This window comes from Pelobates fuscus, chromosome 10 (assembly GCF_036172605.1).
Source record: "Pelobates fuscus isolate aPelFus1 chromosome 10, aPelFus1.pri, whole genome shotgun sequence".
NCBI lineage: Eukaryota > Metazoa > Chordata > Amphibia > Anura > Pelobatidae > Pelobates > Pelobates fuscus.
The window spans coordinates 43,887,438-44,031,616 of NC_086326.1; the positions used below are offsets into that span (position 1 = coordinate 43,887,438).

At 40.2% G+C, this 144,179-nt stretch overlaps 4 protein-coding genes across 8 annotated transcripts; 3 read left to right on the forward strand and 1 right to left on the reverse strand.

Moving 5' to 3' along the window:
- Positions 1–6,373: 6,373 nt before the first annotated feature.
- LOC134575876 (disintegrin and metalloproteinase domain-containing protein 9-like) lies at positions 6,374–54,416 on the forward strand. Its single transcript, XM_063435320.1, has 22 exons — positions 6,374–6,635; positions 12,871–12,962; positions 14,573–14,649; positions 18,343–18,421; positions 22,103–22,182; positions 23,220–23,397; positions 23,666–23,731; positions 24,665–24,736; positions 25,534–25,703; positions 28,158–28,242; positions 28,334–28,458; positions 29,022–29,193; positions 30,337–30,426; positions 30,876–31,071; positions 41,462–41,567; positions 43,492–43,672; positions 44,924–45,004; positions 47,756–47,861; positions 51,021–51,153; positions 52,865–52,940; positions 53,203–53,255; positions 53,947–54,416. The coding sequence occupies exons 1-22, from the start codon at positions 6,587–6,589 to the stop codon at positions 54,047–54,049; spliced, it is 2,370 nt and encodes a 789-aa protein (XP_063291390.1). The 5' UTR covers positions 6,374–6,586; the 3' UTR covers positions 54,050–54,416.
- A 10,192-nt stretch (positions 54,417–64,608) lies between these two features.
- On the forward strand, positions 64,609–74,129 carry PSTK (phosphoseryl-tRNA kinase). Of its 2 annotated transcripts, none has more exons than XM_063435291.1 (6): positions 64,609–64,851; positions 69,187–69,478; positions 70,871–71,069; positions 71,587–71,662; positions 72,914–73,010; positions 73,795–74,129. In XM_063435291.1, the coding sequence occupies exons 1-6, from the start codon at positions 64,630–64,632 to the stop codon at positions 73,971–73,973; spliced, it is 1,065 nt and encodes a 354-aa protein (XP_063291361.1). In that variant the 5' UTR covers positions 64,609–64,629; the 3' UTR covers positions 73,974–74,129. The 2 variants fall into 2 exon arrangements, with proteins under 2 accessions (XP_063291361.1, XP_063291362.1); XM_063435292.1 differs by having other exon boundaries at positions 72,917–73,010.
- A 3,454-nt stretch (positions 74,130–77,583) lies between these two features.
- IKZF5 (IKAROS family zinc finger 5) lies at positions 77,584–89,275 on the reverse strand. Of its 4 annotated transcripts, none has more exons than XM_063435297.1 (4): positions 89,126–89,275; positions 85,940–86,107; positions 84,747–84,986; positions 77,584–79,258 (listed from the first exon to the last, which is right to left on the reverse strand). In XM_063435297.1, the coding sequence occupies exons 2-4, from the start codon at positions 86,070–86,072 to the stop codon at positions 78,315–78,317; spliced, it is 1,317 nt and encodes a 438-aa protein (XP_063291367.1). In that variant the 5' UTR covers positions 86,073–86,107; positions 89,126–89,275; the 3' UTR covers positions 77,584–78,314. The 4 variants fall into 4 exon arrangements, with proteins under 4 accessions (XP_063291367.1, XP_063291368.1, XP_063291366.1 ...); XM_063435298.1 differs by having other exon boundaries at positions 84,747–84,929; positions 89,120–89,275; XM_063435296.1 differs by having other exon boundaries at positions 89,120–89,275.
- A 1,016-nt stretch (positions 89,276–90,291) lies between these two features.
- ACADSB (acyl-CoA dehydrogenase short/branched chain) lies at positions 90,292–104,364 on the forward strand. The gene is made up of 11 exons (XM_063434934.1): positions 90,292–90,341; positions 94,861–95,023; positions 95,221–95,321; positions 96,297–96,503; positions 97,167–97,337; positions 98,100–98,225; positions 100,082–100,174; positions 100,335–100,424; positions 102,072–102,209; positions 102,410–102,509; positions 103,304–104,364. The coding sequence occupies exons 1-11, from the start codon at positions 90,312–90,314 to the stop codon at positions 103,372–103,374; spliced, it is 1,290 nt and encodes a 429-aa protein (XP_063291004.1). The 5' UTR covers positions 90,292–90,311; the 3' UTR covers positions 103,375–104,364.
- The last annotated feature ends 39,815 nt before the right edge of the window (positions 104,365–144,179 follow it).

Consider the following 144,179-nt stretch of genomic DNA (forward strand, 5'->3'; position numbering starts at 1 on the left):
TCTTCTTGTCTTCACCCGTACTGCTAAAAGAGTGGCACTCTCAACAAGTGAGTAGTGAATCTTTTGAGAAATATTGTCCTGTGTCTTATCATGTAGTGCAAATAAATATGTACAGAATTGGTCCAGTGACAAGTCTGTACTGAGATGGTGAGTGTTTGCTTTAACGGATTACTATAGGGTCAATAACACAAACCATTTAGGTGGCTTGGCCCCCCTTAGCCCCCTCAGAATGGGTTAAAACTAACCTTATTTTCAGCTCTCCACAGGTCTGTTGGCGCTGGCCACGCCCCCTTGGTGACATCATTATTGCAGATTTTTAGCTGATCCAATACTTTCCCATGGGGAAAGCATTGGATTGGCTAAAATCGGCAAGGGACGGGGCCAAACACCATTTTGGTCAATCAGCACCTCCTCTCTATGAGGAAAATTCAGCATGACACTGAACAGCAGGGCTGCACAGAGCCAGGAAGCACCTCCAGTGGCCTTCTCAGGATTGGCCACTTGGAGGTGTCCCTAGGGGCAATGTAAACACTGCGTTTTCTCAAAAATAGACAGTATTTGCATTAAAATGCCTGAAGGGAGCTATTATACATTAATCTGTAGTTGTTCTGGTGACTATAGTGCCCCTTTAATTTGCTGGTTCGTTCACGTGCAAGTTAAACTTTGGTTAATTAGTAAAGATCAGTTGGATTACATAACATTTGTTTTCATGTTAATTACAATGTAGGTATCTCTACTTTAAAGGGATACTCTAAGTACCAAAAGAATGTTAGCTTAGTGAAGCAGATTTAGTGTACAGATCATGCCCCTGCAGGCTCTGCTGTAAGGAATGAAAACATTTTGGTTTCTGTTTATGCAAGTGTATATACATTATCAGGAAGATTGGACAACTCTCTGACACAGAAAAGAGTACTACTGCAGACCAAAGAGTAATTAGTTCCTTGAAGGTATGCAGAGTTTGTTAATAAAGACACTTTTTCTCCTAAATGTTTTTTTTGTTTTTTTTAATTCTTTTCATTTCAGTTTATAGCACATTACAGCAGAGGTTTTTTTATGACACCTTGTACATTTTTCTCACATTTACTGAAAAGGGTGTGTTATCTAATTTCAAAGATGAACTATTCAGAAGTACACAATATAATAGGCAGCAGCACAACCAGACCAGGGGTCTCCCTTCTCTGGCTAATAATAATAATAAATAACTGTATGATAACTGAATGATTAAACCATGAGACAGGTTCAATTTTATCTCTTGGCCATTTGGGGATGTGCATGAGCAAAAAATTTGGTTCGGTTTAGCACTTCCGAAATTCGTGACTTTGCCAAATCGGCACTTCAGTTCGGCACTTTCTAAATTCGGGGCTTCAGCAATTCGGGAATTCGGCGGTTCGGTTTGGCAATCCCAAATTCGGGACTTTGGCAATTTGGCACTTCCCTAAGCCTAAAACTACCCCTAACCCTACCCCTAACATAACCCCAACCCTAAACCCAGACACTAAACCCAGACCCTAACCCCAACCCTAACCCTAATCCTACCCCAGCTCTAACGCAACCCTAACCCTACCCATAACCTAACCCCTACTCCTAACCCTACCCCTAACTTGGGGTTAGGGTTATATTCCTGTCATCATTCCCTTAATTTTCCCTCCCTCTCTTGTTTTGCTACTTTTCAGAAATCTGAAGCACTTGGGCACTTCCGAAATTCAGCACTTCGGCGGTTCGGTTTGGCATTTCCAAAATTCGTCACTTCCGAAATTCGGCACTTCAGGTCAGTTCGGTTTGGCACTTCCGAAATTCAACACTTCGGCAATTCGGACATTCGGAAGCATCTGAATGTCCGAATTGCCGAAATTCGCACGAATTTAAATTCGGACCGAAACGAATTGCACATGTATATGGCCATTCTTTTTACCCTCTGCTGCATCATGAAAAGGTCCTTGGTATAGAAAATACCACCTAAGCGCTGTGGATTGAGTAACCCACTTTGCTTTTTATCCTGTAAATAGGTTCTATCTACTAGTACTTATGCATTGCTACAGTGTGCACTATGCATGTATATTTCGTTTTTTATATTCTGGGTGAAGAACACCAAAAGAACACATATCTTAGTGTGGGGATTATACTACTTCATGCTGATCACAAAGAGTCATTTTGGAGCTCATTCACATGTGAGTGCATGTTTGAATTCCATCCTCACTTCCACTTATTATTCTCAAATACTCCACCATATGGTTCCATCTTTCTTTTAATTCTGTTAATCATTCCACGGAGTAACCCACAATAAGTAAGATATACATTTGTATCTATAAGCGGTGATTTTACAACTTAAGCACATATGTTTGAGCTAAACCTTAGCTCCAGAAAGTGTAAGTTCCTGTTTTTTACTTACTTCCTTCCATTTATAAGAATGCATTACACTATCATCTGCCTTTAGGTTCAAATTTGTGTCATTTAATATCACTGCTTCTAAGACACATTTCCCACCTCAGAAAGCTGAATTATCTGAAAACGTTATTGTAGCAAGTAGAGTAATGTGCGTGAGAATTCTCTTGCAATATAGTAACACAAGACTAAGCGAGTGATAACTCACTTACCTGGTATGTGGGAAGGCAGTAATAATTTTATATTTACTGCAGTTTCCCCTATCACACAGTTCAACTGCCTCATGGCTTAATTATTATCCAAACTGCACTTGTAAAGTTTTCTCATAACATTTTCAAAAAATAGTAAAATAGATTTGGTTTGGATTTGTGGCTCAGCTGAGACAGGCCCTGGGGAGATAGTGCAGCTAAGGAGACAAGGGCACATGTAGGAGTGTGGGGGTAGATGCATGGGATTGGTTGGGAAAGAGTGTGTGGGTCGGATCATGTTCTGTGTAAGGTAGTGTGGGGGAGGTCTTACCTCAGTGCCACTTGGGATTCGGCTTCCCTCCCGCCCGCCCTATTAGTATATTTAGTCACAGCTAGCCGGGGGTATGTCCTTGCCAATTGAGTTTGAGGGGTTACGTTTAAGTATATGGAATGAGATGAAAAAGTTTTTAAGGTCTCAACCTCCCCTACTTCAAATGGTTAACATTAGGTTGCCTGAGGTGTCGTGCCCATTGAGCGTGGATAAGGATAAGATTTTTATGACGAGGGGGGAGGTGAGAGGAAGTGGTGATTAGGAACCACTCTATGTTTGTTGGCAAGGACGGTTGGGTCACTGTATAACACTATGTGTGGAGTCATATATGTATATATGTTAATTTATGCTTATTTATGTCTAACGTTTTTGGTTACAGAAAAAGAAGAGATTTAATAAATAAAGTTATGGATGTGTTATGCAGTAATTTAGTTTGTGATAATAAATGATGTGGCCTGTTTCATCTTTACTAAGTGGTTTGTCGTTATTGGGGGGTTGAATGGGGTTAGTTTTTGTTCTAGGTTGCATCGCGATTCCCCACTACGTACATACATGTACCAAAGGGGTATTTCCAAAAACAAATATTTAGGCCACAATTGGTTACATGGACTGTGTATTGGATTGCTGTATATTGCATTGCAACCCACATGGCCTTTGCAAAGTGGTCATCTAAAGTGGGGTGCTCGATCAGACCTGACAGGCATAGGATTACAGGATTGTTTTTAGGGCAGGGTTTCATCAAATGCCACCAGGGCCGGTGCAAGGATTTTTGACTACACAGACGGAGATGCTTTTTGCCACCCCTCCCATCCCATCCTCCCGCTTCAAAAAATACATCTTCACCTCTGTGTCTCGTAGCTCCCCTTTTGAATTTCTTACCCCCATTAGTGTTTCGTTTCCCCTCTTTTGAATGTCTTACCCTTTTGTCCCTTTGTGACTTACACCCCTCTTTAGTGTGTCTCTTACAACCCCTCTTATGTATTTCTTACTTCCCGCCAGCCCCTTTGTGTCTTTCTTACCCCCAGCCCCTATCTCTCTTTCTCCCATATAGACATAGATACAAGCAAAAATACATATATGCACAAATACAAACATACAGACACACAACCATACAAGCACACAGCCATAGTTATTCAGGCACACAGTCACAAAGATATACAGACACTCAGTCATAAAAGGCACACAATCAAACAAACACAGTCATACAATCTACACATACAGCTACACTGTCATAGAAACACAGACATACATTCACACAGACACAGGCACACAGAGGAATACAGACACAGACATAAAAAGACATACAGATAGGCATATAGAGACATACACACAAGACATACAGAGACATACATACACAGTAATACAGAGACATACACACAAGACATACAGAGACATACATACACAGTCATACAGAGACATAAAGGCTATATGTATGTCTGTGTATGTACACAGGATGGCTAAAAGATCCCCATCTGTCGTGCAACTTCAACAATGCTATGAAAGCTGGGGCTCTACCGATTCCCAATGCTTGCAGGATTGTATTTAGCACTGAGCAGTATTTGTGTGTTTGAATGTAAGCGTGATTTTGTATGGAGTATGTTTGTGTGAATGTAGGGGTGTGTTTGTATGTAGTGTTTGTGTTTGAATGCAAGCATGTATTTATATGTAGTGTTGACATTTGAATGCAGTGGTGTGTTTTTATGTTGTCTTGATGTTTGCATGCAGGGGTGTATTTGTGTGTTGGTGTTTTAATGCTGAGATGTATGTACATATGCACATACACTGCCACACACACACTGTGATACACATACACGAAGATACACACACTGACACACATGCAGATACACAGATACAAACACACAGACACACATGTACAGATGCAGACAGACACACAGATACACACAAACACTGACAGACATACAGATAAACACACACTGACATACAGACACACTGACAGACATACATATATGTACACACACCGACATACAGACCTGCAGATACACACTGACAGACATACAGATATACACACACTGATTGACATACAGACACATACATATGTATTGACAGACATACAGATACACACACACACTAACAGACATACAGATACACACAATAACAGACACACTGATAGACATACAGATACACACACAGACAGGCATACAGACACACACACATGCTGGGTAAAATATACACTTTTCTTGCCACTCTCCTGTTTCCTACCTTATGGGTTCAGGAGGGTGGCTTACCTGGGATCCAGAGTGCTGCCTGAGGTAGTTGGGAGTTGGAGGAGCTGGCCCTGCCCAGCCCCCCTCCTCTCTACCGTCTCCTGTTCTCGTGCTCCAGTCTTCTTGGGAGGAAGTTCTCCCATGCCGATGAGAAGGAGGTCGGCGGTAGCTCGGCCCCTGCTGAACACCTGCCACGCTGTGGGCTACAGGGGGAGCAGAGATTTGACGTGTTCATATCTCTGCCCCAATCCTCACAGTCCTCGGCACTGCAGAGTGGAAGGCAGGCTGGACGGATTTGCTGGCGCTCGGTCACGCTTCCCTCCTGCGGCCACCTGGACACTTGCGCCCCTGGGCCGGTGCGCCCTAAGGCAGCCGCCTGTGCCGCCTTATGGATGCGCCGGCCCTGAGTACCTATTACTGCCTCCCTTTACCCATCACCAAATTCATTCCCATATATAGATAGTTCTCAGTTCCCATTACCCATACTACACCCACGTTTTGATTCTGCGCTAGTTTTTCTCTCTATCCAGTGCCAAAATGACAGCTTTCTTTATCTATCACTATCTTTCCTCCTTTGATGATTTGTCTGTTTTCTTGTTTGCTTATCTTTGTCTTTTCCCCCACCTGTATCTGCTTAATTGTTGGAGGGGTTTTTGTACATTACAAATTATAATTTGAAGACCAAAGGAAGAAATGGACTAGGCTACTGAACTGGAGTGATGGCAAAACAGGCTGCTTATTTTCACATGCCCCAGGCCAAAGATAGCCTCCCTCTCCCTGTCTAACCCTGTTCCGCCTTATGTAACTCCATTGTTCTAACCGTATCACATGTTCTTACGTCACAGTTGCATTAGCAAACGTGTACTATATATATATCTATATAGAAAGACATGGATCATGTACTCTGCAGTCTGCCTTCCCTTCTGAATATGGCAGCATGTCTGTAACACTTTAACCTACTGAACTCTACCTTTTGTGTAATCTCCATGCATCCACTTCCATTCAGCTGTAAAGTCTTCATCACCTTTTGTTATTGTCACCTGCCAGTTGTATGTATTGTTTACCCAGGGTAAAGCACTGTGGAATATACTTATTGCAATAGGGAAAACCAATCATGAATGAAACTTCTAATAGAGGTGATAAATATACATGTTTTTAAATTGGTTACTCTTAAGAAATTATTTGAATTCAGCTACCGAGTTCTTTTATGGTATGTAAATTCCAGGACCATATGAGGTCATCTATGCTGTGTTGTGTGTTAACAGTTTGATCTATAACTTGCTAAACTGGTTCCTGCACATGCTTTCAAAGCTGGACAGTGACTAGAAGGTTTTAACACTCATTCTACCATCATAATGCAAAGCTGAAAGACATTCCGGCTCTTCTCGTTTCTGGTGTAACCCTGAGCCACAATGTAGGAGGCTGTGTCACAGAACACAAGGAAAAAGCTCTCTCCAGATATGTGGAAGCAAACTTCGCAGTTGGCTCTTCTGTGGTTCCTATTTTGGGGTGAGTTATTTAGATTTTTGGCTTTATTGATCTGTAACATAATCTACTACATGTGAGTAGCTGCGAGTGGTATGTGTAGATTTGAATGGTGTCTAGGTCGCTGTGAGTGTGGCAATGTGTGATGTTTGGGAAATACAATGTGAGAAGTAATGGAATTTCCATTTAGTACAAGATGGGAAGGGAGATTCTAGCAAGCTGTCCCTAAACCCAATATACCTAGTAGGGGGGTGGGGGGTTAAGTACTGGATGAGGGGATTAGGGGGTTAAGGCGGTAGTGATGGGATAGAGGCTGTAGTGAGCGAATAGAAGTTGTAGTTGTGGTGAGAGTCAGTGGTGGGAGATAGGGGCAGTAGTGGGGGTTCGGAGCTCTAGTGGGAGATAGGGGTTGAAGTGTGGGTTACACAGCAAGGTGTTAGGGGCTGTAGTAGGGGCATAGGTCACAAGTGGGGCATAGAAGCTTTAGTGGGGGATAAGGGACTGTAGTATAGGTTAGGGGCAGTAGTGCAGGGTTAGAATGGGGGGATAGGTGCAGTACTGGGGGGTTAGGACCTATAGTTGTGGGGCTAGGGGCAGTACTGGTGGTAAGGACCTGCAGGTGGTTAGAGAAGTAGGAGTTAGAGGCAGTAGTAAAGGATTAGGAACATTAGTATGGGAGGGGGGCGGGGGGTTAGGGGTAATAGTTGGTGCATAGGAGCAGTATCGGTAAATTAGAGGCTAAAATGAAGGTAAATTACCTGTAGTGGTGTTGTAGGGCAGTAGTGGTGTGTTATGGCAGTAGTGGAGTGGTTAGGACCTGTAGTGGGATGTTAGGGACAGTAGTGGGGGGAGGACCTGTAGTGGGGAGTTAGGGGTTGTAGTGGGGGGATAGAACTTGAAGTGGGCTGTTAGGGGAAGTAGTGGGGGGCTAGGACCTGTAGTAGTGTGTGCAGCAATGGCTGTGTTTCGTGTCAGCAAGTGTGTGTGTCAGTGAGTGTATGTTAATGTATGTGTATCAGTGAGAGCATGTTTTTATGAAAGTGTGTGTTGGTTAAAAGTAGGTGCCAATCACTGTTTGTCGTGTCAGTGTGCAGGGCCGGCGCGTCCATAAGGCCGCCTTGGGGCACAACGGCCCAGGGGCGCAAATGTCCGGGTGGCTGACAAGAGGGAAGCGCACGGCGCCCCTCTCCTGACAGTCACTTCTTGTAGCGTGGCCAAGCGCCTGAAAACCCTTCCAGCCTGCCTTCCTTTCTGCAGTGCCGCGGACTGTGTGGAGGGGGCGGGGATATGAACACGTCATATCTCTGCTCCCCCTGTAGCACACAGCGCGGCTGGCGGTCAGCAGGGGCGGAGCTACCACTGGCCCCTCTCTCACCGGCATGGGAGGACTTCCTCCCAAGAAGACTGGAGTGCAAAGAAAGTTTAGAGGAGAGGGGCTGGGCAGGGCCAGCTCCTCCAACTCCCAACTACCTCCTGCAGCACTCTGGATCCCAGGTAAGCCCCCCTCGTGAACCCACCCATTCATTATATACACACTACACAAACACACTGCATTAACTATACACACATTACACAAACACACTGCATTCACTATACACACTACACAAACACACTGCATTCACTATCTACACATTACACAAACACACACACTGCATCCACTATACACACTACACAAACACACTGCATTCACTATATACACATTACACAAACACACACACTGCATCCACTATACACACTACACAAACACACTGCACTCACTATATACACATTACACAAACACACTGCATTCACTATACACACACTACACAAACACACACACACTGCATCCACTATACACACTACACAAAAACACTGCATTCACTATACACACACTACACAAACACACACTCTGCATTCATTATATACACTACACAAACACACACTGCATCCACTATACACACAGTGCATAAACACACTGCATTCCCTATACACACAGTGCACAAACACACACTGCATTCACTATACACACAGTGCACAAACACACTGCATTCACTATACACACTACACAAATACACACTGCATTCACTATACACACACTACACAAACACACACTGCATTCACTATACATACAGTACAAACCCACTGCATTCACTATACTCACACTACACAAACACACACTGCATTCACTATACACACAGTGCACAAACACACACTGCATTCACTATACACACAGTGCACAAACACACACTGCATTCACTATACACACACTACACAAACACTCACTGCATTCACTATACACACACTACACAAACACACACTGCATTCACTATACACACAGTGCACAAACACACTGCATTCACTATACACACACTACACAAACACACACTGCATTCACTATACACACATTACACAAACACACACACAGCATCCACTACACAAACACACACCACCCTCATGGTCCTTATGCCGCCGAGCTGAAGGGGGAGGAAGGGGTTAAACGCTTACCATTCTCCAGCACCGGGCTCCCTCTGCGCTGGGGACTTTCCTCCCTCTTTTCTCTGAAACTGCTATGTTTACAGCTGCAGGGTTAACCCTAGATGGACCTGGCACCTAGACCACTTCATTGAGCTGAAGTGGTCTGGGTGCCTATAGTGGTCCTATAATAAAAAAAGGATTTGCAAAAAAATAAATAAATAATAAACATGTTCAGTTAACAGTAGATTTGTGTAATAGTTTATTTTTTTAAATGGTAAATGTACAGAATAACGGTATCGATAAGTTATCAGCTATCGGCCTGAAATTCACAGATTATCGGTATCGGCTCTAAAAAATTAATATCGGTCGATCCCTAGTTTGTATGACAGTGTACCTGTATGTGTAGATTGTATGACTGTGTTTGTTTGATTGTGTGCCTTTTATGACTGTGTGTCTGTATATCTTTGTGACTGTGTGCCTGAATAACTATGTCTGTGTGCTTGTATGGTTGTGTGTCTGTATGTTTGTATATTTGTTTGTCTATATGGGAGAAAGAAAGATAGGGGCGGGGGGGAGGGGGTGGCGAGAGAGGTAAATAGGGGCTGGGGGGAAGAAAAACACAAAGGGGCTGGCGGGGAAGTAAGAAATATATAAGATGGGTTGTAAGAGACACACTAAAGGCACAAAGGGTGAAAGGCACAAAGGGTGAAAGACACAAAGGGGCAAAAGGGGTATGACATTCAAGAAAGGGGATTTGAAACACTAATGGGAGTAAGAAATTTAAAAGGAGGGCTATGAGACACATAGGTGAAGATGCATTTTTTTGGGGGGTGGGAGGGTGGCAAAATGCATAATCGTCTGTGTAGTCAAAAATCCTCGCACTGGCCCTGCCAGTGAATGAGAGTGTCATTGGGTGTATGCCAGTGTGTGTGTACCAGTGAGAGCATATGGGGGCCCTTCTTTAAGACTGGGATCCTGTGACTCCTAGCTACAAACATGTAAATGCTACTATGATACTCTAAGCTATTCTCTTATGCTCCCCCCAATCCTGGGCCAGGACTATGCTAGGAGTACCCCTGTACCCCCTCAGGTACGTGGCAGGCAGTTAGCGGGGCAGCCCGAGTTGTGGAGTCCTGGTGAACAAGCTATGTGGGCAGCAGTGTGTCACTGTCTTCAGATCTCCATGCTCAGGGCTAGTGATCTAGTGATGGCCGAGGGAGTGTATCTTGTGTTCTCTCTATATGGAGAGCTACTGGGGCATGTGTAGGTCTGCAAAGGGCATTACTGATCCAGGGATGGAGGGTGGGAAGAAGTATGCAGGACACATAGGTGGAGCAGGACTGGAGAATGACAGACTTTTCATGTGATGAGATGGTGGCATATTTTTCTTTGTCTTTTTTTTTATTAAATCTCAGTTTTCAGGTTTATTTCCAGTGTTGGCCCTTTAAGATAAATAACTTGGTTTCATGTTGCAGTTCGGGCTCTCAGTCTCAGAAAGGTTTGTCATCACTGGTATAGATCATCATTGACCTTAAGGGTTAATGATTTAGCAAAATGGGGAGTTGGCTCACGTTACTTTCCACTGGAATCTTACTTCCTTGTACACAAGATAAAAATAACATCTTGCAGTACAGTATGAATAAGAAAAAGGTGTGATCTAACTAGTTTTATCATTTTATGTATTGCAACTATTTCCTAATACATTGAATGGGCCCTTGTGACTGTACTGGCCCAGGGCCCCATTCATCCACCTCTGTTGATATTAAAGGGAAACTCCAGTGCCAGGAAAACAATCCGTTTTCCTGGCACTGCAGGTCCCCTCTCCCTCCGACCCCCCAATCTCCGGTTGCTGAAGGGGTAAAAACCACTTCAGTTACTTACCTGAGGCAGTGACAATGTCCCATGTCGCTGCTTCTCCCGCCGCCGCCGCTCCTCCTAGTGATTGCGTCGGCCGGCAATGCCGCGCATACGCATTAGCGCTCCCCATAGGAAAGCATTGAAAACGAATTTCAATGCTTTCCTATGGGGATTTGAGCGACACTGGAGGTGCTCACACAGCGTGAGGACGTCCAGCGACACTCTAGCACCGGTTTCCTGTGCTATGATCCAGGAAGTGCTCTCTAGTGGCTGTCTAGTAGACAGCCACTAGAGGTGGAGTTAACCCTGCAAGGTAATTATTGCAGTTTATAAAAAACTGCAGTAATTACACTTGCAGGGTTAAGGGTAGTGGGAGTTGGCACCCAGACCACTCCAATGGGCAGAAGTGGTCTGGGTGCCTGGAGTGTCCCCTTTAAGGCATTTGTGTAATAACAACATTTAGGTGGAAAATGGTTTGCAGCCCTTAGAATCAATGGACCCCATGTATAGAGAATAAACTATCATAAACTGGCATATAACACTCTATAGGATTTTTAATAGTGGCTTTGTTGTCCCAATATTTAACAAACATGTGTTTGTTTGGTCTGAAAACAATAAAGAAATGTACTAAACCTTAAACCTCTAGCCACGACCAGCTACTTAACTTATTGGAAGATTTTTACTCTGAAAGTAAAACTAAAAATCTGACTATCAGACCCCAGTAGTGTAAGCAGGTAGTTCAATAAATCAGTTTGTTCATTAATGTTACACACAGAGAAAGCTCAGTTTGCTGTTCAATAATTGTAACATTATTAAAAACTTCTTTATTGTTTGTTTCTATTAACAGTATAAATATATATATAGAGATATAGATATAGATATAGATATATAATACGTCCTTGATAATTATCCCATTATTGGTGTTTCTTTTTCCAATGTCTCATTCTGTTTCATTGTTTTTGTATTGTTTAGTCTTTATGAAATACGTTTTGGTTTTACTTACAGTGCTATTACACTTTGTCATGTCTTATCGTATGTTAATTTTTAAGAACATTTCAATCATTTTTGTGTGGTTATATGTTTACTATTTTAGATTCTCTTCGCCTACTTCATGCTTTTTTTTTGCCTGTCTCTGGCCCCTCTGTCACTTACCTATATATGTGATTGTGTGTATTTGTATGTGTATGTACGTGTGCATATATATATATATATGTGTGTGTGTGTATGCGTGAGTATATGTTGTATATATGCATTCATGCATATTCTGGATGTGAGTACATGCATTCTGAATCTGCATAAAACATGTTTTGTTTTTTAACTCTCCCCTTTCTATTACCATCCCTTGCATTGTTTGTTTGTGGGGGATTTTCTCTCTCACCATCCTCTGTGAGAATGGTGTATATTTCCTATCAGAACTGTGCCTTATCTGCACCAATGCAGCTCTAACATCAGTATCACAACTCAACTTTATTTAGACTTGAAAAAGGGAGGCTCTCCCGAAAGCTGGTCATTCCAAATTCTGTCCAAAATATGTTTTTTTTTTTTTATTCTTTCTCTATAGTTCTCTTTTCCCCGTCTAATCTAGTTCTTTCTTTCTCATTTCTTTTTTCTCTATCGGTCCATCCATTATTTCAGATCACTTTCAAATATCACCCCTTTTTAGTTTTCCCCTTCATGCCTTTTCCCTGTTTCTTCCACAATCCCTCCCCCCCCTTAATCTTCATTTATATAGTTAATCATATATCTTTAAATGTACTCATCGATAATCTATATTCACCTCGCTAGTACTTACTCCTCCCTTTCTTTAAAGTACCCCCACCTCTTACTGTACCCCTCAATGTGCACATATATTGGAAGCCCAGAAGTATTTATTTATTTATTTATTTATTTTATAGTCCCTGATCTGTTAATGTTGGCTCATACTCTTTCTTTGTATTGCATCCCGTAGAGTATCACGTTTATGGACTCCCCGACCACGAGATTGTTTTCCCACAGAAATTGGTGAACAGAGAAAAAAGGAATTTAGATCCACATAATACGGTAAATCGTAACTTTTCTCGTTCACTAGACGGACGTTGTTAGGGATCTTACGATATTCTGTGTCCTTCCCTCATGTTACCATAACACAGTTCACTGAATATGATTTATGTAATGTTATTATTTTTATTCTTTGTATTTTGAAAGAAAATAGAATTTTTAAATTTCTAAGTCAGAATCTCTTTCTTATTAGTTGTCTTGTTGAGTTCTCTTAAAAGCTTATTGCGACATCTCTTGGATGATGAAAATAACTTTGCAAATATAAAACAGTTATTTTGTACACATCACATTGCTTTTTTTACTTAATATATTCTGATTGACATATATGACAGCCGCAGGCAGATTTATTGTGACAAAATTAACAGCAACGTTTCGACCTAACGAGGTCTTTGTCAAGCTTGACAAAGACCTCTTGTTAGGTCGAAACGTTGCTGTATTCCTGGCACTACCGATCCCTCTGCTTCCCCCCTCCCTCGCACCCCCATCCTACCCAGTAAATAAAGGGTTAAAACCCCTTAATTTACTTACCTTATCCCAGCACTGATGTCCCTCGGCGCTGGGTCAAAGCTCTGCCCCTCCTCCGTCCTTCGACGAGCGGGGTTTATTGCGCATGCGCAGAAAATGCCGCACCCACATTACACTACCCCCCATAGGAAAGCATTATTCAGTGCTTTCCTACGGGGAAGAATCTGAAGCTGGAGGTCCTAATGGATAATGCTTGGCTGTATAGGGAGAGGTATTAGCAGTAGAAAAAGGGAAGTGCTCATGCCATTGTACAGAACACTGGTGAGACCTCAGTGGGAGTATTGTACGCAGTACTGGAAACCGTATCTCCAGAAGGATATTGATACTTTAGAGGGAGTTCAGAGAAGGGCTACTAAACTGGTTCATGGATTGCAGGATAAAACTTACAAGGAAGTTTAAGGATCTTAACATGTATAGCTTGGAGGAAAGACGAGACAGGGGTATTTAAATACATAAAGGGAATCAACACAGTAAAGGAGGAGACTATATTTAAAAGAAGAAAAACTACCACAACAAGAGGACATAGTCTTAAATTAGAGGGGCAAAGGTTTAAAAATAATATCAGGAAGTATTACTTTACTGAGAGGGTAGTGGATGCATGGAATAGCCTTCCAGCTAAAGTGGTAGAGATTAACACAGTGAAGGAGTTTAAGCATGCGTGGGATAGGCATAAGGCTATCCTAGCTATAAGATAAGGCCCGGGACCAATTAAAGTATTTAGAAAATTGGGCAGACTAAATGGACCGAATGGTTCTTATCTGCCGTCACATTCTATGTTTCTAATGAGCTGAAGTGGTCTGGGTGCCTACAGTGTCCCTTTAATAGTTACAAACCGTTAAAAGGTTTATCGGGAGCTAACAAACGTGATTGTATCTAATTAATTGAGGCCAATGTCCGCACACAAACACCAATTCAATTAGATCTCTTCCTCCACACTGGAACATTCTGTTGATACCCATTGTCATGACATAAAAATGTCAAACAAAATATGTCAAGTAAGTACAAGCTAGGTCAGCCAACAATACAGTATATACAAATTGGAACTTTTAAAATGGACAAGATTAATTTAACATTTATTTTTCTTGCAGGATCAATGGGAGGAAAACGTATCTTACTCTATCCAAACCTCGAATGGTACTCTTCTGCTAAAACTACAAAGGAACAGGTACACAAAACAAAGTCAAATTAGATACATATTTTATTAAAAGATTATTTAGAGGAACTCTGTCTCCTTAACATTTTACAATTTATACTGACTGTATACATTTTCTTCACAGCTACTGTGAGGATATCTATGGGGTAATAAATATTAAAAATAATATTTTATAAACATTAGCAAAAATGTATTTAATAATTTTTATTATAAAAATGTATACATTGGCACGGTTTCCCCTTGATTGATTTAAAACGAAGAGTTACCCACTATTTTAACTCTTATAGACCCTGGAGTACGTTTTATTAGAGGATTTGTATTACACACAATAATCACAAATTGATTATAAAATATCATTTTTTGTGACAATAATTAATAATAATATGTAACATACGTGACAATAATCAGTGAATATTTAGGTATAACATAAGTATACAATATGGCAAGGGTTTTGACACAATTAAAGATAGCTCAATAGCAACAGTTATATCCATATAGATGCAATTGTCAACAAGATTTACTACAGGAAACTTTCAGCTAGACATTCCTTAACACAGAACACATCGCAGCATCCCACAGCACAGCTTCCAGACGTAACTTTGACTGTCAGTCTGAATCACACTGGGTTAACTCACTCACTGCTGGCTACAATTCTTGCAGGAAAAACACCTTTAATATTGCAATTAACAAATACAATATTTCCCCTATACCCCCTATTATTTGACGGCACATTCCTCACACTGCCTCCACAGAGCTACTGCTGCCGGAGATTAATATGGTTAAACCGCACCCTTACTGAGGCTGCCTTCTACTTAAGGTGGGAGTGGGGAAGTATACTTGAATACCACAAGGCCCAACAGATGCCGTCATCATGTTATCCTGGCTATCTCACATCAGGTGATTCTTCCCTCTTTTCTCATTTTACACTTAATAAAAAATTAAGGTGGAGCACCCTGAACCTGGGTGGCACGTTGGGGCGGTAGCGCAATCTATTACACCTAGCGCAACAGGTTGTGTTTTATTACTACTGTACTCATTTGCAACCTATATGTTTTTATGCCTGCCTTGAAGTGCTCCTAATGGTTTATGTCGGAAAATGTTGCTGATGCATGTGATATTGTAACCTTATAATAAATAAAGAATTAAAAAAAAAAAAAATACAATATTTCTCACACAAGAAATCAGTTTAACTTTTTTCTTTTAATCCAGTATGCCAAAAGAATAATTCTAATCAAAATTTTACATTGCAGATTATTTACTTTTCTGATTAATGATTAACTGCCCCTAATTTCAGATTGGTCAATATCTCTGGATAATAGCTTGATATGCTAAAAATGGCAAATTAACAGTAAATATATCGTTCACTTATTCCACCTGCAGGAATGGAACATGGAACCATATATTTCCTCAGCTAATTCAGATTTCAAAGATTTTAAATCTGACTAGCCATATCCAGGTATATTTCTGTTTTTTGTAAATGAAACCAGCATTTTTACCAGCTTTCTTGGTAGAAATCCTTTAGCTTTGGAAATATATTCCATGAATGGTGGGTGCTGGTATGAGTATGTTTTTAAATGGAGATTGTGAATTAGAGAATTATCAGAGTTCTGATCATTAAAGGATTCCAGATTCAGTTGGAAAAGACAGAGTTGGATTTTCATAGTTCCAGAATTTAGTTGGAAGAGATACAGAGAGTTAGATGTGTCCAGCTTTTGGTTAATGATCAAAGACCTCTTGTTCGGCCTTCCTCAATTTTTAAGGAAGAGCTTATCTTAACTTTCTTTACCTCATTAATTTAAAGTGGCCAATGGAATCAAGTGGGTGTATCTTCTCTATGGATTGTCATATAGACTTTGATCAATAGGTGGCGTTTAAACACTACAAGAAATTCTCATCAAGAATTCCAACTACCACTTTGTATAAGGGGTTAATAGAATTTCGTGATGCGGTTGACGTCATTGTTGTGTTACCTTTTATGGTTCATTTGTCACATGTCTGTCAATCTTCAAAGAGACTTCTCAGACATAGCGACTTTTTGGGCCATAAAGTATGATTTTGACGCATTTGGTCTCTGTTTCAACTTACTAATTCATGGAACCTTGTATCAATCCATTAAAGGACCACTCTAGGCACCCAGACCACTTCAGCTTAATGAAGTGGTCTGGGTGCCAGGTCCAGCTAGCTTTTACCCTTTTTTTTATAAACATAGCAGTTTCAGAGAAACTGCTATGTTTATACTAAGGGTTAAGCCAGCCTCCAGAGCCTCTAGTGGCTGTCTCATTGACAGCCGCTAGAGGCGTTTGCGTGCTTCTCACTGTGAAAATCACAGTGAGAGCACGCAAGCGTCCATAGGAAAGCATTATGAATGCTTTCCTATGCGACCGGCTGAATGCGAGCGCGGCTCCTGCCGCGCATGCGCATTCAGCCGATGACGTCGCGAGGAAGAAGAGGAGGAGGAGGAAAGCTCCCCGCCCGGCGCTAGAGAAAGAGGTAAGTTTAACCCCTTCCTCCCCCCAGAGCCCGGCGGGAGTGGGTCCCTGAAGGTGGGGGCACCCTCAGGGCACTCTAGTGCCAGGAAAACGAGTATGTTTTCCTGGCACTAGAGTGGTCCTTTAATAAAGTAAAATTAATTACTTTAGTGTTATCTCTTTCTGGTAATCCTGTGTCTCTTTTTTTTTTAGTTGCACTGTCTCATTGTGTGAAACTATGTGCATTACTTAGTAATGTGACAGCATGTGAAATATACATGTCTTTTACATACATTCAGCTAATATTAGTTTAATAATAACACATTTCCTTCATTGGGACTCTATCCATGAATATTCAATATTATCAACATAGGTGCTATACCAAGGGTCTATATCGATATAGATAGATAGATATAACAAAAAAGATTGGAGATCTAGCACTCTACCTTAATATAGTGTTAATCAAATTAACCAAGGTGCTGCACAGTGTAGGTATATAAAATGCAAGAATGAGAATGAGAGCACTCTTTGGATTTTGTTCAGGAAGTAATTTGTGTTGTAATCAAAGGATAAACGTTTCAACCCATATATATAGATAGATAGTTAATACAATGTTAAACAAAAATCTGCACACCAGTCAAGCCATAAGACTTGCTTTTCCTACTGAAATCACAAATTTGCAGTAATGTTACCACCGCAAAGGATTCTGGGTGGGCATATGCAAATTATTAACAAAGAATCACATTTTTGCCAAATTCCATTTTAAACATGGATTCCTTTGAGTCTGTGTTTGCTGTATACAACCATTTTGAATATATATGTATATGTGTCTGGGCTTTTTCAACCCCCCTTGTTGCAGACATAAGTTCTTGTAGAATCAAGCTTAATTCTGGTCAGTGTTTACGTTAGCCACATTTCAGAGTTCGAATGAATAGAGTTAGAGAAACAAAATGTGTGACGCCTTTTGTTACAAAATGGAGTAACATATGCTAAGTAGTGTCTTACAGTATACATTTTTAATTTCTATCTTACCACAAAATGTCTGCCAGTGAAGATATTCTGACAGTACACAAATCACACTATTGTCCACAATAAGACACCAGTTTTGTCATCTTTTTGCAATTCACAATGTTTACATACAGTAACTGATGCAATTAGAGTGCTCATTATAACTTTTTATTATTTTATCACCTTAAAAATACAGACATTAACTATATAACTCATTGGTTTACTGCAGAGGTTTTGTGAGTCCTGACTTTGAGCGATTTGAGTACCACACACATGGTGGATTACGGCCACTAAACCACACTAGACAGGTAAGTGTAATGACCTAAATTCTGTAGCAAGGGTTATAATCTATCAGTCGGAACCAGCTTGAGATATTTGTAATGTGAGTATAAATTGTGCACATGTAGAAAGAGGAGGCGGTTTAGGTGCTTGTTCAAAAATCAATTTTACAACATCTATTATGTATTAATTAAAATATCTCTAAAATTTAAAATATGCACGTAAAATATATTAACAATATAAAGAACAATTTATTCTCTTTTTATTGGTTTATTTTGTATTTCTTTTCTAAACTACTGTAACTTTTTAGAAATGTATCCAGTGAATTGTCTGCTGCTAATGTGTGTGTGTGTGTGTACACTCACCCACACTAGCCCTGTTGTGCAGTGATATGCCCAGGTACTGCTGAGCAATCCTTCCAGAATTGTGATGTGCCAACCTGGGATGGGGTTAGTGATGACATTCATGGAGAGCATGTTCTACTGATGCAGGCATACATGTTTCCAGCCTACGTGGCTGTTAAAAGTTTTCAGCTGACCATGGTATCTTCTACGGTTGGCCAACCTTCTATTGAGGAATTGAACAATTTATGGACAAACTATTGTTGTTTCAACCGGTTGAGAAGAATTAGACAGAGACAGAATTTCTTATGAAATCTGAAAATTCTTAATTTTTTTTTTTTTGTAATTCTTTATTTTCAAAAGACAGATATTACAGGATCGTATGCATTGCGCCGGAGTGGATCATGGGCTTACGCAGAAGCCAGGGTTCCAACATTCCATCAGTACAGATTTATAAAGAAGGATAGAGTGAGAGTTGTGATATGGTGATGGAATATTAGATTCCTTTTGTACGAGCCTGTTCTGTCAGGTTTTTCAACAGTTACATAACATATATAACTAAACAAGTTTAGGCTAATTTTTAGCGTTAGAACTATTAGAGTGAGATTGGGGTTCCGTTTTCTTGGAGTCTCTAACTCTTTTGTCGTGTAATAACAGCATGACTTGGTTGTAGCAGTAATTGTTCTTTGTGTAATAGTCAGTTTGCAGAGTTAAGCTGTTTCTAGTTAGTGGAATAGTTTACAGTGAGTTACGGGGTGGGGAAGTGTGCAGAACTTGTGGGGGTGGGGGTCGAGGGGCCCGAATGGGCGTTTCCTTCAGTCTCTATCTTATCTAACCTTCGGGTTGTGTTGTGTTCAATTTAGTGGTCTGGTTAACTGTAGTGTGGGTCCGCGGATGTCGTTGGTTGTGGTTGGGGGAGTGGGGAAGAGGGGGGATGGGGGGTCTTTTCCCCTTTATAGGGGACGGTATTGAGCGTGTTATAGGGAATGGTGATCTTCGTTATAAGTTGATGATTTGTTGTGGGGGTGGCATGTTTGGGAGCTTATGGTCGTGGTTGTTCGCTTGGGGTATGTGTGATTCGGATAATCTGTTGTGTTCTTTCCATGGTCTGGTGTCTTGGGGTGTTAGATTTAGAGGTGGATTAGAAGAGGAGAAGAAAAAAAAAAAAAAAAAGGGGGGGGGGTGAAGGTGGGGAGGGTCTGGTTCTTTGTGGAGTGTATTCTTCCCCAGGGTCTGCCCTTTTGTAGTTGAGGGGTTGGTTATCTTGAGTGTATTTATGTGTCTGGTGTGGTTTGTCTAGGTGTGGGAAATTCATATAGCCAGGGGTCCCAAATCTTGTTGAAGTTTGTGATGTTGTCGTGTATTATAGCGGATAATTTATCCATGTGTCTGGCTTCTTCGATTTTGTGTAAAACTATTTGTGGTGTTGGTACCTCGGGTTTGCTCCATACTTCCGCTATCGCCCTTCGGGTTGCCAGGGCAATGCGGGCGATTAGTTTGTTCTGGCATCTGGGGGTGTGTTGCAGTGGCCTAGATAACAGCCATGTCCAGGGGTCTAGCGGGATCGATGTATGTAGAACTCGGGAGGCAATTTGTGCTATGTGGTCCCACAGTGGGGCTATTTTGGGGCATTCCCACCATACATGGAGGTATGTGCCTTTGCTTCCACATTGTTTCCAGCATACGTCCGTGGTTGTGATCCCCATTTGCTTTAATTCTTAATTTTTTTAAATAAAAAATAAAGGGTGAGTTTCAATAGAGCTTCATGAGTGGCAAAGAATCAACATAATGCTAACAATTCATTGGTTAGTAAGTTACCGCTCAGCATGGAGACTTCTGACGTATACCATATTTTACTTTTGGCAATTTATATAATGTTTAACTCCATAAAAGCTGATTAACAATAAAACTTTTAATACTCGTATATGTTTATATTTTTATTACTGCAAACTTATCACACTGCACTATTAACTTACATGGAGACTTCTGACGTATACCATATTTTACTTTTGGCAATTTATATAATGTTTAACTCCATAAAAGCTGATTAACAATAAAACTTTTAATACTCTTATATGTTTATATTTTTATTACTGCAAACTTATCACACTGCACTATTAACTTACTTGATAGTGGGTATATCTAGATTAATGGTATCTGTTAAATATCACTTAATTTACAGTTTAATCTTATAGTGTGTTTATGACTCAAACTTAAAGGACCACTATAGTGCCAGGAAAACATACTCATTTTCCTGGCACTATAGTGCCCTGAGGGTGCCCCCACCCTCAGGGACCCCCTCCAGCCGGGCTCTGGGGAGAGGAAGGGGTTAAACACTTACCTTTCTCCAGTGCCGGGCGGGGAGCTCTCCTCCTCCTCTCCGCCTCCGATCCTCCCTTTCGGCTGAATGCACATGCGCGGCAAGAGCTGCGCGCGCATTCAGACGGTCTCATCGGAAAGCATTTACAATGCTTTCCTATGGACGCTTGCGTGCTCTCACTGTGATTTTCACAGTGAGAATCACGCAAGCGCCTCTAGCGGCTGTCAGTGAGACAGCCACTAGAGGATTTGGAGGCTGGATTAACCCCATTATAAACATAGCAGTTTCTCTGAAACTGCTATGTTTATAAGAAAAAAAGGGTTAATCCTAGAGGGACCTGGCACCCAGACCACTTAATTAAGCTGAAGTGGTCTGGGTGCCTAGAGTGGTCCTTTAAGTATTGATATTATGTGGCACAGTAGTTGAATGCAATGACAGATGGATACAAGATAAAAGAAAAAGAACAAGTTAATCTAAGGTTATATGAGGGTACGTTCCTTGGCTAGACGTGACTAAGCATATTTAATATTTTAACTGGAGAACATATTGTCTGCTTATGCAATTGAAGTGGATAACTTTAAATATGGCTTCATAGCATACAAAATGGCTTTACTAAGTTTGTAAATTGTCTAACACTAGCCTTCCCATTCACAGACCTCTTGCAGATGCTCAGAGCAATTCGGATGATTTTGCGAATGTCCCAGTGATTTCCATACTGTGTCTTCTGTTTATGATAAATTGCAGTGATTATCTTCATATATGAAAAAAGCAGGGTTCTCCAGAATAACTCAGGAGGGCAGGACATGCCTGTGTAAAAGGGAATGTCAATGCAGATGTATTTTATAGCATCAGTTTAGGTTTATGGATCTAAGTTATATTTAATATCCACAGCTTATGCTTAATGAAGAATCATCATAAGCAACTGCAACCAATTAGGTGCCTGCTTGCCTTAATCTTACAGACAGAATATAAATTGCAATATTAATTAAGTAATAGCAACAGTATTCATATCTGCTTTAATTTTACACCTGTTTTCCTTCCCCTTATAGACACATTCCTGTTATTATCGTGGAACAGTAGATGGGGTGCCGAATTCACTTGTTGTGCTCAGCACGTGCCATGGACTCAAGTAAGTTGATACCCTTAAGGGGATTTGTGTTATTAAGTTACCCCAGGTACCATGTAACTGATTATCCCAGTAGTATCATACTATTATTCATTATAATAGAAGCATTCCTACTATTTGAAGGCTCGTCCAACTTGGGATGTTAAGATAAAAGCAGATATAGGTGGTTTATATAGTTTCGGTAACTGGTGCCAGGTAATAATTGTACATTAAAGGGAAATTGTATGAAAGGGTTAACATATTGTGCTATCTGCTCAAGTAAAATTAACCTGAAATGATTTAGACATGATACGTTGCTACCTGTTCAAGTAGAATTAACATGAAACTGTTCTGAAATATTTACATTGTAACTTCTCATTTTCTCTGGAACATGTAAACATGTTATTGTATGCATTACACTGTAACTTCTTTATTTTTGTGTGTATACCCTTTAAGGTTAAGAAGATAGTTTTCACATTCTGTTGCAAGTATAAGCTACTTGCCTATATAAACCGAATGCTTACCTGCAATAAATTAAAGTAGTGATTCAGCATACCTTGGTGTGTGTCTGAGCTATTGCTTCCCGAGTTCGAGGGTGTGCCTCAATCGGGTCTGAATAAGAAGAATAGCTGCAGCAAAGGAATAGTCTCGCTGGGGCGAGAATAGAAGCCCCACTCTGTAGGTACAATAACCATTTCATCTCATCAAATTGGTTAGAGTGCATGGAGTCCTCTCACACTCTCTGTCCATTCAGTGTTAAATCATTTTGAGCAGTTTAAGGCTTAATAAAAGACCCTGACCACCGACAACTTGGCCCCTACTGGAACCATACCAATTCATACCAACTGTGATAGACTGAAAGCAGTCAGCTGATACTCTCATCCAATCAGAGCAAGGTTCAGGAAGAGTGATATCAATATAATACCTGCAGAATATGAACGGACGGTGTTTTTGCCATTAGACTAAAATGCTCTGTTTCGGAGTATGTACTCCATTTGTTCTCGTAATACATCTTTCTTTCTAATCTAATCCTGGTGTTCAATCTTCTGTTTTTGTTACAGTGGGCTTGTGCACATAGAAGATAAATATTTTGTGATTGAGCCAGTAAAAAACACGTCGCAAGGGGAACACCTATTATTTGAATTGGAAAAGCAAGACGGTACCAGTATGTGTGGTGTGGGGGATTTTGAGAAAATGACGCCGCACACATTACTGCCTTCATTCTATAAGCTGAGAAGGGTATGGCTTTATCAAGGTCTATTTGCATTATGTTCTTCAAAGTGTTTGAGACTGGGCATGTTTTTTGCAGTGTGGCTTTTTGTGGATGTTGGTTCCATGCTATCTCTCCCTGGACGTGTCACTCTGTCTGCATATTGTTGCGTAGCTCAATGGTTTCGTATTTTGTGTGTGCAGAAAGGTTTGATGGGATATAGTACACGTATTCCATAAGCCCAGTGCTTAACATATTATTAATCAAATACTCTCTCATAATTATTTCCCCTAACAGATGAAGAGAGATGTACTTCCTACAACCAGTTATGTGGAGCTCGGCATGGTAGTGGATAATTATAGGGTAATTACAAAATTATTTAGAGATTATATCTCATTAGAACAATATTCAAAACCATTTTTCCATTTACAAATTCAAGGCTTTAAATGTCATGCTCTGATGTATAGGACCCAAACTGTGTGCCTCTTGTCTTATGGGTAAGGTCTTCACCTTTCTGAAGCTGGCTGAGTGATGTCCGTGTTGACTTGGCTTAGTAGTCAGCTGAGCTTTCTATAATTCAGTTAGTGTTGAGTTTGCTTTAATTAAACTACTTTATATATGCTCATCAGAAACTTTATCGTCCCTTGCAGTTTTTCCAATTCCAATGCACTCTGTCAGGTCTTATAGATGTCACTCTTTATTAAGGAATTGTCACTTCTCTCATCTTTTCTTCCTAAGGCCGACTGCAGTGAGTTAAACCATGAGACCTACTGTAAATGGATAAAAAGGTGATCACCTCGGTGACAATAGTATAGTAACACATGAAAGAAACAATAAGGATCACTAGCATGACTGATATATAAAAAAAATAACTTTTAATTAACGTTAATTCATACAATTAAATTTTTATTTCAGAAAAATGGAAATAAATTTCAGTGATATGATCAAATGATCTATACAGGGAAATAGCCTTCCTGATATCCTTACACCAAGGGTATCAGTGTAGGAGTGAATTAAAAGGCAAAATTAAAAAACGTAAAAAGGGGTGGGAACGGTTATATTTTGAAAGCCAGATGTAAATCCGCCAGTGGTGAATAATTTTATTCAGAGAATAAGCAGACTAGGTTTGCGATATGTACCTTCTTTGCACCAATTGCTCTTTTACCTCTATTTGGGAAGAGTATTTCTCTGAACATTAAATGTGTTTGGCATGGCATATTTATGAAATGTATTCAATGTCATCCTTTTTTTTTTCAGTGTCTGTTCAGTAAAATCTATTTATTTATTTTTACACAGTATGGAATTGACAATTCAAACACAAAAAACGTGGAGGTGGAGGCTATCCAACTAACAAACATTGTGGATTCGGTAAATATTATTTATATATATATTTCTATATTTTAATGGCATATCTTATTCAGAGTAGAATATTAACTGGGATGCCCAGGCACAAACAGTGACAAATTAGCCAAGGTGCTGTACAAGCCCTACCTGCTGCCTCACACTTGTAGTACTGTTCCAACAGACGTGCCAAAAACCATCTCAATTTTATTAACCAGAAAATTGGTTTTGTGAAGTTGCATACATGAAAGAACTGCATGCTAATTGAAAAGTAGCTTTTGAATAGTGGACAAAGAATCATAGATTCTACAGATTTAGGACAGTAACCAGGGTTAATAATACATGGATACTAGGGACTGTAATTGGAGTTTGTAAGGCCAAATACTGGGTTTGACTCTACAGGGTAATTTTTTTTTAGTACTCTCGTCTTTGCTTGTGTCATTGTAAACCTGGTCATCCCTTAGAATGTTGTGAGCTGTGACATTGGAGTCTTTATGGGTTTTTACTATTCCATGTTGCAGCGTCAAGAATGATGCAGTGCGCATGCTCCTTCTGATGCATGATGACATTAGAGTCTGGTTCCATGTAAGCCCATGTCTCCAGGAGATCAGTGCCATTTCATGTTAATGTATGTAGAAAAGGATACAGCAGTTCAAAACCTATCAAATGTACTTTAATGTGTGTTGGTTATTTGCTGGAGTGTTAACAGAGTATCCCTTTAAGTTTGAAAAGAAGACAAATTGTTAAAATTCTATATCAAAATCTATCGTCCACTTTTTGATATTATTGGGTGTATTCATGCAATTTTGTTTGTTCTTCTTCAGATGTTCCAACCTCTAAATATCCGAATAGTCCTTACCAGCCTTACAATCTGGACCTCAAGCAATCCTATTAATGTAGATGCAGATAGTGCTGGGAATGTACTGGGAGGTTTTTCAACTTGGAGAGGGAGCACCTCAGGATTGAAGAGAACTGACATCTCACATCTCCTAATGTGAGCTTTCAAGAAAGGTCCACCCATCCTTTTTGCTTTGCTTCCTTCTTCCTGAAGCTGGGATTTTTTTTATTTATTTATTTTTTGTTTTATTTTGATCAGGGTGGGGGTGTATGGTTAATGTATATTGATGGCTAATGGGTTTGATTTAACCCACATATAGACAGCCATTTGGTGCAACTGTTGATGTTGATTTAGAGCTAGCAAGTCTCACAGTCAAAGCCATATTCAGAGGTAGCACTTCTGTATCCTAATCCTCCTAAACTCTGGAAACTCTTGAGTCTCTTGACCTCCAGCAACTCTCAGCTGATGTCCATTCTCAACTCTAATCCATCCCTACCTTCTCCTGTACCTCTCTGGCTATCTCCTCATATAACACTAAACTCCCCACTGACCTGGATGCTGCAGCCCAGCTCCAAACATACACCTCAAAGAGGGCATGCCTCCAACCGTGGCAGACTAAGTCACATACTGCCTGCAGAGATGCTCCGAATTAGCTGAACACTACTGTAAGAAGTCTCGCACCATGTCAGACTTTCTCCATTACAAAATAATCTTGCACGAATACAACACAGCCCTCACCCTTGCTAAACAATCATACTTTTCCTCTCTCATTAGTTCATACCCATACAAGCCGAGACATCTCTTTGATACCTTCAACTCTCTTCTTTGCCCTGCTGTGTTCACACCCCACCCCAAAACTAACCTTTAAGCTGATTGCTTTGCATGCTATTTTACTGACAAGAATAACCAGATAAGGAAAGGATCCCCACCCCTCCCCTCCTCGCTTCTCTCTCTTTCTCAACCACACTTGCTTTTCCTACTCTTCAGACCTTCTCCCATCTACTGAACAGGAGGTGGCTGCCCTTCTCCTTTCCTCTCACCCAACCACTTGTCCGCTTGATCTTGTCACCTTATCAGATACTTAATGCATATCTACTTCCCTCAAATATGCTACTTTCTTATCTGTCTGAAAAAAAGCCATATCTTGACTTGTATTCCCTTCTAACTATCTTCCCATATCTCTGCTCTCTTTCTCCTCAAAGCTGCTGTAATGACTTGTCTTTACCCATCTAGAATGCTTTCTCAATAACAATTCTCACCCTTTCTGCTAAATCAAATTTGCATGACTTTTCATGGGCAGCTCAATTTCTTTGGAACAGCAACAACAACAACATACGCTCCCTTAGTCTTCAATGATTTATAAACTCCCTCAAACTCCATCTCTTCAGTGGAGTTCATGGCCCCCGGAGTAATTCTATTTTACAAACCTGCCTCTTGATCTCTCTTAGAGGGTTACACTCCACTCTTACCTTTTAGTTTTGCTACCTTTCCACCTTGTTGCTTGGTTGCTATCCCCCACTCTGCCATTCATATTGTGTCTGTTATACCCCATCTACCCATGATTGTAAGCATGTTTGAGCAGTATATATATACTAATTCCAATAATAAGAATAAGAATGAACTGTGACTTCTGTTGTGTTCAGCAACGCTGTTGATCACATGTACATTGTGGGACTTAGGGTAAACAGCACTTAGAATAACTTCTTAGAATGGTATTGTTAGTGTTTAAATAACAGTTAAACTATGAGAAATGTATGAAGAATATTGGACTAGCCTCATCTTTTACTCATACATACCAAGAGGTTGGTATTGCTATGTGAAAAACATGCACCCTTATGATTTATGGCATTATCATTGGCAAGACTATTTAATTTAAATTACTTTAATCCATGATTTAGTAGTTACAATGCAGAAGGTAGCCAGAAGGGGAAACATTGTGTACCCAGGGGTAGAAATTAAAAAAACTAAAATATAGAAATACAAAGAATCAAACTAGATACACTAGCCATCAGAGATTTGATTTGCCATACTTACCTCTCTATGGGTCATTCTCCTCCTTCATTCCTGAAGGCTCACTGGAGTGATGGCGACATCCTAGGTAGCTGCTCCATTGATCATAACGGCGGACAGCATCATCTCAGCAGATATAGCAGACGGCCATCTGGAATAGCCTTTATACATCCAGCAAACACCACCAGCTGGACTTCTGGCTCTCAGGATGCAGCTGTAGGGTGTTCAAGTGGTGGTTAAAGACTTAGCTCATGGTGACCCATCCTTTCTGTGTAGACTTGCTATGTCACATCAATAAACACTGCTGCTTGATATTAGAAAATAATTGTATTTGTTATTTATTGTAAATCCTTTTTTGTATTATAAGTGTCAGAACTCCATATTTTTGCAGTTATCTGGTGTCCTGTGTTTGCATGTCTTCCCTGGTGTTTCCAGGTTAATTATACAATTTTCATTTACATGGTGGTTGCAAACGATGGTCATATATCTGAACATGAAATCCACAAATTAGTCTTCTTCAGGGTGCTACAATTTTTAGACAAAGTCCTATACTATATACCTAGATCATTAAATGTCATTTTAAATTACCCTTTATTTCAGAGGGCGTGGAGCCATCAACGGTGTTCTTGGGATGGCTTTTGTCGGAACTGTGTGTTCCCCCTCTTATGGCACCTCTATCAGTATGGTAAGTGAAGATGTACTGTATCTTTAATTTTTCTTTTTTTGCTTTTCTTTTTTTAAAGGTCAAAATTGTCTGATTTCTTTTTTTGTTGCAGTTTTCATCAGGTACTTCCCTGGCAGGACACACCACAGTACTCGCTCATGAACTTGGGCACGTTCTTGGGATGAGCCATGATGACACATGCAGTGGAGGCAACTATATTATGCACAGCTCAGACGCGTAAATACTGATCAATTATAACAATCATTTTAAAACTTAGTGTCTACCTGCAATATCAGTAATAGCAAAAAGTTTGAGCATGGAGTGAATTGCAGGTAGGGCCGTGGATGAATTGGTAAGGTAACAAAGCGCCCCATTTAGATGAAATTGTTATGGTGACCGGAGTGTTTCTTTAAAATAATATATATATATATATATATATTTTTTTTTTAAATCAATTCAAAATTTATTATTTTTAATACTTACATATATTCTGGAAATAGCTTTTTCTAGAATGTCCTCTAAAACAAAAATAATTATTTACTAAATTGGAAACTGTTCATGAAATTGCAATGTAGGTCAAATTAGACAAGCTGGGAAAACAGCTGATTAATATAATTTTTTTTATATAGTTATGCTAGTTTGTCCTAAAAATTTGAATTCCCTTGTCAATTCTCAACAACTCCCAACTGTGAAATACCCCGTATGAGCTACTTGGTTTTAATCATAGGTTTACCTAAACTAATAAACTAAAACCTATATTAAAGGTATAATTATATTGCTTACGTGCTTATCTTTTTTAGGGGAGCAAAAAATTTTAGCACCTGCAGCTCCAATGACTTTGAAAGCTTAATTTTGAGAGGTGGTGGAACCTGTCTTCAGAACCCCCCAGATCCTAACCAGGTGCTGAGTATCCCTGAGTGCGGAAACAAAATTGTAGATCAGGGAGAAGATTGTGACTGCGGCGCTGTACAGGTAAGCTGGAACCTTACGACGGTCTGATTATATACAAAATGGAGAAATAAAGTAAACAGAGTGCAGGTCAGAAGTCCGGATACAAGTCAAGGGCTCATGAGCTGCACCACTGTAACCACCTAATAGGGAGCTCCAATGAGGGGGTAACCCTCCAAAATATGTAGGTAATAGGAGTAGGTGATGTGTAGAGTCCCACAAAGGGGAAGCAACATCAGGAGAGCTCCACTGTATAAGAAATGAGGAAGGGAGGCCGTACCTTTAATGAATCTAAGGATAAAAAGGGATATGCAAACAAAAAGTATAACTTGAAAAAAAGGGGAGATCTACTAAACGGTGCCGAGGGGATCAATTGTCTGGAGTACTAGCTAGCATCTAAGTTCCAGTTCCCCTAGTGTCTGACTGACAGGAAGGTAGTGTAAACGAGGTAAGGGAGAGAGAAGAGGCACAGGGTCCCCAGAGAACAAGGGACCGGGTAATCAGGTCTAAACAAAGATGAAAAGCCTAAAAAAAAAAAAATATTCTAAAAAATTGAATTGAACAATGTAGCATTAGGAATAGAAACCTGTATTCCTAATGCCATTGTGTCCTTGTCCATAAGGTTATAGGTCCCCCACCCCTGTCCAGCATAAAATTACTTTAATAAGAAAAATGATTTTACTTATCTTTTGGCTAGGTCTCCTCCTTCTGTGACATCACGACGATGGTGAGACTTAATGCGCATGCACGATGAGCACTGCAAGCCAATACAGCTTCCCCATAGGAAAGCAGTGAATCAGTGCTTTGGTATGGGGAATTTGAAAATGTTAGTCGTCCTCATGCAAACGTGAGGATGTCCAACATGGTTTAATGGCGTAAAACTAGGCTAAGGACTTGGAAGCGCCTCCAGTGGCTAGAAGACAGCCACTAGAGGTGGAGTTAACCCTGCTATTTCATCATTCCAATTTCTCAGAAACTGCAATGTTTTACATATCAGGGTTAAACAGACAGGGGCACTGCACCCAGACCACTTCATTGAGATGAAGTGGTCTGAGTGTCCATAGTGTCCCTTTACCAAAACCAAAAATGTAAATTCTTTTGTTAGTGATTTGTGTATTTTGTATGAAATCGTTTCTCTTAATCCCATCATTTTCCTTGACTCATCAGGAATGCAAAAATCCTTGTTGTAACGCTGCCACCTGCAAACTTACAAAGGGATCAGCGTGTGCACAAGGCTTGTGCTGTGAAAACTGTCAGGTAAGATGAGAAACCCCATTATCTTCAAATCTGTCCGATTATGAAACCTATAGTGAGCCTAATCCAATAGAGAAATTAAAACAGAATGGGTAACCTAGGATGGGTTACCCATTTTGTTGATGTTCCGCAGGAATCACATTTGCAAATATTGCAACCTGTAAAATGTTTTTTTTTTTTTTATCTTGAGGCTGGATTATATTGTAATACGATGAAATGTATTTTTTACTATTTTTTTTGGCTTAATTAATAATTCCATGTTCACAACAGTCAGTGGAGCAAATGTTTGAAAAGTTTTTTTTGTTTTTTTTTAGATCTATAACTTTGCTAGCACTTCTGCCAAATGGATAGATGCTGCTTTAAAATCGTTCCTTCTAAAGTGTTGACACTCCGTGATATATATGCCTTAAAGCAGATCTCTCTAATTTCTCCAATTACTTTCCAATTTTCAGTTTAAAGTTGCTGGCACACCTTGTCGCCCTCAAAACGGTTACTGCGACTTTCCAGAGTATTGCAATGGGACTAATGGCCTGTGCCCAGCAGACTTTTATAAAATGAATGGTTACCCATGCAACAATAGCACGTCATATTGCTTTAATGGGATTTGCCAAACATATGATGGACAGTGCCACAATCTATATGGAGCCAGTAAGTGAAACACCACGTACAGTGATTACAGTGTAACTGAAAGAGAATTTTTTTATAAATGTATATTTCTGTAAGCATAAAGCCAACCAGATTAGAGAAAATTTATTGATACTTACCGTAATTTTCTTTTCCTGGCTATTATTCATGGCAGCATTTAACATATGGGTTTAGCTCCTCCCTCTAACCCTCAGGACAGGAAACACAAACAATCAAACAATTAAGCCTACCTTCCCCCAGTATATAAGGTACCCCAGTATCCTCCACACCTCAGTCCAGTAACAAGACAAATAAACCAAGATAGGGTGGGAGACCAAATGCTGCCATGAATAATAGCCAGGAAAAGAAAATTACGGTAAGTATCAATAAATTTTCTCTATTCCTGGCTAATCATGGCAGCATTTAACATATGGGATTCCCAAAGCAATAACCACTCAGGGAGGGTAAGTCATGCTACAAAAATTGTTTAATATCCACTTAAGGCTTAAAAGAGTTCAAGACCGACAGGCCAAACTCTGAATCCAAATGAGAAGAGACATCCACTCTGTAGTGACGTACAAAGGTCCTCAACGATGACCAATTGGCAGCTTTACAGATGCTCTCTGCAGGAACTCCTGACTCTGCAGCCCATGAAGTAGCAATGGACCTTGTGGAATGTGCCTTGATGTCCTTGGGAACTGGAACCTGTTTCGCTCTGTAAGCTCTAGAAATAGCCTGAACCGTCCAGGAACGAAGGGTAGCTACAGAGGCTGCTTCACCTTTACGAGAACCCCAAGGTATCACAAACAATTGGGGAGACTTCCTCCAATTAGCTGAGCGACCAATATATGTGGAAAGACATCTCCTCAGGTCTAGCGTATGGCATCTTTCTTCTTCAGGAGAAGATGGCTCCTGAAAATACCCCGGCAAGACGATCTCCTGATTCAGGTGGAAGGATGTAACAACCTTAGGAAGGAACTCCGGTCTAGGCCGTAGCACAACTCTATCATCAAAGAAGGTAGTGAACGGTTCCTCAGATGACAGTGCTCTAATATCTGACATTCTCCTAGCAGATACCAAGGCCAGCAACAACAGGGTCTTCAGAGAAAGAACCTGCATAGGGACTTCATCAATAGGTTCGAAGGGACGTTCCGTCAAGGCCTGCAGAACCAGAGGCAGATTCCAAGGAGCCGAGAATCCCTTGATAGGAGGTCTAATCCTAATGACTGCTTTGAAGAATCGAATCACCATAGGATTTAATGCCCAACGAACACCAGAAAGAGCTGAAAGAGCCGAGCAGTGCACTTTAAGCGTGTTAAGTTGAAGGCCTCTCTCCAGGCCTGCTTGTAGGAAACCCAAAACCTGAGATACGGAAGGGAAACTTAAATCTTGAACCGTGGAATTACCCCATCGTGCAAAGGCTTCCCATACTTTATGGTACGTAGAAGAAGGAGAAGGATTCCTGGAACGTAACAGGGTTGAGATAACCTGGTCTGAAAGGCCATGTTCAACTAGAGACTTCCTCTCAATAGCCAGGCATGGAGCCTGAATTTGTGAGGCTCCGGATGAAACACTGGTCCCTGAAACAGCAGGTCTTCTGAGACTGGAAGTTCCCAAGGCAGGTCCATCGATAACCTCTGTAACAGGGGAAACCAAGGGCGACGAGGCCAGAAGGGAAGGACCGCTATCACCTTGCAATGTTCCTTGGAGATCTTTCTCAGAACAGCGTGTATGAGGGGAATCGGAGGAAAGACATAAGCCAGATTGAACCCCCAATCGATGGATAGAGCATCTTGAGCAACCGCCTTCGGATGGTATCTCCTCGACACAAAGCATGGTACCTGCGCATTCCGAATGGTCGCCATGAGGTCCACTTGGGGAAGACCCCACTTCTGGACCAACTGGGTGAAGATCCTCCTGGAAAGTTGCCATTCTGAAGCTTCTATCAGGTGTCTGCTGAGGAAATCCGCTAATACATTCTCCTTCCCTGGAAGATAGGTGGCACACAGGCCCTCTACATGATTCTGAGCCCAGGTCATAATGGGAACGATTTCTCTCATCAGGGCTACACTCCTTGTTCCGCCTTGATGGTTTATGTAGGCAGCAGCTGCTTTGTTGTCCACTCTCAACTTGACCCAGCAATGCCTGATGACATGTTGAAAATGAAGAAGGGCCAGGAAAGTAGCTCTTAGTTCTCTGATGTTGGAAGGTAAGCATTGAGTTTTCGGAGGCCATTTTGCTTGAAAAAATCGATTGCCTAAATGTGCCCCCCAACCTGTCAGACTGGCATCCGTCGTAATGACCACCCAATCTATTTCCCGCAGGGGGAACCCTCGGGAGATATTTTCCCACGACATCCACCATAGGAGCTTCTGTTTCAGAACCAAAGGAATGCGAATCAGCATCTCCCAATCCCTTGAGCTGGTCCTGAAATTTTCCAGAAAAAATTGCTGAAGAGGGCGAAGGTTCCACTGAGCCCACCTGACAAGCTCTATTGTGGAGGAAAGAGTCCCCAGGAGCCTCATAAACTCTCTTGCCGAGGCTGAAGTCTTCAGTCTGAAGTCCCTTATCCGATCTTGCAGCACGATCTTTCTGTCGTGTGCGAGGGATACAATCGCCGTGTCTGTATTGAAATTTGCTCCCAGGAATATCAGTTCTCTTGAAGGATGCAAGTGACTCTTCTCGTAATTGATGAGCCAGCCGAAATGAGAGAGAGTGTCGAGGACTAGTCGTCTGTGTTGAAATATTAATCCTCGGTCCGGGGCCACAACCAGGATGTCGTCCAGGTAGTGGAACACCGCTACACCTTCTTTTCTGAGCAAGGCAATGATGGTGACCAGAACCTTCGAGAAGGTCCTTGGGGCCGTACTTATACCAAACGGAAGGGCCTGAAATTGAAAGTGTTCTTTCCGGACACAAAATCTGAGAAACCTTTGATGGGCGATCGTGATCGGGACATGAAAATAGGCATCCCTGAGATCTATAGATATCATCCAATCTTGGTGTTGAACAACAGGAATGATGGAGCGAATGGATTCCATGCGAAATCTTCTGACTCTTAGATAAAGGTTGAGCTGGTGGAGGTCTAGAATAGGTCTCCATTTTCCTTCCGGCTTCTTGACCAAAAACAGGGGAGAATAATAACCCTGGAATCTTTCTCTTATGGGTACAGGCACGATGGCTTTTTCCATAAGCAGATTGTAGACATAAAGATTCAGAATCTCTCTTTTTTGGATGTTGGCAGGAAGCCTTGTGCAAATAAACCTTGGTGGAGGCGGATATTCTTCGAATTCCAGATGATAACCTCCGCTGATAATGGATCTCACCCAAGCATCTGGAACGATTTCCCAGGCCCTCTGAAAGAATGAAAGACGTGCTCCCACTCGAGGAGCCTGGAGTAAGCCACCTTCAGAACTGCTTGTTGGGGCGAAAGGAAGAAGTCTGCGTCTTGCCCCTAGAGGATTTTACATTCTGGCCGCTCTTCCAATTGGAATGCCTCGAGAATTCTCTGCCCGGTCTGTAGGTCTTACTTTCCCTAAAGTAGCCTTGATCCCTGAAAGGTCTGCGGTCCAAATGAGGTCTCTTAGGACGTCTATCTTGTGGCAGCATAACCTGTTTAACCTCGGCCGCTTTTTTAATAGCTTCATCCAGTGGTTTTCCAAAAAGCACTTCCCCCATAAAGGGAAGTGAGCATAAATTATTCTTAGAGGAAAGGTCTGCCCCCCAGGACCTCAGCCAAAGCGCCCTTCTAGCGGTGACTGAATGAGCCATAACCTTAGAAAGAATTCTAATGAGGTCAGTGGAGGATTCCAAAAGCCAGTCACTGGCGAGTTTGATATCTCTTAAGGATTCAGCCAACTGACGTCTACTAACACCTTTATCGATGTCATCCTCCAAGTCAAGCAACCAGGAACGCATGGCTCTAGACAAAGCAGAAATGGATACAGCTGGATGGCAACCTAAACCTGCTGTCATAAAAGCTTTAGATAAATCAGCGTCAATCCTCTTATCCATGGGCTCCTTAAGGGAAGCATTGCTATCCAGGGCCGCCATCAGGGGGTGACAACCATGACTGTTGTCATGGGCCCGGCGGTCCTGGGGGGCCCAGGCACCCAGGCCCCCCATTCCCAATGTGCATACATATATATAGCAGTTATCGCTATATACATGTGTTTTGACAGTGGCAGAACTACCTGAGGGGGCCCATCGGGTGGCCCATGCACTTAGGGCCACCCGATGGGCATATCTCTGAAGGGGCCCGATCAGTGCCGTGGATTTTTAATAGCTAGTCCGGGCCCCTTTAAGGATCCTGGCACTAGCAGTGCTGGGAGGAAATGAGCTCACTTCCTCCCAGCTAACACCCGGCGGGAGGAAGCACAGGAGAGTGTGAAGAGGAGAGGAGGGCAGTCAGACCCACACCCACATCAGCCCCAGGCCCCCAGCCAGCAGAGTGCACCCTCCTGCAGCCTAAAGGTAAGAAACAGGAGGGTGGAAGGAAGCATTGGGGAGTGTGAAGAGGAGGACAGAGTCAGACCCACACTCACATCAGCCCCAGCCAGCAGAGTCCACCCTCCTGCAGACTAAAGGTAAAAACATGAGGGTGGGGGGAGAGGAGGACAGAGTCAGACCCACACTCACATCAGCCCCAGCCAGCAGAGTCCACCCTCTTGCAGCCTAAAGGTAAGAAACAGGAGGGTGGTTTAAAAAAAAGTGTCAGTGTGTCTGTATCTATGTGTACCTGAGTGTTTGTGTGTGTCTGTCTGTATCTATGTATCTATCAGTGTGTGTATCTGTGTACCTAAATGTGTGTGTGTCTGTCTGTATCTATGTATCTATCAGTGTGTGTATCTATGTGTACCTGAGTGTTTGTGTGTCTGTCTGTATCTATGTGTACCTGAGAGTGTGGGTGTCTGTTTGTATCTATGTATCTATCAGTGTGTGTATCTATGTGTACCTAAATGTGTGTGTGTGTGTCTGTCTGTATCTGTGTATCTATCAGTGTGTGTATCTATGTGTACCTAAATGTGTGTGTGTGTGTCTGTCTGTATCTGTGTATCTATCAGGGTATGTATCTATGTGTTTGTTTGTATCTGGTTGGTAGTGTGCACCTGAGTGTATGTTTTTGTTATTGTTTTATTCTTTGATTTTTATTTTTTTTATAGCAGTGCTGCAGCGTTTATGTTCATGGTTTTCTAGTGTCTGTGCTTTTGATTTTTATGTACACTTTTTGTCCACAATCATTTTCACTACTTAGTTGATATTCCCCATTTATTTTAGTTTTAGTTGTGGCTCTATTTAAATGTTTAAACAGATTGTTAGTTTGTTTTGGTAACTTTGTTGTAATGTATATCTTTTCTATTTGGCGCTGCCTGTCCATGTTGTGTACGTTTTTATCTTGCATAGCCTGTCTTATATTTTATTATGTGCATGGCCCATTTTCGGTCGTTTCCAATATATATATATATATATATATATATATATATATATATATATATAGATATATATTTTGCTGGAGCGCTCACGCTTTCTTTGTTTTCTGAGATTCTCAACTAAAGCTGTGTTTATTTGGTGTTAATCTGCCCATAGAATTGATTACTTTATTGTTGTTTTTCTACATTTTTACACATATTTTATTTATATTTAGTTTTTACGTGTATCTGTTTGTGTGTCTGTATGTATCTGTGTCAATGTGCACCTGAGTGTGTGTGTGTGTCTGTATCTTTCAGTGTGTCTGTATATTTACATGTATGTCAGTGTGTGTGTGTGTGTGTGTGTGTGTGTGTGTGTATGTATCAGAGTGTTAGTGTGTGTATCTGTGTATATATGGGTGCCAGATTGCACCTGAGTGTGTATCTCTGTGTGCGTGTATCTGTGTGTCTGTATCTGGGTGTCAGTGTGTGTGTGTGTGTGTGTGTGTGTGTAACCGTGTCTGTATATTTCCATGTATGTCAATGCATGTGCCTGTATCTCCTATGTGTGTGCATGTATGTATATCAGTGTGTGTATGTGTCTGTGTGTCAGTTTGCACCTGAATGTGTCTGTGTATATGTTTGTATGTCTATGTATCTATGTCAGTGTGAACCTGAGTATATATGTGTGTGTAACTATGTGCCAATATGTGTAACTGTGTGTCTGTGTATTTGCATGTATGTCAGGGTGTGTATCTATCTGTGTGTGTGTGTGTATACACTACAGACAAATGCACGCTTGCATTCAAACACCAACATTCAAATACACACATGCTCCATTCAATACCATGTTTATATTCAAACACACATACACTGCTGAGTGCTAAATACAGCCCTGCAAATTGTAGATCCCCAGCTAGCAAAGCATTCTGGGACTTACAACAGATTCAGAACTACATTTGGCCACTTTACACACACTGTGCATTGACTACACACACACAGAGACTCTGCATTCACTCTACACACATACAGCATCCTTGTGGGCAGATTCAAGGACAGCCATGTGGGCGGACTCGTGAGTGGGCTCTAGGGGCCCAGACCTTGAACTTTGTCAGGGGCCCCAAAATTTCTGATGGCAGCCCTGTTGCTATCAATAGGGAGCGTAGATCTTTTAGCAACCTTAATGATAGGAGCATCAACTTTAGGAACCGTAGTCCACATTCTGGAATCCTCCTCTTTGACTAGTAATCCTCTTGCTGGGAATTTTCCACTCGTTCTTCATCAGTTCTTTAATAGAGCTGTGAACTGGGAAGGAAGGTCTTTTCTTATGCAAATCACCAAAGTGTCTGTCAGAAGCTGAACATTCTTTGGCCTCTTCCGGCAAATCCAATGTTCTTCTAACAGCCATAATCAAATGCTCCATAGTTTTGGAGTCCAAGGAGCAAGGTTGTTCCATATACTCCTCTTCACTGGAAGAGATTTGCTCTAAATCCAGGTAAGCTGAAGGCTGTCTGTATTCATCTTCAGACTGATCTGAATCAATGCCGAAGGTCTCACCTCTTGATCTCTTATACTTGTGAGATTCAGCAATTCCCTCCACCACCGCTTGTTTAATCCAGTAAGCCATATCTTTGGCTGAGGAGGTAGAGGCTTGCGGTGACTTCTGGCGATCAGATTCTCCTGCGACCATGGCTAAGCATCTTCTGCAGAGCCTGCAGTTATCCATAGGCCTTGCTCCACATCCAGGGCAGGCTGCCGGTTTTTCCCTTCTCCTCGATGGGGATCTGGGACAGGACCGGTCACGAGGGCTGTAAGACACAGAAGTCATGAGACTGTACCCTCTATGCACTCTTTTTAGTAACGTGAAGAAAAAATAAAAATAAAAATGTTGCTCACCTATGACCTATTGCAGATCTCGTTGATTTTGCAGAAGGGGATGATGGATCCATACTGACTGTAGGGCTAAGAACATTAAAAAAAATAATGTATTCTCAGCCCAACATTATGAAGCTTTGTAAAAAAAAAGTAATTCACTTACCTGCAGAGCTTTAATAACAGCCTACTAGAGCACTGTATCTTTGAAGGGAAAGAAAACGAGTGTTTTTTAGTCTAAATACCGCCATTTCAAATTTCCCGCTCTGCCCCTTTAAAGGATCGCACATGCTCACTTGGTCGCGAGATCGCGAAACCGCCATTTTGGATATGGGCAAAATTCACTCTGAGTCCGGTCGGACGCATTGCGCATGCGCGAGCGTCTTACCTTCATGCTGATCGTCTGATCGAGGTCTGCATCACACACAGGACGCCAGAGGATTCCCACAGCCTGTGGAACTAACCACCCAGGCTCCCAGGGGTTCCCAACTCCGTGGAGAATGGGCTACATGTGCCTGGGCTTCCTGAGGAGGGAGGCTGACCTCCACAGGGACAAGACCATATCAAACATGGTCAGGTGAGCAAAAAAAAATAAAAAATTATCCAGATAAAACTGGAAAAAAATAAATAAAAAACTGTCCTAGGGCTAGGAGGACAGGAAAAGACTGAGGTGTGGAGGATACTGGGGTACCTTATATACTGGGGGAAGGTAGGCTTAATTGTTTGATTGTTTGTGTTTCCTGTCCTGAGGGTTAGAGGGAGGAGCTAAACCCATATGTTAAATGCTGCCATGATTAGCCAGGAAAAAGCATTTACAATCAGTGTAAAATGTTTGAGGGGGGAGTGGTAGATTCGTAGAAGGTCTATATAAGCAAGTAAATAAACAGACTTAGTACATGCTAAATGCAAGGAGACAAGACAGGTCGTATTTGTGATTCCCACTACCGTCAAACATGAATATGCCTGCTAAATTACAGAGAGAGAGAGTCTTTTGCCTCTCCCTTTCCTGCTTATCTTTGAGCAGGGAAGGTATGCTACAGTGAGGGGAAAAAGTGTTTGATCCCCTGCTTGATTTGAAAGTTTTTCCACTTACAAAGAAATGATCAGTCTATATTTTTAATGATAGGTGTATTTTAACAGTGAGAGACAGAATAACAAAAAAAAAGTCCAGAAAAACACATGTCAAAAAAGTTAAAAAGCGATTTGCATGTCTATGAGTGAAATTATTATTTGATCCCCTATCAATCAGCAAAATTTCTGGCTCCCAGGTGTCTTTTATACAGGTAATGATCTGAGATTAGGAGCACTCTCTTAAAGGGAGTGCTCCTAATCACAGCTCGTTACCTGTATAAAAGACACCTGTCCACAGAAGCAATCAATCAGATTCCAAACTCTCCACCATGGCCAAGACCAAAGAGCTGTCCAAGGATGTCAGGGACAAGATTGTAGACCTACACAAGGCTGGAATGGGCTACAAAACCATCGCCAAGCAGCTTGGTGAGAAGGTGACAACACTTGGTGCGATTATTCGCAAATGGAAGAAACACAAAATAACTGTCAGTCTCCCTCGGTCTAGTGCTCCATGCAAGATCTCACCTTGTGGAGTTTCAATGATCATGAGATCGATGAGGAATCAGCCCAGAACTACACGGGAGGCTCTTGTTAATGATCTCAAGGCAGCTGGGACCATAGTCACCAAGAAAACAATTGGTAACACACTGCGCGTGAAGGACTGAAATCCTGCAGCGCCCGCAAGGTCCCCCTGCTCAAGAACGCACATGTACAGGCCCATCTGATGTTTGCCAATGAACATCTTAATGATTCAGAGAAGAACTGGGTGAAAGTGTTGTGGTCAGATGAGACCAAAATCGAGCTCTTTGGCATCAACTCAACTCGCCGTATTTGGAGGAGGAGAAATGTTGCCTATGACCCCAGAACTCCATCCCCACCATCAAACATGGAGGTGGAAACATAATGCTTTGGCGGTGTTCTTCTGCGAAGGAGACAGGACAACTTACCTGCATTAAAGGTACAATGGATGGGGCCATGTACCATCAAATCTTGGGTGAGAACCTCCTTCCCTCAGCTAGGGCATTGAAAATGGGTCGTGGATGGGTATATCAGCATGACAATGACCCAAAACACACAGCCAAGGCAAGAAAGGAGTGGCTCAAGAAGAAGCACATTAAGGTCCTGGAGTGGCCTAGCCAGTCTCCAGAACTTAATCCCATAGAAAATCTGTAAAAGGAGCTGAGAGTTCCAGTTGCCAAACGTCAGCCTCGAAACCTTAATGACTTGGAGATGATCTGCAAAATGCAAGAAACGTCTGACCTCTGTGATTGCCAACAAGGGTTTTGCCACCAAGTACTAAGTTAAATGGGTAAAATACTTATTTCACTCATTCACATGCAAATCAATTTATAACCTTTGTGACATGCGGTTTTCTGGATTTATTTATTTATTTATTTATTTTTGTTATTCTGTTAAAATACACCTATCATTTAAAATTAGAGACTGATCATTTCTTTGTCAGTGGGCAAATGTTCAAAAGCAGCAGAGAATCAAATTAATTTTTAACTACATTAGTGTAAAACCCAGAGATCTCCAATCATGGTGGCACTGGGAGAGCGTGGAAAGGCCGTAGCAGTTGAAAGAAAGGAAACTGAATATATAATTTATCTTTATAATAAAAAAATATTTATTGTTTAATGAGCTGTTAATGTTCACGTTAATATAACTAATATAAATGTATTAAAACCAAATGTATGTCCTGTCTTGATGTTATTAATATGCAATGAATGTAACTAACTTTATCCAGAATTAAGCCTATGACTTATATCCCTCAGTTGGAGCTGTGTTATCTAGTGGCCTATGGCCAAATCCAGTTGAACACTGACTTTGCTAAACATTACCATTCTGATATTACTTAGTTTATTGTGGAATATTTGAGGAGATTGATGTAGATGTTTGTTGCAAGGAGTTCATGGGTCTTCCTGTTTTAGTGAATAACCCAAAAATGAATTTATATTCATATACCAATTTAATAACTTTCAAGTTTTACGTGAATAACCCATTAAAGAGACATTCTGGGTTCTTGCACCCCTATCTGACCACTCCATTCCTCAATGTTGCAGCTACTACCAAAGCCATTGATGCCTGTTTCACGAAAGGGAACCTTAACGGAGACGCGTTTGGGAATTGTGGAACTACTAGAAGTGGTTATATTAAATGCTCGACTGCGTAAGTACCATGGATAATTTTCTGATTATATGCAATGCATTTTGACATTTAGGTGTTTTACTTCACAAAACATTTTGAAATCTTTTTTAAAAATATTTATTTATCATTAAATTCACCTTTACAAGCTGTCTTAATTTTTATTTTTTTAATAGTTTGGTACGTTTCAATGTATCAGAGGTACTATATTGTTTTGGCAGAAATCATAGACTCTGATTTTATGAAGGTCCTCCAGCTGATACTCATGGAAAGTATTCTAAAATTTGGGAATGTTAATGCCAGCTGCAAAATCATAGAAAACAATTATCTGGAAACCACATGACACGATAATCACAACATGGAGCTGGGCTAGGAAACAGAATAAAGGGACTAGCAGCAGAATCTAATTTGACAGAGTACTACCACTTCCTAGCATTTTAATGTTATTTCTACTTCCCCTCTATATTGAAATAATAGGTATTTATAAGGTGTGGAAAATTAAATGTAGAATCAATGCCTCTTTATCCTACATATTTGTATCTCAATCCTAGCTCCCTTTCAACCATTGTTACAAACTCTGTCCTTTGCACCTTGCAGTCAGAATGAAGAAAAAAGACAGAAAAGAAGAAAAGTAAACAATGCCTGTAGCGTCTATCTGTCACCTCATAGAGACCATGTGATTGGCACAGCACAGAGTTTTGCCGCGTATGTGCACTGGCCTCCTAATACCTGGATTGGCTGAGATCATCCATTTTGATGATCTCAGGCATGGAGATGGGAAGACAACTCAGGCACCAATGCTGAGAGGGATAAAAGGAAAAGTACAACTGCTTTTTAACCTAAGCACTTGCGCTATAGCGTTCCTTTAATATAATTTAAAAGAAAGTTGAACCATGTGGAAAAGGTGAACACAAGTTATATGTGATTTTCAATGTTTTATACAGTGGTGTAACTTGTGGAGAAGTAGCAAGTCCCCTTCACAGGCAGTTCAAATTAAGAAGCACCTGAGATCTGGTTATGATCCAGTTGGTGTAGCTGTACAATAATATATGCAGCCACAATTGGTATTGAAGCTTGACTGTCAAGAGACATAGCTTGGCAGGCACAAATCCAGTCCAGAATGTGACACCATCTAACAGCAGCACACGTAAACCTGGGATGTGTGTAGAATTTTTCTGTTTACTATACTCCATACTTCTCTTTAACTTTGACCCAACTCAGTTTAGAACAAAGTGTTATGAAGGGAGATCAGATATGCAAACAGGTACAGGAAAATACATTTTTAAAAAGCTATCTATAGCATAGTAGAAATGGAAAATACATCAGAAAAAAAGCAATTTATAGTATAGTATAAATAGAAAATACATCAGAAAGAAACGTCTTCCTGGAGACCTTCTTTGTTCTTGGAAGCTAATCTGCCAGAAACCACATCAGTGCTTTACTCTCGCATATGCAAAACACGAAAAGACAACACTGTGATCTATGGAGGATCCTGTAAGACCTTGGAGGCCTCCATAGATCACTTCTCATGATGACCATGGGGCATCCACAGATCACTTCTCACAATGAGCGAGACGGTGCCTGAATCTCATAGCCATCACTTGCGACACCTGCTGGGACTGGACAAAAGTTGACAAGGGAGCTCTGATCAACTTTTGTCAACCTTTGTCCATACGACAAAGTTGTCCCTACTTAGTCTTACGGCATATTTTATTTAATTGAAATCCCAACAAAGTGTGCATGGTTTTTCTGAAATATTTCTACATGAAGTGCTGAGAAGTGACAGAACTGCTTTGAAATTATCTGCCACGTAGCTTTTCAAATAAATACATCACTGTGACCTGTTTCTACAAACTGAGGACACAAACATAATTATCCTGCATAAATGGTTTTCTGTTTTTGGAATAATATCTGTTTTTACTTATCATTATTTCCGTTTTGTTTCCAGGGACAGCTTATGTGGAAAACTCTTTTGTACTGGGGATAATCCAAACGCCATCCTAAATGGTGCAGTTACTTTTTTTTATGTAAACAACATAAACAAGTGTTTCAGCGCCAATTTTAATTTGGGTCCTGACGTTCCTGACCCAGGGATGGTACGCCAAGGAACGGGTTGTGGTAATGGCAAGGTGAGTGATTGTAATTATGTTTTTATATTTCTTGCCTTGTTATGAAGAAAATTACATGAAATTCCACATAGAATAATGCCAGATAATTGGCTAATATGTTGAGAAATACACTTCTGGCCAAAAGGGTTTCAATGCAATTTATTAATCCGGAAAATATAATTATGTTATGTATTTTTTTGTTGGGAAAAAAATTGCTGTAAGAACAAGAAAAAAAATAAAATAAAATAATGATCTTCAAAAAAAAAAATGACAGTCCAAAGGGCAAATTCCATTTGAATAGTGATATCTGTGGAGGAGAATAACAGAAACAAGATATATGTCTGCTATGTTATAATACAACCCCAATACTTCTGCCTCCCCCTCTGGCCTCTTATACTTAGGAATGGTTCACAACTACCAACTACCCGTTGCAGCAATTTAACCCCTTAAGGACACATGACGTGTGTGACACGTCATGATTCCCTTTTATTCCAGAAGTTTGGTCCTTAAGGGGTTAAGAAGCTAGTCGCCTATGCAACTGAAGGCTGTTGCATGCCCAACCAGGACATGCAGCACACACCTTTTGCAAGCCTGAGGCCAAGCATATTCACTTTTACTTAGGCAAACCCCGTTGACATACACCATGGGTGATCTTAATATATTCCAACACCCACATTCATGATATATCACACTCCAAAATGAACCAACCAAGCCTCTACCAATATGATCTAGGGCGGCACAACAAGTTTTGTTTTGCATGTATAAATGTATTGTATTACATGTAATGCATAATCCGTAGCATTGTAGAACCGGTGTTTGAACATTACTGTACTCATGTTAAGCCTTGATTTGTAGGGCGAAAAATGTTTCATACTCTCACCCTCATACTGTAACCCTATCTCTTTTCCGCAATGGGACCTGTTTGTAACGCACTTATTTACTTGCACGTGTTGATATGATAAAACTCAATAAAAACAAAATAAACAAAATAATTATAATAATACAACCCCGATATACAATACCAATAGTCCTGTGGGATGATTTAGAACTGAAAATGGGGGGATAAACTACTTGTTTTTTAGAATACTTATTATTATAACTTGTTAATTTCCTATACTAAATTAACAATATTGGGTCATTTTGATCTTCCAGTAAAGTAAAGGGAACACAAGACTCTAGGATCAAATATAATGATAGAAAGCAAAGAGATCTACTAAAATGAAAAGCGGACTCACTTTTGTTCTGTCTATTTCCTTTCCTTTGTTTGGTCAGGCCTGTGTTAACTACAGCTGTCAGAACGCCAGTGCACTTGGATACAACTGTGACACAAAAGTGAAGTGCAATGATCATGGGGTAAGTCGAAAGGTTATCGCTTAATAAGGTATTGGACAGTGTCTGTAGATACGTTTCTGTTTATGATGATGAAAGTTTTCAGATTTTATTGTGACATTAAAGTATGACACATGCAGTGCAACTAATGATAACCTTTTGCTCACATTTAATGCAAATCTGCTCAGTTTTCCCATGCTTTCTCATGTTGCTAAATTATATGCCATGTTTGATAGAGTCCCCATTGACATGAATAGAAAATCATCTTTTACCAAGATGAAACATGTATCATCAGTAATTTACTGCCTTCAGTCTCTATAGTGATTATGGTGCTATTGGAGTGGGAACCTTAAAGATCTAGGGGGGGCGGGAGAGCGGCGTAACAATGTCTGGTCCCCAACCCCCTTTACCAATACAGACATATATAAATATTTCCTTATCAATTCTTGTACTATTACCTGTTTAACAAATAGACCCCTGCATTTGTGCTTACATATATAGTGTGAGCATGGCTCAAATGTCATGTCCTGAGCTAAAAGCCTAAAAAAGCCAAGCCAAGCCCCCAACCAACTCACTAGTGTCAAGGCTAAGTTCTGGAGGTTTCTTACCTGGCTAGTTTCTCCTCCAGCATGCCGAGGGCCTTGGGGTGTGCAAGCTGTGCAGCCGCAAAGGGTGCCATGGCAGCAGGGGGCGCCATGTGGCTGACACAGCTCACACATGTCTAGCTACCCGGGTGGGGGATTTCAGTATTCTCCACCCGGGACTATCAACCAAAAGAACATGTCAGTGGAGGCGGAGCTTGATGAGTGTTGGGGCGTGGCTTAATGAGCAGCAGAGGCGGGGTCTCAATGGCAGCAGGGGCAGGGCTACAAGCGCCCAGAAGCAAAAGCTTTACAGGAAGGGGGAAGTAGGAAGGAGTCCCTGCTTCCCCAATTACCACCATACTTACAGCCACAAAGACAGTCAAACACACACACACACACACACACACACTTGCAGGCAGACAAGGACAAACGCCCACAGATACAGGCGGACAGTCACATACATACTCACAGCCACAAAGATAGTCACACACACACATACAGACAGTCAAACTGTGTGTGTGTGAGAGACTGTCTGCCTGTAATGGTGTGTGAGTGGCTGCATGTGTGCATGACTGTCTGTATGTATGACTGTAACTGTGTGTGTGTGTACCTGTAAGTGTATGTGTGTGACTGTCTGTGTGGCTGTATGTATGTGACTGTCCCCTTGTACCTGTGTGTGTTTGTCATTGTCTGCCTGTAACTGTGTGTGAGTGGCTGCATGTGTGTGACTCACTGTGACTGTGTGTTTGACTATATACCTGTAACTGTATGTGCCTGGGACAGTGTGCATGTGGCTGTAATTGACAGTGTATATGTATAACTGGGACTGTGTGCATGTGACTCTACAAAATATAAACCTGCATTCACACATAGACCTGCATGCATATTTTTATCTGAGCTAAGTACCCATCACACACAACCAGCACAAATATCACACACAGCCAACACATAGCATACATATCACACACAGCCATCACGCCTAAAACACACACACATACACTACATCATATTATAGTGAGATTTATTACAGTGGAGCTCTGGCATACAAAATGCACATTGCTCCGTGTTTTTATAGTTGGCGCATTAATGAGAGTTGTATTGTTGTGGAGCTCTGTGACAAGCTCATACACTACACATTACTGAGAGTTGTATTATTGTGGAGCTCTGTGACAAAAGGGGGAGGGGGACTGCTAAGATTTTTCGCACAGGGCACCTAGAAGCAATCTCATTAGCAGCACCATGTGTAGACGGGGAGGTTCATTGCTCTCTCATCTCCATTTTATTGTTAAACCAGTTTGACAAAAACAGCACTTGCACTGTTACCTTAGATTGCCCCCACTTCAACTGCCTTATTATTATTCCAACCTGAATTTCACGGAAAGCACTGCGCTGACCTGCCTACTGTTCTCTCGGGCCTCTCCTGGCTCTCCAAGTTCAGCAAACTTGATAATGGTAATTTGGAAGTGTAAAATCCAACATTATCAAGGCAGAAGACAAACAGGCGTTTTTTGAGTTCTGGGAAGAGTGCTGTTTTATTTTTGTGAAACTGCTCCAAAACAGTTTAACAAAAGAAAAAGAGGATGGCACCCACAGGCTCTTTGCACCATAACCATTTCATTGAGCTGTAGTGGTTATGGTGCTTAGATTGCCTAAAGCATTTTGCAATGAAGTCATACAAACTAAATCAAGTAACACAAATAATAAATAGTTACTTTTAATGCAATCTCAAATGTGAGAAATGCCTTTTCTCATTTAATTGTTTCTCCCTCAACTCCACACTTTAATCTATGATTCTTACATAATAAAGATTAACACTGTATATATAATTGTGTTTACATTAATTAAAGGGTTAGTCCAAGCATGATGATAAGCATTATGGTATTTAGAGAAGAGTGAGCCGATACTCATTTCTGAGAGTTGTCTACAACGGCAGTCTATTACGGCTCTCAGTCAGGCAGCCCGAAAACTCCTTCTATGTTCTGAGTTGCCAAGTTGTCCCTACTTTGCATTCAGTGCCCAGTTGGGAATAGAATCTCTGTCTTCCCTGGAGAGAGTCAAGCCAAGGACTGCACAACTAAATCAGACGGCACATACATTTTGGTACCTGCAGTATGGCTGCAAAAGTGCAAAATAGCACTTCCAACCATCCTATGTAAGATATTTACATATTGAATATTCTCTATCATTATAGGTATGCGATAACAATGGAAACTGTTTCTGTGACAATGGCTGGGCCCCTCCGAATTGTAATACAGGAGGCTATGGTGGGAGCATCGATAGTGGACCTACTCACATTGGTAAGTAAACAAGTTTCAGACACTATTACCTTGAACAAAACAGATATTTCTCACATTTCCTGTTTGTATCACGAAGAAATAGAGGTGGTTGATGAAATTCAAGTCCTGGGATACTGAAACATATTTTACTGACTGTGCGTTAAAAATGCACTCACTAAATCAAAGTTAGCGCATTCGCGGATGATATCCTCTTGTATATCTCCCAACCAGAAGAATCACTACCACACTTACTAGACCTTATCAAGAAATATAGGGAGATGTCTTATTACTCACTAAATACGGGAAAGACCCAAGCGTTGGGAGTGCGGCTAACCCCACAAACATTATCCATGCTCAGGAGGGACTACTCCTTTGAGTAGTGAACAGATAACATCAAATATCTAGGCCTGACCTTTACTAAAAAGCTAACGGAAAGCTTCCTAACTATGTTAGAGTATGGAAGGACTGCCAGCACCTCATGAAGTGGGGTTCCCTGTTTCTGACCTGGACGGAATGGGTTGCAATGATTGAAATGTCTATTCTACCTAGGCTCCAATGCCGGTTCCGTACCTTACTGATCCAAGCACCCCTGTACTATCTCCAGACAACCCAAAAAGACATATCTAGGTTTGTGTGGGGGCAGAGGGGGCGCACAGCTCGGGTACCAGGGAACTTCCTACCGGCACTGACGAGACAAGAGGGTGAGCCTCACCCTCCCAGATATTACCAGGCAGCAGTGTTGACATCAGTTCTGCCCCACTTCCTCAGCGCTGACCCACCACAATGGGTGTTGCTAGAAAAGCATGCAATGAAGCCCTTTGACTTACCCACCATCATGTGGCTCCCCAAACGCTTTCGGACACTAGTCACGCTATTGCCGGAGCAAATCAAACTCGCGGTGCGACTTTGGGACAAGATCAGACACAACTTAGAAACCCCTAGCCCTCTATCACTAGCTACCCCACTTAAAACTATCACATACTGCATATCAACTTTCAATGCCAAACCATGGGTAAATAAAGGGGTTACCCATCTATCCCAATTGCTCACACAAAGCCCATCTCTAGCTTTTGGAAGGCAATCCACCATCTGATACAGGAAATCACACTCACACGGCTACCCTTCACACCACTAACTTGCCTCCTGCTACACATGCCTACAGCTATACCCAAAGAGATAAAGAAACTGGCCTTTCGTATCCGCTTGACAGCCCAGAGGGCAATAGTGAGATTGTGGAAATCCTCAAAGCCCCCACAGGTGACGGAAATATGTAAAGAGATAGACACCTAACACACCTACAAACACTACTATCACAGTGTCCTCCCCATGACAACAACAGCCAAAGAGGCCTGGGGTCTTTGGAGCATATGGAGATTGGGTGGGCCTCCGATAACAGGGTGACACTCAGGTACCTAGGATTAGCAGGCCAAAACAAATCACAGAGGATGTTAATAGAGTTCGGTGGAGGCTAATAGACACAGGAAACATGAGATATATGGTATCAGGGCTATGGTATGGTTTCACTGCCAAGTTATACGTTAGATGTACACGCAAAAAATACTGTACACAACAAATGTAAGTGCAACTAAAACTGTGAATACAAGACTATTGGAAAATCTGTATGCCTCCCCCCTCCTCTCCCCTCCCCTTTTTTCCTTCTATACCCTACCCTCTTTCCTGTTACGTTGATGAAAATGTCAATAAAAACCATCAAAAGGAAAAAAAAAATGCAATCCCTGTAAAATTTGTTTTACTGATGCAAATAAAGATGAAGATGACACAAAAATAGTAATTTACCTCTTTATTCAAGAAAATACTTTTGTTAGTAATGACTACAATTTCTTTACTGACTGGTTGATGCTATGTCAGAAATACCATTGACATGCTCTAGCAATCTGGCAAAATGACCAAATACCCAAATGGTTAAAATAGTGCATGTACTGAAGGAATATTGATATATCGGTATGGACTCTGTTACATGTAGTCTCCATTGATAGCAGTACTTTGCGTTATTCTTTTTTTTTTATATATAAATATGTTTTCACAAACTGTAGCCATTTTTAGATGGAGCTGGATTATTTTAGTGCTAGCTGTTTTATGGAATTTAGAGAAAATATTGTACCCTTTGTGACAAAGCAAGAGGCAATCCATAGTTTTTGAATATTGGGTTAGTGAGAGCTTTCATAGGAATTAATAGATAGATGGTTATATAAAAAGGTAGATAGGCCATTATAGAGAAAAAAAAACAATTAATCCCACAGTTACCTAAAATCTTCTTTTTTCTTTGGTTTTAATTTCCCTATTTGGTTTCCTCTTATTGCTTTTTTTTGTTTTCTATTTTCCGATTTTTGTTTTGTTTGTTTTGTGTGTGTTGCCTCTTTTGCTTTTGTTTTGCTTCCCTTCCTCTATTTTGAATTTGCCATCTCCCTTTCCCCTTTTGCTCTTGTTCCTTCTTTTTTGATTTTTCTTCCTTCAGCTCCTTTTGTGTATTTGTACCCCTTTGGTGCTTTTTTTTTTTTTTAATTCATTTTTCTTCCTTTTGTGCATTTCTAGATATTTGTATTATTTTATTTGCTACCTTGTTTCTTGTTTTTGTACTTGCTTGGCGTTTTGCCACCACCGCAACTTTCTCCTCGGTGTCTTTTACTCCATTTGTATCCATTTCTCCTATGACCGTTTGAAAGGTGAACTTTTAAAAAAAAAAAAAAGCAACATGAAGGAAGCAATATCAAACAGATTCTCTTTGTAGAATTATTCACAATCTTCAGTGAGTTCAAAGCAAAGCTGTTTAAATCCCCTATGGTTAATTGGAACTTAATACCTTTTTATTGCTTGCACAAGAAAGCAGAACAAATAGCATTGTAAACACGATTAGTCAACTTGTGGTGCACCGATGTCAGCATCAGTGTGTATAATGTTGCAGGCATTCTGGTGCCAACGCTATAAGCCAGGGATCAGTATGTTATAATAACCAACCCAGCCCCTCCTATTCTTAATGTAGTACTAGCTTCAGACCACATGATGGCGACCATGTGCACTATTATATATGTATTCTCACTAGCAATCCTACACTAATTAATGTAAGATTGCTACGGAATCTGTTGGCGCTATATAAAGGGCAATAATAAATAAAGAGATAAAATAATTGCATTTGCATTTTCTGTTCGTCTCTTTCATCAGATACGTCTCTACGGGATGGATTGCTCATTTTCTTCCTGCTTGTCCTTCCAATACTGATTGCTCTAGCTTTGGCATGGTTTAAACGGGACGCTATCAGAAGACGATGTTGTAGGAAGAAGAGGAGGACACCCAGGTATGCCTTGTAAAAAAAAAAAAAAAACAGACTCTCAGTCTCTCTGATTATCTAAATGAAAGCCCATGATTTGATATTTGTGCTTCAGTGTAGGTAACTAGGCGCTTACGTGTTGGGTGCAGTGTGTAGGTTACGTTACAGTACAGTGGCGGATGGTGACATTTCATGATGGTGGGGCGCCAGACTCCTCCCCCAGGATACTCCTCCCTATACAGCACAGAGATACTCATACAATACTGAGAGCTGAGCATAATGTAGAGATGCTCGTACAAGCCGTGCACTGCTGGAAGAGGGCCGAGTTGCTCATGGGATGTTGCCAGAGTGGTACCATTCATCCCAAGAGCCGCTGCTGATACCGGCTGAGGCCAGGGTGGACACTCAGTAATGTACAATACACTGGTCCGAGACCTACACCGGCCCGACCTATACTATATCAGTTACAATCTCAGTTGACGTTTCAAGTTTAGAGATGTTCTTTGGTTGGTTTGACCTCATGAAGTTTATTAAGAGCAAAGCTTACCTTACCTAGAGACTGTGAAGGTACACTACTCCCTCCCTCCTCCCCCAGTGCTCCGGGGTTAATGAGCAGTATCTCCTCTTAGTATGTTAAGACCACAACCCACTACACTTACTATTTAAATAGTCACATTCCTGTTATGATTCTGACCTGTTAGCTGAGCCTGACCACACGGTGTCTTAACCTTGTTGCTTAAACAAAGTGGCTCTACAGCGACACTCCTCTTCAGTCATGTAAACTTAACATGTTGTTGTCACTTGATTTATCACAAAAAAAAGTGCAGTTATAACCGGTGACATTTTATACTGCAACTATATCATTTCATACTGTATGTACCCTTGATAAGATGTCTCTTTATGCACACAAATATAAAGAATAAAAATAAAAAAATAGCCGTGCACAACACAAAGATAGGTAGAGTGGAGTACAATACAGGGATAACCATACCACAACTTATTACAATTAAAGAGACACAGATTATTTCCCATATTTTTGGGCTTATTACTATCCCCTCCAGAAAAAAAATATTATTGTTTCTAAACTACTGCAAATACATTTTTCAATTCAATAGCATGAGTATTTAAAAAAAAATAAAAAAATGTTATGGTTATTAATTTATTGCTTTTGCGCATATTCTAAAGGGACATTTTAGAAAGTACTTATCATTTCATAAGCATTTCTCTTAATAGGAGGGCAGTGATAGGTTGAGAACATTGGTTGACATTCCCAGTCTATCCCTGGCGCCCAAGGGTAAAGCTTCCGCATCGAGGCAGGTGCTAGATTGCCGCCAAAATATTGACGATCCCTGCACTATAAATGATTGTCTGCCATGGTAACTAGCAGACTGTGGCCGAATCCTTCGCCGACCCATTTTCAGCTGTGTGCGATGTTATTTATTATGCATAGAAATGGCATGCACACAGTTGGAAAATATGTGTATGGTCTATATACAATGCCTAACATGCCTTGGTCAGTTTGGACCTCACTGCTTCTTTCTATGTTCTTTGTAACTATACTTCATAAAACTGTAAATGTCAAATGTTTGCTATAGTTTGACAGTCATTGTGAAAACCAACTTTCAAGGCAGTTAGACAATAAGCCGATGGGTTATCCAACTTTACTAATGACTGGAATATTATTATGACCATCTGCCTATTCTGTTTGTTTATTCTAAAATACTCTTTGTGCCACCAGGTCTCAAGCTCCACCAAAGCCAACTTCCAATACCACCACCAATAATAAGCCTTCCAACAATAACTCCAGAGGCCAGGTATTGTACAAGTATTTTATTTAAACTGGCTGGTTTTTATTTAGTGTTTTATTTTTTATTTTTTAAGTATAACTTTTTTATACCAAAAAGAAATACTAGATACAAATAAATGTTTATTGTTGGGACTGAGCAAAATAATATCAGGCATCAATTATAACTGCAGCCAATTTTTTAATCTATCAAATATATATGACAAGTATATATCCTTAAACCAAAATCAGTAAACTGTGTTGTCTTAAAAATGTTTTCTGTTTCATTTTAGCGTGATAATCAGTACTCGGATATTTTCACGATATCCCACAATCCACCGCACAGGTAATTCCGTTTTTGTTGTTTTTGTTTTTTTAATATGACAATAGTTGAAAATCTTAATTTCTTAGACATACTCTGGTACAAACACACTCACAGATAAAAATACAAAATTGTGTTAAAATGAACAATGCTTAGTGATAACTTCTGCATTCTGTTCAAAATCCATGACTGTTTCACTTTTGATATTGGTTGCAAAAAAATTAATTTGGGGCATTTGGGCCCACATTTCCAAGCTCTTCACCACTTTTTCTTACTGCTTTACCGCAAGGGGCACAGATGTCCTGCAGCTTCAGTAAGGTGTATGACAGAGCTATGCTTTTGCCAAGTAAACAGTGATGTTTGTTCCACCCAAACACTCAATGGTTTATTTGCTCAAATGAGAGTTCAAAGAGAATTCTAAATGAATTTAAAATTTAATGACTAAATAGCCAAACTGGAAAAATGATCTAAAGTTACTACGCTTTCAATTCAACTACTCTGGACTTAACTTTGAAATTCAATTTGAATCCTCACTTTCGTAAATAACCCTGTCACTCACATGTGGACCTCACATGGAGATTCAGGGTTTATACTGGAAAAAAGAATGGAGTTACTATAAAAGTTATTTGCATTTCTTCCCAAACTTGTTTCTCTTTCGGTTTTCCAACATTTATTCTATTCCAGAAGGTTTATAATATATTTTGTTTTCTAACAGACCACCACTGCCTTCCACAAAGCCCCAACCACCTCTACGTCCTCCTCTACCTCCACCTCGACCATCTGCTGTTCCTCAGTACAATTGGAATCAAAATGTTTAAGGACTATGTAAAATTAGTCTACTGACTCAACAGGGTCCATGATCTAAATAGAGAGGGAGCGGATAGACTGGCCATTATAAGTCTGGATCACAGTGTTTCAACATTTCTAAGATTAGAGCCAACATGACTTCGGAGTATGGCTTATTGGTTCTCAATCTACGCCCACACTGGACACCACTAATCATTGATTACAAGCAAAATAACTTTTCTGGCCTTTATGTTTCTGTATATAACCGGTGCTATTCTTAAAACCTAAATGAAGGAATAACAGACAATGATGTAATGTTAAAGACTACTTTACCAAAGACAGGCACTTTATGGATTATTATGATTTATTTTGACATGTGACATTCTATAAAAAAAATTTGTTTATCAACTCGTGTCTGTTTAAATATTTGTACTCCCTTTCCTATGTACATTTGATTGAATGTCTGTTGATTTTTATGTCATCATTCATCTAAAGTGTGATTTTTGTTAATTCTGAAAGCAGATCTTTAGGCCCAAATAACTGTAGTAGTTTTCATGATATCTCTATCAAGATCAAACCATGACCACTGTGTTACATTTTACAGGAAAGAACCGTTCTAGATAGAATGTAAATCGGTGGTAACGTTTTTATTGACAAAAAGACAATGATCACACAGAGATACGTATTGTATTACAGTGGAATACCATGACGGAGACATTATTCTCTGCCTGTCTTGCGAAATATGTTTGTTTATCCAAAGTACTATTTTTGAGGTTATGGGAAGATGATCATCTGTAAAACATTACCGCTCGTCTCCTTCATCTAGTGGATGGTATTTTTAGTAAACTAGCGGAGGTAATATTCCTGAGGCACTACACCCTTATAATGTGAACTTCCTTGAAATTCTCTCATAGTTTGATGAAAAAGAAAGACAGCATTTGATTCCAAGCGATATGGTGACCACATAGGACACGATACAGGTTGGTGCCAAGAAGGACCACAGATGATCCAAGTAAACAGTGAATGCCAATGATGGAAGATAAACCTTCCCTGTTGTCATGGCTCAGGCCTGTTAGTTACTAGCAGTATTGTTAGGTAATGTATTGTTTGTAATTTATATCAAAACTTAATTTACCTCCCACATCCTTTATAAAATGCATCTTGTAGTCCCCACATTTCTAGGAAAGCACACAATGTTGTCCCTCTAATCTAATAAGCAGTATATATCATTTAAAGAATAGGGAATTTGTAAATTACTCCAACAAAAAAAGTAAGCAACAAAAAAAAAAGATAGATTAACAGTAGCAATGTGTTCATGAAAAGGAGTCTTTAAGACAAGGATATATTCATGGTCCCCTTTAACCCCTTAAGGACCAAACTTCTGGAATAAAAGGAAATCATGACATGTCACACATGTCATGTGTTCTTAAGGGGTTAAAGGTTTACACCAAGCACCATAACCACTTCAGTGTTTGGAAGTGGTCGTGATGCCTGAAATCTGTGCATACAACATATGATATAATGCACATACTAAGTTTAACCCCTCTGCTTCCAGATGTTTAACTCCACCTCCAGCAGCATCATTCGGGCATCATTAGTCAGCCCAAGAGTTCCAGGCTGGCTAATGTCAATTCTTTGCACAGAGTCTAATTCATCAGCTGAGAGTGATCAGCTAAAATTCTCAGCCAGTGAATGGGTTGCATTACCAGCATCTGACTTCTGCAGGTCTACAGAAGCCAGATGCCGTTAGTTTGTTGAAGCGCAGACCCAGAACCTGGAAGGTACCCAGGTCAGAGGGCAAACCTTTGTACAGCACTTTGTCCTAATACTACGGGACTGCACCAGAGTACTTTAACCATCACAATCACCCTTTAAGAACTCAAGAATCAAATCTTAAAATGTATTCATCACTTTACTGAGGGCAATTAACACAATTTAATTTAAACTACTAATGACTGGGATACGACATGTTTTTGATATATTAAAACAGTTGCTGGGAAGAGTTTTCCTTAATGTTTACACTATAAAGAGGAAGTACATAGGAGTGTTGTGTTCTTAAACCACGGTGCCCTCAGATCAGGATGAGTAGCATGAACTATGCAGACAATGAGTACCATATAGTTACTTTGGCAGGCGAATGGGGAAGCAAGTAGAGAAGGGGAGAGTGTCAGTCTCCCCTAATGAGGGCGCTAATCACTAAAGTAAAAGCAAAAATTGAAAGTGTAAAAAATACAAATTTATTATACAATAAATGTAAAAAATCATAAAAATCGAGCAGTGCAATTCCAAGACCAATTTGTTAAACACCAACTGCTAGCACACAAGAAAAAGGATGATGGAACGTTTCCAAATAGCCCTAGGTCGCGACTCTGAGGGCTAGGTATACTTGCGGCTTTCTAGTGGTAGAATGAACGGTCTCTGGACTGCTTTGAAGTAAAAAGGTACAGGCTCAACGCGTTTCGTCCCGCGTCTTTCGGGACTTCCTCAGGAGCTGCGGATGCTGTTATTTCTTTCTCCGGTCTCTCTTTTAAGTCCTCAGGAATCTTCTGCCTTCGCGCCAAAAAACGCCGTCGCGCATGCGCATAACGACACAAAGTTCCGTTCAGCTACGGGTACCCTCAAGGACCAGTAGCTTTCAGGAAGTCTGTCGGTGCGCATGCGTGGCTGATTTTGAGCGCACAAAAACTTTATTGGCACTGAGTACTGGACACTATGTAACAAACTTGGAGTTACTAGAGATCCAGAACTCATCACATATGTGCCTTAATTTTAACATTCAGGGAAACCTAGAGATTACCGCAAATTTAGCAAAGAAGGAGAATACTAAAAATAAATAGAGATAAAAACTGGATAATAAATGTTACCTAAAAAGGTTATTTTAATCTAAAATGTTGAATGTGTATTGCATTTATGGTAATCTTCACAACCTAAACATGATGACCTATACATGTCAACCAGATCTAAGGGATGAATCAGATGAATAGGGTAAAGCGAGTTCATTCTAATAGCCCCTTATTAAATATACAAATAATAAACGTACAATTAATTCAATTTTTAACCTGATGTACTGATATTACTGAAAAACGTTTCTATCATGGTGTAAATACAGAAAAGATTTATGGATTAGATGGTCAGAACGATAACATTTGTCAAATTTTTAAACAAATTTTAAACAAATTTTAAACAAATTTTGAACAAATTTTGAGCAAATCAGCAAGAATCATAAATAAGTAAAGATGAAGATGGGGATACAGATAAAAATAAAAATAAAAATAAAAATAAATATAAAAATGTAAAAATAAAAATGTAGAAAAAAATGTATAAATAAAAATGTATATATATATGGATTTAGATATAAATATAAAAATAAATGTAAATATAAATGAAATACTAATAAAAAATATATTATAATAAATAAAAAAATATATTATAATAAATAAAAATAAATATATAGATAAATAAAAATAAAAATAAAAATAAAAATAAAAATAAAGATAAATAAAAATAAAAATAAATATAAAAATAAATATAAAAATAAAAATAAAAATAAAAATAAAAATAAAAATAAAAATAAAAATAAAAATAAAAATAAATATAAATAAATATAAAAATAAAAATAAAGATAAATATAAATATAAAGATGAAAATAAAAATAAATATAAATATAAATATAAATATAAATGAATAAAAATAAAAATAGAAATAAGTGTGATCACATAAATGCAAGAATATCTAGGTCCGTATTTAGACCTAGAGGGGTAGAAGACTTCATTTTGTAAATCCACTCTGTTTCTTTTCTGACCAAGGTTTTGGTGGTATCTCCGCCTCTCCAGTGTGGAACAACCAGATCAATACCTATACATATGAAATTGTTCAAAGAGAAAACAGAACAGGCATTACAATGTCGAGGTACACTGTGTTTTTCACTTTTCTTTCTTATGCCATTTAAGTGCTCTAGGAGTCTTTCATGTAATTTGCGGATGGTTCGACCTATATATTGCATTCCGCATACACATTCTAAAAGATAGACAACGTTTCTGCTACTACAGGTTATAAAATGTTTTATTGCAAAATTCTCGTTCGTAACTGTGCTTTTAAAAGTTAATGTAGTTCTTTTCTGAAATTTACATGTGCTACAATTTCCGCACCTGTGAAACCCAATGGGTCTTTTTTTAAAAAAGGTCTCTTTTTCATTTTTCAACGTAACTTTAGGTAACAGACTAGGGGCTAGAATCGTTTTTAAGCTATCGGTTTTTTTGTATACGATCTTTGGCTTCTTGGGTAGTAGTTTGTGGAGATAAGTATCCTGCAAAAGAATCGGCCAATGCTTTCTAAAAACTTTATCTATTCTATTTGCTTTATTATTATATTTAGTAATAAATGCCATATCAAAGAAGTTTTTTTCTTTTTGAGTGCTAGTCTTTGATTTCACCTTCAAAAACTCTTCTCTTTTTTTGTACTTAACTTCCTTTTGACTTTTCTCAAGTAGTTCTGTGGGATAATTTCTATCCAGAAATCTTTTATTCAAAACTAGAACTTGGCTGTCAAAATCTTGCTGGTTTGTGCAATTTTTATAAAGCCTAGTTTGTTGACTCTTTGGAATATTGCGGAGCAATATATGATATAATGCACATACTAAGTTTAACCCCTCTGCTTCCAGATGTTTAACTCCACCTCCAGCAGCATCATTCGGGCATCATTAGTCAGCCCAAGAGTTCCAGGCTGGCTAATGTCAATTCTTTGCACAGAGTCTAATTCATCAGCTGAGAGTGATCAGCTAAAATTCTCAGCCAGTGAATGGGTTGCATTACCAGCATCTGACTTCTGCAGGTCTACAGAAGCCAGATGCCGTTAGTTTGTTGAAGCGCAGACCCAGAACCTGGAAGGTACCCAGGTCAGAGGGCAAACCTTTGTACAGCACTTTGTCCTAATACTACGGGACTGCACCAGAGTACTTTAACCATCACAATCACCCTTTAAGAACTCAAGAATCAAATCTTAAAATGTATTCATCACTTTACTGAGGGCAATTAACACAATTTAATTTAAACTACTAATGACTGGGATACGACATGTTTTTGATATATTAAAACAGTTGCTGGGAAGAGTTTTCCTTAATGTTTACACTATAAAGAGGAAGTACATAGGAGTGTTGTGTTCTTAAACCACGGTGCCCTCAGATCAGGATGAGTAGCATGAACTATGCAGACAATGAGTACCATATAGTTACTTTGGCAGGCGAATGGGGAAGCAATCATTCCCCTAACTGCTTCCAAGAACAGATTAGTTTTAGTCTGTTGGATGCCGAAGAGAAAATAAAGAAAAGAACAAGAAAATACTAGGAAGTTTTCAGGAGCAGCTGAAGCAAACAATAATATACTTAACAGATGGTATTTCTTTTTTTTTTTTTTTAAATTCTTTATTTTTGCACACGACAGGTAAGGCAAGAATATTACAACTATGAGGCTTGCGCAGAAGCCAGACTACAAAAAGATCAGTCTTGTACATACAAGAATTGACAGCAAACGGAATTTCAAGCCACTTTATAACTTCTACACAACCTGCCACCCATCGAGGATTATGTGTTTTTTAATTCTCCATTTATACTCGTCTGGTGGAGCAAGTATACTTTAACTGTGATGCTTACACAGAAGCCAACTCGTTGTATATAGTCATGAGACAATCCTACGGATTCATAGTCAAACATAATGGTATTCCCCATTCTAACCCGATCCCGGGCCTCTCATGGGTTGCCCCCTATCGAGGAAATTTTTAAACTTTTAAACTTTATGAGCCTAATATCAGGATTGCCAGTGCTCGAGGATATCCTAGTGGGGTAGCCAAGAGGCTCCGCTGTTCCTTCAAACCCTTTAATCAGGCTAGAGAGAAGAGAGAAAAGGACAAGAAAAAGGAAAAAGAAACAGAGAAAAAGGACAAAGAGAGGGGGGACCCCCCCAGAGGAATAAGAGAAGAGAGGAGTAGAGAGAGACGAGGGCGATGCTACAGCTAGCAGAGAAGAAGAGATAAGTGGTGGAGGGGGGAGGAGGAGGGAGGAGGGGGGCTCACCGATTAGTGATCAAGGCTCGGCTTCCATCTCGGTTACACCTGGTCATAGGCCATGGGCCTATCTACTTCCGTCTCTAATTGATCCTAGGACACAGTTGTCCCAAGGTTCCCATAGCTTCATGAACCTCTCTACGGAGCCTTTCACCCTTGCCGTCAAGTCATCCATTATTCTGCAGTCCCTTATTTTGGGTACGACTGTTTGTATGTCAGGGCCCTCTGGCGACAGCCATGCAGTAGCAATTGCTCTGCGAGTACACAGGGTCACCTTGTGTATTAACGTCTGTTCTCTTTTGGTCCATCCTTCTACAGATCTATTAAGTAGATATGTCCAAGGATCCAGGGGTAAGGGCCTGCCGAAGATCCGTGTCAGTATGTCTGTGACCGATGTCCAAAAGACCTGAACTTTCAGGCATTCCCACCACATATGCAGATAAGTGCCGCGCGCACCACAGCCCCTCCAGCAATTGTCGGTATCCGTTTTGTGCATATGGTAAAGTTGTATGGGCGTAGTATACCAACGTAGCATGGTTTTCCATGACTGTTCTTGAAATGTGGTACAAATGGAAGCTTTGGTGTTCGCTTCCCATATCTCCTGCCATTCAATTCCTTCTAGTACTTCAACCAGGTCTGATTCCCATTTATCCGTGTATGGTAAGTTTCCCCATTCCTTGTTCTTCTCGCTTAGGTGGGCATATAAAAGCGTTATTGATCCCTTGGGAGTTACTCCGTGTACGCACATAGACTTGTAAAAAGTCATCTGTTTCAGAGCTGCTTCTTTGATGTGTGATTGTCTGTCGAAATCCCGGATTTGAAGGTATCGGAAGGAATCCGCGGGGGTCAAGTGGGTGCCTTGTTGGAGATCTGTGAATATGATTATACTTCCATTCGGGTACAGCTGGTGGATCCGTTGTAGTCCGGTTCTTTAGATTTGCTGAAATTCTCTAGGTGCCATTCCTGGGGTAAAGTCACGGTTTCGTAGTATTGGGGTGAGAGGGGATGGCGATGATGCGAGACCGTATCTGGTTCTGCTGCGGTCCCAAATTTGGATGGAGTTAAGAACGGCTGGGCACGTCGCCCTTATTATTGGTCTGCTTTCTTTTGAGGCCCACATGGTGAATTGAGGGACGTCTGAGCCGACCATCATGGACTCGATGTCTACCCACCTCCTCTCATTGGGTGGGGAGTGCCACATCGCCACCTGTGTCAGTTGGGCAGACAGGTAATAGAAGTACAAGTTTGGTAGGCCTAGTCCGCCTCTATCTTTGCGTCGGTAAAGCACCTGCCTGGATATTCTATGCCTCTTGTTGTGCCAAATGAAGTCTCCTATTGATTTTTGCAACGGCACTAGTTGAGATTTAGCGATATGGATTGGTAGGGCCTGAAACAAGAACAGTATACGCGGGAGGATGTTCATTTTTACCGCATTTATCCTACCTATCCAGGATATAGGTTTGTCGGCCCAATTTTCCAGGTCGCTGATCAAAGATCGTATCATGGGGGCGTAATTGGCAAAGTAAAGGCGTCTCGTGTCCGCCGTCAGATGGATCCCTAAGTAGGTCAAGTTATCTGTTTCGATCCCGATCTTGTGGGTCTCCCGTATCCTTCTCGTCTCCTCCTCTGTTATACCTATCGGTAATGCGCTTGATTTCTGCATATTGGCTTTGTAGCCTGAGGATTTCCCGTACTCCGTTATCACGTTCCGCAAGGCTGTTATTGATTCTTCCGGGTTCGTTAGTGTCAGGAGGATATCGTCAGCGTAAGCCGAGACGGTAAATTCTTCATTGCTCACTTTAACCCCGCAGATCCCCGGGTGGCGGCGTATAGCTTGCAGAAGAGGTTCCAATGCTAAGGTAAACAGTAGGGGGGATAGTGGGCACCCCTGTCTAGTCCCATTAAAAAGTCTGAAAGGAGACAATGGGGCACCTGTAATCTGTATTTGGGCTCTCACATTGTGGTACATCAGGACAAAGGACCACGTTCTTTCTCTCTCTCTCTCTCTCTCTCTCTCTTCGCTCTCTTCCATCCACGCTCGCTCCCTGATGTTCTGAGTTGCTGATGAATACTTAAGAACTCTCACTCTCTGTAACGTCGTTAAGAAATACCATCTGTTCACAAATGACACCCCAGAGGTGAGCCCCGGCACGGTGTGGGCGGCACATAAGGCGGTAATAAGAGGAACCCTAATTAAACTGGCCACAAGGAAGAAAAAGCTGAAACACCAACAATTGGAAATCCTATTGAGCCAACTGCGAACACTGGAACAAAAACACCAATCTGCACCTGATGGAGATACTTTGAAAATGCGAACAAAATGGACACATTCTTGGCCAGAACACTACGACCTAGGCACGACAGGCCGCATATCACGGCAATCAAACGCCCGGATGGCACGACCACGTCCAAACCCAGTGAGATCGCCAGGGTCTTCGAGGACTTTTACAAGCGACTTTACAACCACACACCAGAAAATGAAGCGACGGAGTTAGCTGAAGAACAGAACATCCTCGCTTACCTCAATGGACTAGAGATGACCGGACTAAATGGGGAGGCCGCATCTAGCCTGGCCGCAGACATCACGGAAGAAGAAGTGGACAAGGCCATCTCCAGCTTGAAAGGCAACAAGGCACCGGGTCCCAATGGGTTTGATGGTTCCTACTACAAATCCTTTAGAGAAGAGCTAACCCCACACTTGGTACGTCTCTTCGCGGACTTACGGAAGGGAGGTCACCTAAATCCTGACATGACCTTGGCCACCATAATCTTGTTGCCCAAACCGAACAAGGACCCCCTATATCCTGAGAATTTTAGACCCATATCACTGATCAACCACAATCTGAAAATATTAGCTAGGGTCCAAGCAGATAGGTTAAATCCACTCATGAACTCACTTATTCATGCAGACCAGGTCGGCTTCATACAGGGCAGGCAATTGTTTGAGAACACTAGGAGGAATATCGACTTAATATGGAAACAAACAACTGTCGCTGCCCCGACATTGGTGGTGTCTATCGACGCGGAAAAAGCCTTCGACAGGGTCCGGTGGCAATTCCTGTTTACGGTCATGAAACACTTGGGATTCCCTGGCGAATACATTGCAATGACGAGAGCTGCCAAAGATGGGGTACATTGACGTTGTGGCAGGCTTATGCAATGTATGATCATATAATGTAACTAAATCCCAATTTTTTTGCCTAGATTAGGTGTTTTTAAAAAAAACTTTTACAAACTAATAAAATCTGTCAACATTGAAGTTGCTGTTTAGTGGATAGGAGAGTGCGCTGGATCTTGTGTATTGTTTATTGTATAATATGGCCCCCAGCAGCACCCCATTTAAGCATGTTTAGGTGAGTGCAACCATCCCCCCATGTTTCCTATATATATAAATATTATGTATTGGGGCACTAAAAGAGAAAACCTTAAATTACGGTGGAACAAACACACAGCACAAATCCAAAGTTTTGCTTTGGTTTAGAACATGGACAGTTGCCTCATTCCGTCAAGGGATACTCCAGAATACTAAATCAGTTCAGCTTGCTTAAGTCCTTTATGTGTGAAGAGTGTGACCTATTTTTATAATTTTACAAAAAGTGCAGATTTCAGTAGAAATTTACACTTTTATAAATTAACCTGGTTACACCGCCCTGGCTGTCAATCCGACAACAAGCTAATTCTTGTTAGTTCAGCTCAGTGGAGCTAAACTCAAGAAGTGCCAGGTCCATCTAGGATTAACACTTTCTGCTGTAAACATAGCAGTTTCAGAGAAACTGCTATGTTTACCTATGGGTTAATCCAGCCTCTAGTGGCTGTCTCATTGTCAGCCGCTAGAGGCGCTTCCGCGCTTCTCACTGTGATTTTCAAGCCAATTTCTATTTATGCTGCAATTTCTTTAAGCAGGGAACCTACCTGCATTTTACCTAAAGACGCACAGGTAACAGATTTATTTAATTTTAAAGGCGGCTATATATTAAAATTCACATTGTAACCACATAAAACACACAGCTCCTACAGCTGATAAACGCGTTATCTGCCAATGTTTGAATTTTAGTAAATTAGAAGTCAGATGGCAAAATATAGACAAAAGTAGTCTAGCAATGTCAACAGTGAAGTTGGTAATTTTTGGGATGATAATTCACAATGTGGGGTTTCTGAAGGTCTCTGTGGTGATGTAGAATACATTACATTTATATTGTTTAATGCAGCATTATACCACAGGGTGGCCAAAAGGTAAACCAACAGCTGTTACATAACTACAGCTCCCTTAATGCTTTGCTAGCTCTAAGACCGCCTCCCATTGATGGCTAAATGCTAATTCCCACAGCTGCTGTAAAACTACAACTCCCGTGATGCCTGTGTTCTTGTTGTCAATAAAGCATCACGGGAGTTGTAGTTTATTTTTCGGCAGCAGCAGGTCATGTCCCTTTCGGCATGAACTACAAGTCCCAGAAACCTCCAGCAAAGGAAACCAGTAACAGGAAGCAGCGAGCTGACCGGTGATTGCGCGAGCGGGCTGTCAGTCAGTGTGCGGCGGTGGCTGGCGGCAGTTCCCATGTGTGAGGCGGCTCGGCCCCGGAGGCTTGCCCTGTGCTTGCTGTGCGGCCTGCCCGCCTCGGGGAAGTCGACGCTTGCCGAGTCACTGAGGAAGCGCGCGAGTCCGCACGAGTCCGTTGTGGTTGTGGTGACGTACGATGACGTCATCACCGCCGCCAGTTTCTCGGAGGGACTCGCTCGCCAAGCTTCGGGCATCTCCGCGGAACCTGGAGGAGAGGAGGCGAGTGAACTGGCCAATCAGGGCACAGATGGGCATCACGTGACGCGGTTCTGTCTCCTTATAATGAGGCTTGAGCCGCACAGTTATGAAATGGCTGAATTGTGTTTATCTGTAATGTGTGGGACCTGCAGGGAGAGGGAGTAACTGTGTTACAGCTGGCCTCAGTCTGTCCTACACCCTATAATAATAATAATAATAATAATATGTTTCAATGGTGTCCTCTCTCTGCTGTCTGTCACCCCAAGCTCTCAGCCAGGTGGTTATGTCTGTCTCTTCCATTCTGATACTGTCTCCTCAGCTGCCTGACTGTCTCCTCAGCCCTGTTCTGTCAGATGTCTCTCCTCTACTGTACCTGCCTCCCCTATTGTACCTGTCTCCCCTACTGTACCTGCCTCCCCTAATGTACCTGCCTCCCCTACTGTACCTGCCTCCCCTACGGTACTTGTCTCCCCTACGGTACTTGTCTCCCCTACGGTACTTGTCTCCCCTACTGTACCTGTCTCCCCTTACTGTACCTGTCTCCCCTACTGTACTTGTCTCCCCTACGGTACCTGTCTCCCCTACGGTACCTGTCTCCCCTACTGTACCTGCCTCCCCTATTGTACCTGCCTCCCCTACTGTACCTGCCTCCCCTACTGTACCTGTCTTCCCTACTGTATTTATCTCCCCTACTGTACTCGTCTCCCCTACTGTACTCGTCTCCCCTACTGTACTTGTCTCCCCTACTGTACCTGCCTCCCCTACTGTACCTGCCTCCCCTACTGTACCTGCCTCCCCTATTGTACCTGCCTCCCCTACTGTACCTGCCTCCCCTACTGTACCTGTCTTCCCTACTGTATTTATCTCCCCTACTGTACTCGTCTCCCCTACTGTACTCGTCTCCCCTACTGTACCTGTCTCCCCTACTGTACCTGTCTCCCCTACTGTACCTGTCTCCCCTGCTATACTTGTCTCCCCTGCTATACTTGTCTCCCCTACTGTACCTGTCTCCCCTACTGTACTTATCTCCTCTACTGTACCTATCTCATATCCCCCAGCATATCCCCCAGCATATCCCCCAGCTACACCTGCCAATTCTTTCAGCACTCCAACCCGACTTGTTAAAGGGACACTATAGTCACCACAACAGCTACAGCATAATGTAGTAGTTCTGGTGTATCTAGCCTTCCCTGCAGGCTTCTTAAAGCTGCACTGTCATGGCCGAATCCCGTTTTTTAACCCCCTTACTGACTCCACTACATCTAATTGCCCCCCCCAGTCACCCCCGAATGCCCCTAAGCCCCCAATATTACATATTTTTGCATCTTTATTTTGTGCCCAAACCTAGGTCTTGGCGCCGCCGCCTTTGTATGGGTAGATGAAGTCCCTGTGGGACACGTCGTCTGCCCACACTGTAAGATTCCCGCTCATGCCCAGTGAAACACTTGGGCATGCAAACGGGAATTTTATCCATTCATTTGTCAGAAAGAGGAATAAATTAAGACATTTTAAACAAATGAACGAAGACCTCTTTGTTCATTTGTTTGGTTTATTACAAGGAGGGAGCTACCAGCGCGCAGCTCCCTCCTTGTAATATGTAAAAATAGAAGCGTCAGGGAGCAGTGGTCCCCGCCACTTCCTAAGGCCGCCCCCCCCCCATGTCCTCCCTCACTCTATTGGGGTCAATATGACCCCCATATTAGCATAAGGAAGATTAAAATCTCCCAACTGCCCCTACTCGCTATGCCGTGAGTAGGGGCATGTCTACTAAACAGTGAGCAGCCAGTGGCACCTCCCCCCCCCCATGGTGGGGCATCTATTAAGAAGCCGAGTGGGGGGGGGGGGACATAGTGCCCCGTGATTGGGAGCTATAAAAGTAAAATGGGGACATAGGGTCCTCCTAGGCCCCCATCCATCACCCATGAGCAGCGGCAGGTGGGGGCCCTAAATGAAAATGGGTCTGGGTGGACCTAGTGTCCTCCCCCCGGCCCCCACCCCTGAGCGGCGGGTGGGGGCCCTTAATAACAATAAGGGGGTGGGGGGGGGACCTATTGTCCTTCTCCCCACCTCTGAGCAGTGGGTAGGGGCACTAAATAACAATAAGCAGGGCGGGCGATTGTCCTTCTCCCCGGCCCCCACACCTGAGCGGGGAAGACTGGGTGGACCTTGGGTGAGTTCCCACACTTTTTTTCCCCAGGGCTTGGCCGCTGGTTATTCAAAGTGTGAGTTTTAGATATAAGTTAAATATAACTTAACTGGAAAATTCTATGCAACCAGTTTGCCAACTTTGGCATTAAATGTCAAATCCACTCTGAATTCTCACTTTAGTGGAGACACTTTTGGTAGACAGTCTTTGGCACTCCAGGTCTTGTGGACTATATCTCCACTGATGCTTTATCAGCATAATTGCCGTAAGAGCATTATTGGAGATGTAATCTATAAAATCTGGACTGCTAAAAGTTGACTGCCCCTGCTTTAGTAAATAGCCATGATGGATAAGTGATATATCATCATCCAAATGATTAAAAGGGGAGACCATAACTTCTCAGATTACCTTATTCAAAACATGAACATTTTGGAAGACTGGAAAGTGAACAAGAATATTTGTCAGATAACAATCAGCCTATAACAAGTTTGTGGATGTAAAAATTATATGAAATTCTGTAAATTTAAGTTTGGCTTGCATATATATTTCTTCTGATAACCAGGGTTGAGAAAGCAGGGGTAATTTTGATTCCTTTCTGGCCAAAACATGCATAGTTTATAGATCTCCTGAACTTATTCCAGGGGAAAAAAATAGATGCTGTCACACAAACACAATATTTGGTATCACCCCTGTTAAAAACCACATTTGACCTGCTCTAAGGTCAGGGCATAACTATTGAAGCTTTAAATAATATACTTATCCTTCTAGGTTTAAAAAATGTGAGTTGGACTTCAAAAGTAACTTTTGCCCAGTTGGTAAGATCATTTATTATATGGACTTTGAAACCCCCCAAAAAGGAGCCCCTACGTTTGCTGCAGCCTTTGTACCAGCACATTAGCGATATTCGGGTTCAAGAAGCTTGTGCATCGTGGAATCAAATCTGGAAAACTATTTGTACATTTTCAAGGCATCACTGATCAGGCATACTTTCCTCAGATGATGCAATATTCAGCATCACAGTCTGTCAGACAAGTGTAAGCTACTATTCTGTCCCTGCATATATTATGCTAACTGTGTATCTTGGATGGAAAACAGAATTGTATTAAAGACACAGAGGCTCCTATTATGCATATCTCTTTCTTTATTACTCTCAGCAGCAAAGATAGCGAAATATTAATAATATCAAAATGAAAGAAAAAACTGCATAGGCACGCAGGCAACCAATCACAAAACAGAGGAAGTGACTATAAAAGGCCTGTGTCTCCCACAATCCCCCTCTTTCTTTGCTGCTCTCAGACCAGATAAGTACTCATTTGTTCACTCTATGTCTAATGTATAATTTATTGAATTTCTCTGATTGTGTATTATATTATATGTTTTCTGGGGCTCTTGATTACCTTTGCCCCATCCTGTGCTTGCGTGGTGTGCCCTGCAGGTTTTTCTCCCCTGCCGGCCGGTCAGTTTTTTCCCCGCCGTTCTCGTCCCTCTCCCTCTTCTCGTTTGGTGGCCTCCTGGTGGGTGGCCATGTGGGTTGCGGTCGGAGAGACTATTGCGAGCCTCCGCTCCTCGCAGCGATGGCTCCCTGGGTGCGGACGGGACGGGCCGCATGTGTACTGGTGAGTTTCAGTTTGGATTTTACCATATTTCTCTCTCTTTTGTAGCTTGAAGTTCGGTTTGTTGCCGTCTCCTGTTCTTACCGGTGTGTGACGTCGGTACCTGTTTTTCCTGGTCTTCGGTTCGCAAGAAAGAGGGGGATTGTGGGAGACACAGGCCTTTTATAGTCACTTCCTCTGTTTTGTGATTGGTTGCCTGTGTGCCATGTAGTTTTTTCTTTCATTTTGATATATTTATATTTCTCTATCTTTGCTGCTGAGAGTAATAAAGAAAGAGATATGCATAATAGGAGCCTCCGTGTCTTTAATAAAATCATGACTTTAAGTCATGTTAATAGTAAAATCTGGGAATTTTATTTTATTTTTCTTCCTGTCAGTCTGTGCAGAATTAATAGGGATCGTTGGTTAGTCTTTCTATCAGAATTGTGTAAGTTTAAATTGAGTGAAGCATGGCAAATTAGCTAAGTGTTTAACCCCTTAAGGACCAAACTTCTGGAATAAAAGGCAATCATGACATGTCACACATGTCATGTGTCCTTAAGGGGTTAAATCATGCTAACTGTGAATATATATATATATTTTCTTTCTTTTTTTTAGACTTCACTTTGGAAGCAGTTTCGCCATCTCCTCTTGCAGTACATTGAGCAACTTATAGATGCATTTCTGAACTCTTCTGGCTTAGTACAACCCCTTTGCGTATCAGAAAAAACTTGGCATCGGTTCATAGGCTGTCTGGAACGTCAAGGCCTGATCTTGAATGCAGCATCAGACGTTAAGACGTCAAGTCTCACTCTAAACATTCCAGAAAACAACTCTCTCTGTCTTGTCTTGGATGATAATTTTTATTATCAAAGTATGCGATATGAAGTATACCAACTGGCACGTAAATGTAAGTACATCCTTAATGCAAGCTTTATTATGATGCAAGAACAAGCATACTTTATACAAATATAAAAGGCCTCAAATTGGTCTTACAGTTGCAAGATGGGTCCACTCATACGTAGCTCTTTGTATGCAATCTATGACTGCTGCAATTAGCAGTGGTGTTTATTTGTATAAATAGTATGGAGCAGACTTGTGCACAAATTAGTTTCACAAATGTATTTTAATCTGTAACAGAACTAATCGATCAGTCTGGGATTTACCTATGGAGTCTAAAGCTCCCCAGTAAATCCCAGACAGATCGTTTTGTTTGGGCGCAGATTAAAAGGCATTTGATTTGTTTGTTGCAGCTGAATCTCATTTGTGCACAAGTCTAGTATGGAGATGCCAGAGCAGGTTGTGAGTCCTCTCTTTATGAAGCTATGATGTTGTGACATCACCACTTCCTGCATAACGGAAGGTTTGTATGCCGGAAGCATACTCTGTGAAATATGTTTATTTGCAAGACCTTAGTAGGTAGTAAATATATTTTAAATAATTAACAAATAACTTGACATGACAGGTGCACTAGCTGCATTATGATCAATATAATATATATTCGGATATTGTGAAAATCCTCATCACTATTACATGAGCTGCTTAATATTTCAGATCACGATAACTATTTATTTTTGTTTGATTCATTGAGGTAGCAGTGTAAACAAATATTGCATGCATTAACTTGTGAGGTGTAGACTGGTTTGGCCTGTGTGTATTGAACTTGTTGTCCCATATAGTTCTAGGCTATAGGTTTAGTGCATGGTTTGCACTGAGGTTGCCCCTGAAATTTTCTGAACTTCTCTGTATATAGGGATACTATAGTGCCAGGAATACAAAGCTGTATTCCTGGCACTATCACTCCCCCCTCGCGCCCCGTTCGGGTAAATAAAGGGTTAAAACCCCTCTGTTTACTTAACTTATCCTTATCCCAGCATCGATGTCCCTCGGCGCTGGTTCAATGCTCCATCCTGCAACGATTGAATCAATGCTTTCGTATGGGGGAAAATCTGACACTGGGTGTGCTCAAGCAGAGCGTGAGGATGACCAGAATCAGATACTGGACCAAAGGTCCGCTTCAATCCAGGAAGCCCTCTTATGGCTGTCTGGTAGATAGCCACGGGAGGCAGACTTAGTTTTGCAATGTAAACATTGCAGTTTCTCTAGAACTGCAATGTTTAACATTGCAGCAAGAGGTACAAAAGGGACACTGTACCCAAACCACTTCAATGAGCTGAAGTGTTTTGGGTGCCTATAGTAATCCTTTAGTGCAATAGGACTGACATAAGTAACATGCCAATATGAGATTGCTCCATTTTAAAGGAACATACTTATATACAATGTTATATTCATTTGCTTTCAGATTCTGCAGGTTTCTGCCAGATCTATTTGCACTGCCCAGTTGACTGCTGTGTGATGAGGAATAGAAGCAGGGCTTGTCCTGTCTCAGATCAAACCATTTGCCTTATGGAGCAAAAAATCGAGAAGCCCAATGCAAAGAAAAATACATGGGAGCAAAACAGCTTGATCATTGACAGCTCAGAAAAAGACAGTATGCAAGAGTAAGATAACTGATTTCAGGAATGGCAATAACATTTCTTCCCCTTTCTGCACATTCCTCTGGTATTTAGGAGGTTCCTTTAACCACAAACAAAAACTATATATTTTTGAAAGTTACTGTATACACTAATTTCAACATGAGTTTGGTTTGTTCACACAATGATCTGATCTTGGAAGTTTTAAGGGAAAAGCCATCGGCTGGTAATCTATGCTGTCTGTTCTTGGCACTGATAATGCCAAATGCCAACGGTACAATGCATTTTCTGCAAGTTGTGTTTTTTTGTTGTTTTTTTAGACCCTCTTGCAACAAGAGGTAAAATAACATGTGTCACCCTATGACCCATATCAGGGGTAGGCAACCTTCGGAACTCCAGATGTTGTAGATATCAGCACATCTCTACAATATTGGGTATTTTCTAGAAAGACATTTACAAATCTGAAATTGCTTTTTTATTTAGATGTTTTATACCACGACATAGAAGGTTAATGTGAATGTAACTATGTATTGTTTCTTTACAGTTCAAAAATACCTGACTTGATAAGTCAAGCTTTGGAGAATCCTATAACTCCTGTCGAAGAAGACTATGAGAGGAAGGTAAAATAGATGTAAATATCAGCTACTGCACTTAATGACTATCAAGATGTGTTATTTCTCTTATGTTGTGTAGACATGGGAATCTTTGTCATCACTAATTAAAATTGTTTAAAAATAAAAATAAAAAAAAATAGTCAGCTAAACTGAAATTCTTAGTATAAAGTGTTTATTTCAGTATCCATTTACCCATATACAATAACTAGAAACCATAACTATATGTAGGAGTTCTAGATAAGTAATAAAATGTATGTAGGAGTTACAGTACTTTCAAAATTAGAGTCTAACACTGAAGCAGCTTTTATATCTGGGTTCTATTTTTTGCTTTTTAGCTATATTTTGCGAGCACAACTGTTGCACATTCAAGAGATACTGTCACCTAAAAATGACTCTCATAAATCCGTTTAAAGTATGATACAAATAGATTACTATGGCTTGGTTACATGAAAATAACATTTGCTTGACTTAACATTTAAAGTTGTGCCAGTTATTCATTGTGGACATGGCCCTCTTTGAATTGCCTACATTGGTAGATCAAAAAAGAATACATTACGGAGAACATGTGATGGCAGCAGCCAATCTGAGCCTGTGAATGGCAGATTAGCTCCTCACTTTCAGGAAACAGTAAATTATTTTGAATTAATTTCATTTCTTCCCTGGGGGCTGTAGGGCACTGGCCCCTGCCTCCCTGTGACCATAAAATCTCTGGCTGAGCTAAGCCTAACAGAGCCAATAAGCTCGCACAGCTCAGCAGCACTTGGCTCAGGAGAGCCAACACACTCTCCTAGCAGATGCTTCTGGCTCTCAATGCCGGAAGGAGAGAAGCTGGAATCGGTGCCAAGTGGACTGCAGGTATGGCATCAAACTGCTAACAGTTCAAGTAGTCACATTAGGGGGATAGGCAATCTCTGTAGTGATTATGGTGCTTGGAGTGTTACTTTATAATAAACTGGTTAATAGATTTAAAATGATCAATATAAGGTAGACACCATTTTTACAATGTTATATAATGGTGCATAGACTTTCTGGTGACAAAACGACTTTAGGTGGATTAGCAAAATTATATGCACACTTTTAAATATGAAAGATAGGATTTCATTTTTTGGTAAGTAATTTTACAACTAAAATTATAAAATTGATTTCATACTTTGCTAACTGCTTGATGAGCCTGATGCTGTATTATATTGATTATATTTCTACATGAAATTATTGGACTGTGATTTGGATCAGTTCTCATATTTTTGCATCTGTAAGCAGGAACAGGACCGAGCTATTTGTGCAGCCAATATCCTCCATCAAGCTGATAAGATTTATCGACGCTTGATATCCGAGACTATGCAGACAATTAAAGGTAGGGATGCAATCCAAACAATGCTTTCTTCTCATTTCTTGTTTACAGTTTAACTAGTATGTCTTTTCAGTTTTCCACATTATATAATAGTTTCAAAGTAGAATATGTAATAATAAAGACGAAACTAAACTGTGAATTGTATGTATAATGGCTTATTTTCACTAGCTATTGGCAAGTGGAAAATTAGCCCTGACAAGATTGCTTGGTCTGTCTATCTCTGTTGTTACGGGCCACTGTAAACCTCCTACAGCTTTCCAATTTTGCAACAGACTAAAAAAAAAAAACAAATTCTTGACCCCAGAATGGCAGTGAGATCTCTCCTTGATAAGCTGTGCCCAGCCCAAACACAGAAGCTGTGGCCGAGCTGTGTAGGACACAGAGAGTGGGGATGTGACAAACAAGTCCCCACCACCTCCACATCACATCAGTCTTTGCCGGGCCAGGCAGGAAAGAGCAGTAAATTTATGTGTGAAATGCTCTGACACGCTACAATATAAGTGGGAAAGCGACTTTAGCAATAGGGCCCCACTGGTTGCAACCTAGACCCCGTGCTGTGAGCAGGCTGACTGAGGCGTTCAGAGCTCCCCATCCAAACCAATATACTGCTTACTGTGTTCAGGTTCCCAGGAGCCGAGTGCTCAGTCAGCCCCTGGTATTCAGTATATTGGCAAATTGGCAAAATACTAAATGGTGATTTTGCAAGGCCCTCCCCCCCTTGCCTAGCCAGTTTATTTGTTTAGTTTTCTTAAGTCAAGCCTTGGCTTAACTTTTGTTTTAATTTTAGGTACCATTTCAGTGGAAGAAATGAAAATGTTGGCACAGGAACTACAGAGAGCAAAATCCAAACTTCTGGAAAAGCTGAGGCAAAGTATGTCACTCAGGGTGCCCTGTGCTGCTGATATGATGTTCTTGATTAAAGAACAGGTAGACAACATTGTACATCCATATTTATTTAAAGAGTAGATCAAATACTCTTAATAAATGAACCTCACAAATGCAGACAAAAACCATAGATGTACCAAAATGTTATGTTCAGACTTAAGTGACTAACACGCACTGTACCATTTTTTGGTATAAATGTGCCCCTTATGTTTCTACCTCTTTTGTACAGCACAGATATGCAGCATTTATATTAAAAAAATTTTTTTAAATAAAATATTTTTTTTGTATTGAGTTTAACTTTGAAGAGCACAGGGATCCAAAATGGTTCCTTCATCTTAATAAACTATTGAAGGCTATACGGAGGTGAATAGTGCAACAGAAAAACCAAAACCTCTTTTGTGCTTAGGGCAAATTCACTGCCCCAGGATGCCACTATCTACAGAGAAATTAAGGGATTCATTTGCATGCAGTACTTTTATCTGCTCATCCCTTTATGCAAAACTAGACAAAAACATTTTTTTTTCCAGTTACCCTGTCCATGATCTACATCACCCAGTTATGTGCATAGTAAAAGTAGGGCATGTAAATTTAAAAAAAAAATCTTACCACCCAAATCTAACTTTATGTTCGCTATTAGGGTGTGTGAAAATCTCACTAGTCACAGTTTCTCTTTATTAATCAAAGAATACAGTATTGCTTCTGACTTTGGAACATCCGATTCCAGTGCGGTGGCCTGGGGGTACAAGGGAAGGTAAGTTACTTACCTGAAGCTGCCCCTTGTGACTGCCACCATCAACATCTGGTGGGTCCTATTCAGCTGCTGGTGCTGCATTTGCCAGCAGCTGTACTATTTTGCTTGCACAAGAGTACAACACTGATGTCTATGCAGGATCCTGCGAGAGCCTCCATAGACTAAGCACTAGCGAAGGCTGGGAGAATGACAATATTTGACAAAGGTAGCTCCCCCCCCCCCCCCTTTTTTGTTTTGTCAGGTGTAGTAAAAATAGGGAAGACAAAGTAGTCCCTACTTTATCTTAAATATATTTTAGGTAAAACAGAAGATTGGAATGAGAGATGGGATGAAAAGCAGAATCGATTGAGGTAATTAAGTATGCCCTTAGACACTTTAGTTCTGACACCTGAACACTGATACCCACACAATAATAAATAAATGAGGCATTGTAGTACATAGAACTCATAAATAAGCCTGCTGTATGTAGCTTTGTAAATCAAAACAAATATTTTACCTTAGGCGGAAAACTGATGCAGAAATGGGAAGTGTTGTAAAAAATATTAGTTTTTCTTTTGTTTCACCAGTTTCAACTTCATTTTAGGACAATGATGGCCAAAGTTTAATTTTGAAGAGCACAAGGATCCCAAATGGTTCCTTCATCTTAATAAACTATTGAATGCTATACGGAGGTGAATAGTGCTTAGGGCAAACTCACTGCCCTATGATACCTCTATCTAAAGAGAAATTAAGGGATTCATTTGCATGCAGTACTTTTATCTGCTCATCCCTTTATGCAAAACTAGACAAACTTTTTTTTTTCCCCAGTTACCCTGTCCATGATCTACATCACCCAGTTCAATAAATGATCCACAACAGCCATTCCTAGTTACACGCATGTATAGAATACAGCATTGACTCCTACTTTAATGCTATACTTGTAAACTGGATAACTCTCAGCTTTTTCTCAGGTCCTAATATAAAAAAAACTATCCTTTAAAATATTGTTGAGGTATACAGCCTCAGAGCAGCTAATAAAGTGTGAAATGTTACCCCACTCTTATTTTATTCCAAATCCTATATTTTATCGAAGTTCTGCTGCTAAGCTGATCCATCCCTTTTTTGCTCATCACTAACTTTCTTGTGTATGCAGGAAGGAAGCATTGTAGACAATGCTCACATTTGGAAGCTATTGGGAAAACTGAAATTGATAATATAAAAAAATATATATCCATAAATATCATCATTAAAGATGGGCTCTTACAAATTAATTGAATAAAATAAATCGTGCTTCTTTCCTTATTTTAGCAGAGCCCTCCTTTTTTTTTTTTTTTTAAATATATTCTGCAATTTCTTATTGCAAAACAAGGCTCTACAACTACCTGGCGCCTGGGATTTGTCAGCCCGTTTTGCAGCTCGGAGTCAGCCTGTGGTGATACATATCTATCGGTGTTTATTCCTTAATTTAAAAAAAAGTAAAACCTAAATTTATTAAAATTGACTGCACAGCATTGTGTCTAGGACACACTGGGACCCCATGCAATTCACAATTGAACATGTAAATAGTACATATTAATACAAAGCAGAAGTAATCTATGATATTAATGGAAATAATTCCAGTACAGTGGGTGTAATCAGCAAAGAGAAAATTCTCTATTTTTCCTTGTCAAAGGCACAGTGGAGACATAACAGTGTTAGTTACAGTATTTGAATAAGCATTTGTTTGAGTGGTCAGGTAATATTATTTATCAGCTCCCAAACTCTTTTGTACACCGTCTAAAAGAACCAGTCTACAACAGGGTTTATTGAATCAGCTCATTGAAGTGGTCTGGGTGCACTGTCCCTCGCAGTTTAACCCTGCAATTGTAATTCTAGCAGTTATTAATAAACTGTAATAATTACATTGCAGGGTTAACTCCACCTCTAGTGGTGGTCTACCAGACAGCCACTAGAGATACTTATCTTTTGGTTGCCTGACACTGGATGTCCTCACGCTTTCCATGAGTAAATCCAACATTGGGTAAAACCCCCATAGGAAAGCATTAATACAATGCTTTTCTGTGGGGTAGTCCTAATGCAAACTGGTCTATAACCATGCCTGAGCATTAGGTCACCCCTGCCAGCAGAGGTGGAACCTGACCCAGCAGAGGGACATCGGCACTGGAATCTGGTAAGTGACAAAAGGGTTTTTAACCCTTTTATCACTATGGGAGGGTGGAGCGCGAGCGAGTGGGGCACTATAGAGCTAGAAATACTATACTTTCCCTTTAATAAATAAAAGGAGCTCTGTATTTTTTTTGACAATGCGCCTCACGTATTCAAATCAATGTTGAAGACAGGATTTTGACAGTCTAAGGTTTGGGGTCCTGGGGAGAATAAAAAAAAAATCATTAGAAGAGGGAGATGTATCCAAGTGTTCTGTTATAAAAAGGTAGTGCACACATGTAAAAGGAGGAGTCACCAATGTAATGTGTCTGCTAGTTCTATGGGTTTTCACACACCACTTAAGACCAGTATTTCCCAAACCAGGGCTCAAGACCCACCAACATCAGGTTTTGTCAGTATCTCCACTGGAATAAAACAGGGAAATACATAAAGCTTGGATTGTTAGTAGGCCCGTGATGTCTGGTTTGGGAACCAGTGCTTTTTAGACCATATTTTGGAAGAGAAGACAATTATAAGCCTTCCCTTATGTGAATATGTACAAATTCAAGTGTTCAAACTGAAAACAATGCATTCTTTAAAACCCAACCTAAAATGAGCATCAACACAATACTTATACAATACTATAGATAGCTCATAGGTTTGACTACAATAAAACTAGTGCAAACACAGTTTTAACGACCTCTGAGACCATTACATATCAGGATTGTCCTAATAAAAGGATTTACATAACCCTAGATCTGAAAGTGTCAACAGAAACAAAACCACCACATGCAAGCAGCATTTGGAAACATACGATGAGTGAGAAGACAATACAGATTTATTTGATGCCGTGATGGTTTATGGAGTAATTTGATTCTTTAGAGAAACACTTAACACATCATGGATAAGTCTATATGAACACTGTACAACTGGTGAAGGGATAACAAAAAACAAAGACATGACTGGGTTAGAAAGCTACAAAGTCAAACATTTTGTGCAATATTTCATTCAAAGCTCTAGTGTAGCAATAAGGTGTAGCACACTGGGCCTTGAATCCTTCAAAAAGGCATTATAAAAGTTAATTAAAATATATGATGTGACAGCTGCAAATCCAAATGGTGCATTTTCTTGGCATTCCTCCAAAATGAATGATTAATAGAGCTGGAAGGATCTCCGAAATACTGAAATGTAGGATTTTACTGCATGTTCATCAGAACCTCTCATTACACATTAAAAGACACTTGGAAGACCGCTAAGCAGGTGCCACATTCAGGATGCAACCATTTAACCACTTTGCACCTTCAATTCGGAACCTTACGAAGCCTGCCTTGGTGTGGCAAGTGCCAGGAACACTCAGAAACTAGACAACGTCATACTTTTTTTTTTTTTCTTTTAAAAATAGTAAATTATCTGTCACACATAATTACGGTCACATGTTCAAATGAGGCACACAAACATATTTACATCATATACATTCCTCAAGTGACAGGCACCATGTACACACAGTGTCTCCAGAGGTCTGGGTTTATTAAAAATGGTCAGAAGAGTCAGTGTTGGCTGTGCTGACCTCGTGCAAAGTGGCAGGCAAAGTCATATTTGTTTTTACACTTGCATCCACAGATGTTACATTGGAACGGGTTTTCAAATCCGTGGCAACCCATGTGTATAGTATACAGTATGTTATCGGCAAAGTACATGTCACAGTGCTGGCAGTGGTGGAGAAGCTGCGGATCTTGTACAGGAAGAGCAGGCGCAGGTGTGCTAGGCTGACTGTTGCTGATACTAGGAGTGCTGGTTCGTCCACTGCGCTCACTGCTTGGTCCAGCCACTGGACTACAGTTCCTGTGGTTGTGTGTAGGACGTACATCAGGGCTGGCTGGTGAGGAACTCTGTGGTACACTGGTGGAGATTGCAGAAGCACAAGCTGGTGGTGGAGGTTGCTGAATCATAAAGGGCTTCTCATCAGTACAAGGTCCTGTGTCAGGAGAGGCAGGATTGTGAGTGTCCGGTGGAAGGCTGGAGAGCTGTCCAGCTAGAGTGGACAGTTGGTTTAAAGGATTGTCCACCATGAGTTCCTGAGGATCTCGGGATAGGCCTCCCCCATGTGAAGCCTTTGCTAGGTTTTCATATGCCTCACTCTGTATGCTTGGGATCTCATGGGAAAAATCACTCAGGTAGTCTGGCTTGTGTACCACCATGGATGGTGGGCTGAGATTAATCAGAGTCCGACGACTATAGCCCAAGCTGCTAACTTTCTTTTGAAGAACACCCCACATCTTTTTGTTGCCCAGAGTTGGGCGTGTGCCTTTGATGGGTAGCATTTTGTGCTTTCGGCGGCGATGGTGTGATAAGTTACTGCGATCGCTGCAACGGAAGGAGCATAGTTCACACTTATACGGCTTTTCCCCAGTGTGAGAGCGCATATGAGCCTCTAGGTGACGTTCATACGCAGAAGCAAATGGGCAAAGATGGCAACGGTGTGGCTTTTCACCTGACAATAAGAAGAAAAGAAAATCACAATACTAAACCTCTGGAATGACAACTCTTCACACCTATACTTATACAGTATTACAGTACTGAACAGTGCAAATACATAGTTATGTAACTACTACAATACAAAGAAAAGCAGAAATATACTCTACAGACAAGTGTATAACTCTACATAGGAAATGTGTTTTGTGTGAATTTTTTATTTTTATTTTTTAAACACACACACACACACACACACACACACTCCCTCCCTCTCTCAAGATAATGTGAATCTTGGATTAAAGGGACACTGTAGGCACCAAAACAACTTTAGTTTAATGAAGCAGTTTTGGTGTATAGATCATGCTCCTGCAGTCTCACTGCTCAGTTATCTGCCATTTTAGAAGTTAAATCAGTTTGTTTATGCATCCTTAGTCACATCTACCTGCATGTGACTTGCACAGCCTTTCCAAACTTCTTGTTAAGAGAGGTCTAATGTTTAAACTTCCTTTATTGCAAAGTCTGTTTAATTTATCATTTTTTTTATTTCCTGCTCTGTTAAGAACTTCTAGACTCTGCAGAAGCCTCCTGTGAGTGATGAAAGTTCAATTTACACAGCAAAAAAAAAAATAAAAAAAAAAGTCTAAAGCAAGTTAAAGGGACGCACCACTGCACAAATACAAATAAACAAAAATCACTTTTTTTATATTTATACCCCAAATGAACACATGTATGCATTTAATTATGAATATTTCCATTGAGAGTATAAAGAGTTTGCAAAATCTGCATCCTTTGCAAGCCCTCTCCAACTTCCCAATGCAGCTCAATGAGAAGTATTTGCAAGGCAGTTGTTCTGAGCAATTGTTGCCTCTTGAGTTTTGCTCCACTAGGCCAACAAAACCAGGACATAACAGGTTTTGTTGTGTAGCCAGGTTAATTTCTAAAAGTGTAAATTTATTTTGAAATCTGCAGTGTTTGCAAAATGAAGAGAGAGGACACACTCTTCACACATAAAGCCTTTCAGCAAGTTAAAGTGATTTAGGGATAAATCTAGAAAATACAAATTATAGGGCGTGCCAAAAACACTGAAAAGATATAATAAAACCAAAATAGATAGCAGAAATAAAATAATTTGTGAGGGAACGTCATAATTTTAGGTTGCAGCCTCCTTACAATCAGTATTAATTTTCTATTGACCACTAAGCGCTGAACCCACTACTTTGTATCTAAAGTGCTTTAGGGGTCTTTTTTCATGCAGGCTGTGTCAGTCACAGCCAGGGGAGATGTGGCTAGGGATGCATAAACAGAAACAAAAGTGATTTAACTCCTAAATGGCAGAAAATTGTGTAGTAAGACTGCAGGGGCATGATCTATACACCCAAACTGCATCACAAAGCCAACTTTGTTTTGATAACTATAGTATCCCTTTAAGTAAATTGTTCTATGCATGTTGTTTGCATTATGTTTTTCCTTTAATTTCACTTACAACCCCTGACATTTGGAGTTAAGACATTCATTAAGGCTTGCATTGTAATATATTATTCAAAAAGTAAAAAAAAACAGATACTTAAATAGATACTAAAACATAAAGTAATGTTTGTATTTTGTAAAAGTATGATGGGAGAAGGAATATCTGTTGCATAGCCTCTTAAGGTGAACATGCCATACTTTTGTCAGAAGTCCAGGCATGTTTCCCATCCAATTTCCTTTCATCCCATTATTTATAGAAGCAATAATTTGCCCAAATTCCAACAGCTATATGCCTGCTTCCCCAGTCTGTTACAGGACCATTACAAACCACCGAAAGCACTTTAGCTTGCTGAAGTGCTTTAGGTGTGAAGAATGAATGCTCTTTTTTTCCCATTTTATAAGAAGTGCAGATTTCAATACAAATTGGCACATTTATAAATTCACTTTGCTGATTGGCTGTAATCCGCAACAGGTCCTGTTACTTCCTGGTTTGTTTAGCTCAGTGGAGTTAAAGGCAAGAGATGGCAATTGTTCAAAGCACCTGCCTTGCAAAGACCTCCCACTGAGCTGCGTTGGGAAGTCTGTGATTGGACAGACACGGAAAGTCTGGGTTGGGGATCAAAAGCAAGGGTTTGCAAAGGCTGCAGATAAGATATCTGCAGCTTCTACAAGTTGTTTTAAATAGATCTCCAATGGAAAAAAAAGGAAAATTAAATGCATGTTTTCAATAAGGGTATGCACTAAATAAGGTTTTATTTTTGTTTTTTTATTTGGGCTGTGGGTGTTCCTGTAATATAGGATTAATTTAAGTTGAATTACTTCTAGAACTGATGATCAAAGTGATAGAAAAAAACTGAACGCTGCTTTGACAGAAAACGAGGAGACCGCACCCATAAACTATTAGTAAATATGCTTGTGCCATTAATCATCACTAAGAAAGCTACATATTTACAGAATAAAGTAATTTAATAAGAGTTCCATGATGGCAAGTAGGCGCTACAGAATGATTTCAGCAGTTTACTTGTCCTCATCTATTCCTTCCTATTATAATCTCACTCTTTTTTGTTTGTCCGTATTAAAGACTGGGAAAAACGTGGAGGAGATAAAGACAGAACAATCTATTAAATAGTAAAGGAGAAAATAGTTGGCTTTTGACAAACTGGAGAGAATGGATCACATCTAATTGGTTTTAGATAATATTCAGAGCCAAGAGAGAAATAATTAGGAGAATTTCCCCATCGATACAGGCTATAGAAACTGGGATTGTCCTCTCTGCTCCCGCTGAAAAGATTAAGGAAATGGAACCATGGCCACGATTTGGAACTGTACATTTCATTAAAACATTTGTAATGGCTTTATATTTGCACTAATACATGTTCTATACATTTTCTTTTCAATGTTTATATAACTGTATAATACGTGAGAAACAAAAGCTCATTTTTAATTTTTTCAAAGTTTAAAAAAAACTGAAAAAGCACTACAAATCTGATGCTAAAGAAATTGATGATTTCAAACCACAGCTGCAAAGGTAGTTTGATAAATGGCTTATTAGCAGTAGCAAAGATTAAGCTCTTCAGTTGAAATTGAACTTATGTGATGCTCAGTCATAGACAGACATACTTTTTTTATTTTAGGATCATTACTGGACTTTAAGTTGTAACACGTTACACCTATTTGCTTATTATTGAAACCCAACCTTTAGCAAAAAAGACAGCTAAAAACATGCCATATTACTTACATTGGATTTAAAAAAAAATGTTAAATGTGTTCAAAGTAATAAAATGGAAAACATAGCATAGTATTGCATGCTTAAAGATTGTTAAAATTATTCCCTCAGAAGCAGAGACTACTGAAATTCTTGGAGTATCAGGTGATAAAACTGTTGTTTACTATCAACAGTTGTTTTGCAAGTCCAGTAGTCTCAGAGGTATTGCTTCCACGAAAGAATGATGGCATTCACATACATCTCTGCAACATACTTTCAGCCATATTTACAGGACTATGATAGCTCTGCTGGGCTACAATTGACTAATTTCTGTTTTCTTCCACAGCCATGTTCCAGGAACACAAGATCTGTTTTTTGTCAGTGGAAGCAAAGTCTCAGACTGTTGGACAGCAAAAAAGTGCTGTGCGACTACTAAAAGACTGCTGATATTTGTAGTAACTACGTTATCACCTGAGACTCCAAGGATAGAAGTGTCTCCACTTGCAAGTGAACAATTTCAACACACATTATGCACACAGTATGAGGCAACACTGCTCTGTTTTTAACACTCAACACACATAAAGCACTACAACTTGCTTAAAGGAACTCTATAAGCATCAAAACAACTTAAGCTTAATGAAGCAGATTTGGTGTATAGACCATACCCCTGCAGTCTTACTGCTCAATTCTTTGCCATTTAGGAAGATAAGAAATTCTATACTAAACACACTGTGAAAAAAGGGAAGCTAAAAAAATGTTGACTCAGGAAGAGAGGCTGAGTGAGTCTCAGCCAGAGGAGGTGTGGTTAGAGCTGCATAAAAGAAAACGGATTCAACTCCTAAATGGCAGAGATTTGAGCAGTGAGACTGCAAGTGCATGACCTATACACCAAAACCACCTCATTCAGCAAATGTTTTGGTGCTTAAAGTGTCCCTATAATAAGTACTTTGGCTGGAACTTGTCATGTTTGTGACAAAAAAGGCAGATTTCAATAGAAAGCAGCACTTTTTATATTTGCAAGCATAAACACCTCCCTGGTTCTCAATCAGAAGCTAACAGAAGTGGCAGGGGCACTGTGCTAACGCACACCCGCCTTCTCCGCTCTGCCCGTGACCTTCTCCTGTCTGTTGCTGGCACCCGTACGGCCAACACACGCTTGCAGGACTTCTCGCGGGCGGCTCCCTTCCTATGGAATAGCCTGCCTACCGCCATCTGACTCTCCCCTAGTGTTGCATCCTTTAAGAAGTGCCTTAAAACCACTCTTTAGGAAAGCTTACGGCCTCCCAGAGTAACCTCTACCTTACATACCTGTCTCTTGCTCTCTCCTCCAGCTCTGCTTCACTCCCACCTAATTTGATTGCTATTTTCTGTCCAATTGTGTTTTAAACCCCACCTCCTAAAGACTGTAAGCGCGTTTGAGTAGGGTCCTCTTTAACCTATCGTTCCTGTACGTTTTATTGTAATTGTCCTATTTATATTTAAATCCCCCCTCTTATAATATTGTAAAGCGCTGCAGAATCTGTTAGTGCTATATAAATGGCAATAATAATAATCATTGGAAAGCTGTGAGCTGTAAGCGTGCAGCTCCAGCACAGCAGCTTCTCACAGAGGATCCTCTGATTGGAAAGGTTTGCAAAGGGTGCAGACAAGAGATCTGCAGTTTTGCAAGCTGTGTTTAGATTTAGCCCCTAACAATAAAAAATGTAAAAATAAATCTACTAAATAGTTAAAAAAAATAAATGGAGTATTCCCCTAGGACAGGGGTGCCCAAAAGGTAGATCCCCAGCAGGTTTTAATGTCTGACGCTTTAAAACTACTGCTTTTATGATGCTTTGCCATTCTAAAGGCATTCCAAAGACATGCAAAGCATCAAGGGAGTTGTAGTTCTACAACATCTGGGGGTCTACCTTTTGGGCACCCCTGCTCTAAGAGTGCAGTGAATGAACAGTTTTTTGTAATGTAAGTAATATTTTATGTTGCTTGACGGTGTTCTCTCTTGCAGAGTTGATTTGGTTTTCTCTACATTGGTGAGATTGGGATTTCCCTAAGATCTAACTTTAATCCTTGCTGCACTGAATTTTATATATTTTTATATTTTGCCAGTTTTATTCACTTGAAGACAAGTGCAGTGTCTTCTGCAGATTATCGAAGAACTATTGGCTTCTCTATTTAAGCTTGAACTCTGAACAAAAAAATCAGATCACATTTATTGAGGGCTTGAGGGACAGTTAGTCATGTGCAAGCTTTGTTATACATCTGCCTGGTCAATATTAGTGATACTTCTCCAGCTCTGCTTGGAAGTTTATTCATGCATACACAGATAGACCCCCCCTACCTGTGTGTATGCGAATGTGTTCTATAAGACGAGCAGTGCCCTTGCTGGCATAGTTACAGTATCGACATTTTAGCTTTCCATCATATGTTCTCTCAAAGCCATCCACCAGCATCCCTGCGTTCTCATCCAGAGATACCTCCACCGAGGGGTGGTCCAGCCCATTCTGGTCACTGTCTGTCCCAGCTGCCGGTAGAGCAAGGCACGGAGAGTTAGCGGTGAGCACATCGTGGCTTTGTGGCCCTGATTTATAGAAAGTGAGTCAATGAGTAGCACTTTTCTCCCATATCTCGAGGAAAGGAAAAGGGTTAGAAAGAAAAACAAAAGAAAGATATAGCCAGGGGCCACACAGTGTATACAAGACAATAAATAGATAGTACAGTTAACTCCAACATTGACTTTCCAAACACCATAACCAAGATTATTAGAAGCCTGAGTAGAGGTTACTAGCCATAGCCATGTCTCATTCCTCACCCAACATGCACTCACTTTCCTTATCTTCTTTATTTTTACTAAATCACCTCTTAATTTGCTCACCAGGGCCAGATTAAGTTCTGGTGTATAGTTGTGAGAGGCAGCCACAGGGAGCTGTCCTTCAGCTATTTGTGATCTCAGCTATCTCCCTAGTGGCTCACACAGGAGTGATATGTCGTCACACATCATAGCAATGCAAGTCACCATGGAACTGTGCTGATCAGTACTAACTGAAACAGTTGCACGCCATACTGGCGGCGGGGACTCTGGTTCTGCAACCTCCAGGTACCAGCTTCTGCTGGCAATCCCCCGGGCAGCTGGTAAACTAAAACCCTCAGGCAAGCCAACTCACCAGGGCTCAGTTTGCATTTTCCTATCGCAAATGGGCAAGGGTAAATTTTTTAACTCCTTAAATTAGGAGTTTTAAACAACGATTAGTTGACCAATTATTTTGAGTGCTGATCAAATTCGGGGCTTTGTAGTGTGAGTATACATATAAAGTGCCCACATATTATCTATCACTGTAAATAGCATAAAGATTATTTCATCATAGTTACACACTGATTTTACACAAATACGTTTCCCAGAATTCATGCACGTCCCACCTCTGTGTATGGAAATAAAGGGGTGCCTGTACGTTAATACTGTAATATGCTTTGTTTGTACTTCTTTGTGTTAACACAATAATTAGGCGTACAGCCATTCCTAAATCTTCTTCATACCTCCTGGTAATGTGTCACCTTCTTTATCGCCGCTCACAGAGCCGGAGATCATATTTACGTGGTGTGTTTGTTGTGTGAGATATTCTTGGAAATCTTTTACAAAGTCCAGAGGTTCTGGCTTTTTTTCACCCATATTCAATGTTGACGTGTTCCCAGAGTGCCCCCGTCCTGAAAAAGAGGCAAATACAATCTGATCATTATAAACACCAAGTATGTCTAAGAACAATTATAAAATCAGCTGCATATGTTCTTGGGTTCAGACAGCTGCACTGCATTGAAATCCTTAATCGTGCAGCACATGATTTCTACATGTACCAGGCCAACTAGTTTCATACGCGGCTTGTAAGTATGAACAAACGTGGTGTGGAGCTATAGAACTTCTAGTCAGCAACCTTTTTGTCCCTTCTTTAAGGTAAGCTATGGTAATAAACTAAGTGCTTAAATATTTACATTTTATTTTCTTTGGATTCCATAACTGTGCCAAAAATTGCGCATGACATTTATTGTAAAAATACATAAAACCAATAAAAGTGGTTTTCTGAAAGGAAAACATTTATTTATATTATGCTTCCAACAAGCATGGAACTTACACTCACGTATCAAATAGCATTTTCATGCCCCAAGTGGAGAATATCAGATCAGTACACATGACATTTTTGGTATACTGGAAGTTTAGCGATCTCTGTGATTAAGCACAGGAAATGGTCTTCCTGAACACACAACCTCTGTAGGTGCTGGCACAAAAAGGTGTTAATGTGGGTGTTGGTGATGGATAGTGTAAGAATCAGCAGGTAAGTGCAATGTTAACCCTCTGAGAGCTTTTCAGGACTTTTTGTTTTGTTTTCAAACCGCAAGATGCTGTAAATATTGGAAAAAGAACATAAGAAAAAGAAATAACACCACCGCCACAGTCAAAACAAGTATTTCATGAAGATTCAATATTTGCGAAATACTTATTTTTTTGGAATTGGGGGGAGATGTCAGTGCCGCTCTAAAGGCTTACTCCAATCTCCATGACCACTTCTGCTTTTAGTAATGTTCATAGTGCAAGCGATAGAGTAACCCTTTAAGACACAGATTGGAGCAATGAAGGTAAAAATATGCAAGTGATTAAATGTTTCCACACTCCCACTGATCTCAGGTAGCCTTGGGACATGTGCTGGCTTAGTATAAACACCTCCTCTTAATCCCTACATTACCATAACACACCAATGCTAAACATTAACTACAGTATCCTAACACTAACCATTAACCCTTACACCACCATAGCACTTGAGCTAACCCTAACCTACAAATATAATGTAAAAAAAGAGACATAGTGGTGAGCTCTGTATTAGGGGAAAAGAATGCCATCTTGGCTTCTGATGACATTTGTAAACCACTCATCCTTCAGTCTCTTTGTTTATTAAAATCCATCTATGGCATCATATTACCTAAACTGGATCAGTCCAGGCACCAGAACCAATACAGCTTAATATAGTAGTCCTGGGTATTGTAAGCAATGTAAACACTATTTTGCTTACACATCTTACAATATTCAAAGCAAAAACAAAAAGTTGCCTTGCCATCTTTCTTTTGCACTACAATCGATGGTTAAAGAAACAATTGAACAGTTCAAGTACAATAATAACATTGTTACAAAAAAAAGCTATAATATTATTACTACTCAAACTGCTACTAATATACATATAGTGAGCGGCTATGTTTTGTGCTTTGTAGAGAAATTCGGCACTGCAGATGTTTTGGACTACACCTCCCATGCTGCTTTGCCAGCATTATGGGTGTAAGAGCATTATGGGGGATGTAGTCCACAACATCTGGAGTGCCGAAGGTTGCCTACCCCTGTTCTAGACCAACATGTTTTGCTTTTTGTTACAAAAAAGAAAATGTAATATATTTTGTTTATGATTGTGAGTGACAAGTCTTCGTGTCTTAAACTGCTGAGAACAAACAGAACAAGGCTGAAATGTACATTATATCCGGGTATATTTATTAAATTATTGAAATGTACATTATATCCGGGTATATTTATTAAATAATGATTTATTATTGAAATGTACATCAGGGTATATTTATTAAATAATGTTTTCAGATTGAAATGTACATATCAGGGTATATTTATTAAATAATGTTTTACTATATATAAATGTACATTATATCAGGGTATATTTATTAAATGATGTTTTATTATATATAAATGCACATTATATCAGTGTATATTTATTAAGTAATGTTTTATTATATATAAATGTACATTATATCAGGGTATATTTAATTAATAATGTTTTATTATATATAAATTTACATTATATCAGGGTATATTTAATTAATGATGTTTTACTATATATAAATGCACATTATATCAGGGTATATTTAATGAATAATGTTTTATTATATATAAATTTACATTATATCAGGGTATATTTAATTAATAATGTTTCATTATATATAAATGTACATTATATCAGGGTATATTTATTAAGTAATGTTTTATTATATATAAATGTACATTATATCAGGGTATATTTATTAAATGATGTTTTATTATATATAAATGCACATTATATCAGTGTATATTTATTAAGTAATGTTTTATTATATATAAATGTACATTATATCAGGGTATATTTAATTAATAATGTTTTATTATATATAAATTTACATTATATCAGGGTATATTTAATTAATGATGTTTTACTATATATAAATGCACATTATATCAGGGTATATTTAATGAATAATGTTTTATTATATATAAATTTACATTATATCAGGGTATATTTAATTAATAATGTTTTATTATATATAAATGTACATTATATCAGGGTATATTTATTAAGTAATGTTTTATTATATATAAATGTACATTATATCAGGGTATATTTAATGAATAATGTTTTACTATATATAAATGCACATTATATCAGGGTATATTTAATTAATGATGTTTTATTATATATAAAATGTACATTATATCAGGGTATATTTATTAAGTAATGTTTTATTATGATCACTATGTGAGTGTCCTGCCGGTGCCGTGCATGCAGTGCGGAGTGTTGTTATATAGTGTGTATATAGAGCGATAGGAGGAAGCCATTGTCAGGCTTTATCTGACATCCGCAGCGGTGCCGTGACGTCACCCGGCCCTGGCCCCGCCCCCCCCGCTCGATGTTTTCATACCGTTACCGGCAGCTCCTCGCCGCGTAGAACCGCATGCCGCCTTCAGCCGGCCGGAAGACCCTCGGGATAAGACCCCGCTACCCGTTACCGCCGTCCGCCGCTGCTGATGGGGCCCAGGCAGTCCGCGGCGCGCGCATGCGCGAAGTAACGCCCAGCCCGCGTCGTCTTCGTGATCACCTCCCGCGTCATCGCCGCGCGCGCACTGCACGCCGGGAGTCGTAGTCCAAGGAGAAACTGGCTTGGCCAGCCTGGAATGTGCAGGGAGCTGCCCCTTGTACAGTTATTGCAGGGGGAGTCAGACACCCCAGTAGCTTGCCTTCTACTTTGTGGCGGTGCTAATAAAAATTTAACCGTGTGATGCAGGTTGACAATCATGCTTATATCTGATATAAGGACAATATAAACATTGGGGGAGGGGATATGGTTACCATAGCAACAGGAGAAACATGGCTAGCTCAGTTTCTATGCTGGGGTGGTGATTATTCAATAAACTAAAGTGAATTTCACATTTAAGGCCAAAGTAGCTGAACTGAAAGCTTGGTCGAATTAGATGATTTTTTGCAGTTTGGCTACTTTGACCTTATATTTGGAATTCACTCAGAATTTTGACATGAGTTAATAACTATGACCATGTAATAGGAATGGATTCAGTTAAAGTGTGATTGTGATTCAGTGTAACAGAAATACAATTTGCAGGGTGTTTTAAATAACATGGAGACCATTTGTTAAACAGGGTAGTTTAGGAATAGGGCAATTAATAATGCAACTGCCACTTTTATGGCAAAATAGAAAGTGCAAAAAAATTATAAACTGAATTTGGAACATTTTAGATAGTGACTATAGCTGACTTTGATATGTGTTGTTAATACCTCTGCCAGGCTTTATACAGTTACATGCAACTATATATATATATATATATATATATATATATATATATATATATATATATATATATATATATATCTCAAACGTGTATTTCTGGAAGAAAGGGAATAAAAGTAAAACATTGAGTTTGCAATTTGCCATTCTACTTCAAACTAATTATCAATCACAATAAGGCTAGAGCTGCTGCACTTCCGGTCCATTCCAACCGGGTGTACCAACATGGCGTCGTGTCTGGATCGAGGCTTGAGCCGCAAATTGAAAATGCTTTATTTGTCCTTGCTCTCGCGAGGTCTGTCCTGCATTAGACATGGCTGGGGTTTTGCTTCGCAGTGTTCAGGTGAGCCTGGAGGACGTTCAGTGGTATAGGGTAAACCTGAATGGAGGCAATTAGCTGGGTAACATGGAGTGGAACAATAAGGGGATAGACCTTCTGTGTGACAGCAGCATGTGTCTCATTGTACTGACTTTACCTTAATCACATGGACCTTGTAAACATCTGTCATATGCTAATGTCATATATAATATTATTGTTTTTGTAGGTTAATATTTATTAATATGTTTTAGCATACAGGATCTAAATCACCAGGCTGTGACATGATTATCGCTGAATCAGATTTATTTTCTTCTTCCAAATTAGATACATTTTGGCATATCCATTTTTTTTTTTTTTTTTTTTTTTTTATTCTTCAAAGTTTAGTGGATAGGCTGAGCTGTGTTTTCAGTTTGGTTGTATCTGATTAAAACTGGAAATTCCCTCTGACTTCCCACACTTTTTAGGGATTTGTTGCTTATAATCCGAATTATAATTTGGGTAAAATTGCTTGTGTTGAATAGTTTTCTAAATGTGCTACAATCACTGCTAAAGAAAGTAGAAAAAAACACCTTTAGCAGCAATAACTTTTTTTTTCTGTATGACTTTATCAGTCTCGCATGCTTGTGGAGGAATTTTGGCCCATTCTTCTTTACAATGTTGCTTCACTTTTTTGAGGTTTGCTGGCATTTGTTTATGCACAGCTCTCTAGGTTCTGCAACAGAATTGCAATCGGGTTGAGGTTTGGACTTTAATTGGACTATTGCAACACCTTGATTTCTTTTATTTTTCAGCCATTCTGCTGGTGTGCTCGTGATCATTGTACTTTAGCAGGACCCAATTTCGGCCAAGTTTTAGCTGTCGGCCAGATGGTCTCACATGTGACTCTAGAATACAGAGGAGTTCATGAGCGACTCAATGACTGCAAAGCTCCCTAGTTCTGTGGCTGTAAAACAAGCCCCAATTAATGTATTTATTTATAAAATATTTTACCAGGAAAGATGCATTGTGATTATATAGTGCCAGCTTATTCTGCAGCGCTTTACAATATTATGACAGGTCTAAATTCAACAATAAATTAGACAAATACAAAATGATACAGAAACAATTGGTAGATGGGGACCCTGCCCAAATGAGCTTACAGTCTAGAGCAGTTGGGGTAATAAAACACAATGGGCAGCAAGGCTGACCGCAACCAAGCAAGGAGGGAACATAGCAGAACTGGAGGTGAGAGTGGAGTGTGGCTATTTAGGAGAGAGGAAGAGACAGATATGTGACATAGAAGTTAGTGTGGGAGGTTATAAGCATTTCTAAACAGATCGGTTTTGATGGACTTCTTAAACAATAGAAGACATGGGGATAGGCAGTCTGTCCCAAAGGAAAGGAGCTGCCTGTGAAAAGTCCTGCAAGTGCGCGTTAGCAGTGAGGGTACGAGAAGCAGACAGGAGAAGTTCACCGGCAGAGCGGAGAGATCAAGACCAAATCATCACCCCTCTGCCACCGTGCTTGACAGATGGTATGAGGTGTTTGTGTTGATATGCTGTGTTTTTTGCCAAACGTGGCGCTGTGCGTTATGGCCGAACATCTCCACTTTGGCCTTGTCTGTCCAAAAGACGTTGTTCCAGAAGTTTTGTGGTTTGTTCAGATGCAAATTTGGAAATTTAAGCCATGCTGTCATAATCTGTTTAGAGAGAAGTGGCTTTCTCCTGGCAACCCTTCCAAACAAACTATACTTGTACTGGAATGAATGTTAAAGGGACACTCCAGGCACCCAGACCACTTCTGCCCATTGGAGTGTTCTGGGTGCCAACTCCCATCACCTTTAACCCTGCAAGTGTAATTATGGCAGTTTTTATAAACTGCAATAATTACCTTCAGGGTTAAGTCCTCCTCCAGTGGCTGTCTATCAGACAGCCACTAGAGGGACTTCCGGGTTCTTAACCCCTTAAGGACACACGACATGTGTGACATGTCATGATTCCCTTTTATTCCAGAAGATTGGTCCTTAAGGGGTTAAAACCCGAAAAGTGTTTTAAACGACGCTGGACATCCTCACGCAATGCATAAAGACCACCAGCATCGCCAGAATCCCCATTGGAAAGCATTGAATAATTCTTTCCTATGGGGAGGCCTAATGCGCGAGTGCGTCCTTCGGCGCTGGATTCAGGTAAGTCACTGAAGGGGTTTTAATGGGGGTTGGGGGTGAGAGGGAGAGGTGCACTGCAGGAACCTGCAGTGCCAGGAAAACTGATGTTTTCCTGGCACTGGAGAGTCCCTGTAACACTGAGGCCTGTAGAGTCTGAGATGTAACTCTTGATTTTTTTTTTTTTGTTTTGTTTGTTTTTCAATTTCTCAGAGTATGGCACAGTCTGACCTTTGGGTTAATTTGCTGGGACGTCAACTCCTGGAAAGATTGGCAACTGTCTTGAATGTTTTCCACTTTTGAATACTCCTTTTCACTGTAGAATGATGTACTTTAAATTGTTTGGAAATGGACTTAAAACCCTTCCCAGTTTAAAGGGATTCTATAGTGCCAGGAAAACCAAGCCATTTTCCTGGCAATATAGGCCTCTACAGCACCTCCCTCTCGCGGCGCTGAAGTGGTTAAAACCTCTTCAGTCACTTACCTGAATCCAGTGCCGATGTCCCTTGCGCTGGGACAGGCTCTGCCCACGCTCCTCCCCCTCCGACGTCAGCCGGCGGGGGTGACGTAAGATGCATGCACGGCAATAGCCACAGTCGCATTCGTATTTCCCCATAGGTAAGCATTAATCAATGCTTTCCTATGGGGAAAAATCTGACGCTGGAGGTCCTCATGCAGAGTGTGAGGACGTTCAGCGTCCGATAACGGACCAAAGGTTCAAACCAGGAAGCTTTATGTGCGAAGAGTGTGTCCTATATTTTTTCTCATTGAGCTGCATATGGAAGCCTGTGATTGGACAACCATAGAATGTCTGGGTGGAGTTAGAAGGGGAGGGCATGCAAAGGCTGCAGACAAGACAACTGAAGGTTTTGTAAGGATTTTTTTTTGTAAATATATCACAATTAAAAAAATCCACAAAATCATGCACGTCTCTCCCTTTACCATAGTGTTTAAAGTGTGTGTGTGTGTGTGTGTGTCATGCATCAAACTGCGAGGAAGGTTTACTTTCCCAGCCCCACTCTCCCGGATCTGGCGTTAAGCCAGCGCCATGAACAAAGCCGTAAAGTTAAAAGGCTACGCATTTAAACCATAAACATATTTGTTAGATTTTACTAGTTTTATGTCGGGTATGGTTTAACTACAGATTCAGACAGGTGACCAGTTTTTGATCTTTTTCGGGAAGATTGTTCCATGGCTGCTGGGCTTTATATGAGAAGGCTGTCAACCAACTTGTTTTCAACAGGGTATTATTAGTAAAGTACTAGGTGTGGATCAGAGATTATAGTGTTGTGAGAAACTGCAGCAAGGTAACCGAACTAGTGTTTGAACCTTACCAAAGATCTTACTATCTGGATTATTGCCTAATACAAGAATTGTCCTGGATTCTTAGTGATTTTCAAATTTAAGTTCAAAATAGCCACACTGGAAAATTCTTCAAGTCTGTTATACTTCCACTAAGCTTGAATTTCGCTTTGAATTCTTCAAAATCTTCACTTTAAAGGAACACTATAGGGTTAGGGTATTCCTGATCCTATAGTGTTAAAACCACAATTTAGTCCCCCCCCCCCCCCCCCAAACTTCTTTGCCTCCCTAAATATAGTAAATCCCTCCTCAAATTTAAGTCTGCAGCTGCTGCCTCTGCTCCTGATCTGCCTGCTTGGCTGACCTAATCAGAAGTGGTGGTCCTCTGAGCCAATCACAATGCTTCCCCATAGGATTGGCTGAGACTGTCAAGGAGGCAGATCAGGGGCAGAGCCAGCCCAAGTCAAACACAACTCTGGCCAATCAACATCTCCTCATAGGGATGCTTTGAATAAATTCATTGAATCAATGTATCTCTATGAGGAAAGTTCAGTGTCTCAATGCAGAGGGTGGAGACACTGAATGGTGGTGCTGCACAGTGTGCAGCACTGACCCAGGAAGCACCTCTAGCAACCATCTGAGGAGTGGCCAGTGGAGTTATCCCTAGCCTGTAATGTAAACACTGTCTTTTCAGAAAAATGCAGTGTTTACTGCAAAAAGCTTGGAGGGAATGATTATACTCACTAGGACAAATGCAATAAGCTGTAGTTGTTCTGGTGACTATAGTGTCCGTTTTAATACATTAGTTCTGTAATAATTAGGACAAGAAAAGTGATTTGCACATCTTCACCAGTTAGCCAGGATTCATCATTTACCATACCACGATGATGGGTATTGCAAATTCATTGCAAGACAAAGTAAAATACTGGGTTATGCAATGAGTGGGGGAAGGATTCTTATATTAAAGTATGTTGCTCAATCATTAATAGATAGGGCGAGTATGGATTGGTTTCCCCCACTTTGGTTAATTTAATATTGTCGTGCTGATATTCGTGTTGATGGTTTTTGTATAATTGCGTTTGGTTTGTTTTTCTCCCCCAGACGTTGAGCAGAGGAGTCCCACGTTGTTTGGTCACATCCCAGACACTACCTTACCGATTAAAATCTTCCAAACCAGATGTCATAAAAGAGCAGTCCAGAGATGGTGTAGTTCACACCCCTCTGGATACATTCACAGATGAAGAGATCATGATTAGAGACATGGGTAAGAACACAATATTTTCAATTTGAGATCCTCCACATGACCGATGATTGAGGCCATTATACTTGACCTACTTCACCCTGTTAAAGATGCACTTATACCTCCAGCTGTGAAATTACTTGCCTTAAAACCTTGGGAGGGGGAAAAAATAATAGTTTAATGAGGAACACTGGAAGATCGTGTTTATTTTACTTCAACAGTGCGGAAATTTTCACAAGAAAGAGTCGCCCCACTGGTAAAAAGTATGGATACCAACTCAAAAATGGAGGGCTCTGTCATCCAGGGACTGTTTGAACTTGGGGTCTGTATTATTGCTCACCTGATTACTATATAAAGATGTATCCAGTGTATAATAATTTGTTGTCTACGTAGCAATATCCATAATTGTCACATTTTGAGATCAGTGTGTATATAAATTCAGAAACTAAAAGTATTCATTATTTAAATTATTATTTTTACGCCTATGCTATAATGCACTGTCATGCCAAAGCATGAGTTGGCATTTGATATGTTATGAGTACATCAAATTGCTAATTGAACACTCACATATTCCAGAGCTATATGACCTAGTTCTGGTATGTAACCCTGTCACCACTACTGCAACATTGAAGAGGAGAGTGGTTGCCCATAATGGACCAAACAGCGTTACATACCAGAGCTAGGTCTTTTAGCTCTGGAATATGTGTGTGTTCAATTTGCAATTTGATATACTAATGCAGTGTTTCCCAACCCAGTCCTCAAGGCACACCTACCAGTCCAGGATTTAAGGATTACCCAGTTTTGTCTAAGGTGTTTTTTCTTCTTTTTTTTTTTTTTCTAAAAACACCTTAGACAAAACTGGGTAATCCTTAAATCCTGGACTGGTAGGTGTGCCTTGAGGACTGGGTTGGGAAACGCTGTACTAATGTATGTTTTAAGATTTCACACTATTGCACTTTACATTGTATTTAAAAGGATATGAATCAGATTGGAAATTATTGGAGAATCAAAGCCAAGTGTGTTTTATATCCTGTATATTCAAAGTAATTAATGGCTATGTCACTTTATATATAGCGCTCCACATTTTTATTTAAAACTTCTGTTCGTAAGTTAAATCACTGTCAGCAGTTTACCGTATATATAATTTTTTTTTTTTTTATATTCATAAATTTATATTGTTCTGGTAAATGCTGCCATCTACTGGAGAAAATTGATTTATGTTTGTGCAGGCATTTGTTTTTCCAGTTTTGTTTTGGCTTTTCTTTGTCTTTAATGTAGATCTGTACCCTTCTTTCAGCTGATGGGAATAGAGGTAGATCCGAAGTATGGAGGCACGGGTGCATCTTTCATTTCCAGCATGCTGGTGATTGAGGAACTGGCAAAAGTAGACCCTTCTGTGTCTGTTACTTGTGATATTCAGAATACACTCATCAATGCCCTGTTTATGCGATTAGGGACAGAGGAGCAAAAGGATACCTACCTTCCCCGACTCTGCAAAGATATGGTAAAGACTTGATAAGCTATTAGTGGAGAAATTAGCAAATACAGGCCTTGATTTAGTCTAATTTTCTTTTTTCTTTTTTTACTTTTTAATAAGCTTTTCAAATGATTTAATATTTTTTGATTAACTTTGAAAAAAAAAATTTTTTTTAGTATGATGAGAAAAAAAATGTTTAAAACATGTATCAAAAAATATCAAATTGTTTTGAAAAGTATATCTAAAAAAAAAAATATTAAATCATGGCCATATTCCTTGTGTCCCTCAGCAGAATTTCCATTGATGGCTGATAATGAATCAGACATCAGTGCAGGCCGACCGTAACTGTTGTGAATTGAAAAAAGGAATACAAAATTTAAACCGAAATATATTTTATATTTGCTAGAGGTCAGTTCATATTAAAACTGCAGCATTAGGGTTTACTTTGTGACCTACAGAGAAGATGATTTTTATACCTAGAAAGGCTGTTTTTATGGTTACTGTAAAATGTAGGGTTTAGAAAGATCACTCCTAATGTATTTGAAAGTATTGAAAATGTATTAGAACCCTTCATAATACCTGCACCTTTATTTCATGTTCATAGAGATCAGGTCCAGTGACTCATTTCCCTTACAATTCCCTTGCCATTCCAATTTGTATCTATGTGAATCTCTATTTGTGTTCATGCAGGTTGGAAGCTTCTGCCTTTCGGAAGCAGAGTCTGGTAGTGATGCCTTCTCTCTGAGAACGACTGCCACCAAGCAGAAAGATTACTTTGTTATCAATGGCTCCAAGATGTGGATTAGTAACTCTGAACAGGCTGGTGTCTTCCTTGTGATGGCAAATGCCAATCAATCTGCTGTAAGTTCGCACATTTCTTCCTTCTCAATGGGATTGTACAGTAGGTTTTCTTCAGCTTTTTATGATGGCTTTTTTCTCAAATTAGAATATTAATACAAAGCAAATATCTAGGTAATTTTACAGAGCAATGAATTTGCTATACTGACTGCTAGCTAGTATACACTAAAATCACATGTCTGAGGTACAATGCATGCTTGAGGAAAGCCATTGCACAACTTGTCCATCTTGTCCTCTTGGCAGGTCCCTCACATGGCAGGCAATGTAGCGCTAGGAGCCGGGGGTCAGGGAGGGGGAGAGTCTAAATACTCAGATGGTATATCCCTGAACAGAAGCATGGTGCAAGGTCACTCCAGACTTCAATGATGCGGTTACAGTGTGCAGAGTGTCTCTCTAATGTTTGGAAGGTGGGGGGGGAGGGGGGAATTGTCATTTATAGCCCATTTGTTGGCATTAAATCGATGGAATGCATTCCTGTCAGAGTTGTGATCTTCTACAAGCAGGTAATCATTCCAGCTGTATAAATGCACACAAGTAAAACTATATGGATTAATTTTTGGCATGGTGGATAGGCCACTTGTTTCTCCGTTTGTATTTATTTTTTTTACAATGGAATGCAGGAAAGCTAACTTTATATTCATTCGATTGTGTGTATGTGTGCGCATAATATAGCAAAGGATTACTTGAGAAATGGTGACTTTAGTGTCTTGACAATTTCTAAGCTATAGAGATATTGTCTGCTTTTCTTTCTTTTCTGTATCACAGGGCTACAAAGGGATTACGTGTTTCATTGTCCCCAAAGATACTGAAGGATTTCACATTGGGAAGAAAGAGGATAAACTTGGACTTAGGGCATCTTCTACCTGCTCGCTGACATTTGATAATGTCAAGGTAGGAGTGAGGAGAGACATATTCGTAAATAAATAAACCGAAGACATAACTTTGGTAACGGTTTTGAAAAAGAAAATGAAACTGGACAGCTTACATTATGGAAGAAATAATGAACCCACTGGGTTAAGAAAATCTCTGGTTTCTCAAACTTGTTAGCATACCAGAATTTACCCTTTTACATATATACACATTTAATAACAAATTGTCCATTATTCATTTTGTTTCTCATATGTTCTGTGTTTCTTAAATTTTATTTTATTGTCGAAAATAATTTGACAGTTTTTGTGCTTTTTTTTTTTTTTTTTATCACAGTAATTGTTTGTAAAGGGCGGTTAAGGGCAAACATAGAGTAAAGAGAGTACAATGGGCATTCCAATACCTGCAGAGGTACCTTACCCCAACCTCTGTCCTGAATGCGTTAGGGTGAGTGCTCCATGGTGCACTATGGTTAAAGAAATACTCTAACGTTAGGTATACAAACATGGATTCAGAACGTTTGTGTTTTGCTTACTGTTTAGATGTTTGAGTCCCACTGAGATAATTAGTTTTATCTTTCTTCCCTTGCTGGTCTTGCTGCTGTGGCTGCTGCTCCTCCATTGGCTGAGGTCATCATTGCAGATGATCTCCGCCAATCCAATAATTCCCCATATGAAAAAGCTACTGCGCATGTGTCGCAATTGCTGTGCTTAGCCAATTGGCATCTCTTTATAGAGATTCCTTGGCTCAGGGCATCTGTATGAGAAGTGTTTGGTGATTTTATGCACAGAGTGAAGGCGCTAAATGTCAGTCCAGCAAAGTTTGCCAAATCGCACCGGGAAGGTATTTAGGGACTGTTTGAGTGACAGCCATTGGCAGTGTCCCCAGCTAGCATATAAACACTGTATTTTCTCAAAAGAGGCAATGTTGACATTGCTGAGGTCTGCAATGACACTCTCTTTGCACCAGACTCACTACATTAAGCTGTAGTAGTTCTGGTCATTATTATTATTTTTGCCATTTATATAGCACCAACAGATTCCGTAGCACTTTACAATATTATGAGAGGGGGGATGTAACTATAAATAGGACAATTACAAGAAAACTTACTGGAACGATAGGTTGAAGAGGACCCTGCTCAAACGAGGTGACAGTCTATAGAAGGTGGGGTATAAAACACATTAGGACAGGAAATGGCAATCAAATAAGGTGGGAGTGAAGCAGAGCTGGAGGAGAGAGTAGAGTGCTGTCCTTCAGGATAGAGCAAGAGACAGGTAGAGGTTACTCTGTGTCCTTAGTGTCCCTTTAAATATAATTATAACCATTACAGTCTCCCTCTATCATATATACACTGAACAAAATTATAAATGCAACAATTTTGTTTTTGCCCCCATTTGTCATGAGCTGAACTCAACGATCTAAGACTTTTTCTATGTCCACAAAAGGCCTATTTCTCTCATATATTGTTCACTAATCTGTCTAAATATGTCTTAGTGAGCACTTCTCATTTGCCGAGATAATCCATCCGCCTCACAGGTGTGTCATATCAAGATGCTGATTAGACAGCATAATTATTGCACAGGTGTGCCTTAGGCTTGCTACAACTGTGGCGTGTGTAAACCCCTCCCAGTGCTGGCTGCATTGTTTAGGAGAATAGATCTTGTTTGAGAACATTAATCCTATAAATCGAAATCTGCTGTCACTTATGATTATCTAGAAGTCCGGCTGGATGGTTTTGTCAGAGAACATGCATAACAAAAGCAGCCTATACCAAGATATATATTCAAAGATAAAGCTCTAATTTCTTTGTTGAGTGGCCAGATCAAATTTAGAGTTGTACATTAGCTTCGTTGTTTGTTTGTTTTCCTTTTTGTCTGCAGGTGCCAGAGTCCAGTATCTTGGGTGCGTTTGGGCAAGGTTATAAGTACGCAATCGAAATGCTGAACGAAGGGCGGATAGGAATTGCTGCACAGGTAGGCCAAGGAATATAAATTGTACAGCTATTAGATTTCTCAACTCCTATTACAGATTTGTGAGAAATCATGTTTTAATATTCGTAATGGCTGCTGTGTCTCGGTAATGGCATATATCTAACGTCTTATGATCTCTTGCTCTTTCCTTATTCAATCGCAGATGCTGGGCTTGGCTCAGGGGTGTTTTGATCAGACTATCCCGTATACCAAGCAGAGAATACAGTTTGGAAAGAGAATATTCGATTTTCAGGTTTGTTTCAACATAATGAAACATGCATAATCCTTATTGGCTGTGCTTTGTAAGACTGCCTTGGGTTCTGTCTTGTCAGTTCAATATATTGTTCATGTAAAAGATCACTGCGAGCACCACAACAACTACAGCCTGCGCTGGTTGTGGTCTTCTCCAGATATAGGAACCAGATTTAATTTTGTGCAGGAACTAATTTGTTGACAGTGCTCAAAACTTCTACAGCACAGGTACCGAGTAAGTTACTGGTTACATCAGGATGTTGATAGGGCACTCCTGGCTCCACTTTATTTGCATCCAGACATATGTTAAACAAAATTATTAACACATCAATGAAGTAAGATATATAGTTTTTACTAATGATTATTATAAGCCACTCTCGGCATTGACCGTTGATGCAATCATGCAAAGTTTTTATAGTGCTTAGAGTAAACCTTTAAAGGAATCTGTAAACATATGCATGTGACAAATCTTTCATTTTGCTATTAAAATGTTGTGAAACATAGTTCAGACCTTACAAAGAAGCAGTGCTCAAAAAACTCAAATCTCATCTTATGAAATGTGTCTGTAAGATCTCCATTCAACAAAATACATTACCTCCTGAGCGCTAAACATTTTACTGAATCTATGGAGGGGGGAAAAAAACAAACAAAAAAAATCAGTCCTGTGTATGTGTGTGTGTATATGTATAGATGATCTTGATAAAGACCTTAGGGTCGAAACGTTGATTGATTCTTCTTCACCGAATAAATAATTTTGAACAAGACCTCTGGAGTGCTCTATCTATTTCCTGCATATATACCCACGCTCTGCAGCACCGAGGCTTTCTGTATTGGAATCTATTTAAAGGTAGAGTGCCAGATTTTGAACATTTTTTATATATATATATATATATATAATTTTTTTTTTTTTTTTTTACAAGGATCTGGAAAGGAAGGTAACCCTTTCCAACTATAGATGGTATATAGATGGTATAATTCTTAAATGGCCACCCCACTAATAAGTTTATAACACGAACAAGAAACCTACAAAAAAGACGTATAGAACCTACAAACATATGCAATTACAGATACATTTACTGCAGAAGTGAAATAAGATTTTGGTCACCCCAACAAGAACTCCCAAACCACTTTCCAGTTTTTCATTTTACATGCTTTGCTTACCTTGGAAATGATGTGGGTGGGCACAAATGAACAATCAAATCTCAATTGTGAGTGCTGTCAAAATTGTGGCAAATATGCTTTTAAATGCGTGGACCGTGATATGCACGTTTTGGTAGTAAAGGCATGGACCGTGATATGCAGATTTTGGTAGTAAATGCGTGGACCGTGATATGCAGATTTTGGAAGTAAATGCGTGGACCGTGATATGCAGATTTTGGTAGTAAATGCGTGCACCGTGATATGCAGATTTTGGTGGTAAGTGTAGATTACTACACTATGCCAGAAGCATTAAGAGTCTTTTTCAAACCCAGAGCCTTCACTGCAGACCTGCCAATTGACCCACTTTTAATACTGTGTATCATTGAAAACTTTGTAGAACGTATCTGATTAAATTTTTTGATGTCCGTGTTATAACTTGTGGACACGTGATGGTGCAGCGTACTGTCGTGCATATTGACTGTAAGCAATATTTTGTTTTCATGTTTAGGGTATGCAGCATCAGATTGCACAGATCGCAACTCAGCTGGAAGCAACACGTCTGCTGACCTACAATGCAGCCAGGCTGCGAGAAGCAGGGAAACCCTTTAAAAAAGAGGCATGCATGGCCAAGTACTTCTCATCTGAGGTAAGTATATAACGGTGGGTCAGTGGGCATTGATGGGCATGCTGGGCAGCTTATTTACAGCAGAAGTGTTACAAATGTCAGCAAAGGATTTTAATACTAGACAACACCTTTTTACAATCGAATCACATATTGGAGAACCAAGGGGAGAGACTGTACTTTACCTGTGTGTAATAATTTGTTTATTAAACTTTGTCTTTCAGGTTGCTTGTCTGACTACCAGTAAATGTATGGAGTGGATGGGAGGAGTCGGATTCACTAAAGATTATCCAATTGAAAAATACTATAGAGATGCAAAAATTGGTGAGTGCTTCCACAAAGGAAAGGAACAGAAAGGACCGTTCTCTAGTGGTTTTTTTTAAGATCAATAGGTGCAATGTTTGCATCCATCTAACCCTATGCGCAAAGCCCACAGACATTCTACCCTGTCCAAAAAAAAGATTTTGTGAAGGGAAGAAGGATAGGTATGAATGAAGTGGGACAATGGTAAAGCCAGTAGCGCTTGCAGTAAGTCACACCCAGTCATCACTTGTGCTACTGATAGAAGGTTGCTTTCTAGGTAGGCGAGTAGTATGTAACTTTAATGCAGGGGTGGGGAACCTTCGGCCCTCCAGATGCTTTGGACTACATCTCCCATAACGCTCTTACAGCCATTATGTTGGCAAAGCATCAAGGGAGATGTAGTCCACAACATCTGGAGGGCCGAAGGTTCCCCACCCCTACTTTAATGCATTGTTGGGTATTTCTTATTGAAGCTATATTTTGGTTAGCTCATACCTGTAATTCTAAATATTATGTTTTAGATTTGGTCACCAATAATGTGATTTAATAAATCCTGGTCTGTGCTTTGGGCTAGCACACAGGATCCTAACCTGCTTTAATTCTGAGGCTTGTTACTCGAGCTGTTATAAGATGAAGTGTTACATAAACGATGAGAGCAGGTGTGATAATATGAGATTTGACAATGAGTGTGAATTATGACAAGCGCCATGTTTATGACTTTGTGGACATTACTTTGGTGAATATTATAGTACATTACACGACAAGTGTGTCTTATACATTCAGCCAAGAATCTCATCAAATGTATTGTGTTCTAGGTACAATTTATGAAGGGACATCTAACATCCAACTGAGCACAATCGCTAAATTCCTTGACCAAGAATACTAAGAATCCATCCACCTTGCTGATGTTGCACGTCTTCATAGAATCATTGCAGTATGGACAAAACATTTTTAATTATGAGTACAGGATCAAAAACATGTCTACAGTCATACAATGCCACTAAACCATGCTTTTCTACCTTCTTTGTACTATTATCATAATTAGCTATATTTTTCCTGTCTCTGTTCATCATTGAAACAATGATGATTTTGTTTTTCAAACCTTTCATTTTAAACTATCCTTTAATGTAAATGTTATTAATAATAACATTTTTCTCTGTAGTCCGGAACCGCAAATTCAAATTTACACAATTCCTAATAATGTGTAAGAAACTCTTTGTATCTGATGTAATAATACGCAAGTCTCTCAATTGTTAAACTCAGACAAAGAATGTTGATTTAACTCAGGTCAAACATAGTTACTATGTTACATATGTGTAAGTGCAATATCTATATGTTTTTAGTTTCATTTCCCGGTTTTCTTTTAGATAGCACCTTACCGGTTTTATACAAGATTTAGATTTATTATTATTTTTTTTCTCTACTTTGATCAAGCTTGTCAAACTCATTAGCTCCAGAGAGACATATTAGCCATTTTGTGTTTTAGATCTGTCTTTCTTTGCATATATATATATGTTTCACCTTTTATCAATGTCCTTTTCATCCTTACCTTTTTATGCATCAGTTTCCCTTGTTTCTCTCTCGGTTGTCTCTTAATGTCTGAACTCCTCCCTGCCAGCCATCAACATTGTAACCCCACTGTATTCTTCTGTACTGGGATAAAACGTACAACTTACTGACAGATAAAAGGTGCTAGCGCGTATGATAACATTAATATGGTTTGAGTTAGAGATAACATTGATCGCAGTTAGCTGTGAGACCTATGTAGCTTTTGTTGCACATCATATTGTACACCATATGTCCAAAATTGTGTTACGTTTTTGATTAGACGTTTGCTTTTTTATAAGCATTTGAAAAAGGTTGTGGTATAATGAAAATAAAATATTCATAATAAACAAGAAAACCTGTGTCCAAATATAAATAAGTGACCCAGCTTGAACAAAAAAAAAATCTGGTCATGTTTATTTAACAGGTTAATCACCAAGTACATAAAAAAAAAAAAACAAACAAAAAAAAAACACCACCACCTAGGCATTGAGACTTTTAGGGCTAATCTCTACTGGCACCTAAAGCGATCACAAACTGATGTGGATTACATAGGGTTAATATTGTTTTGCGAGGGTTCCATTTACAAAGGATTGCTGCATTTCATGTGGCAGGATTGAGAGAGTTACTTAAGTTTGATGGTTTAAAATGCATCTCTCCGAGGCGGGGCCAGACCGCCGAACTGGACGGTTGCAAGCAAGAGAAGCTCCTGAAATACATCTCTAAATAAAACGACTAAACCATGTCTTATCTAAAAACAGACCGACAGCAATGGTGCCCTGAACAGAAGGACCACTGGATCCAGGGAGAGGCTGGCTCATCGAGCTGCAGTCCCCTGGAGGAGACATTTTTGTTACCTCAACTAAGGCCTTCTCCAGTGGTGAGTGGGGCAGACGGCCGCTGACCCACTATCCTGCTACACAGTACCCAGCCAAGGGCGCACACCCAAGCGGACCTGTCCCTGTCCCCCCCCCCCCCCTGTGGGCCGGTGGGGGTGATCCCGGCCCTCACCCTGTGGCCCCGAGCGAGACGCTGCAATCGAGACCGGGGGGCCCAACTGCTGCACCCAAGATGGCGGGCGCCATGTGCGTGGAGGACCAGGGAAAGACAGGCAATCTCCTGGGGGACACAGCGGCTCCCACCTTCCAACTTTGCGGTACAGAGAGGCAGGTAAACTATCACTTACCCCTGCTGCCACTATCACCAACGGCTGCACCAGGGAGACGGAAATACACTGTGCGCCGCACTCCCCCGCCTGGAGGGACTGAGCCTGCTGCCCAGTGGAACATCCCGATAAGGAGACCGTCCAACTACTCACATCCCATCTAGCGAGAAATTCACAGCACAGCAGGGATGGCTTATGCACAGATGTCTGCCTTAACAGACACTCACCCCCTGCTATCCACAAAGAACAAAACAGGTGTCGGTTGGCGATGGGACTACCCCGGCAAGTGAGAACCCGAGACTTCCAGGTTGACGGCCCTCTTCACTGAGACTGTCTGGGCAACCAGGGTGATAACTTCATCAATGTGACCTATATCTACGTATTAAAGCAACATATTCAGACCTAGCTTGAATATTACGATATAATCAAACCGCACTAACCTGTTTATATAGATAGCATTGTAAACCTGCATCATCTGTATCGTTACCAAACTAGCTAGGGTACAGGTCATGCCTACCTACAGGCTAAACTTATCCTTAACGTTAAGTTATTACTTTGCAACATGTCCATTACATACCATTCTATAAGCTTAAGCGTAGATGAAGCTGTCATGCGGAGACCTAGCCTTGAATGTTTGCAACAAACTACGAAAGTCTCATAGCCTGTCTTTTTCGTTGATTAATTAAGCCTGTTTATACTAAAAAAAATAAAATAAATGTGCCTGATATACACGTGTCCCGCATGTAAAGCGGAGGAAAAGCCTGAGGACTGCCTTTGCAAGCCTGCTTGTATCATTTTCATGCACAGCAAAAATAAAAAATGTAAAAAATAAAATGCATCTCTCCATCTTATGGTTCTGTGACCATCTATCCTTGTTTAGTGTGGCCAACCACAAGTGCACCTTGCAGAGCTTCCTGATACGCTATCGGTAAATTTCCCGGAGTTTTACTGACGATGTTCGAACAGTACTATCAAGACATTAACCATTAAACCTGGCCAAATAGGATGTAAGTTCTCTCTAATGTTCTGGTGTGTATCAGTCTGACTCCTGGTGACCAGAATTATTGTAACTGATGGGTTAATCTTAGATTGAAGGAGCTTCTCTCCTTTTGCAGATAGCTTCCGTTCTTGAGGTGCCCTTAGAATTTCTAGAGGAACTTTACAAGTATATACAGAGCCAGTACACACCGCAGCCTGGTTATCATCAGGAAAATATACCAGAAGGTATCCTCATCATACGTAGCTGTTGGCAAAGCCTGCTAAGAATTATATTCCACAATAGCTTTATATAGCAATTCACCATTTTGATGGACACAAAGAAAGTAAACACTTTAATAATTACATAAAAATAATAAAAACAAAAAACCCACAAAGCTCTTGGAAATTGTTCCCCTTATTAACTTTTTCTCAAAGCAGTGTCTTAAGGATGTTTTTTTTTTTTTTTTTTTTTTAAATCTGCTTATTTTGCAACACCCCTTTCATTATTTCACTTTGAAATATGCTTAATTTCAGATATAAACATTGATATTGCCTAATATTTGCAATATCTTTTTTGATACCCTTTTTTTTTTTATTCTTGTGCACATTTGCAACCTAATATTATTGTCTCTCCACCGTAACTATTAAAAGATTAAAAGTGGTTGAGAAAGGCTGTTTGGCTGAAACACGTTAAGTGGAGGTGGACTGTTTTTTTTTTTTTTTTTATTGGGAGGGCTACTTTTATTAATTTTGTCCAAGTAAAGGATTTCTTCTGCATATATCCTGCATCCTGGATTTTATAAGAACGTATTCCAGACAGCAAAACTAATGGAGCAGATTAAGACGGTCCCCAGAACCATCCACCTTATTACTTTAAGTAAGCTATTGGTCTCGGCCAGCTTTAAGTGGCTCAGAACTATATCCAATATTTATTTATCTGACTGTGGTAACCATTTATTGTGTATTCTCACCATTTTATATTTGTTTACTGTTTTTTTTTGTGTGTTGGAGTGGCTCACAGAGATTGTAGCACCAATATTATTTCTCATACCAATTCCTTTACCTGTATTTTATATTAAAAGATTTAGCTGACCCATAATGTAGTATCACCAAGGCAGGATAGTTTCCAAAATCAGATCTCTCCTCCCATTTTCTATTAGTGACACAATGAAAACATACAAGTAAAATTGTTGTAACAGTGCCCTTGTACCCAGGTTGAGTATCACCACCAGAACAGCTTCCTCGCCGCTACCAGCACTGTATCTACATTTAGGATCTCTGGGGTCTTTTTCCTGCTGTAAGGACTACCATGGTTATAGCACTTTCTCTGGAAACTTAGAAAAAAATCTGAGCACAGCACTTTCCCCCACACTTAGTCAAGACTTAATGTAGGGGGTAAATGAACCCACTTTATTGAACACACATCACTCTATATATGCAGTTCAATATGGATTCCTCCTCCAGGGAGTTTCTCCCTACAAAATACACACAGGTTCTAATAATCCCCTCCCGGATGCCACTCTGTCTGGGGTCTTAATTGTGTTAGTCCTGGTTAATGAAGTTGACTCCCCAGAACTCTCATTCTCAGGACAGCACCCTCACACAAAATATGTTCATCACCCCAAGCCTCCACTGTCCAAATAGCACCTGGATCAGAGAATCCATGCCCAAGTTGCAGCATGTCACATGTCGCCGTCTTGCAGCTATTCTCTGATCCATCTAGGTTCCAGGCGTTTGGCTCACTTGTCCTGGTCTTTTTAAAAGGTGTTCCTGGGGTCTCATAGAGGGTCGCATCCCCAAGTCCTGGGGTATCCTTGGATGCCTTCTCATCTTACCAACATCCTTTTTAAAGAGTGCTGTGGTTGGGGAAACAAGCAACATCCGATCTCCGGTTCACCGAATTGTAGTACAGTTTCGATCCGGTGAATCGTTCCACAATGATTCAGGGTCTATCCCAGTCAGGCACTTGATGTGCAGAATTGGTCCAGGCGATCCCCAGATTTCACCCATCTCCAGCTGGGGGAGGCATAGTAAGCACCGGGAGCCCCTCATGCATCCTGTGACAATAGACCCTTTTTTAATTTCTTTAGTGGCTCCAGTGACCGGGTTCATAGTTTGTGGGCAGGAGGCTGGTCTGCAAGCCCCTCCACAAGCCAGGGACACGGGGACTTCTGTCACAATTGTATTTGTATGTTATGTCTTGAACCTTGGGGGAGGGTGGGGGGAAATAGTCAAGCAGTTAATGCTCATGTTGGTCCTTCCAATAGCACGCTTAATTAAGGGATATAAATTTACACTGTCTACTGGAGACTGAAAAGTCATCCTTGGTAAGAGCATCATAGACCCTCCAGACTTGAATTAAAAAGTAATTTTTTAATACGTAATATAAAAAAATAGTTATAATATATTTTGTAATTAATGTGTGAAATAATATTACAGGGCACACATTGGCCTCTAAAGTTGGTCTGTAAACTGTCCGAAATAGATTTACTTGGTCTTAAGCCTGAAAATGAACTAGAGTCAGGTGCATTAAGCCTATGTATGGTTAAAATAATAGAGCTACTTAATGGTACCATCAGAATTTTTTTTGGGGGGAGGGGCATATTGAGTTTTTGACACATTTGGCTCATCTGCCTTTTTCGTATCATCCAGGTAATGAATGTATACATGCACTAACTTTGTTAACGACTTTAAATTTACTAATGGTTACAGGATTAAAAAAAATAAAATAAATGTAAATAAGGAATTAACATCTCGAGAGTATTGCGCACAACAATGCAACATCCACATCAGCTGGGTAGTGTGTCATGTGGCATGTATATCAGCACGATAAAACGAGAATTTCAGACATAGTTCACAATTTAGAAGAGCATTTTAGCATTGTGTATCTTTTGTAACATTTGTTTAATTAAACTATTGTAATTCCAAAGATTAGTGATATTCCGAGTCAGCTGAATAGAATAATGCACTTTATGCTGATATATCAGCAAGCTTAAAAAATAAATTAAAAAAAAGCAGTGGACGTGAAATATTAGTAAATATGTTATTAAAATTAACTTTCATAAGTCATCTTAATTTTCTGGAACTACAAAAAGGTAGAAAGGTGCAAATAATATTCCTTTTTCATACGTCATTTAAATAATTTATTTCTAAATTAGGTATGTTAAACTTGATAATGTGTGAAAAAAATAACGTTATCTTAGTTATTTTGTATATATTTTTATTTTGCATATATCTCCTATTATACAAAACTTGTCAAAGTATTGGTTCAATTAAAACCAAACTGAGTATTAACCCTTTGGGTCATATGAAAAAAAACATTCTAATTTGTAATCTAATTATCACGTTGCCGAGTGCACACACAAGCAGAGTTTATTATAAGTGGATGCTAAATACATTTAATATATTTTGTACTGTTAGTATGGAAAAAATAAATACACGTACAAAAGGTGGTATTTTTTTTTGTGGCAATTCTCAACAATTTCTGGTTTACGAAATAACACCCAATATGTCTTTCTTCTTCGGGAAATGTAAGTATTGTTAGAGTGTACCTATGATAGTGTGAATTCAGTCCTTTTTTTTAAGTTGAGCGTCTTGATAACCCATGATGCTTTAGAGACGGCTCAGATGAATTCAAATCAAAATCTTTGTTTTGTTAAACAAAAATACAGAGATGATGCGAGCCGCACTTTTAGATTACAAGTCTGTGTCTAAGGCATTTAGTACTAAGTCATGTTGGATTCTTTGAAGTCTAATAGAATTCAAAATATACAAAGAACAGTCGAGCGCCTTAATGCTAGGATGCTTCACACTCGGTTCAAAGAACCTCAGTCGTCCATTTGTGGCTAAACTACAATTCCCATAATTCATTCTTATCTGGAAGGCCAGGGCTGGCTATCTGTACCTTTGGGAAAAAACTTTGTTGCCAATCCCTAGTCCTTTTTACATCCATAGCTGGTGGATCTCATGTTAGTGTTCTGAAAATTGGCAGCTTGTATTTAGCTTAGCAGTGGAATATTGTAGAACAAGGGTATCAAACTATTGGCTCATGGGACATTGTGGTCCTCTGACCACCTTCTTGGGTCCCACAGTGTCGAGGGGGGAGCTGCTGACACCTCAATAACCAGATAGACCAATCAGACATAGACTGTCAGCCTGCTTATCTGTCAGTGTGTCACATCAGATCTGTGTGTGTATTGAAGTATGGATTGGAATGTTTGGGCAGTAGAGAGTAGCAGCTCTTATGCGGAAGATGTCTTGGTCAGTGACTCCCAAGCATATTGAGTTGTTGTTTTAATCATTGTTTTTTTTTTTTTTTTTCATTATCCATGCCATAGTCGCTACATAATTTAAAAGTTATATATTTTTTATTATTGTTGTTTTTATACAATTTGTTTGTGTTTTGACTTTTTTTCCGATCTTTTTGTTTTAAAGATGCAATCAAATTTTTTATTGTGCTAATTATTTACCCTGCATAATAAACTATGTTGTTTAATTAATTATCTTTAGTTCACTACTGTAATCTCATCATTAGTTAAAACTTCCTGAAAATGAAAAAAAAAGACTATTTTCTAAAGGTTAGGTAACCCATTTTTTCCCAATAATACCTTTTCTATGTGATGGTGATCATTTTCTTTACCACCGTTCAGAATCCATTTCGCAAGATGGACATTGTCCATTTATTTAATTCTTCCTAACCAATTACTAGGACGGTGATTTTCCATTCTAGCAGTGTTGTCTTTAAGGGTTGCTTTAGATTTATCTAATGTGATAGCTATTAATTAATTGTATAGATTGGTAAGTAAAGCTTTTCAATAACTGTTCCTTCGAAATGGACTGTCATTTCAATGGCCTTCAAGCACACTAGTTAGACAATCCTTTTGTGTTCCACGTTGTTCATAGTGCATCTTGTCGATGTCTTAGATAAGCCCTGTACCAACTGACCCATTTGTAGGAATACTGAAAGTAAACGGGGAAAAAAAGGAGGGGGCCTTTTTAAAAAAAAAGCAGATTTTTAGCTTTTATAAATTGTCGTTCTGTTCACAGCAGACCTCTCTCCAAGTCTCCTCTTCACACGTTAAACTACATATTTTTGACAGATTAAATGAATTGCTTCGTACAACCTTTTATCCCCTATTATATTCTGGCAGTACCTGAATATAATAGGAAAAAAAGGGCTTTACACCTTCTTCCCCTTCAATATGAATAGACTGTAAAGAAGGATTGCATCCAGCCTTTTCAGAAAAAATCCTGCGGTTTCAAGTGGAATTATTAAAAAGACACAAAGCTCAGATGCGGGAGCAGGGACACATGGTTTTCCCTTAAATATCAGAGAATTTGGGCCTACTATTACGAATTGTGATTTGATAGCAAGCCACTGAACTGTACTACATAGGGCAACATAACTTTATACCTGACCTTATCCGTGCTCCAAACGGCATCACTGCCCACCTTCCAGATTCTGCCACCTGAAGAATGTTTCCAAATTGAACTATTTGACGTAAGATTTTAGCACTGCTTTTGTCAATTCTGTGTCAGTGTGTTTATGGATGTAGTTGTGTCAGGATGATTGTTTGTCTGTGGCCAGAAGGTGATGTGTGGGTTGAGTTATATTCGGGTGGCTAATGATGTGCGTGTGGATAAAGGAGGGGCCTGCAAAAGTTAAGAGTGGCTCTGACCAAGTGGCTGAGACTCCAAGCAACTTCTGGCCTCCTGATATTCCTAACGAATGTATCTAACATTCCATAAACCCTAGACTCGCAGGAATTATGGAACAAGTAGCTCGATAACGGACAATTATTTTATTCATTAGCAGAGTAGAAAAAACTTCTACACAAGAGAATAGAAGCTCCTGTATCAATTCTGTTTGCTTATCCAATAGCTTTATTCAGTATTTGTTTGCACATAAAGCTTGTCAGCATTACGCTTGTGTTAAACTGCAGCACCTTCCCTTACAGTAAGGTACCAGAGCGGACCTTTATAAAAGTAGGTCGCGGGGTTGCATGATCACCGAATGCATGAAATTGCCATTCGAGTTCTCATACGTGCAGGGAAAGTGATGTAGTATTTAAAAATGACCACGGCCTTTACCTGTAGAACGCAGCAAGAGGGAGAGATCCTTGCGCTATTACTTATGTAAGAAGCATAGGTGGTTATGGTGCGTTGGGTGTTCCTTTGAAAGAAACCTATCCATGTTTGTTCATTAAACACTGACTCCCACTGAACGATCTGTTGCATACATTTTGCCAATAAGTTGTTAATTCACCACAATCCACTATTTACTGAATAACACCCCTTAAAAAAAAAATCGAAGAAGGGAAAAATGGTTGGCCGCGTGCGCAGCATAAGCCCTGTCCAGATCATTCTTTTCCAAAGGTTAAGATGGCTTTAATGGTTAGCCACAGATATTTATTTTCAAGTTATGAATCAGCAGGCGCTCGGGAGATGGTGAATAGAAGGATGAAAGGCACTCAGTAGGAGCTGTACGCATAGGGAGGGGGCCCCTTTTGTGTCATTTTTTAAAAATCTCACCCTTTACTTAATTTCCTCACTGTCAGCTCTGTCCCAGTTAATAAATGTAATTGCTGCCTTTCATGAAAATACTATTATCCTGATCACACGTTACAGTGGCAAAACGGTTTTCTCTTTAAACACCGTGCCTGTCGTCTATAATTATTCCCCTATCAAGTGTCTCTCGCACAATAGAGCAGCGTGTCAGGAGGAGCTAGGAATGAGAGTGCAGGGAAGCAGGGAACAATACACAGATTACACATTAATTTCCTGCTGAAAACTCAAACAATTTGCTATCTTTTAAAAGATGAACGAAAAAAAAATAAAAAAATGATAACCTTCCCCTCCCCATTCCATGCCAGTGATCAGAAGATGAGTAACATCACACTTTTAGTATATCACCGCAATCTTTATACCTGGTCAAATCTTCGTATTTGTCCCTAATTTTTAAATGAGAGATCTCAGATCCTTTCTTTGAGTTTTAGATTACAGAGTGTCACTGTGAACAGTGTCATATTAGAAATGAGATGCATTTATGTCTGAGCGTTGATATATTTTTTTTCTGCAGCCTAGTGAAATATAATATCTGAAGGAAGGAAGGGAAATGTGAAAAAACAATGCCACGCGAGGTTGGCTTAATAGTTTTAAAGTATAGATTGTTTGTTCGTGTTTCTCAACATAAGACTACAAAGACAAGGCATCTGGACAAAGCTCTGTGTCCGCATTCTTCAAACTCGTGTTTGAGACCCAAATTCGGGCCAAAATTGTAGAGTACTACCTGCCTGTATCTGAAAAAGGAGGGCCAAAGCAACTCCCAGAGGAACACTTTAACAATGAAAAGAAATTGATTTATTCTGAAAGGTTCACTCCAACCCTTTTTTTAAAAATATAATATTTCAATTTAGAATGCCGATTGGTTATTTCTGTTTGGGTCCCACCACCCGTTTTAAAGTAGCAAATTGTTCCATTTTGAAAGGAAGTAAAGGCGCTCATATTGATGTGTCTCCCGACGTCACAGTCTCCCTTGCTTTGAGAAGCATTTGATTGGAACTTTTCTCACTTGCTCTGAGTGCCTGTGCGTTCTCTGAGACGGGAAAGGAGGAGTGGACAGGGGAGGGAGAAGTGAGGGTTGCATTTTTTTTTTTTTAAATGACATCGTTCAAAATGGAGGGAGGCCTCGCGGGAGGGAAGATTAAGCTTTCCCCTACAGGTGTGTTTCTTGCACAGGAAAAGATGTCTTCTTCTGTCACCAGCTTGCTGGCAACAGATTTAAATTCAAGCTGAAACGCTACCAGAATATGCAAATTAACCAGCCTTGTTATTCAGGTAGAGCAGATAGCTGTTGCTACCAACAGAGGGCGGTCTACAGTCTCCATAGCCAAATCCACCTAGTTGGCAGCAAGTATCAGCAGGACAGGAGAGCACACAAATCAATTGACAATACAGAAATACATATACACACCCTGCACCTATAATGAGCACAGGCTAACTTAGACATAGGAGTAGTCCAGGGTCCTACTTAAAGTGTCCGTATGAGACTCTAGACACTATAGTCATGACAACAACTTTATCTTAATGAATCAGTTTTTGTTGTAGATATCTTGCCCCTGGAGTCTCCCTGCTCAATTATCTGCTATTTATAAGTTAAATCACTTATAGTTCTATTTATGCAGCTCTGGCAACGCCTACCTTTGCTGTGACTGACACTGTCTACAAAGTTTCATTTTCAGTCAGGTGTTACTTATTCAAAACGTTTTTATCTCCTGCTCTGTAAATTGAACCTTACTCACACACAGGAGGCTCCTGTAAGGTCTAGAAGGTTCTTCACAGTGCAGGAGATAAAGGAAGTGTAAATATTAGATCTCATTTTAAAGGAAGTTCTTAGGAGTGCTGTGGAAGTCACATGCAGGAAGGTGTGGCTAGAGCTGTATAATCAAAGTGATTTAACTCCTAAATGGCAGAAAATTGAGCAGTGAAACTGCAGGGGAATTATCTGTACACCAAAACTACTTAATTAAGCTAAACGTTGTTTTGGTGGCTGTAGTGTCCATTTAAAGTGAATTTTAATATTTCGGCTAAAATAGCCGCATTTAAAAACGTATCCAGTTCAATTAGGTTTTCAGTTCGGCTACTTTGGGCTTAAATTTTAATTTCAGTTTGAATTCTCTTTGAATTCCCAGCAATTCCCACTTTAGCGAATAAGCCTGCTAGTGCGAAAAAGGTGACGTGAGGCAAGGTGACCGGACCCTGACCCCAGGTAGCGTGTTCTTGCTTAAATGACCTTTTCCATTAAGGTAATAAAGAAGAAGCTCAAATTAAGGACAAATGCAAGGATCGGTAAAACATCCTGTTACTGTCTGAAACGCAGACTCGACCTGGCTCATAAATTTATGTGTGTGGAACAAAAAAGACTTATTGGTGAGTTTAGCCGTATTTTCAGTGGGAATGGCACCTTCTAGCCATTATGCTGGTATTTATTTGATTCTGAAGGAGCACAAAAGCCAGCTCCACAAATAAAGAAGATTGAGGAGCCGTCTGTGAGTGGCGAGCTCGCTTTAAACACTGAATGAGGTGTCCGGCGTTGACTTACTGTGTCCATGTGCCATTTGTACAGTTTGAAAAGTGGGGGTATTTCTCTAGCCTGTCAGCGCTCGCTGCGCAGCTTGTGTGTGAGTGATGCTCTATGAGCTTGCATGGCTGAGTACATCACTCCTAACTACACTGTATTAAATGTGTCAATCTGGGCACACACTCCTCAGATACAGGAGCCCTTTCTACGAGGTATTCCACTCTATCTGTGCTTGTTAACCCATATTACAATAATTATTATTAGTTCTGTATCGCCAACATATACTGGAGGGCTGATCAGAGCTAAGTTGCCTGCGGAATTCATGCAAAACCTCAGCCATCAAAGGTAACAGAGTACGGTGCCAATGGTTAAAAACCCTCAAAACAATTATCTGGAACATCGTCTTTATTTGGGTACATTTCCACCGAAATGTAACGATTTACATGAAATGTTTTTAGATTTCACAGCACCACCATTTGGTTTGCCAGCTGCATCCATGTTACCAGTATTCAGGATAATTAAAAATAGAAAATGGAGATACACACAAGCTACGTTATGTTTATCAGCACTTTAGTAGTGAAAATGGCTCAGTAATAACAGACAACTCTTCCTGTTTAATAAAGGATTCTATGATAAGTAATACTAGGGAGATATTATTCACTAAACTTCAAATTGAAGGAAATTGAAAACTAATTTGCAAAATTTAGACAAATGTAGTATTGCTGCAGTTATAGCAAAGTTTGAGAAATGTTTCCAAATCGGCATTGTTTTGCCTAAATGGTTTTGTTTTCCAGTCAATATAATTTTACTGTATGCTAGATGGAGATTCTATGTTTCTGTGGGGATTCATTTACAGGTTAGTTGCAGTATTCAGACTTGTTGGGAGGTTTGACATAAGGAGAGGGAGTGGATGTGAAGGACCAGTGGGCGGCCATGTTTGTGATGCAATTAGCATCACAGGCGGCATGCTTGCCCAAAAAAGGAGTAACACGTTACATGCGTCAGGATGACAGGCTGCCTGACAGACAGCCAATCAAGACTGCCCATACACTGAGCATTCCTGAAGAGCTTCGGTATGGCCTAAAATGCCCCAATTTTAATCCCAAGTGCAGTACACAGGCAAGTTTTGCTGCTAATCTATCATTCTGTCTAAAGGACAGATTTTAGACTGCCACACACAATAATATCATGAAACTTGAACATTTGTCCTTAAACAACTGATTGGAAAAATTCAGCTATATTCTAGCTCAGCTATTTTTCCCTAAAAAGTGCAATTTGATTCTTCAGCATTTCCATTTAGTTGTAAAAACACAATACTAATTTATGTTTCAGTCTGTCCCTTTTGTACTACACTGGGGAATGTGGTGGTGCTTTATCATATCTCCCAAGTGTCTCTTTTTTGAAATGACAGTCCCTCTTTGGGACACAAATCCATCTGCCTCCCGCCTACTCAACTGTCCCAACTTTGAATTTAATATTGAATGGGTACCATTTTTTCAGTGTGTCACTAAAGTGAGTTTGAAATGTAGCCTTGAGGGATAAACGCACATATACTGTACGTGATTCAGTCACATTAGCTGTGATAAATGTTGCAGTGTATATTTACTCTAATGTAGGTGTGAGTTAAGCCCAAAGCTTAATCTCACATAAAAGATGCAGTATCAAAGTATTTAGCTCTAAATTAAGCAGTATCATTTTAGTAGCATCTCAAATGCTATTTTTATTAAGTGAATCACAGAGCTCCACATCAAGAGGAACTCACAGCAATGTGTTTTGTTTTTTTAAGCTGCAGTAATTGTACTAATAATATGTTATAACTATTTATACCCTAAGAGTGAGCTAAGTGGTTAAGAATTGTTTTGACTTTATAACCTAATCATAGCTTTTTATGTCATTGTGTCAATCAAATATCTAAAACTAGTTATTTTAAAAATACATTCTGACCATAATATTTCAATTTTAATAGAAATTCTAAAACAAGGGGAGGTTTTTTTTTTTATAGATAATAATGTTAAGTCTACACTCCTCAAACAATTACTCCTTTTTTCACTTTTTTTTTTTTTTAAAGACATTTAGACTTTTGCTTATATTCTTGTGTGTGTACTTATGTCCACAATGAATCTTTTTGAGGCATGCATCATGCCCAATAATACATACTTTCAATGTTATAATTTTTCAATCATAGTATAAACAATTCATTAACTTGGCAAGCCAGAGGTCATCTATTGACTCAAGACCACACTATGTCACTGCTTTGTATATTAATTGGAGACATAGTGTTTTATTTTTTTGAGAGTCGGCTTTCACAAAAGTCTACACAACCCTCCATTTTCCCAAACTACCTTTTTATCTATAGATTAATAGTAAAGAACATTGACTGACTCCTGACCTCTATTGATTAGAGACGTGAGACGCAGCTGCGTTCTGCAGACCGGTCAGCTGAGGAGAAATTGAAAGGCCCAGTGTCAGGCTCATCAATAACTTGTCTGAGGCAAGCGGAGAGACACAGCCTACGCCCGTGACAAAAGGCCTAGAGTTCTGAGCACCCCACTAGGCCTCAGCCACAGACATCTGACAGTGGGATAGATTGCGATATTATCATTATTATTATTTTTAGTAAGAGGCTGTCACTATATAATGTGTATAGATGTATACATGCCTTAGAATTTCTACACATGGATTTTTATTTTATGTGGTGTTTGCGTGTGAACAGGGGATTTAACTTTTTTTTTTTTTTTTTTTACTGTAAAACAGTTCTTCGCTTAACAGTACACAGCTGGCATTTATGGCGAGTAAGAATTACATCTATGTAGCGGTACAGAAATTGTTCGTATTTGTGGATAGATGAATTATGCCTCTGACTGAACTTTTCTGCAATGTGTCAGATTTCTGAAATTCCTCAAGATTTCTGGAGACTCATAGGTCCTCTTCATAAAAAAAATAAAAATAAAATAAAATAAAAGCTTTGCAAACAAATTGCAACGGTCTTTTGCTAAAATTAATTATATCATTTCATGAGAGCATACATTGTGATCATTTTATTCATCCGTCAGGTGCCACAACAAGTTAATGATTTACATGGGTTAAAGGGACACTCTAAGCACCATAACCACTACACCTCATTGTAGCGGCTATGGCACTATACATCTAAGGGTGGAGTTTTCCAGAGTCCGCTCCCTGCTGTCTCACACCAAGAAGTGCGCGTTAAATTCTGCCATGCAGGGCCCTAGCTGAGAGCGATAGTGGATTCCTCTGAGCCAATCACTTAAACCTTGCACCGCCACGCTTAGCACAAAGCAGAGAGCATCTGGCTGTAAGAAGGCAGGGTGTGGCACTGGCAATGGGGGCGAAACGGCATTCCTGGGGTACAAAACTTTTATTTAAAAAAAGAGTTGCATCACTAACTCATTAATATTCCTCAAAATATATATATTTTTTAGCTGTTTAGAGCTCCCTAAGAAAAATAAAATGATATGAATTTTATATATTTCTAGTTTTATAAGATATTTTTATTTATTTATTGTCCAGTATAGAAATATGGAATGGATACATTTATATATACAGAACCTAGGTTGCTATCGCTGCCTTGGTTGCGTAACCTGTGGACACATGATCCCAGGTAAAACTTTCACCCATCCACACACAGGCACCAGTTATCGAATTCAACACCGTCTAACGTGCACTAGTGACTTCGTGGTCTACAAACTAGTATGCCCGTGTGGACTTACTTATATCGGAAAGACCGATCTACCCTTGAGAGAAAGAGTACGGAATCATAGGTCAAGCATTAGGACGGCATACAGGGACAACAAATCCGAGCTACCGGTTGCCAAGCACTTCCTCGAATTGGGACATACTCTCCCATCTATGAAATTGATGGCTATCGACCAGGTTCCCATGCCCAGGAGGGGTGGCGACCGCAAAAAGATGCTATTACAGAGGGAGTTATACTGGATCAGGACATTACAAACTGTCCACCCCAACGGTTTAAATGAAAAGTATTCACTGTCTGCTTTTCTGTGAGATACTCACTCTAACACTAGCTGTGGTGGGAGTTTGGTACCCATCCAATGGATCCAGGTACCATCTCTATGGCTCAGCGTGTTAGGATGTAGAGGTTCTTTGTAAGGCCCGGTACACCAATGTGCACTATCTGCGGCTATTATTCCTTAGTGTCATTGCCTACTAAGGCTGTACCCAGTACATTTATGATCTCGGTATAGTCTAAATACCCTGCTTTAGAACCTAGATTACTGGTTAGTTACGCAGTTGGGTACATTTTGTATGGTATTTGTTCTTTTTTACCTATTTGTACATCTATGCACCCTGTGGAGGCAGATTTGGGGGAAGTGATGCCCACCCTGGGGGATAGGCATACACCCTGACTTCCCTGCTAACTAGGGTACTGCTCGTTCCCCCAATATTTGTGTACAGAGTATTGTGTTGTATATATTTGGGGAGATATATCCTCCCACTATACAACTCTTTATTTGCTCTAATTTCTACTTGGTATATATCTCTGACTTTTGCTGTGGCTTTCTCTTTTTCCTATGGGTTGTAATATAATTGGATATGGATACATAGGCGTTTGATGTATGACAGTCAGTACCATTATTTACCCTACAATATTTAGATGGAGGGCATTTGATACGTTTCTCTTGAGCTCAAGCAAGCTATAATCATTATTATTATGCAATTTTTCTTTATTTTTTCTGTATTTTTCTTGTTTTCCAGTTCCTCTCTGGTTTGATTCATATGCCTGCTTTGCTTGGTCGTTAAATTTACTGATAAGCCTGTTCTGCCTTTATATTTAGTACTTTATGTACATACTTGACCAATGACTAAATGTATATTATATATTTTGATAAATGGATTAGATTAGGCAGATTGTGGTGGCTACAATCTATATACATATTATGCAAATGTCCCTCGAGCAGTGTTTATGTTTATTTTAGTTGCTATGGACACTTTGGTCGCATAGCAACAGTCTCCCCATGAATCTGTATTCCGGCCGATCACGTGACGTGGTAATGACGCCGACGCCACGTGATGACGTCACGCACGCACACGTGACCGACGGCGGAACCCGCGCGTTTTTCGAACCGGACAGACAGGGAGTGGGAGTGTATTCCGGTGGTGGGTAAGTTGATTGCTGGTTTTTATTTCTGTATATATGTGTGCACCAGTTGTGTATGTGTTAGTCCTGATGAAAGTCTGCAAATGGCAGACTGAAACGTCGATCTTTTTATTTTATTAATAAATTAAAAGTTAAATCTTAAATTGGAGTCCTGGGAGTGCTATCATTTTCTACCTATCTATATATATATATATATATATATATATATATATATATATATATATATATAAAATTAACAGTGAAGTGTAAAAATAACAGAAAAACAGAAAACTGCTGACCGGTGGCATGCGGGAGAGGCTCCTGCACAACCTGGCCCTTTAAACTGAAAACTATGGCACATTGCACCCATTATCAGCCAGAAAATACAGCACAGTGAATAGGTGGCTGTTGGCGCTACTGCTGACTTCAAGAGGCCCCTGAGGGCTATGCGAAACATTGGAGCCTGCGGCCTACACAGAAGGGGAGCGGGATGGACGGCCTCCTCCCTGTTTTGCAGCCATACAGCAGCACTGGGACACTCCTCACAGTTCGCGTTCCCCACCTATGGACCGGCATGGGTTATCCCAGTCCCCACTGGAGGGATCCGACACCATTGAGCACGGATTCTACTGCACCACCCATGCTCTCGGAATCCCGAGCTTCACCACAAAATGGCCGCCTCGCGGTCTGTCCTGGGCACGTTGATACACAGATCTAACGTCACGCACCCAGTGGTGTATCCTGGTTTTGTGCTGCCCTAGGCAGGACAAAACTCAGGCGCCCCCCTCCCACCCACGCCACCCTCACCCAACCCTCCCCCCCCCACCCGCGCCACCCCCACCGAACCCTTCCCCCGTCCCGCCTTCTAAACACACACACACACACACACATTCACTGACAAATACGCATACACTAGGTAACAGAAACACACTCACTAGCAGACACACACACAGTCTAACAGACACACACACAGTCTAACAGACACACACTTACAGACACACACACTGACATACACACACACACACATACAGACATACAGACACACACACTGACATACACACACACACACATACAGACATACACACACACACTAACAGACACACACACAGACACACTAACAGACATACACACACTAACAGACATACACACACACAAACACACACACAAACTAACAGACACACACACAGACCCACTAACAGACATACACACACTTACAGACATACACACACACACTAACAGACATACAAACACACTCAATCACTCACATATTTAATACATTTTTTTTTTTTATTTAACCCCCCCAGCCTCCTTACCTTTGGGAAAGCTGGGGGGGGGGGATATCTGTCTCCCTGGTGGTCCAGTGGCTGCTGGGAAGTGCGGGTAGGTGGGCGGCCGGCGAGGGAGCACTTCCTCTGAGCGGTCTGCTCAGCTCCCTCGCGCGCCGCAGAGTGATGCTGGGAGGCGGAGCCGGAATATGACGTCATATTCCGGCTCCCAGCCTCTCTCTGCGGCGCGCGAGGGAGCTGAGCAGACCGCTCAGAGGAAGTGCTCCCTCGCCGGCCGCCCACCTACCCGCACTTCCCAGCAGCCCGCCGGCCGCCCACCTACCCGCACTTCCCAGCAGCCCGCCGGCCGCCCAGCATGCCTTGTTAGCCGCAAGGCTAACAAGGCATTTGCCCTGGGCATTTGGGGGCGGCTTTTTTTGCCGCCCCCTGAAAAATGCCGCCCAAGGCAAATGCCTTGTTTGCCTCGCGGCAAATACACCCCTGCACGCACCCATCCCCGACTATCTCACCGCACCAGCAACTGGTGGAGCTAATGGATGTCCAAGCCTTGGTACCCAGAGATTAGGACCGGTCCCCATGGCCACCTTTAAGCTATGTCTCCCACAACTAAATTGTCAGTCAGAACACCCAGTTTTATTGCTAAAAGCACTTACCCATCCACTGACATCTTAGGCATAAGCATGTCTTACTAACTTGACATTTTTAGCTACACATGTGTCTACTACTCGAATGTACCTTTAAGAAAATGTTCTGTTTCATTCTTATTTTCCTCTCCCTATCCACTCTTAAAATGTGCAGTCTAATCAAAATGCTGATCAACAGTTATATTTCTCTATGCCTATGCTATGTTTAATCTTGAACTTGCATGTGTTGTTGGGGCATGGTAGGATCTGCTATGCTACTACCATGCACGGCAAAATTAAAGATTTACAAAAAAACAAACAAACAGAAATCCAGATTTTTTTGTTACAAAAAGCAGATGTGTTATAAATAAAAATGTAATACAAATAAAATACACTACCAATGAATATTTGAAAGGAACATGAAGGTATTTTGGGGTTCACACCATCCAGAAAAAACAACACCTGAAATGTAATTAAAAGGAAAAATGTTAATGCACCAAAACCCAAGTGTTAAAAAGTAGTGATTATAGTGCTTAAGGGAAATGCAGAGGTCCAGCAATGGTGATTCCCCACACTGCACTGCAGGGCATAGCTCAGTGGAGCTAATGGAAGCTCCTTGATGGAGCTTAAAACTCCAGAAGAGACTGTGACCAGCTGCCAGTAGACCCCAAGTAAGTTGTCAAATCATTTGTAAATAGTTTGACTATTTATCCTGGGATGGTACCAACACATTCCTAGCTCTGTAACCACTAGAGCAGGCTTACCGACTACTATTGATCCATAATGTCAGGGAAGAAATTTGAGAGTTCGTAAATGCTTTTGGAGTCAACATTGCTGAACGTCTGTATCTCATAACCACTATTTTTCGTGTAGTGGTTTTGGTGCATAAATATTGTCCCTTTTAGTTACTTCTCTGAGAAACTGCACTGTTCACATTGTTCCGAGAACACATGGCTTTATTAATTACGAAGCTTGGAGTGTTCCTTTAAGTATTCTGCATAAGCAGTGTTACTAAGGGGGCTTATTCTTTACTCATGGAATTGTAGAGAATCGTCCAACTAACAATAGTCGACATTTGGTTGGCTCTTTGATGCATGTTTAAAATAGAGCCAGCGACTCCTGCTAAATTATTTCATTTTTCGATGATCTCATCAGACGATAGAGGAAGGAAGAGACCCCTGATATCTCTTTAACCAGCTACCAGCTTTGCAAAGTAGCTTATATTGATATCTGATACAACATATCAAAAGTCATTTTTCATGATTATCCCTCTTTATGCAGGGACAATCTTTAACAGGTTGTCATTGACAACACATATCACAATTTCACCCAATTTCACCAACATTTTAGCAATCCATTTGCCAATATTTGTGAGTCACACCAGTTACAGTTTGTCATATAACCTTGGATAGTTGGGAGTCCTGGGAGTTGTAGTGCCAGATGTTGCTAGACTTGGGCTGTGACATCCTTCTGCATACAGTGACTACACTGTTGGTTAACGAGTTCAACAAGGACTCCGGTGAAGGTCGCAGTGTCCTTTAAATATAGGTGCAGATACCCGGCCTTTCTTATGCACAAAGCACTTTGCATCCATCATGCATCACATTACAATGATTGGGAGATATCCTGCACCTGTGTAATGTTTAAAAGCAGAGGAAAGTGGAGAGGTAACTGAGCATGCAAAAGCTTTCAGAACATAATGCTGAAATAAATTGGGGAAACCCACAGGGGATCCCTCACCGGGAAATGCTTGAGAAGCCCAATGCCAATAAAATGCAGGAGGATAACAATAAAATACAGCCAGGCAAGGAAAAAGTCTTTCTATAAATCAGGGAAATGAGAGGGTGTGAGAAGGAGCAAGGGGACTTAGGAGTAATTTCATTCTCAAACGAACAAATATGAGAGAATTTATTTTTAAGTTAGAAAATATAAAAGCGGTGTTAACTCCTGCAGGGTAATTTACTAATGCCTAAAAGACAACCGTCATCAGTTTTTCACTGCTCATTTAAAAAAGAAAAAAAGTTTATTACATATAATGAAACTTAATGATTTTTTTTAAATGCCGTATTTTGATTTTTTACTTTTTTTGATCCACAGAAAAAGTCACTTTTTTTAATCTGGCTAAGCAGCCATGTTGGCTGGTATTTGTCCAACTGCTGCTCAACCTAACTTGCCTGCTGGTGAAATATGTTCACGCAAAACAATTGCATGTGTGTAGTGTTGGCATTTTAAATGCACATTTGCATGTAATGTTGGCATTGGAATTCAAGGGTTTGTGTGTAGTGTTTGCATTTGAATGCATGTGTGCACTTGTGAGTAGTGTTGGTGTTGAAAGCAAGGTTGTGTTTGTATATAGTGTTGTCATTTGAATGTTCGGAGTGTATTTGTGTGTTGTAGTGTTGGCATTTGAATGCCGGGATGTAATGCTTTAAATATTCTCATGTACTGTCACACACACACATGCACAAATATACTGTCACACACAGGCACAGATCCACAGACACTGGCACACATGAACAGAACCAAAAAAGCACAGATCCATAAACACTGACACGCATGCACAGATATTAAGATCCAAAAACACTGACACGTGCATGCAAAGATACACACACAGATACACACAAACTGACACATGCACAGATACTGAGTTCCAAAAACACTGACACGTGCATGCAAAGATACACACACACAAACTGACACATGCACAGATACTGAGTTCCAAAAACACTGACACTTGCATGCAAAGATACACACAAAGATTCACAAAACTAACACACATGCACAGATACTAAGATCCACAAACACTGACACATGCACAGTTACATACACTGATGCACACATTCCCCCCGGATCCTGATCTCTTTCCTGTTTTGTGAAAACCTCCGGATATGCCAGGAGACGCCCCATGCAAGGTCGTAAGGTATCAGCAGATGCTGATTGGAGGAGCCACTTCCTGGTCTGGACAGTGATTGCTGCTGGTTCTGTGTCCATGAGGAAACCAGCAAACACAGGAATCTTAAAACTGAGCATCAGAGTACTTACTTATTTTTTTTTTTTTATATTTGCTTTTGAATATTTTTGTAATCCTTTATTTACGTAATTAAAAAAAGGGTATATTCCAATAGATAGTCTCCTTTAATTTGCCCTTTATCCTCTAAGAAGCATAACGATCTTAGAAAAATAAAATAAAACTTGCCTTTATATTGTGTTAATATATTTTTTATTATTGTTTTATGGCAACGTATTGCAATATTTTTCACCTTCTCTTGTGCTTAAGTCTGTAATTGCTAAAATAACAGTCACCATCATTGGTGATTATGAGGCGTTACTATACTACAAATTGTAATGTTTAATGACTGGTAATTAGCAGATGCCTAACATTTTAACATCTTCAATAGACATTAATAGGAGAAGCTAAATGCTAAGTAACACCTGGTTTCCATGTTGGATGGTAAAACATACTATTTGTCATTATTGGGATACAATTTACACTTCTATCATCTGTGTAGAAAGATAAAAAAAACACAAGTTATATGACAAAGACAACTATTGCAAATTCTCAATATATATCCTATGTTTAAAAAAAATATATTTATTCTATATTTAAATACATTTTACAGTTTGGTAATTTTTAATTAATACCTGTGAACCTTCGCAAGTTAGGTGTATGCCAATACTAAGGGCAACTTGCTGAGATAATAACAACAAAGTATTTAACCAGGAAAGGTACATTCAGATTACTCTGGTTTCCAAGTACATCCTGGGGATGTTACCTTTTAGCCCAACATCTAGGGGTTGTTACTATCACCCAATTTAATGGTACTCATTTTATCTACCTTGGAAGGATGAAGGGCTGAGTCAACCCTGCCGAGGTTTGAACCTGCGACCAGGGTTAGAACAGATTCTGTGGATGCATTAGCCCACTGAGCTATTTCACCAGCAGGTACATGTGCCCTGGTGTAGTTGCTGTGGGAGTGAATTGGAAAATGTGTCTTTTTCTTGACATCTTGCAAATTTTCAAAAAGGTAATGATAAGAGGGGGTCAGTACCAGTGGAGGCGGACATGGACAGGAGGCAGACGTTAAATGCAAATGCTGACCACAGAAACCGGTTGGTAGGTTTAGCCGCAAACATCAGGGCTTCCACTTTAATTTTTACAATATTTGTACCCCACTTGACTTTTTCTTTCAAATTGGGTGACTGTTCATTAGAGATGTCCCGAGCGGTTCGCCGGCGAATAGTTCCCTGCGAACATAGCTTGTTCGCTTTCGCCATGGATGGCGAACATATGCGATGTTCGCTCCGCCCCCTATTCGTCATCATTGAGTAAACTTTGACCCTGTACCTCACAGTCAGCAGACACTTCCAGCCAATCAGCAGCAGACCCTCCCTCCTAGACCCTCCCACCTCCTGGACAGCATCCATTTTAGATTCATTCGGAAGCTGCATTCTTTTTTTTTTTTTTAGACAGAAGTGTGTTATATTTGAGCATGCTAGGCTGAACGTGCGTATATCATGGCTAGTTGCACTGAGGGTATGAGTATATAGCAGTACATTGTTGTGAAAGATGGCTGTCATGTTTAGGGTGTAGCTTGCACGTTATCAACCGTGTATTTATATCAGCAGCTCCACCACTAGTTATAAATCAAGTGTGAGTCGCCCCATGAGATGAGACTAGTGAATAACATAATACATGAACGGTTAAGGTAAAGGCTTGTAAGGAACTACGAAAATAAACTCTTTAGGAGGTGAAATAATGACTTGTTTAAACGCTTGCTACTTTATGATTAGTTAATGTGCAGAGAGCAGTTCATGTGATCAAAGGCATGGTGTGGAGGATCTGCTATAGTGGGACATGCTTGGCAGGCTGCTGTTTACTGCTTTTGCTCATCCGATCCCTTCTGGGCGCCAGGTGCAGACCCTGGGAGTCCCTGATACCTGGAACAACAAAGGCAAGTGTCTGGCTGAGTGCTGGGTTCGCGGCTTGAAGTGGTGGAAGCTTGTTTTGTCGGGTGGTCGGATCTGTCTCGGTGGTGCTTCACGTCCAGTGCGGGATTGTGGTGGCTTAAGGTGGAGGCGAGTGCTTGACGTGGGGCAGGCTCTGCATTTCTGTTTGTGCCTCCGGTCCCGTCTTCGACGCCTTTTGCGTTGGTGGATTTTAATGGGGACTGCTTCGCTTAGCTGTGGTGGAGCTTGTTGGGGCTGTGGTGGAGCTTGTTGGGGCTTTCTGCTTGTTATTTGCTTCCAAAATTGATTAAAGAGTCTGTCCAGCTTAGACTCAATATCCTGCCATGCTTTGCTGGTACCAGGAGGACACGCGGCTGCCGCATATTGGGAGAGTCGCAGATGAGTATGTCAGCCTGGGCGGCTGTGCTCTGTGCGTCCATTAGCTCCAGACAACCTCTCAGGGGTGGATCGGGATAACCCCCACCGGTCTGAGGGGGGGGGGTAATGGAGCTCCTGCCGGGAAGTAGCTGCTCCTGGGCATCCCAGGATCGGGTGATCGGCCGCCTCTCCCGCCCGGTGAGCACCAGGTCACACTTGCCACGCGGAGGTAAGTAAGACTCTGTCGAGTTGCTGACCGCTATTAAGCATGTAGGAGCAACATTGCTGGGTCATCCCGTTCTGGGGTGAAATTCGCTTGTTGATTGCTGCTTAAAGTGAGATATTGAGGGAGCTCACACGAAGTGCGTCTTTCCTCCATGACAGCTAGGCCCCGCCCCCCGGAAGCTGCATTCTTAGTGAGAGAAGGGAAAGTGTAGCTGCTGCTGATTTAATAGGGAAATCGATAGCTAGGCTAGTGTATTCAGTGTCCACTACAGTCCTGAAGGACTCATCTGATCTCTGCTGTAAGGACAGCACCCCAAAAAGCCCCTTTTTAGGGCTAGAACATCAGTCTGCTTTTTTTTTTTCCTTCCTGTGTAATCTAATTGCAGTTGCCTGCCTGCCAGCGTGTGTGTCAGGCTCACAGCGTATACTGTGCCCACTTGCCCAGTGCCACCACTCATATCTGGTGTCACAATAGCTTGCACTAAAAAAAAAAAAAACTTTTTTGATTGAAATATAGTAGCAGTCAGTTTCCTTCACACGTGTGCATTTCAGGGCCTGCCAGGGCACAGTTTCACACCAGTGCAACTCATATCTGGTGTAACAGTAGTGTACATTAAAAAAAAAACTAGAAATTTGACTGTGAAATTATAGCAGTCAGTTTCCTTCACACATGTGCGTTTCAGGGCCTGCCAGGGCACAGTGTCACACCAGTGCAACTCATATCTGGTGTAACAGTAGTGTACATTTAACAAAAAAAATACAGGGGGCTTGTTGTCACCTTTCGGGTGTTGTACGTGGCTGGGTGGAGGAAAAGACCTTCAATGACATCAGTGAGGACAAGGAACGGGACATGGCTAGCTTGGTATCCAACCTTGTGCAAATGGGGAGTTTGCGGTTGTGCAAATGGACTGTTTGCGGTTGTTTGCGGTGCGTTAAACGGGGAGTTTGGTCTGTCACTGTGAAGCGGGCGTAACCCTTACACTACCTGATCGATACAACATCATACCTGATATTTTAAAGCACGTTATTCCAAACAATTTAGGAATGTTAGGTGATTTATGCCCTTTATGGATTAAAACCAGACTGCATCAACTATGTAATTTTCCATGGGAGTTTTGCCATGAATCCCCCTCCGGTATGCCACAGTCCAGGTGTTAGTCCCCTTGAAACAACTTTTCCATCACTATTGTGGCCAGAAAGAGTCCCTGTGGGTTTTAAAAATCGCCTGCCTATTGAAGTCTATGGCGGTTCGCCCGGTTCGCCCGTTCGCGACCATTTGCGGAAGTTCGCGTTCGCCATTCGCGAACGGAAAATTTTATGTTCGTGACATCTCTACTGTTCATGTGCTAATACACTTTAATAAAAAGTCTACTTGTAAACAGGAATGTTTTGTTATTTAAAAGTAAAAAACATAAACCATATATCAGAGTACAAAAACTGTATGTGTTTTGTTAAACATGTAATTGAGAATATTGTGTAGAAGTATTTAACCGTCTACATATTCCATGTAAAACTAATAACATATTTCAAACTTTCCCTGTAAACTGTTTTTTTGGGAACAATTTTGAATGCTTCCCACAGCAGGATCATTCCTTGACCAATTTCATGAGTTGCTGTTTATGCAGAATGGCAAAACCAGCATGTTCGGAGTGGGCTGAGCCAAAGTAGGACATGGCTGGATTGAGAGTTATCATTTTGAGTTTTCAATGAATATTTTAGACAGTTTGTAAGTTGAATTGCTGGATTATAGAGTCAACTGCTTAGACCATATATATGGTGGCGAGCTCTTTTTACATACAGTCATGGGAAAAAGAAAGTACGCCATCTTTGAATTCTATGGTTTTACATATCAGGACATAATAACAATCATCTGTTCCTTAGCAGGTCTTAGAATTGGGTAAATACAACCTCAGATGAACCTCAACCCTACTAAAACGCTATGGCATGACCTTAAGAGAACTGTGCATAAACAAATGCCTGCAAATCTCAATGAACTGAAGCAATGTTGTATAGAAAAGTGGGTCAAAATTGAGAGACTGATGAAGTCATATAGAAAAGGTGAGCTTGGGGGCATTAGTATGTCACCAGAGTTGTGTTATCACTGGGATTTTAGTAGCCACCTGACGAGTATTAGCATGTGAGGTTTAGGCCCAGTTGTGCTGTTGGTGCCCTTGTTCCCGAGTTTGCGGGGCGGTGTAAAGGAGGGAGACAAGAATGTTTCTGTGTCAGACGGTCCTGTCGTGGTAAGAGTGTGCAGTAGCTGGACATGTGGGTGGCCCTTTGAGGTCATTCGTATAATAGCGTCAGGAGCATGTTAGTATATCAGCATGGGAGTAGTCAACGCGTGTGACAAGAACCATGAAACATGATTGCCCACAGGGCAATCCAAGGTGCAATATCATACTTAGTGGCAAAGGTGAACTATTTGAACAGTATTGGTATCATTAAACTAGTAACATTATAGAGACATGGTCATGTTCAAGGGAAAGTGTCCCCTCCCCCTCCGGGAATAAAAGGAGGTATGTTGTCGACATCCCAGACTCTTTGGGGTGGTGTCACCAGGTCCAGCATAGGAAGGACCAGGGCCCAAGACTGGCAGCAGAGTATAATGTCCCTAGGCTTGGTGTTTGGCATTTGCGAGGGTGTTGCAATGTGGTAGAACCCGTCGTAGGCAACTGTTTAGCGGATGATGGCTGTTGTGTGTCGCCTGATGAGATGAGGTAGCTCTTCTGCGGGTACGGTGTCATCCACACCTCTTATCTTGATGTTATTTTGTCTGGTCTTGTCTTCCAGAGCATCCATTCTGGCTGCTAGTTGTTATTTTGTTTTATTTATTTATTTTTTTGAGACATATATCACATTGATATGAAGTATCCAGACATACCTTTTTCATAATTTATTTCTCAGTTGCCTATTGCGTCATTACAAATTTACTAAAAGTTTTCATTTCTATTCCTCTTTCTAATTATTTTTTGTTATCTTTAACTTCTTCAAATATAGATTAATCTAATCACTACTTACATTCAACTAAACATTCATACACCATACTCATTCATTCTGACGCAAGGGGAGGGCAGGGTAGTTTCCACTAACTACTATTCTCTCTGGTAGAAGGAAGATCTGTGGGGTCTCAGGGGTAAATCCTTCCCTGTAAGTTCCATTAAAAGATCTTTAATATTCTTTTTTTAATACTTTTTACCCTCAGCATTCCCACCAAATATGAAAATGGCATCCTTTAGCGTTGTTACATCTCCAGCATTGATCCTTTTAGTCATATATTTTGTTTAATCTTGTTGGAACCAAATACCACTTATATGGAATCTTATAAAAGAGTTCTACCAAGCTAACATAATGGGTAATTATGTGGTTAGATAGTTCTTAACTCTCAGGTACGTAAAAACTTCTCAAGGATCCAATTAATAATTACATTGTTATTGGTGGAATGACATGAGTTTACCATTAAGATAAATGTTTGATACCTGGTTGATCCCACAGCTCTTCCATGTCTTCAAATCCATTTCTCTCGCATTTATTTATAATATTTCTATAGGAACCGATACTGCTATAACATTGATTTGATCAGTTAATTTTCTTATATTTTTAATCATATTAAAAGTCACTCTAATAATTGAGTTAACCGTAATTTTTTCCAGTGGGCATTTCCACTCTATCCAAAAATAATCCTAAAGTAGAACATTTTAAACTCCTGAGCTTCCATTTCCTTCCATAAATTGTTGCTATGTTTGCTTGTATCCCAAGCTAAAAAATGGGCTAACATACAGGCTTCATGTATTGCAAAGATATCTGGGAATCCCAAGCCACCATTCCTTCTTGATTTTTTAAGAATTCTGTGTGAGATTCTAGGTTTTTTGTATGACCAAATACATTTTGAAATAATGGATTGGAAAGAGCTCAAGATTTTATTACTGACTCTTATTGGGATTGTTCTAAACAGATAAGACAGATTTGGCAATAAATAAGTTCTAGTAGATTCCATTCTCCCTATCCAAGATAATTTGATTTTATTCCACTTTATAAGAGAAGTCTTACATTTTCCCCATAGACTTAGATAGTTACACTCAATCATTTCATCAAGGGAACCTGGAATCTTCACTCCTAGATATTCTTTTGATTTCCGCTCCCAGTTGAACTTATATCTAGCTTTAAGATGAGCCCTACCTACTGAGGATAAACCGAATGTCAAGATGTGGGTCTTAGTAGGATTTAATTTAAGGTGTGAAAATTCTCTGTACTCAGAGATAACGTTCATTACAACCGGGATAGTTTCTAGGGGGTTCGTTAAAGTCAGGAGGGAATCATCCACGAATAAAATGATGTTATGTTTGGTATGACCAACCCTAATACCCTGCACTTCCCCCTTTTGTCGGATAAGAGCAACTAGAGGCTACATAGCCAGTATATATAACAAGCGAGCCAAAGGGCAACCCTGTCTTGTGCCATTTTTGATGTTATAGTATTTTGACTCCATGGCAGGACAAATAACCCTTGCTAATGGGTTTGTGTATAGTATCATAATACTATCTCTAAAATTACCAATAAGTCCAAATTGTTGTAAAACCAAATCCATAAATTGCCAGATAAATCTATCAAAAGCCTTTTCGGCATGCAGTGCCAAAAAGGTTGCCTTGTGTTTTTTAGAGTTAATTCTATGGATTAGGTTAAGGACTCTGCAGATATTATCCGCTGCACCTCTATGCTTAACGAACCACGCCTGATCGCCATGAATTAAAGATGGTATTATTTCTTTTAATCTATTTGATAAATTCTTCGAGTAGATTTTGACATCTTGGTTTATCAAGGAGATAAGTCTATAACTAGCAGTTTTGGTCGAATCTTTGCCTTCTTTTGGGATAGGAAGGATGGAAGCCTGGAGGTATTCTTCCAGTAACTTTACCTGCTAAGTTTTTGTGATTTTATACATTACATACTTTTGCTTTTTTTTCTCCATTTTTGTGTGTCTTTTCACTCCAAGTTGCAAGAACGTGATGTCCATTATCTGCAAATTTGGTAGATGTGTCTTGAATGAACCAATTTTGTGAATACAATCCAAATACAGAATTTCTTGGTGTTAATATAGCACCACCCTACACGTATTTTTGTATTTTTTGTATTTTTTTTATATCTGTAGATTCCCTTTAAATTGATGAATGTAAAAGATTGGAATGAATCAGGAGGTTCTACATATATCATTGTATAGGAGAGTAATAACTCTGCTCACTTCACTCCACTTGTGTTTCAGTAAAAGGTGGTTGATATTTGTATATATTTTTGGTTTTGTTCTATAACTGCTATAATGTACTATGCCTAGCATTAACTGAAGTGGCAGCTTGCACAAGATTGCATTTGAAGCAATGAACATGCATTTCCTGTAGTGAATGCATACATTAGCATTTAATATTCCAATTGTCAATTCTAGGTTATTATTCAGATGCCAGGGGGGCACTACTTGCCTAATTGTATAGTACTAACTCGGTGGCTCTGTTTTTCATGTTTCAGAATAAGCCCATTTTTCTCGTTGTGCCATTAACTCAATGCATCTTTACGGGGAGCAATCTGTTTCACCATGCACAGCTTGAAGATGCTGAACATGGTCCTGCAATCTTTGCTGGATCACACCAGGAGCAACCTCTAGTGGCCATATGATTGACAGGCGCTAGAGTTGGCATTATCTAGAAAATACAATTTACACTGCTGTCCAATAAAGGACAGTCTCTTTGTCCCAAAGCCACCACAGATACCTGTATTGACTATGGTACTTAGAATGTCCATTTGATTGAAATGATCCAACACCCAGTGAAAAAAAGCTTTCTCATAATATAGGGGGTTATTATAGCAGCCAAAGGGGACAAACTCATTATTTAAGCCCATTACTTTGCAAAGAGATGTTTGACAACTTGGTACTTGCATACTTTTGGCCTTGTATTATAGATGTTGAAGGGTGATGGGTTTTAGAAGAGCAGCAATTACCTCTAAGCTGAAAGGGGCACAAAATGCATCACCTATTGCCAGACGTGTTGCTAGGCGTAGGCAATGGGAGCTGAAGCCCCAGATGTAGGGTTCTATTGCCATGGATCTCTACAGGTGGCTGGGGGGTAGCAGGGTACTCGTGTCTTTTTTTATTTTTTTTTATTTTACATCAGACATCTGCATGTCAAAGCAACAATCTGATATTTAACAAGAATAGTGCTCCTCCAGGGAACGAGGCTGCAACCCCTCGGTATTAGTCAGGATGGAGTGCTGAGAAGAGGGCCTGCCCGGTACTTTAAATACTCAAGTAGTGTGACTAGTCATGATCTTTACAGCATTCTGTTTTCTGATAGGAAAGTATTGGGTATAAAATGTATTATTGAGCAAATTAAATACATTGTTTTTGAGCTTTAAAGTTTAACGTTCGATTTTTTCATCATCTGAAAGATGTTTCATTCATAGCCTGCACATTTATGGTGGCTCTGTAAGCTGTTATTATTTATTGAGAGCTTCAGGTAACTACTAAGTTCACTAAGGAAATTAAGGAGACAATCCAAGCACGCTTTACAGTTAGTTATGTTTTGGGAGTGTTTTTATTACAATATTTAATTCTTATTTTTTCTCTATATACCTACCATTTCTACACCTTCAGGCCTCCCTCCCAACTTGCAATAATTTCTTTTTTTCTGCATTAATGCACCTGTATATGATGTGATATGAGGATTTGCGTTCTAGTTCGTCTGTTGACTTGCAAGTCAAGAAAGGTAACAAAATGGTCTACAACTTGCTTGCTGTTGCGTACAACGCACTGCTTAAGAATGCTACATCAGCATTCTGATTGGCTAAGACACTTCGTGGTCTGGGCAGAAAACACTGAAAATGGCCAAGTTTGTTGATTTGCAGCATATGCAATATTTTCAAATGTGAGTGTTTTATTTTTATTACATTCTTTTATGGGCTTGTGTATAACAATTTAATTATCTGCATACATCCATTAAGAAGTATGGGTACAATGTAGGCAGCATGGAGTGTTCCTTTAAGGACATTTATTATTATTTACATGTTCTGTGTAATGCTCAGGGTAGAGGCCTTTAACACTAGGGAAATAGCTACAGAGTCCTCAAACAATGGTTGGGGGGGTTGTCTTCTCCATGCCCCATACACACTGCACTCTGAACTTGTCCCATTCTAAGAAGGAGGGGTGCGTGGGTAAAACAAGGGGGAGGACAGACATTGAATCTGGGTAAGGGTGATTTCTTTAATTCCTCCCCCGGGAACACATTAGTCTATCAATCTAATAAATTGGAAAGCTATTAGCAGGTCCGGTTTATGCGTTTCAAGCTGTTAACTAGAGTTTGATGAATTGCGCTCCTTTTGATGGGATATGAGGGCCTGATCTGACTGCCTTGTATGCTGCTATAAATTACACTCCAGCTTCCCAGAGAGAATCTCCCCTGCAGGCACTGCCTTTTTCCCTGCACACACTACACTCTTTGCTTTATGGGGCCATTTAGCCAGCTTGCTCCTCAGCAATCCTAGCCTCCAAAAAATCGAAGCATAATCAAGGTGTATGTTTGGAAAATTTATTGTTATAATTTTCCCCGAGTAATCTCCTCCATTTTCCCGGCAGCTTCAACTCATAGATCATCATCTAAAAGGCGAAATGAATAGCAGTTTAAAATTTATCGGTCTTTGATTCTCAATTATACGTGTTTATGGCTTCATCTGTCTTCAGTGGCTTCAACCTTTTCCATTCCGGTGGAATATTATTTGTACGAGATCCATTAAATTCACAATCCAGCCCTAATGGTCTGCTGTAGCATTTTCAGAAGGAAATTTTTGAAAGGTGGTTTGCAAAAAAGCACAGCTGTTATGACATTAGAAATTGCCTTATTGATGGCTTCTCTCTCTCCCTCTCTCTCTGCAATTTGTAATCTGGTCCATATCTATATCTTAGCCTGACAGCTCCGGAACAGCCCTCCGATCCCCACCAACACATCATCAGGTACAATGACAAAGGACTTCCAGACAGACAGAGCTCTGTCAAACATGGTCACACTCACAAACCCGCAGAATATTTTCAGGAAAAAATGAACATCTGTCTTGAGGCAGAAGAAAAAAGAACAACAACCTTTTAATATTATGTGTGTTTACTTTTTTGAGTTAATTATCTTTGGTTAAATTATTTATTCATATGGCTAGTAATCCCATTAGTGTCAGAGTGAGGATCAAAGTGTAGTTCGCCCAACTGAAAGGGTTAAAAATACATAAGAGATCATTACTGCCTTTGGATTTTATTCACAAAGAAATAGTCAATTTAAATAAAAATATTCAAGCCTGATACATTAAAGAAAAGTCAGATGCAAATACACTGGATGTGCTGACTTACACTGCTCTGCATGAATAGGTTGGGTTTGGACAATAAAAAAGTCATTTAGCCATGCCCAACATAATTCCTTATGTTCCCCATTCTCTGAGCATCTAGCTTAGAAGTTTCAGGTTAAAGAAGAGGCCATATGCTAATATATCTTTGTGCCTCCCCTTGAGGTACCCTTAAGCTAGGGGCAATGCCCTTATGGCCAGGAGGTATCCCTTCCCTTTCCAATCACTGAACAAGGGTGTACACATTACCCTTCATCAAAATAGCAGTGCTGTGTGTATAATGTACCCCTAAAAAAAAAAAAGCTTTAAAAAATCCATAATGTGCCCCTAAAATAATGTTTTTATCAAAGATGATCTTAGAACAGTTAAAGGAACAATGCACACAAAAACAAAAATACAGTTTTACATTTAATGAGGCTACTTAAAATCACCTATCTTTGCAAACAAATCTGGGGATTCAGTTCCACCATATGGCCATATCGTGTTAAGCCCACCACTACTTCACATTACCCCAATATCAGTGGGTCCTACACTAATTTTAAAATGTGAGGTTTACATGCTAACCTGCTTCCAAAAACTCCTTAATTTATGCTTATCTGTGGTTACCTCCAAAGGGGCACCCAGATGTTAAATCCAGACCAGATTCCTATTGGGCATAAAAGGCATAAATTGAGGAGAGTCTCTGGAAGCAGTTGAAGCTGTAAGTGGTATTGCAAGTTAGCATGTTCATCTCTCATGTAACATTACTGTAGGACCACCGATGTTAGGGTACGTAGTGGTGGGCCTAACACAATATGGCCATGTCGGGGATCTGAATCCCATTATTTGTTTTCTAATATGGGTGGTTTTAAGTAGCCTTGTAAGATTTAAAACTGTATTTTTGTTTTTGTGTGTAGGCTGTTCTTTAACTGTATTATGCATATATTTTGGTATTTACGGCACCACTACGGAGAAATGCATGCTCTGGCTGGGTGAGCAAACAATTCCAGTTTTTTTCTATCAAAGATATTCTACCTTAAACTTTCCCTAAATATTTAAAAACAATCTAAAATAAATAAATCAAATTGTTTTGCTTATATTAATTCAGCATAATTGAAATATTGCCAATCAGGAGGGGGTGACGCCAAATTCCATACAGGATGGATGTAGAGTGTGAAATCTCCTATATCTACAGTTTAATGTAGATGTTCTGGCAAAGAGCTTGTCCCTGCAGGCTGAGCAATGTAAAGGCTGCCTTTTCTGAGAAAGGTTAGTGTTTACACTGCTGCCTAATGCCACTTCTAATGGCTGTTACTCTGACAGTCACTGGAGGAACAACCTAGAATTGGTCCTGCAAAGATTGCTGGACCATCATTTAGCATCTCCATGCTCATTCTCTATCAATGCAAAGAGATGCATTGATGCTGATTGAGATGCTGATTGGGAATTTGATATAGGCTAGCAATGGATTGGCTGGGATTTTCTGAATTCTAATGCATGGCGGTTGGAGACAATAAAAAAGTTAGTAGAATACTATAGTGTTAGGAATATATGTTTGTATTCCTAACGATAGAGTGTTACTTTAACTTTCAGCAAATGTTCCCTAAATAATCACATCTACTGTTCATTCATAGAGGTCAAAAAGACTATGATAGTGTGGCTCACATGAAACCTGTCCAAATCTTTCTAGCCAGTGCCAGTAATTAATCACAAGACCGGACTTTGTTGCCTAGTCTGCCATGCCTTTTCGAGAGAGATAGCTGTGAGTTTTGGCTACCTATGAATCATACTATTCAACCTTTATCTGGTCTGTGTTATCCCGGTCCCTAACTGTCATAAAACTTAGTAGGCCAGTTTACCCTGCAAACTCAGCCAGAATACAAGTTTGGGCACTGCAAATGCTCAGGTTGAACAAGATGATTCCTGACCCAAGGTTGGAAGAGGTGAGGAGGAATTCTGTTACATGACTTCAGGGTATTATGTGGAAAAGTGACAATCACCAAGTAAAACTTGGCTAGTAAACTTAACATCACAACTCTCCAGGCAGCCAACCAAATGGAGGTCAACCTCATTTCACAGTCCTCGGGCACTAGGAGATCACTGACAGTGTTGCTGACATCTGTACATGCACATTCCTGTTAATTTTAATATTAGGCATGGCACCGTAAAAGTGAGAGATCCTGCTGAAATGGAAGATTGGAATATTTGTTCACACTCAAGTTTGGGGACATACTGACAGCTACCTGCGACCAAGCCAGATGTTTATCGTTGACACAGATCCATGTATACGACCTGCTAAATGGAGCAGGACTTCTCCAAACACAAAATGGGAAAGCTCTTCTGTGAGTCTACATTGCTGGTCTTTCAGTTTATTGCGTACAATGATACGTACTAAGAGACGTGTACCTAGCAGATTGTCTAATTATTTAATTGAGCTAAGCCTTTCTGCCAAAAACACTAGACATTCAGTTGGAATAGACAAATCAACTTGAGAATGCCATGCTGGAGCTCAAGGCATTACAGAAGGAGCAGGGAGGGGGATTTTATCAACCAAAACAAACCTTGCGCATTCAAGAATTTTGCCCCAGATCGCCTAGACATCAGACAACATCTTAAAATCTTTTGGCCTATGCACTGCTGTGGAGTCTGATAAATAGCCTGTGTGATCAAAGGGAAGGATAGCTTGATCAAGTAGGGAATGTAATGTCTTACAATCTTCTAATCCATCATGTGGAGTATGGAATGAAGTGGGGATGATAGTTCAGTTGGGTTTCAAGTTCTCTAGCTTACAATATGATCTCCCATATAGGACCAATGACCCTTATCTCCATATAGTGACATTTAAGGGACACTCAGTATGCGCTCCCCATACCAACACAACTTACATGTATTTCATAGGTTTTTGAATATTATTCTTGCTTTCATTTATTTTATATTTTCTAAAACAAAAAGGTTGTTAGCTTTCTGCAAAATAACTTCGTTGCCTTAGTCATGCTCCCTATTTTCACAAGATAGCTTGCTGATTGCACATATTCAGGGTATGTGCGTTTCAGCTCAGACAGAGAAGTTTTAAGATCCCAAAGGATATTAGGTAGGCTACTGGTTTGAAATGGTGAGTGAGGCCTGGAAATCCAAGCTTCTGGGGCACCTGTGTAAAATAGGTTCTACGTGGTCACACAAGCTCACTTTATTGTTTACCTGACTCTGAGCTCAGCCAATAAGAGATCAGTATGAGCAGAGCTTTTGACTTTAGTCTGCCTGACATCCAATTACTGTCCTCCTATTGTCTGCCCCATGTCTTCTGAGCTTGGCTTTAAATTACTCCACCGATAAAAAGAGGACATTGATTGTCTGCAGGGTGGACTTACGACAGCAGCTCAGCTCACACGGATCTCTCATTGGCTGAGCCACGTTGTGTACTTTCTAATGAGGAAAGCGTGAGTGAACTCCAGTATAGAACCCCGTTATATCCCAGGTCCAACGTGTGTTGAAATAATTATATTTATCTGCTCCCTTATTTGTCTCTTTTAATGTCCTTTTCCCTATTCGATTATTCCCTCTAAACAAGTGTGCATTATTATTATTATATTTATATAGCGCCAACAAATTCTCGAGCGCTTTACAATGGGGCATTCCGCCTGTTCATTGTTTTATCATTTAGTTGTCTTTGCATGTTTAAAAAGATTTTAAAAACACGTTTTATATAAAATGCTTACTTTTTCATTTTTAGAGAATCAAAATGTTGACATCAAAGCTAAAGGAGCACTATTTGTTGTAACTGTGCACCTTTTTACATAAATCGCTAATACGTGTTCCCTTTTTGTGCTGTCCTTCACTTTATTTTATTTTTATTATTTTATTTTGTGTGTGTGTGTTTATTGCAGCTGGACAGAAAACACGTTTCCACAATAAAAGATGTCATAAGCTGTAAGAAATCTAGTAGTGCCCAGATACAGGATGGCTGCTGGGATTGTGGCACTATATAAAATAGGACAGGGCGCAGGGAGGGGGCGGTGGTAACTGGAAGATAGATGGTAGGTTATATCACTGCTTCTGCACTTGTCACATTGTATAAACGCTGTCTGTGGCTCTTTTAATGCTTGATTTTTGCTAAAGGGAGATGTTTTCAGGCAGAGTTGAAGAGTCTCATCTCACTGCGTTCACCAGCTCTTACCTGACTAGACTGCACACCATATAATACGTTTAGATAACCTCTGTCTTGAGAAAAGCCTTAGCTGCCTAAAGGCTTTAAAAGATGATGTTAAAACCAATATATTGGAACCTCTGGACGCCATACTGGGATACTATACTCCGAAGGACCTAAAATCATAGCTGGTTTAAAAAGACCATCTACAAATTTATTTTCTTATCAACGAGTTCGTTGAAGCTCTTCATATAATAAAATTATTGGTTCCTTAAAAGCACCCATTCAGCAAATAAACGTGTTATGGTTGTGAGAAGAAAAGTGCGCAAATGCCTATGCAAATGCGTCAGTGTGTGCAAGTGTGCATGTTTTTAAGTGCATGTGAATTCACGCCATCACAAAACAATCTTTGTTAATTATAGGTTGTATGCAAGAAAACCTGGAAGAAAGTCTAGAACAGAGTCCAAGATATGAGTCCACAGACAGGGACTACTCGTATATGTATGTGTTTCTCCCAGAATACCCTGGGAGATTTGTGAGCGATTAAAAAAATAAAAAGGTAATTTATTAATAATTGTTATTAATTGAATTAATTATTTTTTTATATTAATTATTCAAACATAGAAACATAGAAACATAGAATGTGACGGCAGATAAGAACCATTTGGCCCATCTAGTCTGCATTAACTTACACTACCTTTAAAATTTAGCATGTTACTTGATTATTGCCCAATTCTTTGTTTATCAAAGGATGAACGAGTTTATCAAATAATAAAAGTCTAAGTTGACCCTATCGGGAATAAAACCTGCATCTTTGAGGATTGAACAGGCACTTGAGACCCTGCAACTGGAAAATTGATCTCTCAATTATATATTTATGTTTGTATTTATGATGAACACAGGGGTGAAGTGCCCCTTTCAGACTCCACGTGAACATTTTGTCATATTGCTAATCTAGAAATGTCCAAAATAGATGCACATATAGATAGAAACATTAGTTTGTGTTACAATAAGTATTATCTTTTGTTTAAGATTCTCTGCTTTATGTTTGTTATGTCTGTTTATGCTTGTCAAAACACACTGTCTCAACTTTGGCAGGAAGGTCCAAATTTTGGGCTCCTGTCGTGCCGTCCTCAGTTGGTTTCGGGGTGTCTGATTTTGTGAAGTTCAGAAAAATGTCCCCAGAAAGCATAGTGCGAACACATTTATACATATGCTCATGATATGCGAAGGGGACTAAGACTATGCATAGAGCACTGTGACACTACTTTGGTACTCTGCGCTAAGTCCTCGCTAAAGAGTAGCTCTGATGACCCCCACAAAGTACACTCTGCTGCGTTCTCTATTAGTTTTTCTTGATGTGGACCACAATGAGTTTAAAACACTTTAACTTGCAATGGTAAAAAGAGCTGCAGTGCCAGTAGAAGCACGAAAAGGTAAAGGAAATAACAACTACCTCCTGGGTGGTAATTCCGACATAACAGACATGATGCAAAAATCACTATCCTAAGCCTGAATACTACTAACTGTGGCGGATGCAGTGGTTGTGGTGGTTTCAGCAGTCCTTATGGCAGAGGAGCCATGACACTACTACTGATGGTGGTAATGTCATGGCTCCTCCCTCAATTTCCTTTTGTGATTCATAGCGTTGTAATTCATATCCCATTCATAGTGGTTTCTCCAAATTCAACTGAAAACGCACCTAATAATAACTTCTCCAGTCTAAAATTATTTAATCCCCTGAATAGAATCCCTCATGACAGCACAAATATGCAAAACAGGTGTTGTCTCAAGCACATCTGATGCAACTAAGAGGGGCTTAATTAGTTGCATCAGGTGTGCTTGAGCTGGAACACTTGAAATACCTGAACTGGCTAGGGCAGGGGTTCTCAACCTTGTCCTCAAGGACCCCCTACCAGTCCAGGGTTTTGTCACGTCTAAACATTTGTTATGAAGGAACACAACTGCAGATTTCTTATAGTTTGAATATTTATTATAAAAAGTAAAAGGTATTGACTTTAATTCCAATTTACAGGTACTGTAGCTTTAATTAGTAAACGATAACTGAAGTCCACAATTACAGGCACTGTAGCTTTAAGTAGTAAACGATAACTGAAGTCCACAATTATAGGCACTGTAGCTTTAAGTAGTAAATGATAACTGAAGTCCACAATTATAGGCACTGTAGCTTTAAGTAGTAAACGATAACTGAAGTCCACAATTATAGGCACTGTAGCTTTAAGTAGTAAACGATAACTGAAGTCCACAATTACAGGCACTGTAGCTTTAAGTAGTAAACGATAACTGAAGTCCACAATTACAGGCACTGTAGCTTTAAGTAGTAAACGGTAGTAATTAGCAGACACTGAATCAGAAAGAGTCTCTTAGTAGTGTTAATGATTTAGGTGATAAGAAGTTACAATAGCTGTTCCATAGGCTTTAACTGAAGCAAGACAGATGCAGCTAACTGATATAAAGTATGAGTTGAAGTTAGCTGTAACGGGTTTGTTTTATCGAAGGACTTTAGAGACAGGAAATAACAGCTTTGTGATGCAACGCTTATCACAGAGGTTTTACTTAGCTTCCGGCACATAGAACACTGGTTCCCGAGATCTCCTCAGAGGCGGTTATCCTGAATGGAGAGAGTTCAGCTTTAGTCGTGGATGAGGAGAGGTGAAGGGAACTTGAAGTCTTCCAGTCCGGTCCGGTAACAGAGGGCTTTCACAACGATGTTGTAGCCGGTTCGTGAGTACGGAACGTAGTTCAATAATCCAGCGTCGATCAGCTGGTGCGGTCGGATTAAATAAGGAGACCGTGTCATAAAGGGGTGTGGCTAGGCTCCGTGGAACCAGGAAGTAAGAGGATACCATAGTTAAGGCATGACAGGTTTAGGGATTACCTGGGTGTGTCTAAGGTGTTTAGAAAAAGAAAAAAATAATACCTTAGAGTCCAAGGTGTTTTTTTTCCCTTTTTCTAAACACCTTAGACACACCCAGGTAATCCCCAAATCCTGGACTGGTAGGGAGTCCTGAGGACTGGGTTGAGAACCCCTGGGCCAGGGGTTTGTTGAGTGTCACACTTGATTGCATATTAGAAATATGTCGATCATCACCTTTTACAAAAAGATAGTGAAGGCATTGAATGTTCCTAGAGACACTGTTGGAAGCATAGTTTGCAAGTTGAAAGTTTAAGGAACAGTAGTTACACTCATGGGTGTCCGCAGGAATTTTACCGGGGGGGGGGAGGGGTGGCATAATTGTAATGACAGTGTCATAAAGGGTAGGGGCATAGTCATTATCACATAAGGCCAGGGTGACCAGATTTTGGAAATAAAAAAACAGGACACTCATTGGGGGGGGGGGGGGGTTGAGGGAAAGGTACGTAAATAGAGTTTTCACAACTATGGTCTCAGGAATACATGTTTGTATTTTTGTATTAAGCAAATTAAAGGAACATTCTGGTTACCATAACAACTTCATCTAAATGAAAATGCTATGATGCCAGGAGGCCCCTGGGCACTCTCTTTTCTTTAAGGGGTTAAACCGCTCTCACATGGTTTAAACCCAAAGGCTTCCTCCAGCTCCAGATCTCCAAGTCGTGTCAGGAAGTGCAGTTGTTGTCAGGCATGGGTGCCGCTGATTGACTAGAGTGGTCAGCTGACGCTCTAAGCCAATCGCTAGTTCCCGGTTCATAAAAATGTTTTACTTTTTTATGACTGGGGATCTAGTGATTGGCTTATAGTGCCAGCTGACCAATCTGCGGCACCTCTACCAGCGGCACTCTGCTTCTTGACACTCAGTAAATAAAAGTGAGCACATTAACACTGATATTTTTTTTACCTGGGGAGATGAGAAGG

Coding starts and splice junctions, on each gene's coding strand:
- LOC134575876 (XM_063435320.1), top strand. CDS start 6,587: ATGTGGAAGCAAACTTCGCAGTTGGCTCTTCTGTGGTTCCTATTTTGG. Junction 23,398..23,665: donor CATTCTATAAGCTGAGAAGG/GTATGGCTTTAT, acceptor TTCCCCTAACAG/ATGAAGAGAGATGTACTTCC. Junction 23,732..24,664: donor TGGTAGTGGATAATTATAGG/GTAATTACAAAA, acceptor ATTTTTACACAG/TATGGAATTGACAATTCAAA.
- PSTK (XM_063435291.1), top strand. CDS start 64,630: ATGTGTGAGGCGGCTCGGCCCCGGAGGCTTGCCCTGTGCTTGCTGTGC. Junction 64,852..69,186: donor CGGAACCTGGAGGAGAGGAG/GCGAGTGAACTG, acceptor TCTTTTTTTTAG/ACTTCACTTTGGAAGCAGTT. Junction 71,663..72,913: donor AAGAAGACTATGAGAGGAAG/GTAAAATAGATG, acceptor TGCATCTGTAAG/CAGGAACAGGACCGAGCTAT.
- IKZF5 (XM_063435297.1), bottom strand. CDS start 86,072: ATGGGTGAAAAAAAGCCAGAACCTCTGGACTTTGTAAAAGATTTCCAA. Junction 84,987..85,939: donor AGGTGACACATTACCAGGAG/GTATGAAGAAGA, acceptor TCTATAAATCAG/GGCCACAAAGCCACGATGTG. Junction 79,259..84,746: donor ACACATTCGCATACACACAG/GTAGGGGGGGTC, acceptor TCTTATTGTCAG/GTGAAAAGCCACACCGTTGC.
- ACADSB (XM_063434934.1), top strand. CDS start 90,312: ATGGCTGGGGTTTTGCTTCGCAGTGTTCAG. Junction 100,425..102,071: donor AGAGAATATTCGATTTTCAG/GTTTGTTTCAAC, acceptor TTTCATGTTTAG/GGTATGCAGCATCAGATTGC. Junction 102,210..102,409: donor CCAAGTACTTCTCATCTGAG/GTAAGTATATAA, acceptor TTTGTCTTTCAG/GTTGCTTGTCTGACTACCAG.